We start from the raw sequence: 137,133 nt of genomic DNA on the forward strand, positions 1-137,133 counted from the left end.
TTCAAAAAGGGAGACAAAACCCAGCTGAAGAACTATCGACCCATTTCCCTCCTAAGCCACGTCTATAAGCTGTTCTCAAGAGTGATCACGAACCGACTTGCGCGAAGACTCGACGAATTCCAACCACCGGAGCAGGCAGGGTTTCGGAGCGGATACGGCACCATAGACCACATCCACACAGTGCGGCAGATTATACAGAAGACCGAAGAGTATAATCAGCCCCTGTGTCTAGCATTTGTGGACTATGAGAAGGCCTTTGACTCGGTTGAAATCTGGTCTGTTCTGGAGTCCCTGCAGCGTTGTCAAGTAGATTGGCGATACATCCAAGTGATGAGATGTCTCTACGAAGCCGCTACAATGTCCGTCCAAGTACAGAATCAGCAAACAAGGCCCATACCGTTGCATCGAGGAGTGAGACAAGGGGATGTTATTTCCCCGAAACTGTTCACTAATGCAATGGAGGATATGTTCAAGACGCTGAACTGGAAAGGACGCGGCATCAACATCAATGGCGAACACATCTCTCACTTGCGATTTGCTGACGATATCGTCATCATGGCGGAAACGCTGCAGGACCTACAACAGATGCTGAACGACCTGGCTGAATCTTCTCTACGCATTGGCCTACGGATGAACTTGGACAAAACCAAGGTCATGTTCAATGAACATGTTCTACCGGAACCGATTGCGATACACGGCGCCGTTCTCGAAGTTGTTCGGAAATATGTATACCTCGGGCAGACATTGCAGTTAGGTAGAAACAACTTTGAGGACGAGGTGAATAGGAGAATTCAGTTGGGTTGGGCTGCATTTGGGAAGCTACGTCGAGTCCTAACATCGTCGATCCCACAGTGCCTAAAGACAAAAGTCTTCAATCAGTGCGTCCTACCTGTCATGACTTACGGAGCCGAAACGTGGACACTGTCGGTACGGCTGGTTCACAAGTTTAAAGTCGCTCAGCGGGCTATGGAAAGGGCTCGGCATTTCTCTGAGGGATCGCATCAGAAATGAGGTAATCCGTCAGAGAACCAAGGTCATCGACATAGCCCACCGAATCAGCAAGCTGAAGTGGCAGTGGGCTGGCCATATTAGCCGAAGAACCGATAACCGTTGGGGTAAACGCGTTCTAGAGTGGAGACCACGCCTCGGCAAACGTAGTGTAGGACGTCCTCAGGCACGGTGGAGTGATGACTTGCGCAAGGCGGCTGGCAGGAGCTGGATGCGAGAAGCCGAAAATCGATCTCAGTGGCGTGCACTTGGAGAGGCCTATGTCCAGCAGTGGACTGATATAGGCTGATGATGATGATGAAGTACCAACTAAAGCATGTCAGACTAAACTAAATTTTGACGTGTCGGGGGACCGCTTTTTACCTTCAAAAATACTTACATAAATCTAATGATAGGTACCTACCTAATTACAACATTCGTATATAAAAAAAACACGAATCTTAATTAGATAATTAGAGCGGTCCCCCGACACGACAAAATTTAGTTTAGTCAGACATGCTTTAGTTGGTACTTACGAAGTGTTAAAAGTTATTTTTTGCTTTTTATAGGGTTTAGCGTTTTTAACCTTTTGTCATAATAATTGCATACTTTTTTTGGCTCGGGGGTTTTTTTAAATTTATAATTGAATTTTTTATTAAACAGTAGCTACTCTACATGATGGATTCTAGTCTATTCATGGTGAACTTTAGGGGAGGCCTTTATCTAGCAATGGACGTCTTTCGGCTGACACGACGATATAATATGGTGTGCACTCTATCTGCCTAGCCTTTTCCAAATATTATGGCATCGGCTTTCAGTTCATGATGCAGCTGAATACCAGTGCTTGATATGGAGCGACTGCCTATCTGACCTCCTCTACCCAATTTCTGCAACGATATCCTTTACTATGCCTAGTCCTGGCATCAGACTATATTAATGACTGCCAGATTATATCACTAATTGTATGAAAAAATATAGATATTTATATACGTCACGTTTCTGTTATATCAAGCAATTTCAACATACAACAATTGTTACTGTTTTCCATTACAAAACAGTATTAGAATGATCAATAACTTACAATATTATTGCAATTTGTCTAATATTTAACAGTTCCCGCTGCGTGGGCGCACCTCGAGTTATTTATTTATGTTATTTGAAATCACTGAGCTTAGTAACCACGTAGGTTATTGAAATTGTGCTTCTAGGAATTATTTAAGATGTTAGATTTATTTTTGTAGTATGAAATAAATAAATATCAGAATTAAAATGTTATATATTGGACGTATGCAACTAAGCACCAGTAACGACTGCCAATGTGACCACCTGAACTCAATTTTTTAATGGGAAATCATCAAATGATCCCTTCAGCTGTGGGTGCAGCGTGAGGGAGTGTCAGACTCTTACTGACTAAAACCCACCATGTTCCTTCTTAAGTCCTTTATGTACCAGGGCCGCGGCAACTCTTTCGAACAATCAAGCAGCCCAATCCAGTTTATGTCCCTTACAAAATACAGTGAAACTTGGCATTACATAGATGGTTACCCATCCACCAACCGACCGTGCCAAGCATTACTTTACCGCTCCGTAAGGCGGTCATTCAGCCACGAACTCCTCAAAAATATCCTACAACAACGTATAACATTAAATCCACAATAATATTGAGCAAATATTTTTGCTCGCAAGTGTACGTGATCATAAAATATCGTTCTATACAACTCTAGGATGAGCAGGATACGCTGACAGTCAACTGTCTGCGCGAGGACTGTTATTTCCTTACTGCATTTTACGTTTGAATAAACTTTTTAAATATTGACATACAGACACAAATACATATGTATGTAGGTATACAACTTTTCTTGTAGCCCATTTACAGCATTTTCATACTGACCGATTTTTGTCGCGGGTGGAAAATTCGAGCGTATTCACGTGACAAATTCCGAGCAGCAAAAATCTTTTTCCAGCTCGGAGGCTGTAGGTAAGCGTCATCTTCTGAGTAAGATCGCCCATACAAACCGAAAAATCTGAGTCGAAAATCCGCTGGTGCTACGTTTGGATATCGCTAGGCACAGAAACACAGTGCACAATGATAGGATCATGGGAGTAAATTGCTTATAAATTGTCTATGATTAGTTTATCTTTTATAATGTCTGGTTCTATTTGAGTTTATTAATCTGTAGTGTTGTAGGTGGTATTATGTTAACCATGCACCGCTTTTATTTTTTTGCTTATGTAGTTACCTACTCATGCTTGTACGAAATGGAAATAAATGAAATTAGAGAATTTAAAAGCAGTCAGCAGGAAACTAATGAAAACTTTTTTATCAATAACTATTTAAGTCGTTTAAGCCGAAGCTTCCAAAAATATAATTTGTGCATTTAGACACTTAAGAATCGCTCACGCGCTTTCATAAAATAAAACCCTAATAAAAAATACTTATATAATATTAAAAAACATTCGCATCCCCCAAAACAAGCACCAATCATAAACTACCCACGTTTATTTAAACAAAATACTGGAAAACGTATGCAATTAACTAAAACGAATTACTACCGTAGATCAACTTCACTCCCAACTACTAATAGAATTGTGACTATCCAATTAAAAGAGAGCTAATTAGCCCCCAACGGGAGAGGATGCATTACCAAATTAAAATTTAATTTTTTAACTCTCTTGTGGCCGTGTTTTTGCTGTTAAATAACGTTTTTGGGAGGTTATTTTAATATATTTTTGTTGCTCAGTTTTTGATGTGTAAGATGCTTTATCCACTATTTATAAAATGATTATTTTGAACTGAATAACTAATATTATGCGCTACTCTCAGAAACTGCTGGTCCAAAAGACTGCTGATTTTAAAAAAAATCGGTGTTGTTAGCCCATTTATCGAAGAAGCTTACGTGCTACTTTTCTTCCGAGCGCACTAAGTAGTGCCTTCGGGGAGTAAACCCGCCGGCGGAAAGCTTATGTCTATATTTGCAAAAGAAAAAATAATTCTTCGTAATTTACGTTTATGTAGTAAAAAACCCTTTTTTTAATACAGTACTCTAAACGAAACATCCATTTGCAAATACAAACCAAACTTTTCACAATCTAAAAGTTCAACTCAAAAATAGAACATAGAAACGCCAGAATTTCCTGAGGTCCTCGTTCCGCGAGGTCAAGTGCAAGTGCCCTATCTGCCGACTGATGACCCCAATGCCTGTAACGATCACACCATCCCTCTCACACTTGCATCATCTATGTAGTCCTATCCTTCTCTCGTGTCAACTTGACAGTACACACTTAGGACTGAACAAAGAGAAAGGAAAGAGTGGAGATGCCGTAAAGCTAGATATATGACGTACGATAGGCGTGGGTAAAACGATTAAAGTCAAATTAAGAAAATCATGTATTCAAACTTGGCTACGAAACTTGAACTGCACTTTTTGAATGTCAAATTTTCAAAAAATAGCCCCCATAACGCCCATCCTTCACCACTTCCTATGTGTTTTTGCTGGGAAGAAGAAGTGGTGCAACAAACTCCCCAGAAACACATGATCAGTTACTAGTAAACCAAAGACTATATTTACTTTATGTAGTAAACTAACAAAACATTTTTTTTTTAATTGAGCAGGTTCCAATGAGGACGTAATTAGTTATGTACTACGATCCCCGAACACCTGCATTTTGGCGCGCTATTTTCTTAGAACGTTGTGACATCTCCGCTCATCGTTTTATTCTCCATGGGAATGAATGAGCGCAATCGTGTATTTTTTTTCTTCTTTTTTTGCTCTGCATGTTCAGAGTGTTTGGGTGCGGTTGAAGAGGTGATAAAATTCTTTTTAGGTGATAAATGTTGAATGCGGGTTGCAGATTTTCTTGTGAAATATATTTAATTGCTTGCTATGATCCTGCTATGATCCTGCTTTGATGTTATCGAGCTAAATAAGGTTGTCATTACTTTCTATCAATTCCTTACTAATCATTACCAAGCTGCGAAAGTAACTATGTCTATTTATCTATCGAGCTTTCGCGTTAAAGTATGGGACCAATTTATATGGTTACTCGCTACATAGTAAGTCTTGTTATGAGAAGTTCCTACGTGTTTCCGAGGGCACATTATATATTGCCCATTAAACATCTTTGTCAGTCGTTACTAGTAGTCAAAGCCAGAAAGTCTGACAACATCTTACCATTATTCGGATACCCAGGTACCTTTGTGGAATATAGGCAACTACTCCTCAGATATCAAACATATTCAGCTGCATCCAGATAGATTGGAGGACGACCCCAACGTACTTAGGAAAAGGCTAGACAGATAATGATTAGAAACAGATCTTCAACTGTGCCAATAAGTCCACTAGTTACTTGTAATTCGAAAAGGACATAAACACAAGTTAATCCAATGTAACAAATTGTTCCGTCCGCGTCACTCCCTTCTATAAACAAAGTCATTTCCCGCATCGCTACAAGCGTAGAAGCAGGTAAGGTTGCAGAAGTTCCAGCTAATATATAAAGCTGAACAATTGTTTGTGTGTTATTGAGATTATTTAAAATCAAATACGATTCAAATCACAACAGTAAGTACCTACTTCTGTCGACTGTTTCTACTACTCCCGAATAATACGTACCTACACAAAAAATAGCCCGTAGCCTTCCTCAACAAATGGACATATTTTTGTAAATATTTTTTTCAAATCGGACCAGAAGAACCTGAGATTAGCGCGTTCAATTAATGAAATAACAAAAACATTTCAGCTTTACAATCTTTATGCCTAATTTTTAATCTTAGTAGATAACAAACTTTTCTCTGAAATTCTTTATAGTTTTATTCATTAAGTACTTTTTCAATTTACATTATGATCATTTACCTAGCCTTTTTATAACTATGGTTTGATCGGCTCGATCCAGTCTAACCGGATGCAGCTGAGTACCAGTCTTTTGCATGAAGTGATTTCACGAAATTATATGAAATCCAAATTCCCTGATCCTTCTGCCTATAGTTTCGAATAATGTATATTGTATAGCGTTTTATATCGTGTATTAGGTATTCGCTATAGCGCAGAAACTTTTAGCTTACACGCGAGAAGCTTGCGTCATTGCCAAACACCTAGGGGCGGGTTTCACAACTGTTCGTTAAAGTGATAGTTTGATCGAGAGCTTTGAATATAATAGAATGCTAGTTTTGCGAATATTAAGGTTGTGTATGTTCGATGACGTTTGGTTTATACGTAGGGTGTCCTTTCATTTAGATTTTTTGTTGTCTGTGCTAATTATTATAAGGAGGTAATGTTGTAAGGGCTAATCTTTAGATCTTCTGAACCGATTTCAAAAAGTTATTTTCCTTTTAAGAAGCTACGCTATTGTGAATGTCATAGGCGAGCGTAAAATCGTTGGTAACAGCTAAGTAGTTTGCTATTATGTATTTCGATGTAAGAATTATTTACTTTGAAATGTTCCTCGGCATACATAATCCTTCGATTTTTTTTGCATGTTTTTTTAATTATATTAGTATGTTATTGCTATTGTATTTACACATCCAATTGCCTGTATATACGTAACCAGGTGTTAAACTTTACCTTCATTACCTGAACCTCGATTAACGTATCACGGTGTAACCCACCATATTTTAGTAGTGGCCATCGATCAAAATGTAGGGGAAATGTTTTGCCGAATGCTTTCCTTCCGGGCGGCTATCAAAGTGCTGTTAATAACCGCCGGTAATATCCTTCTATTATGATAGTACAACTTGCTGAAATGGTTAACTTAACCTATATTTTGTTTGGTGTGGAAAAGTATGATTTGACTTTTTGTTTGTTGTAGGGCCTTTTTTATTAGGAACATGATATTGACTTACATGAATAAGTCCAGTTGACTTACATGGACATACAGAAGCAATGGGGTTTCCAAAATTAGTAACAAATTTTTGGAACGGACTGTAAATAAAAAATACATAAGTATCTGAAACGTCCAATTTGCTTTGCACAAGCGTATAGTCAATGCTCATGCCTCAGTTGGTTCATGAGATCTAACAAACAGACTTATATGTTGCTTGGTTCCTAAGATCTTACAGACACATGTGCTGCTGGGGAGTTCTTTGTATCACTTTTTCTTCCCAGAAGAAACACATAGGAAGTTATAAAGAGTGGGCGTTTTGGAGACTGTCTTTTGTTTTGACATTTGAAAAACACGGTTTTTGAAAGGTGTTTCTTTTGTAAATTTGATCTGTCAGTAGAATACCGATGTGAGAGTTATATTTCTGCCTACTACACAGATAAAAGGCATGAATAATTGACATAGTTGTGCACATTTAGCGTGAAGTGACCGCTTCCATGTAGGCGAAGCACAATTGCTCAAATTGACCTTTATAATGAGATCCGTGACCACTGTACTGTCGCTAACTAAATATGTGTTTGTGGGGTTTTTAGCTTACATTAGATTCCATAACTACATAGTATAAAACAAAGTCGCTTCTTCAGTATGACCGCTTCATTCTCCCTTATCTCTCTCATCATATCCTAATTGCTAAATTGGGGTCGGCGTGTCCTTTTTTCCATACCTTCCTATCTGACATCCTATCAGAAGTTACACTCTTTGCAACCATATCATTCATTTGTCATATCATTCATTTCACTTGTCTTCAAAGCACCTAACTAAGACATACTTTTCAAATTTTTACTTCATTTAACCATATTTATCTCTTCCTCAGGAATTTTCCAATCTTCTACCTCTACGAATTTAAACATAAATATATTTACAATAGCCAGACCACTACACCGTATTAATAATACATTGGAGATTAAATTCAAAAGACCATGTCAAGCAAGTATGAGATACAAAATGAGAAATCTGATATAGAGGATAACAAAAACAAACACACAAATCCAAAAGTGACGTCACAGCAAATATATAATCCTACAAAAGTGACAGTGTCGCCCAAAACTAGCATTTTAAATGACATGTTAATCCATTCAACTCGGCTCTCGTTTGTAAATATGACATGACCTCGATATACACTGAAAAAGTAATTTTCAGAAGGTTTAGCACAATTCCCTGGGTTTATATACCCTGTCAATGCTAAAGAAACCAACCTAAGACCAGAAGAAAGGCTGTGGGATTGTTCAAGAGTTACCGCGGCCCTGGTACATAAAAGGCTTAAGAAGGAACATGGTGGGTTTTAGTAAGAGTCTGCCACTCCCTCACGCTGCACCTACAGGAGGAGTCTTGATTTGATAATTTCCTATCAAAAAAGACCCGAAGAAATACTACGTAGTGGACCTAGTGCTTAAAGCATACCAGCCTCTCAATAATGACGTGTTTGATTCCAGGACAAGCAAGTACCAATATCACGCACTCTTGTATGTTGGCATTTTTCAAGTATATTTTGGACGTCAATAGCTAAGTAAAGGCGAAGGAAGACATCTTGAGGAAACCTGGACTTCAAACGAAAACGAAATAGCCGAGCAAGCGAGGATATTATCGCTGATTCTAAGTCTGCATGAGAAGAGGCCTTTGTCCTGTAGTGGGAAAGTAAAAAGGCTGATGACGATGAGACCTTACAAAACAATTCAAAGGTTTTAGTTTTTTAATTCAACGCGATAGCTAGTATTTAGACGAAAAGACGGTCAGAGTTTGTTTCTATTAAGTAGAACATGCAAAGGAAGACCATAGGCTAATAAGTTTCCAATAGCAACTCAGTCTTGACGTACTATATCTTCTGCATCATCTATCTCTGTTCAACATTATGAGTGTAGAAGTTCGTCTGTCTGTGTGTGGTCACGTTAATTTCCGCGTCGATGCTACGCGAGAGCTTATCATACATTCACAGATGGAAGATAGGACACCTTTTATCTTGTCCTAGTTTTTATGCAGGCAAAATTTGAGTATTTCAGCGTAGTTTTAAGGATTTAAAGGCAGTGTTGTAGATTTTATTGAAGGGAATATTTGATCATGGTTTCCGTAGGACCTAAAACCTATGCGTGTTTCCTCTTCCCCTTCGAGCACCAGGGGAATCTTACTTTCCTTTTTAGCAAAGACTACCTAGAAAATTATTGTGAATTATTTCAATAACACCAATTTTATTGTATTGATATTAAATTGGTGTTTCATAAAAACAAATCATTTCCACCAGCGGCTCCACACACGTTCCGTAGAAACTCTGCGCACCCGGATAAAAAGGGGCGTGGCATAAGCAAGTGGAGTGGTATTAAAATACGATAAATTACTCGAATTCTTAAGCCATGAAAATTTCAGGTACTTGGTATATTTTTCACTCTCTTCTCTTATATTTTTATGCAAAATGTCAATTCCCGTAAAAATAATGAACTCTCCCCCAATTATTCTATTTTCAATGTGAAAGCTTTTACTAATACAGTACATCGTCGGCTTTTACTGCAGTTTAAAATTTAACGAGCAGTTTCAGTGACCTACTTCGCACATTCAATTCCTAGGGTTTACGTAGACTTTACGGAACCTACCTAGAAACTGTTTTCATAAATATATTAAAAATACTTTTTTTTTTCATTTTATAAAAAATATTTTATTTAAAAGTTATAATATAAACTATATTTACAAACTTGAAATTACCTTGTTTATCTGAAAATACATATTTTAAAGAGTGAGCAAACTGCCTGTGTGATGTCTTCAATCCAGTTATTCGGGCAACCCGATACGCCTTTATAATATTGATTGTTAAACTTTCTGGTTTATAAGTATTGATATGTTTATAAAGTACTATTTGCCTGATTTTAAGGAAAAATAAATATTTTTTTAGGATGATTTTTACTTATATGAACCATGTTTATTTTCAGAAGTGGAACGTCTTCAAAAAAATGAACTGAATACCTAAAAATTAAGTTTTTTTTTTTTATACTTTACTGATTTTTTATTTCCATATTATTAACTAAACTATTAATGGATACTAACTGGGTATTTATTTTCATAATCTATTTCTACAATGTTACACACTATAGCTTTTTAAGTAAAGAGCAACATTTTCCAAAAATAGACTTCATTTTTTGCAACGGAAACCATAGACAGAAACAAAGATAAAGATAAAGATAAATATAAAGATAAAGATAAAAATAAAGATAAAGATAAAGATAAAGATAAAGATAAAGATAAAGATAAAGATAAAGATAAAGATAAAGATAAATTTATTTGTTAAAAACATATGTTATAAAGGTGTTACATTTATTTACAGTTTCAATATGTTTTGCCATGTCAGGCGTACAAATTTACATTTATTAAACTAAAAATTTAAAATCTAAAATCTATATTTAAACAAAATAAGTATTTACTTTAAACAGAACTTAGTAGGTATTTTAAATGTTATCTTTTAAGAAATCACCTATCTTATAGTACGCTCTTTTACATAAAAGTTTTTTTAATTTATTTTTAAATAGGTTAATATTTAATGACTTATATTTATCGGGTACTTTGTTATAAATTTTGGGAGCCATACAGAATAGACTTCTCCACATGACAACAAATCATAGACAAACACGTAATTTAATTAACAAAATAAAGGAATAAACAATAGCGCCTGATTGTTGCCAGCAAATAAATGTTTTCCATCAAAACTCGACGGCAATATAAAACCAACCTTATGTTAACGTCACAAGGTTGAATTTTGTTTGTATTAAAATTTAATCTACAACCGATTGGAAGACAATAGCTAGTAGTATGTCCGTCTGTCCGTTCATTAAGCACGCAATCGCAACTCGAAAACAACTTTGACGAATTAATATTCGTCAAAATTGTCGGGTTTCTTGATTAGTACCGAACGGTGTAGGGTGTATATGCTTTGTGGTTATTTGGGACATTCCCTGAACTTATAAGTAGATGGAGATTAAGTAGCTTTTCTTTATGATCACCTGATTCCCGCAGCTTTGAGCTGTTTCCCAGGTTCCAAGGAAAACACACCCCGTAAAATTATAAAATTGGGTGGCCTAATACCGTTTCTTATTTATAATTAATTAGCTGTTCAATACAGATTCAAACGCGTTCCTGTGAAACTTTGTCCCGTACCCAGAAAAAACATAGCCCATATTCAATGCAGATAGTGTAGCTTTTATTTAAAAGCAAACAAACAATCAAATCTTTCCTCTTCATGTATTAAATATAGATTAAAGTATTAATTTAAAAATACGACAAACACATTCAAAGTTGGTAAAAGAATAGGCAGACGATCTTGGTCTAAAAATCCCTATTATATCTAAAGAAGAAAAAAAAATCCATTTAAAAGCTTTTCCAGAAGACAAAAAGTCAGTCCATCTGTAAGAATTTCAGTAAAATTATAATAAACAGTTCGGAGCCATTTATTTGAAGTCGGCTAAATGACCTCATTTAGAGTCTTCCCCTTTCTTTAATTAAACTTAAATGGCATTCTTAAAATGTACTTATTCTTTATCATAATAGGAGACAATTATTATTTGTAAGGAAGGTTAATTAAGCTTATACGGGCTTTTAATGGTGTCTTTGGCTTAAGTATTTTGTGAATTCAGTAGATATTTTATAAGACATTGTTTCTTGTTATCAGTTCTTGAAGAAAGATACAAGATACCTTATTTGTGTGCATAGAATTAAGCAGTTTGTTAAAATACAAAGTAAGTCCATCATGTTTGGCATACAAATATATTTGTCCAATATGGAACATTCTTAATAAGGAATATACTGATACTTTACATAAATGCATTTTAGAACTGATGACTTGTGAATGCCATTGCATATTCAATGATGCAGGCGTAATGCAAATATGTAACAGGACTTTTTATTTGTTTTCATGATAAGTAGGTATTTATTTACCCATAAAGTTGAGTTACAGTCGTAGACGTGAAAAACCCCAAATTTCGTAAAAAAATATTTTCAGTCAATTAAAGTGAAAAGAACTTATCCTGGCTTTTCCAAATCGCATGGTCACCATTGCCGCCCAATCTGATTGGTTCGTGCCGGGATCGCTTAGCGGCTTCTAATTTAATAGAACACGCGTGACGAGAAACCTATAGACACCCCATGGTGTAATCATGGTGTAATGCTAAAAATAAACTGGGAGTGGTGGGTGAAAATAGAATAATAGGTACATGACATTATTTATTTATTTATTTCAGGCAACTAGGGCCCAAAAAATATAATAAACAGTTCAGTTCTATTACAGTTACTAGACTTAGGTACTTTGGGCAACAATATGACAACTTTTTATAGTGAGTTGAAAAATACTGCATATTATGACAACAAAATAGCATAGTTTCCCATAAGATAAGTTCCCTTAGGACTTAGCTTGCCTAAGTCCAACTATTTTCAATACTCTGATAAAATTGTTGGTACCTACTAGCTATGTAAATACATAATGTAAGAACCTAGTAAGTACCTTCCTGGATATTAAATATACTATGAACGCAACGAATTACTGTCGATTCGATTAATAATCGACGAATCAATTAAATCAATTCTTCTTTGCTTCTAACAATGTTATTAGAAACGGGATATAAGCTGACGCAATTTTCTCATAACTAGTTCTCTAAGTGTCCCGTAGAAAGAAGTTGACAGATCAAACCACACACTTCAAAGATGAATTAAACCAATCGAATTACCACTTAAAACTTAACAAATAAATAAACAAAATACCAATCTCTTCTAAACAACAAATGTAAGCGACAATAATTTGTTTTCAAAACATGTCACCTAACAAATTGTTGAGGTTAAGTTGACAGCTGTCATTCATCATGGCGTTTTTGGCGGGAACTTGACAGCCAATCAGAGGCGGCGACTGATCTCGTTCGGTAACTGCAGCTAAGGATGACATTTTGTTGTGTTAGTTGATGTAAAATAAAAAAAAGAAACAAATGACCTGAGTAAAAAATAAAGTTCTACAATCGCAGTTGGAGACTGTTAAAGTGGTAGGTATAAAGGAGGTACCTACACCTGATTTATAAATGGTTATAAACCGTCTCTTCAATTAGGTCATAAAATATATAATTATTTTAACATAAATGAATGAGAACATAATAACGACACTGAAAAATCTAGCTAGTTTCATCATTATTTTCATTTCAAAATACATAATTATCAATGATCCAGCTAAGATACTGACTACACATTTACTAGATCTTCTCTTTTTTGGCAAGAATCTCTAACGACATTCCCAAAAATAGTTATTTTAGACTCTCCCCGTCGGAAACGATAAAAGCCTATTAGAATTTATTCGGGTTACTTTCGCGAGCTCCGTTGTTAATAGATAAAAGCATGATGCCATCTCCCTGAAAATACACTGACATTTTACCCCAAAATATTCCGAGAATTTCCTCAAAAGCCTTTTTAGATGTTAACCAACGCGTTGTTTTCAGATTTTTGGCGAATGCACGAGAAAAGAAACAAAAACTACGTTCTGACACCGGTTGCAGACGAGAAAAAAACGTTTTCCGTTTTCACGAAAACCGACAACCGACAACCCTATCGTATGTTACCGTTTACCAACTTATTTTTTGCCGACCAAAAAGTTTGCACCATCCCTTATGGCCTACGACATAAGGTGCAATTTTGAAAGTTTTTCGTGAAAGAATAGTAGAAGTATTTAAGTATTCTTTTCGTTTAATTATCGCTAATGACTATCACGCGGCGAGTTCCGTTTTTTTGTTCCGCATGTCAACGGCCATGATGGATGGTGGTGAGTCCCACTTCCCGCACCAGGTTTTGATCTAAATATGTTTGTTAGAAAGAATATTTTGTGTGTTCTGCATGATGTATATGAAATGTCACCGAACATTTCTGCGTTTTTTTGCTTTTTGCAAAAATTGGACGTATTTTAACTGTGAAAATTTGTGAAGTGAAACACTATTTGGATCTCTATGTATTTGTATCCAATTTGTTACCAGTCTACAGCCACAGTTACTGTTTTGCTTTGATATTTTGCTACATAACTATAAGTTGATTTTTTGACAATTATATTATACATAACTTTTTGATGGTCGGCAAAGGGAACATAAGAGAGTATATAAGAGAGTACATAAGAGGAGCACATAAGAGGTGCACATAAGAAAGTACATAAGAGAGCACATAAGAGGAGCACATAAGAGAGCACTTAAGAGGAGCACATAAGAGAGTACATAAGAGGAGCACATAAGAGAGCACATAAGAGAGCACATAAGAGAGTACATAAGAGAGCACACAAGAGAGTTCATAAGAGGAGCACATAAGAGGAGCACATAAGAGGAGCACATAAGAGGAGCACATAAGAGAGCACATAAGAGGAGCACATAAGAGAGTACATAAGAGAGCACATAAGAGAGTACATAAGAGGAGCACATAAGAGGAGCACATAAGAGGAGCACATAAGAGAACACATAAGAGAGATCATAAGAGGAGCACATAAGAAAGTACATAAGACAGCACATAAGATAGTACATAAGAGAGCACATAAGAGAGATCATAAGAGAGCACATAAGAGAGATCATAAGAGGAGCACATAAGAGAGCACATAAGAGGAGCACATAAGAGAGCACATAAGAGAGCACATAAGAGAGATCATAAGAGAGCACATTAGAGAGATCATAAGAGAGCACATAAGAGAGATCATAAGAGAGCACATAAGAGAGCACATAAGATAGTACATAAGAGAGCACATAAGAGAGATCATAAGAGAGCACATAAGAGAGATCATAAGAGGAGCACATAAGAAAGTACATAAGACAGCACATAAGAGGAGCACATAAGAGGAGCACATAAGAGAGTACATAAGAGGAACACATAATAGGAGCACATAAGAGGAGCACATAAGAGGAGCACATAAGAAAGTACATAAGAGAGCACATAAGAGGAGCACATAAGAGAGCACATAAGAGAGATCATAAGAGGAGCACATAAGAAAGTACATAAGACAGCACATAAGAGGAGCACATAAGAGAGTACATTAGAGGAACACATAAGAGGAGCACATAAGAGGAGCACATAAGAAAGTACATAAGAGAGCACATAAGAGGAGCACATAAGAGAGCACATAAGAGGAGTACATAAGAGAGCACATAAGAGAGATCATAAGAGGAGCACATAAGAAAGTACATAAGAGGAGCACATAAGAGAGCACATAAGAGAGATCATAAGAGGAGCACATAAGAGAGCACATAAGAGGAGCACATAAGAGAGTACATAAGAGAGTACATAAGAGAGTACATAAGAGAGAACATAAGAGGAGTACAGAAGTGCGTATATAAAAGGAGTACATATACTACATATATACTACTAATATTCGTAGTATCTACGTACCTATATTTTTTACTGTTTGACAAGTACTTAAGAAGAATACGAATGGGGGGGCGGACCCCCTAGACCCCCCCTCTCCTTTTATACGTACATGCCTAAACCTATTTTTTATTATTACACAATAGATTCCATATAAAATCGATACAAATTAATACAATAACGCTGAGCACAAACGTGCGATTGCTGCAATAACCATAACAATGATAAAACAATAAAATGGTTACGGCAACCATAAAACGTAAAGTTGTGGTTACCAACCGTTTTAGGTTTTCCGAGAACTTGCTAGTAGTATAAAATTGAGTAATTTTGTAGCTTTAGTGGAGTACTGTGGAGAGGAAATCGTGGCAATAGTAATACACTGAGGTTAAGCAACGCTTGGTGCTTTGGTATGTGGATGGGTGACAATCTATCATCATCCTCATCTTCCTTTCCTGAGCCTTTTCCCAACTATGTTGGGTCGGCTTCCAGTCTAACCGGATTTAGCTGAGTACCTACCAGTGCTTTACAAGGAACGACTGCCCTATCTGACCCCCTCAACCCACCACCCATGGGTGACAATCTATGTCATAACCAAATACCTCTGTCTTAGAAGATAGCACGAATTTCTTTTGAAGGCGAAAACATACCTACATAGATATACGAGTAAAACAATCCCAAAATGTTCAAAATTCATGGTCACTCTCATGCCACAGTGAATCACATAACAGTAACACAACTTGATACTTTCGACACATTTTCATGCATTTCTATTTCGTTCCGGTCATCACCAGTTGGCCGGTAGTTAAATTAAGAACACCATAATCGTACAGTCAAATGGAGAAAAATAACTTATGTTCAGTTGTCCATACGTCCATAGTCAAGCAAGATCATCATCCTCCGAGCCTTTATCCCCAACTATGTTGGGGTCGGCTTCCAGTCTAACCGGATGCAGCTGAGTATCAGTGCTTTACAAGGAGCGACTGCATATCTGACCTCCTCAACCCAGTTACCCGGGCAACCCGATACCCCTTGGTTAGATTTTTAAACTGGTCCATAGTCAAGATATACTCAAAAAGTATTTATGTGCAAATCGCTGGCCAGGCAAAGGATCTACTTCTATCTTTCGCCAGCGGTTTCACCCATGATGTAAAATATAGTATACATATAGTTTACTAGCTTCCGCCCGCCGCCACCCGCGTAGAGTTCGGTTATATCGCGTTTCCAAGTGAATTCTTCAAAAGTCCGGGATAATAACTATCCTATGTTCTTTCTCAAGGTCAACTCTATCTCTGTACCAAATTTTATTAAAATCAGTTCAGTGGTTTAGACGTGAAAGCGTAACAGACAGACAGACAGACAGAGTTACTTTCGCATTAATAATATTAGTAGGGATACCGACCCTTACTCAATATAATAGGCTATCAAAAATTGAAATATAGCAAATTAACAAACTCTTCAGCGTTATAATATTAGTTACGGTGATAAGATAAATGTGCCAAAATATTATTTGTCCGGATACGTCCTAAGAACACTATAAAACCAGAATACAAGCACTTTAACAAACCCCCTTTAAACCGATCCAAAAGTTTTTCAACACAAAAATTGTTTCGCTAATTTTCCATTCTCTTCGCCTCTGTATTCTCGTAAACAAGTATGTCTTAACGTCGCCTGAAGATGATTAATGTCTCCCAACCCTTATGTTTACCTTGGTAGCCACTATTAATTAAGCTCCCCTATATAAGGGTGGTTGGATTCATCGAACTATGTTCGGTCCTTGGAGAACAAAACTAGCGGAGATGTCATAACGCAAAATCTCCTGAGAAAATGAGGGAGACGAGGAACGTTACTAGCTCTTACACGCTTTCTATGGAACTCTTTCTCAGAGACCTCACTCTAAAACACACTTAAAAAAAGTTTTTACCATAAAATATGGTAAACACTTTTTTTTAAGAGTGTCTATGGAGTTTCTTGCCGGTTCTTCTCCATAAGACCCACTTTTTGGAACCGCGCAACTACATAGTTTGACGTTTCGTAAACACCTGTAATAGGTCTATCTATATAAATAAAAATGAATTGTTGTTCGTTAGTCTGATTAAAACTCGAAAACCGCTGGGCCGATTGAGCTGATTTTGGTTTTAAAATGTTTATAGAGGTCCAGGAAAGGTTTGAACGATACGAAGTTCGCGGGATCAGCTAGTATGAAATAAAAACGTCTGACTTTGACTCGGCAATATTTTCAAAATAATATCACCAATAAATCAAGATCAATCTTTGAACGATTGGTTTTGATTTGACAAGGAACCCCAACGTCTCGTGAGTTCTAGTAACTGATCACGCCTACCGTACGCTGCTTGACCAACAAGAAGGCCCCTGACCTTAGCTCCTTATGGCATCTCCGCTATCTTTCCTCCCTCTGTGGTTGGGTCCTTGAATAAACCGGTTCGCTGCATTCCTTTGCCGATTGCTTTTGTTTTGTTGCCGACTTTAAGAAAGGAGGTTCTGCTTTCTTCATTTAGTATTTCAGAAGGTACCTTGAAATTGCTGGCTTTCGGCAATCATTTGAATATCTTTGGCAGTAGTTACGGACAGTCAGAAGCCAGAAAATCTGACAACCAGTCTTTTGGTATAAAAATGCCGGTGTAGCTAGATTGGAGAGGTCAAATAGACAGTTGCTTCATGTAAAACACTGGTATTCATTTACTAAAAAAGTTTGGGAAAAGGTTAGGCAGAAGAATCGACTCGAAGGAAAAATTTACTTGTCTCTCAATTTATAAGTTTTACTATGAAAGCATAAAAAATCAACTTCCTCACTTTTTTTATTACTTAGGTACTTTTCTCTTCACGCTACACTGCAATTTACTCCACCTTCACATAACAGCTCAATTAAACAAAAGTTAAATTAAACTCTGACCTCGTTAACAATTTTAACCATCATAATTGGCTTTAACAAATTAACCATGAATGATTCAACAGAACTTACGAAGGGGACTAGACATGGAGAACTAAATAACTAGCGGAGATGTCATAACGCAAAATCTCCTAAGAAAGTAGCGCGACAAAATGCGGGTGTTCGGGGGATGAGGAACGTTACTAGCTCCGACCTTATATTTTATTTATTTATTGCTTATTACAAGGTACATTATATATTCTAAAAGGTACAAAATGTCCAACAAAACTGTATACAACAGTTTGTCTGTTGGATCCGATTTTTTAAACTATTGACTTAGGTACATTGGTATTAACTATAGCTATTAAGTTTATAAAACGTCCAATAAACGTCCAAGGCCGATTTCAGCCGCGGCGGTTTTCTCATATAAGGAGATCAGCCAGCTGCGCAGGACAAATATTATAGTGCACAAGCATTTACGCAGACACAGATGCACTCACTATTCCTTCTCTCATAGCCCGATGGGACGGCAATCTGACACGACCGGAGAGAGATCAGGCAAAGGTCCGACATTAACTTGCTCTCCGATGCACGGCAGTCGCGCTTGCGACTATTAGATCAAAGAGGCAGAGCTCCGCCCATATACACCTTCCATGGGCCCGACCATTTTTTGTAATACCAAAAATCGTTTTCACAATGTCGTGTGAGTTAGTTCACTCGTTCACCGTACCTATTTGACCTAGAAGAAGGCGCCTGACCTACCTGCATAATGGCATCTCCGCTATCTTTCCTTACTCCGTGAGACTAGTGTATTAATGAGCCGAGCATCGAATCTAGGACCGTCACGCCTACGGGCGCACCCACGGTCTTATCTTGTAGTATTTGTAATGGTCATAAAGTCATTCTAGTTCTTGTATGTTTTATGTTAAAATGCATTGTGTTAGAATATGCGTAAAATTTGAAAAGAGGTCTTATGAAGGTTTTACCTGCATTACATCTGCATAATCCTTAGTAATGCACGTTAAAACTTACTGCGAAAATAACCGTCTGTCTTTCGCGTTTTCATGCCAAAACTATAGAATTCTTTTAAACGTTCACATAGGTATAGTCTAGAGCAAGATTAAGGAAATAAGCTACTTTTCTGCATAATCCTTAGGTACTAATAATATAAATTTGAAAGTGTCTCTATTTGATTTAGTAAAAAAAATCTGAAAGAGGACAAAGGATACTTATCTCTTATTGCCTATCGCGTGAAGTAGTTCCTAACCATGGGAAACAGCCAGGTTGCTTTAAGTTATTAGGTAGGTATGGAAATAGTACCCTCTGGATTCAATTCTAAGTATGGTGTATAATGGGTGAGAAGCCGAAAATCGATCTCAGTGGTGTGCACTTGAAGAGGCCTATGTCCAGCAGTGGACTGCGATAGGCTGATGATGATGATATAATGGGTGTTGGAAAAGAATCGGCAAGAAACTCCATACCCCTTTTTGCTTTAGAACAAAATTTCCTGTAGAGTGTCAGACAGGACAGCATGCTTTTAACCAATATTGTTCCTTTTAGTTTAAACAGCCAGAGTATCGGTGTTAGGTTAACCGGGTCAGCAGAGTTCAACTAGTTGCTCGACGGTATATGGGTCGGGTGGCCCCACCCGTTTCCCGCCGCTCCCTCACTTCCTATGTTAACCAGTGTTCACAATGACTAACAGTTTTATAGCTAAAAGGTTTTGATAAAACATACAAAAGAAATCATCAAATTCTGTATTTACTGAAGTCGCGTAGGACCTGTCTACTATAGATATACATAATATTTTAAAGTTGAAGAGTTTGTTTGAACGCGCTAATATCAGTAACTACCTACTGGTCCGTTTTGAATGCAGTGTTAGATAGACAATTTATCAAGGAAGGCTATATGCTACTGTTTATCCGGGTTCATGGAGAAAACGGAAGCGGGTGTAACCGCTGACAGAAGCCAGTGCTTCTATAAAAAAGATTCGTTCTGTTTTGCATTAGGTAGGTTAGGTAGTTTTCTGTCAAAAGCCATATAGACAGAACGTTACTCTTTAGCTCGAATTCGATAGTTTTCTCTCCACACACCCGGATAAAATGAGACTTCTTCTTGACACATAGGCTATCTTTATATTAGTTTTATTTTAATTTTTAATATACAATAAGTTAATTAATTAATCATTATGAATATAACTGCATCACAAAATCGTGATATCGTGAGCACGCGTGGTCGGCTGTCGTCTCGTTTTCATCATACGTGGGAGGCGGTGTTAATTTCCTAGATATATTGCAAAGACTTTATTATATGAACACAAATTATTAGACACACATTAACATCAATTTTAAATGTGGCCTTGGACGACCGAGCCTGGATTCAGGCTACTCTTCCCGTTCGCATGGGAGGGCTTGGCGTCCGCAAAATTTCAAGTATTAGCCTACCGGCCTTTATATCCTCCGTCCATGGTACTGAGCAATTGACCAGGAAAATTCTTCCTATCACACTGGCCAATTGCGAGGTACCATGTCTGACTGAGGCTGTAGAGGCTTGGAAAATCACCTGCCCGAATACTGATCCACCCGTCAACCCGTCCTCCCAGAGACAGTGGGATGAGCCGCTCTGCAGAGTTATACGGAATAATCTGCTAAATACGTCAATTTCTTCTGCAGAGCGAGCGCGCCTTCTGGCTGTGGGCGAATGGGAGTCGGGTCTATGGCTTCTGGCACTTCCGTCGTCAAACATAGGCACATTGTTTGACGACACCACTTTCCGGCTTGCTGTTTGCTTGCGTTTGGGTGCTCCGTGCTGCTCTCCTCACCGCTGCCACTGTGGTGAAGCTGTCAGCAGCCTTGGACACCACGGCTTGTCGTGCAGCCGCAGCGCGGGACGATTTGCACGGCATGCGAATATCAATGACATAATCCGTCGTGCTCTTGTTGCCGTAGGCGTTCCAGCCATATTAGAACCCAGTGGTCTGGCACGCGACGATGGCAAGAGACCAGACGGTATGTCGTTGTTCCCGTGGAAGATGGGTAGGTCTTTAGTATGGGACGCGACTTGTGTCGATACTCTTGCACCATCTCACCTTCCTAGCTCGGCGCGATGTGCTGGTTCCGCTGCTGCGGCTGCAGAGAACCTCAAACGGCGCAAATATAGCACCCTGGTTGGTAACTATACCTTTGAGCCGTTTGGGGTTGAAACCCTCGGGCCGTGGGGTCCAAGTGCTCATCTGCTTTTTAAAGATCTGGCAAAGCGACTTGCTGGCACTTCAAGTGACCCAAAGGCTGGTTTTTATTTTGGTCAAAAATTAAGCATTGCCATCCAACGTGGCAATGCTGCCAGCCTCTTGGGTACACTCCCGGTGGGCAGCGATGAGGAGTTTTTTGATGCCATTTTTTAGTTGTATATATGTATAAATAAGGCTTTTTTTTTTACGTCATGTAAATATCTAGATTTAATATTATATGAATAATAATCTTCTATGTTTTTGTTAGGATCTAATTTCCTGTAGAGTTTATATCTTTGCGGTTTCTGTTATGCATAATATTTATTATATTCTAGGTTTATTTCAAAATGTATCAATTTCCATCTCGAATTTCTACTTTTTCCGTCAGGTTTTTTGACTGTCCATTTTATGGCAAATTATCATTTCTGTAAGTTTCAGCAACTACTGATACTGGAATTGACATCCGAACTTTTAATTCTGAAAACAATCATGTCCTTAGTAGCAGCTCTTAGCGATAAGACCGTCAATTATATCACCTACTTTTATTAGTTTTAAGACCCAAATGTTGGCTGCGGGTTGTTCGAAAGAGATACCGCGGCCCTGGTACATAAAAGGCCTATGACGGAACACGACGATTTTAGTCAGTAAGAGTCTGACACTCCCTCACCGCTGCTAACCCACAGCGGGAGGGGTCATTTGATTATTTTACGTCGCTAAAAAAAAAAAAAAAAAAAAAAAGACCCAAATGTTGCAATGTGTGTGGTGTACTTAGTTAAATATGTCTATCTATCTAGTATAGAAATTATTCAAACCTTAACCAAAATATTATATCACGTCTTTCCAAACCCCCCAAAAAATATACACCACTTAAAAAAAACATCAGCACCTTCAAAACTTGGCATGTTAACATGAACCAACAAAATATCGTTTCCGTTTCTAAGTGAACGCGTCCTAAAGCATTATGGAAGCAAAGCCACTCCCAGGCTAGCCCATGACACGCCATCAAATGACTTTTAATTATTTTCAGGGCTCCATTATGGTGGTACACTGGCTAGACAGCCGTAATAGATCACGTGGATCGGTTTAAACCGAATTGTTGTGGTTAGAAGTGGGATTTTAGTTTTGTTTAGGTGAGGTATGGGACATTTTCTTGTAGGTAAACTAGGATAAGTCAGAACTTAAAGTAACTAAGACCACTATAATATGACGATGTTCAAGTTTTCAGATCTTTCTGCTCTATTTCATATCTTCATTCTTATGTACAGTTCGGCCCATATAACTTTGCAGTTCCCAAGTTAGCCATTTGACTCCTTGAGCATTTATTCATACATATCTTATCAAGAATTTTTACTTGTACAATTATTGAGGTTAAAAATGACTGTATCAAGAATACTGCGCATACGTGTATCGTAGAATAGCAAAGTTCAGAAATGTAAAGTGAATCGGCTAAAGCAGTGCCTACAGAAGGATAAGTCAGTAGTCTGAAAGTATAGGACCTCTACGACCACTGTGTTTTATGACGATATAAACGCTTTTTGTTCTATTTGTTCTTATGTAAGAACAAGTTAGAACTTAAGCCTCTTAAAGATACTTCAACATCTATCTTGTCTTGGAACCAGACTGAAGCTTCGCTGCACGTTTCCAAAGCTTAAAATGCCTATAGAACGAAAAAAAAATGAAGAAAATTAACAATGCGGTCAGTTTTAATATAGATTCTTGATGCTTTTCAAATAATCAAATGACCGATACGTAGTTTTCGATATGAGCCCACATAAATTATCTAAATTGAACGATTTGTCTCGCTACAGCGATTAACCAGACAACAGACAAACAATGTGAATTAGGCAGATAACTGAGTATTTCATACGGGTGGTCTACAATTTCTAATCAATTAAACTGGGCTATTAAAAACTATTAATTTCCAACTGATTGCAATATAAGTCAACGGACAACTAATTGAAATGACACAATCTAATTGAAAGTCAATAAATGGTCAATATGAGTACTGATGATTGTTAAGCTGAGGTTTGAGAAAATTGAAAAGAAAACAGAAGAAGAAGTTACGCCATCTGGGATCATACTATGATAATGGATCAAAGTGTGATATAGTGTACTGTAGACTATAGCTATATGTATAGTGTTGCTCGTGCTTCGTAGGAACTACTTATCAGTCTTAGATCAATAGAATATTATCTAACACTGAAAGTACTTACCCGTTAGTCGCATTGTTCGCAACAATAGCTGTGGTGTATATGGACCCGGATTCGATTCGTAGTTTGAGTCAAATTCGCTTTTCACAAAAACTCAGTCTTTAAACAGGTACTTCGAAAACAAGTTAAATCGTCGCGGAAAAAATGTCACGAAAACAGAAACAAAACTAATACAATTAAAAATAAAACATTCTCAAACAACAACACTATACAACTGAAACAGAAAATTCACACAAAACGTATCAACATTTACTACCTACTGAAAACTAGAAATTTTACTACTTCAGAGAATATATTTCAAAGAGATATTCTGTTGCTTTTACTCGTACTAAGAAAACCTATTTTGTGGGTAGTCATAAACAAAATAGTAGCTATATTCGTTACTGTAATGAAATGGAATTGGACAAGCTTGGAAACTAGTTTTTATTGTTCGGTTTTAAGGCTTCTTATTAACAGAAGCACTGAAAACTACTGTACATGGTAAATAATACTATAACATTATTCGCTGTATTATTTTATTTACAAACCTCTCACCGCATACAAAGCCATATTTTGACGCCGAAGAAGTATAATAAAATAAATTAAATTAAAAGGAAATCATAAAGTTCAGCGTCCATATTAGAATTTGTATGCGGTAAGGGTGTCATCATCATCATACTCCTGCCCTTGTCCCAATTGATTTGAGGTCGGCGCAGCATGTTTTCTCCTTCCATACTTTTCTATCTGCCGTCACCTCACAAGATACATTATGTATTTCTAACCATATCGAATTTCACACAGTCAATCGTCTAATATGGGAAGGTAACTTTGTTTTTCTATTAATTATTATTATTTTCTATTAATATGAAAGCCGTATTATTATTAATACGGCTTTCATGACAAAACTACTGAAGCGATTTTGGGTACACAAATAAATTAATAAGATTCTAAAAGCTGACAAAAGACAAGTCTCCTTTTAGAATGAAATATTTCTTTCAGGACGCGGCTGTACTGCCGTACTCACTTACTTATATATGTCATCCTCCGAGCCTTTTCCCAAACTATGTTGGGGTCGGCTTCCAGTCTAACCGGATTCAGCTGAGTACCAGTGCTTTACAAGAAGCGACTGCCTATCTGACCTCCTCAACCCAGTTACCCGGGCAACCCGATACCCCTTGGTTAGACTGGTGTCAGACTTACTGGCTTCTGACTACCCGTAACGACTGCCAAGGATGTTCAATGACAGCCGGGACCTACAGTTTAACGTGCCATCCGAAACACAGTCATTGGTGTCTAAGATATACTTAGAAAGTACATACAAACTTAGAAAAGTTGCATTGGTACTTGCCTGACCTGGAATCGAACCCGCGCCCTCATACTCGAGAGGTTGGTTCTTTGCCCACTAGGCCACCACGACTTCACTTACTTATATATGTAGAACAGGAAAATTCAATAAAAATAGGTTGCAAATCATAATACTTTATTCAGAACTGATTATTGTGAACGCTTATACATAATTAAGTTTATCGAACTTTTATCAGTGTACTTAAAACATAGGTACTCTAAGAGTATTTTCAGTACAAAGAATACTACGCATCATTGTGAATATTATCTTTTTTTTAATGTTATCAGACTGTCAACAAACAGGCGAACTTTTCATGGCTAATGGTTACAAATATCCTAAGTAAACAATACATACTTATTTAAAATCATATTATTATTTTAACTCATACCACATAACACAATAAATTATTCTAGAGAAAACTTTACAAACAACAACTAAAATTGCAGATACACATGCTCAGTATTTTTCTTATTATGTTAGAAACTACCTATTTAACTAAAACAATACAAATACTTATCTACTCAAGAACTAAATAATACAAACGTTACAAAAAATATTCAGCAAGTAATCTCAAAACACTATACGATAAACATACTATTACTAAACACATACCCATTTTAGGATACCAAAATTATCAAAATTCACTTCATACTATTCTTTCGGCGATTCTTAATAAATTCTCGCCATAACGTTCTATTACTCTTTAGTGAAGGCATAAAAATAGCTAGGGCCACCATTTGTATCCCTAAAGTAGAGCCTCGAACTTCAACTTTAAGCTCTAAAGCATCCCAAATAACAAAAGTTAACACAGTGATATTACTTAAAATAAATATAGCCGAAGCTATAGATAATCTTCTACAGTTTTCTTTCCTTCTTTTAGCTCCAGAAACTACACTTGCATTATCTTTAGACACATACAAACCACATAAAAGTTTGATAAAAATCATCAAGTTCACCATTACAGGTAAAAATTGTGACATACCAATAAGGCTGATCATCATGAACAGAAGCATGACTTTATCCTTATTATTTTGAACAACTTCTTTAATAATCATTAAAATGAATCCACAGATTATGAACACGATTGTAGGCACGCCCCAGGAGAAGATAAAACTTTTCAAGTACCTCCTTTTGATGTCTTTGTGGAAAACTTTGACGATATCCACATAGAACATGTAACACATGACCACTAACCAATGGTTGTACACTGCAGTTAAGAAGTTAAATATAGCAAACAGGAACAAGGGATGAATGCTTCTAAAAGCATCACTGACTTTTGAATCACAATGAATAACTGTACACGACATGAGTATTAACCGAAATATGTTCACAAGTATTGCATTCATGTAAACGTAATTGTTGAAGTTACGGAACTTTCTTATAAGTCGCCAGGATACACATCCGTAGATGAAACTTAGTAAACAGATAGACAGGATGCTGTAATGTCCAACGTAAACAACAATTTGCATAATATCTTCAGTCAAACAATTGTCGAACGTCCACGTTCCTACAATAGTTATCCACATTTTTGATTTTAAAAATATTATCATTGACATTTGCAAATTCACCAACTCCGAAAAAAAACGATGATTACAGTTAAAGGTATCGAATGAAACTAATATGATTAAGGCTGATTTTCAGCACTTAACTGTACTAATGGATATGCTTTATCCTGTCTTATCAATGTGGGTTGCAAAGGGTTTAGACTAACCTATGATATGCAAACTAAAACATCCATCGCTCTTTCAGAAGATAAAATATGAAAAGCTAACAGGTCTTAGCCGGCGATGGATTATGAAATTATGATTGTGTACGATACAGGCCGATGACATATAAAAATCTTTTTCAGAAATCAAAATGAATCACTAATTGAAGCTGATTCATTTTCGCTTTTCCTAATCGAGATGTGTTATTTGAATTTGATATCTGCGTAGTTAACTATTGTTTGATCTTGCCGTATTTTAACATCATTTATAACTTATTCATTTATATACATTATTATTACACTAAGTATATTATACAGGTCGGTATGTACTTAATATCTCCCAAATACAAAAGAGCAACAAAAAATCATCGTCAACAAAAAATAAGCCAGTTACTACCCTATATTTATAGACAGACTTAAATCATATTGTCAATTACAATGTACCCCTGATTGGATAGATTACTTTATGAGGGGCTTCAAAACTTCCACGCGATTGTGATAAATGACCTCCCCTAGGGAGGGGAGAGAGGGGAAAGGGTGGGGGCCATGGAGAACAAAATGACGGAGATGTCATAACGCAAAATCTCCTAAGAGTAGCGCGCCCACATGCGTGTGTTCGAGGCACGGGGAACGTTACTAACTTCGCCCTTATCATCATCCTCCGAGCCTTTTTCCCAACTATGTTGGGGTCGTCTTCCAGTCTAACCGGATTCAGCTGAGTACCAGTGCTTTACAAGAAGCGACTGCCTATCTGACCTCCTCAACCCAGTTACCCGGGCAACCCGATACCCCTTGGTTAGACTGGTTAACTTCGCCCTTATACGCCTTTTAAATCAATCAACCAATCTTAGACAAATTGGTTTTAATTTGACAAGGAACCCGAACGTCTCGTTAGTTTAAACTGATCACGCCTACCGCACGTTGCTTGACCTACAAGAAGGCCTGACCTACCTTCCTTATGGCATCTCCGCTATCTTTCCTTCCTCCGTGGTGGGGGAAAGTCGAGTTTTTCAAACGAGGCTTTTTTGTGGTATCGAAGGATTTTTTTCGGGATTTTTCAATTCTGGGGGGTGATAAGTCACGGAGTTATTGGCTTTAAAGGTTCGAGGGTTGTTTTAAATGGGTATTTTTTTACTTTTTGAGGATTTTAAAAGCCACATAGAATAAGAGGGGTGTTATAAGTTTGATCGCTATGTGTTATTGTCTTTCTATGACACCTTAACTCTTAAATTGCTGAACCAATTTAGATGCTAGTTTTTGTTGAAAGATTATGTTGCAGCGGTGGTTCTTAGATACGGTTTATCAAAGTCGGCTTAGCCGCTTTAGAGTAATGAGCAATTTATTCAGAAGACAGTCAAATATAGTATTGAAGCTAGATTTAACATCCGTAGATTTTTATTCCTCCTTTCTATATTTCACAATTATTAACAAAACAGCAACCCCGTGTATCTTCTACTAGCTGTAAATAATCCTGTAACTTTTACACAGTTTTACTTAGATTATAGTTACCTCATTACAGTAAATAGCCCAGGTGACTGTTTGACTATCACTTACCGCGTCAACATGTCAGCCATTTAACAGGTGCTCGATAAAAGTGATCGTTAATCCATCAGATAGTGGCGTCCATGTTGGATCGATGGTATCAGGTAACTTTATTGATTACATGGCTCGTTTGTTTGAAAGTTTATTAGCTTTTTATTTCAATTTGTGATATTTGAGGCTAGTGAAATTAAGCAAACATACAAAGATAGTTCAGTGTTCATGTATTAAAAAAGTACAGCATACATTTTCAAATTTCCTGAAATACAAGAGTGACAAATCCTGTAATGCTGATGAAACCAGGAAAACAATCTGAAGCACTATAAAGAAAATACGTAGTAATATGAACAAATCTCGTAGCATATAAACAATTCTCGTAGCAATATAAACAATTCTCGCAGTAATATATGTATGACAAAGTGCACTTGCTCTAACAGACTTTTTCTTCCTTTTTTCATATTTTTGCTTAGTTTTTTTTTCACAGCTTAAATGAAATGCCTTTCGTAGCAGTATACTCCAAAAAAATTGTTTAGATCTCTATTTCATTTTACTTGTTTTTTCTTTTAGGTATATAAGCTTTTCAATACAATTATATTTCAGAACGTAAAAATACAGTAGGTACTTTACAACGATAAAACTTCAATTCACAAAACACAGATCTTCAGATCACAAAACATAATATAAACCGCCACATTTTCAACTAGAACATCAAGTTTACAAGCAAAACCGCGACAATAAACTCTGTCACGTGTCCTCTGCCACAGACAATCCAATATGGCGCATGTCAGCTGTCACTTGCAGCAAACGAGCGTTTGACGTAACTGTATCTTAGAAGTTAAAAATATAATCGACTTTATTTTAATCGTATTAGAGTTTATTATGTAATGTTATGAAAATATGATTGTTATTTTGAGATTTTGAAGGAAAATTGTTTTGTAATTAGGTAGGTATGTTTTGTGGTGATTCCTTTAGTTGTAGTTCAATTTGTGTTTGATTAAGTTTGTTTTAAAACAAAATGTTGAAAGGTTTGGGTTCCATTATTATTGAATCTTAAATGGTACTTAAAATCTAAGTAAGTATATCATTGCAAGAATATAATTCTATCCACACAGAATTGTCAGGTACCTATGTCAGTTAGTGATTAAAATATTAAAATACAAAAAAAAAAATACCGAATAAACAAAATGTACATATAACACTTAATTAATTTTGTAAAAAATAGTACTCTTCTGTTATTTCAACTATTTAACTATAGTGATAACAAAAGAATTTTCAACAGTCAAATCACCGATTTGACACCAATGGGTGGAAAGTATGTAGGTCTGGTTGTCGTTAGTTACAGTTGAATGTCGCAAACCACTACTTGACTTCATGTAACTTCATGTAACTTAATACTACTCCTAAAAATAAGGATTGAGAACCTCCTTTTTGTGAAGTCGGTTAAGTCTGCAGTATTGATGCAGAAAAGCTATATAATGAGGTAATCAGGTTACTAGGCTGTGTGCCGCGGTATACAAGCAAGTTGTCACTTCCTTTGTGCCACTGCAAGTTACTTCTAGTGAAGCGGATATTTCTAGACTGTGGCCTTTTTTATGGTGATTGAAAGTTGAATTGGCTTTTGTTTAGTGTTTTCAGTTCCTTTTTTCAATATGTTTTATACTAATACTTACCTGTTTCCCGCGGTTTTATCCACCTCCTGTGCCCGTACCGGGATAAAATGTAGCCTATGTTACTCGGGAAGAGTGTAGCGTTTCAGCAGTGAGATACTTTTTCAAATTGGACCTGTAGTGAGCTTTGAGGGTCCAAAAAAAAAAACAAAAATGTTTCCTCTATTTTATATTAGTATCGACTAGTATAGATTTACAACTTCGAAGATAGGGCGAAATGCAGGAGGAAAGTCAGGAAAGTTGACCCCATCACCATGTCGGATATTTATTTACATAGCGGGAAAGAGGGAGACATTAACCTAAGTAAAACGTTGATTTCTCAGGTTCATACCGACATAAAATCTAGATAGCTATCAGTTTAGGCATAAAAAAACGTCAGTTTAAAAAGTACCCAAGTCTACCATCAAAAGAACGTAAGTACAGTTAACTTTAATTGAATCTCATCTCAATTACATCTCCTTTCTCTCGCCTTTATAGAAAAGGCTAACACAAACCTTAGAAGGTCAAAATTCAATTCTGCCCGGACCTTAGATAAGTTCACAAAGACTCGACTTTGGCCCGATTCGATAACTTGCAAGTACTACACTAGCTATTGTGTTTGTTACACTGGCGAGCAAGAATGTTGGGGTAGTATTTTGGGTGTAATTTTTAATGATTTTTTGGATTTATTTTATTCTTATAATTCAGTTATTTATTTATTCAGGTTAAACAACAATTGTTCCTCCTCCCCTGGAAGCCGACCCCAACATAGTTGAGAAAAAGGCTCGAAGGATGAAACAACAATTGTTTACAATTTTACATAACAAAGTAACACAAAAACACATACATTAATGCGGAGATTTATTTTTGATTATGATTTTAAAGAAAATAAGATACAATAAGTGTGAAAGTGAATTCGTTTGTTACGTCTTTACTCTAAAACTGCTGAAACGATTTGCATGAGGCTTAGAGGTGTTCTGGTTATAATATAATTAGTTATTTTACTTGTTTTAAATCATAATGGCATAGCCTAAACAAATTGCATTCACCTTAATTTATACAGTACACAACATCTAAAATCAGGAGGCTAGGAAGTTTATAAACATACTGAATTATTTTCTCTGAAACTTCGTCTCGACTGCACCAAGTTCCGGGTACCTGGTGAGACAAACTTTGTCTAACAATTTTCATTGAACATCGCCACGCTGTGTTGTCCAAAATTAACGGAGCGCTTAAACGACTAATTTTGGAAATACACAGTGCCTTCATTTCTGCAGTCCTTGTTTATTTTAATTAAAGTATGAAATAATAAACGTGCGTTTTGTTCGAAAGATTTTTTTTAATTTGATCTTTTGCTTTGTTTTCGTAAATTTATTAAAAAAAAAAAATAGAAAATTGATTGTTTGTACGCCAAGGGTTCCGAAACTATTGAACTGTTTAAAAAAAAATAACTTTCACTGTTGGAAAGCTGCACTATTTCCCAAATAAAATAAATGACAGAAACAAACAAATGCCAGAAATTCCATCAGGTGACGTGTGAAACCGCGGGAAAACTTTCATACCATAATATTTTTAAGAGTGGTAAAGAACTGGGTTTTATAATTATTTTCACATGTTTTTATACACCCAAAAGATTTCAGTTAAACTGCAGCTACAAGTTACATTTCATTTTTAATATAAAATCAAAAATGTTTTCAGCAGTGAAAATCATTCACGTAAACGGCCGGTCGTTTCACGGATTAGCCTACATATTTGAAACGTTGGATATAATCTTCCTAGCGCAATCCCAACGTATTGCAGAAATTCAGTCTGCAATTTTATTAAATAGTGTGTTAAACTTTTGTAAATAAAGTTTTCAGTACAGTTTCAGTAGTTTCTTAACTGCTTAGTTAGTAAACATTGATTTAATTGATATAAAAATTCGTGTTTGTTCTCAGGTTAGTTTTGAAAATCTTTTTTAAGCTTTTTGCTGCACCAATTTAGAAGAGTAAGTACCTAATTCGTAATAAGTAGTAAGTTAGAACAACTACATAATTTTTTCATTAGTACCGATTGCTCACCAACTATTTTTTCCATACACCAAATCCCAACTGGTTATTCGAGCAAAATAAATAATTAAAGAAGAATAAAAATAATAAAAGGCACAATAAAGAACCAAGTTATTTATTTATAGAATTACATTATTATCAATGCTGCCAGCCTTCTGGGTACATTACCCAGTGACAGCGATGAGGACCAATTTTTTGATGCAATGTATTAGTTTTAAGTTGTATATATAAGTTTATTTTTAATTTTTAAAATTAATGTAAATACTATGTAAATACTTCAAATTTGAAATCAAATATAATAAATAAATAACTACATAACAATAACCTATAAATTACATTATGTATTTGCATTTTTTTCACAGTGCTTATTATTTATTTATTTATTTATTAGCCGTTAGCCGTTGTCGCGTCTTAACGCTGATTGACTCGCGTTACTCGTACTTTCACTTATCTTTATGAATATAGAAGTATTCACGTGAATTTGTGAAGTTTTAGGAAATGGGGATGAAAAACTTGGGGACCGATAAAGACGAATTTGTTACCATCCGTATGTTTTTTATAAGTAGTTACCTGTGCAGGCAAAATACGGTTTTGGTAAATTTAAACCATTTAATGAAATAATAATAACCATTTAATAAAAATAAAATAGCACATTGTACCTATTGCATTTTTTTATTTGTATATTGTACTACTTGTAGCAGTGTTATAAGAAAATATAATATATGTATATTTTTATTCACTTTCAGCTTTTGCCAGCGGGTAGCGGCCTAGCGGGTTTAAAAGTCCATATCCGTCTCCAGGATACCATCAATCTTGTAACCAATTTTCATCTCAAACTATTCACCCATTTGAATGCAACAGCAACAGTCAAAAAAACTCTCTTTCGTATAGATAGAAAGGATTAGCTTGTTTATTAAAAAAAAACGAAATAAAATGCGCCCACTTAAAATAATTTCAGTTTAATCCGCCGCTTAAACTTAACTTCTTTACATAAAAGAGTTGATTCAATGAAAGGCATTAAAAACTGCACGCGGACACTGAATGCAAATATTCCTGAAAAGTTGGAAAAAGTTGAAAAACTGAATTAAACATGGAGAACAAAATGACTAACGGAGATGTCATAACGCAAAATCTTCTGAATGCATCGCGTCAAGATGCGGGTGTTCGGGGGACGAGGAGCGTTACTAACTCCGCCTTACTTACACGCCTTCTATTTTTAACCCGTCGATTATTTACAAAAGAAAATCACTAATCAATCAAGACCAATCTTTGATAAGTTTTGATTTGACAAAGAACCCGTACGTCTCGTTAGTTCTAGTAACTGATCACGCTCACCGTACGTTGCTTGACCTACAAGAAGGCGCCTGACCTACCTTCCTTATGGCATCTATCGTGCATCGGAGAGCACGTAAATGTCGGTCCTGCGCCTGATCTCTTTCCGGTCGTATCGGATTGCCGTCCCATGGGATTATGAGAGTGAAGGAATAGTGAGTGCACCTGTGTCTGCGCAAATGCTCGTGCTCTATAATATGTCCTGCGCAGCTGGCTGATCTCCTGATATGAGAACAGCCGCCGTGGCCGAAATCGGCCGTGGACGTCATTATTATTATGGCATCTCCGCTATATTTCCTTCCTCTGTGGACTTAACTCACAACGTCGATGCAATTTTCGCTTTCAACAGATAAAAATGTTGAACATTTAGTTTGCATGGTTTATCTCCGTTTTTATTAAATGTGACCTAGTTAACTACGAGTGGTTTAATAGAGTGTATTATGTTAAATTGCTGTTTGATGATAAACTGTAACTAGAGGAGGTTTAACCATGTAAAGATGGGGATAGGTAAACATTAAAAATATAAATTTAACTTTTCTAAGCGTGAATTGATTGCAGCAATACGTCTTTTCCGAAATATATTTTTTTATTTTTTATTTCGTTCTTGCCGTTTCTAACGATTTTGAACGTAGGTACGTATTTTTCCAGCATCCGGACTAAAAATTGCATATCGTGTTCTTTCTCTGATTATAGGTTCTGCGTACTATTTCCTGTAAATCTCTTCAGTAGTTTAAGTGTGAAAGTCGGACAGACAGTTACTGCCGCATTTATAATATTAAATACTACAACTCAACTTAAGGATATTTTTAGACTTGCGTATTTACTAGCAATGTTCATCAGCTGCATCTCGGTTCAACATTTCCATACATGAGTTGATCTGATAGACCAAATCTATTATTTATTCGACATATTTCATTTGATTGCTTTCAACCTCCACATTTCTTATTAACTACTTCTTACTAACTTCAAGTTATTTAACAATAAAGCTTAGTTAGGTAGCTTAGTAGTGATATAATCTATTTAGTTGACTTTAACAGTTGTGTGGGTAGATACCTGATGCAGTAATGAACGCTTCTGAGTACAATCTTCTATCGTTGAGTAATATACTAAAACATTCAGTAAACGTACTTACTAGCTAATTGTCAGTTTTACCCGCGTTCCAAGGAAGCTACTTCCCGGAGTTGGATAAAAAGTAGCATACCTATGTCCTTTCTCAGGAGAGCTTTTCAGGAGAAAAAGCTGTTAAAGAAAATATTGCCTTTTAGGCAACATTAAACCAATAAAAATTGTTTTCAATTAATGACCGCTTCTTAACATCAAAAGATTGTTACAAATACCTACTACTAATATCTTTTACAGTGTACAAGATAGTTTTCTTGCTAACATCGTGCATCACATCACTTGAACTCAAATAACTTAGCACTTTAACTTTGTAAAACTTCCATCAACACTCTTCAACTTCAAGTAATAAAAACAAAAAGGAACATAGACAATTTTGTTACGAACCACGGAGAACAAAATGACTAGCGGAGATGTCATAACGCTAAGTCTCCTAAGAAGGTTGCGAGCCAAAATGCTGGTGTTCGGGAGATGAGGAATGTTACTAGCTCTGCCCTTACACGCCTTCTATGAAATCCGCCAATTATTCAAACTAAAATTACCAATTAATCAAGGGCAATCTTTGACAGATTGGTTTTGATTTGAACCCGAACGCCTCGTTAGATCGTAACTGACCAAGCTCACCATAGGTTATTTAGACCTACAAGAAGGAGCCTGGCCTACCTTTATCATTGTGTCTCCGGTATCTTTCCTTCCTCTATTTTCTGAAGCAAGAACGCACCTATTACGTTTGACATAAGAAAGCGCGGGAAAGCGGCCATCTTAAATCGATACCCATTGTTAGCCTTCTTAGAACATTTAAATACCTGGAGACGCTATTGTTGTGCCTATCTAAAGGTCGAAGGTACGAAATGACCGCTGGTCGTGCTCGTACGAGTACATACTGGATTTTACTTGCGTAATTTCTTAACGCACATAGATAAAAAGAAGCCTATGTCATTCTGATATTAAGTTTCCTTCAAATCCATCTAGCAGTTTTAGCGTTAAAGAGTAACAAACATACCGACATACTCACATACATCCTTACAAACGTACGCATTAATTATGCTATTAGTGGAATATGCGTCTTTTTACAAGCTTTTATTTAGTTTCACCTGTCCCGTTGTCTGTAATCAAATCTTGCAACTTAAATTTGATCCACTTCCCGGTTTCCGATTGAGCTGAAATTTAGAATGCATGTATAAATCGGATGACAATGCAATGTTATTGTGACATAGAGCTGATCTGATGATGGAGCTGGAAGGTGGCCATAGGAACTCCGTAATTAAATGATGCAACCCTATCGAGTTTGAGCTCATTAGATTCGTCTTGACAAGTACTTTGATACTATATGGTAACCAGGGTCTGATGATGGAGCCGGAAGGTGGCCATAGGAACTCCGTAATTCAATGATGCAACCCCATCGAGTTTGGGCTCATTGGATTAGTCTTGACGAGTACTTAGATACTATATGGTAACCAGGGTCTGATGTTGGAGCCGGAAGGTGGCCATAGGAACTCCGTAATTAAACGACGCAACCCCATCGAGTTTGGGCTCATTGGATTAGTCTTGAAGAGTAATTTGATACTATATGGTAACCAGGGTCTGATGTTGGAGCCGGAAGGTGGCCATAGGAACTCCGTAATTAAACGACGCAACCCCATCGAGTTTGGGCTCATTGGATTAGTCTTGACGAGTACATTGATACTATATGGTAACCAGGGTCTGATGATGGAGCCGGAAGGTGGCCATAGGAACTCCGTAATTCAATGATGCAACCCCATCGAGTTTGGGCTCATTGGATTAGTCTTGACGAGTACTTAGATACTATATGGTAACCAGGGTCTGATGTTGGAGCCGGAAGGTGGCCATAGGAACTCCGTAATTAAACGACGCAACCCCATCGAGTTTGGGCTCATTGGATTAGTCTTGAAGAGTAATTTGATACTATATGGTAACCAGGGTCTGATGTTGGAGCCGGAAGGTGGCCATAGGAACTCCGTAATTAAACGACGCAACCCCATCGAGTTTGGGCTCATTGGATTAGTCTTGACGAGTACATTGATACTATATGGTAACCAGGGTCTGATGATGGAGCCGGAAGGTGGCCATAGGAACTCCGTAATTAAACGACGCAACCCCATCGAGTTTGGGCTCATTGGATTAGTCTTGACGAGTACATTGATACTATATGGAAACCAGGGTCTGATGTTGGAGCCGGAAGGTGGCCATAGGAACTCCGTTATTAAACGACGCAACCCCTTCGAGTTTGGTCTCGTTTGATTCTTCTTGACGAGTCTCTTGCTTTCGTCCCATATTAATTATACTATATGATTGATTGGATGGATGACCCAATGCCAAGGTGAGCACGTGCCGAGGGCTGAATGGTATGAGGGTATATAAACATGTCTTGCCGCTAACGTTGCGCCTCAGGGTATATTTAAATTCTCTAGATGCTCTGTAACAATCACAATTCCACAGTTATCTACAGATCTAGGCAACATATGTGGCAGTTTTTCGGTAACCTCGAAAAGATCCTGAATTCACATAATACACCAAATCAGTTCAATTTCCTGCTAAATTTAATCACGGCACAGCTGAAAGAAGAATCCCGATTGTCTTGTCTTGGGCTTCAACTGTGCATAAAATGCAGGGAACTACTGTAGATGATGCTGTTATTTATCTAGGCTCCAAATTGTTCGCTGCTGGTCAAGCTTATGTAGCTTTAAGCCGAGTTAGGTCTTTAGCAGGTCTCCAAATCAAAGAACTTGACTGCTCCAAGTTGACGTCGAAGAAACCTTGTAATGTTGATGCATTAAAAGAAATGGATAGAATGAGAAACGTTACAAATAATTAACAAGTGATTACATAATTTCAACATTATTGATATTTAAATCAGTACATATTACATATCATGTGAACGAACTACGGACTTCATAAAGGAATAACGCTGCTACGCGCTGCGAACTATGTACGTCGTAGTAAATCTCGAATTAAAAATAGAGGTACTAAAATGTTATAAATAAAATTACAGAAAAAAAAAACCTTTTTAAAAACAAGCTTTTATTTTAATGCCCTAAAAAGAAAAAAATAAACATTTTACACTAAAACTTTTACTGTTAACCTATAACGTCATTTCAAATTTAACACATTTGACACAATTTATATATTATAAAAGCTTGTCGCGAGATCTAGGTATTCGTACCTGCTGCCTATTAAAATTATAAAACTAAGAAAATACGAATACTTAGTAATACGAATACTTAAGATCGAAGTAGGCGTGAGTAATACGAATACTTAAGATCTCGCGACAAGCTTTTATAATATATAAATTGTGTCAAATGTGTTAAATTTGAAATGACGTTATAGGTTAACAGTAAAAGTTTTAGTGTAAAATGTTTATTTTTTTCTTTTTAGGGCATTAAAATAAAAGCTTGTTTTTAAAAAGGTTTTTTTTTCTGTAATTTTATTTTACCTAGTGTTTGAAAACTTAAGCGTGTTAGGGACCTCTCTAACGATGTGATTTGTTGGGTTGCCTCATCCCCTACGGCTAAATTGGCAGACATAGACCCTTTTCCTGAAGGCGGTTCCGATAAGTTCGATGCTCAAAGTGAGCCATCTTCGTGTTCAATCGGGCGGGTAAAAAGTTTTACTACTTTATTGCTGTTACAAGTATTTTGTCGAATTGTTTGAAGTTTTTATCTTAACATAGCGATTTGGGAAAAGATTACTCTTTTGGGGTGCGAGATCTTACGAAAAACATGGGTTATGTGAAAATCTTATATTGTTTTTTTGTAAGATATCATGTCTGTTTTTTTTTTTTGGGTTCGATAGTTTTATTTATGGCTATTTTGTTTTGTTTTTATATCAATACTGATTGATACTGCTTTCTCAGCATTTATTTTTGTATTTTCTGAGCTTTGTCTATAAAATAACCTCTAAGTTCGAAAAAATCTAGACTTAAATTATAAAGCTGAAGAGTTTGTTTACTTAATCTCAAAATTACAGCACCGAATTCAAAATATCTTTCAGTATTAGGTAGCCCATAACATAGTACTTTTTTCAGTTTTACACCACTTTTTATCCAAGTAAACGGAGTAATTCCTATGGCACACTAGTAAAACCGCTCTCAGACGCTATTAATTTGATAAAGTAGAAAAAAAGAAAGAAAGAAGAAAGAAAGAAAACTTATTTATTGACACAAACCATACATACACATAGAAACAACAAAAAAAACAAAATAAAAGAACAAAAGGTTGCGTCAAATAGGTCCAGTTCAGCATTATGCCAGACAGCTAGTGTCTGACGCTGGTTTTCAACTGGACCTATGCGGAGTTGCGGATGTCCATCGGTATGAACTGATTTATTCTCTATTTAAAAAAATAATAAAACTACTAAACTATGTACTATTTAAAAAAGAAAAAAAAAAGAAACATAAATCATAATCAGAAGGATTAGTCACAAAAATTAAATAAAAATAAAAAGTGGAGGTAAACGTAAATAAATTCATACCGTGACTAATCGCAATCCTGAGGAAGCATCGCTCAGTGACGATTTTATTTCACACAGATGAAATGTTACAGTGTGCACACATTCAAAGAGCCGTAACTGGTTGCAACCTCTGTTATCATTGCTCAGCGTGCCACCGATCATTGCCGACATATATTAATGAAGAACACAGACAAGCAATTATAAATTGTGAAATTGTGCAAAATCATAAAACAGTTTTTTTTTGTTAGTTGCCAGCAGTCCACATTGGGTGAGTATATTTTAGTTATGTTTTTTTCCTAATACTTGCATACAATTTGTTTTATTAAATATTGATTTTACATTTTAGGTACCTACCCTACGTTCTTGAGAGAAAAAAAAAAGTATATTTGGTAATAATAGCATTCAGGCGAAGGTACATAAGATGTTTGCAAGTGCAAAGTCTACTTCCCTGTACAGAAATGATCACCGTGCACCACGTACACGCCGTAGGGTGCACCTATTTCCAGAAGGCCATACCCACAAGGTACGTATCGCTGCTATACGCATAAAGCACATGTGCTGCAATTTTCAATATTGTGACGGGTATTTTTTACTTTCAGGCCTCCAGACATGGCGCACCCATAACGCATCATGGCCGGTGACCCGAGAGAGACCAGGAGTACTCAATTTAAGCTGTGAGAATACACTACCCACATTACATACACATTAGCCTCACGCATTGTCATAAAACTACAATAGTATGCTAAGTACTATAAGTTCCTTTAATTATCGCCGTTTATTTCACTAACATCGGAAAAACCAACGAACAAACATGCATACAAACTAACCTTCGTACATTAATATAGATCTAGGCAACATTTACGTAGTAAGTGAGCTATCGTTTACGGCGCTTGCTTATATCGCTTGCTTATATGGCGGTAGTGATCCAGGCACATCCATCCTCCTTGATAGATAGCTTAGTGCAACCGGTACGGATAATGCTACATTTTGTACCGGGGAAAGTTAGATCTATTTACCTAGCTTTATATTTACATACTAGCTTTCGCCCGCGGTTTCACCCGCGTCCCGTAGCCGGATGGTGACAAAAACTATCCTAAAACCTTCTCCAGGGTCTAAGTTACTTCCCCTCTAATTTTCAGCCAAATCGGTCAAGCCGTTTACATGTTATGTCGTGACAACGGAAACCGGGTTTCATTTTTATATATAACTAGCTTTTACCCGCAGCTTCGCTATCGTGAACTGACTACTCTACCCTATCCTACCCTACTCTACCCAACTCGCCCCCACTATACCCTATTTTTTTTTTATAAGAACCTTCTCCTAACAATAACAAATACATCAGAAAAAGAATTGGCCAAATTGGTCCAGGCGTTCTCGAGTTATGCGCTTACCAACACATTTTGCGATTCATTTTTATGTTATAGAATAAATAGATATAGATTACAATCGGTAATCTTTACTTCTATATGCTAATATTTTAAAGCTGAAGTTATTTTTTTGTTCAAAACTATTCGACGGATTTGGAAAATCAGATCGATGAAGGTTTTGTACTAATATATGTATATTCCAAACTTAATAAAATAAAGTTGAAGAGTTTGAACGTGCAGATATCGAAACCTACAAGACAAAAAAAATATTTCAGTGTTAAGTAGCCCATTTATCGAGAAAGACTTCAGGGTGAAACCGCTGGCGAAAGCTAGCCTGGAGCGTCCATTTTAAAATGGGCGAACTCAAAACGAAATAACTATTAAAATCAAACTTGCAGTTTTTGAGACAAGCATGTTCAAACAAACATACATACAAACTCTCTAGATCCGATTTTGAGGTTTTTATATTAGACTAGCTGAACCCGCGAACTTCGTATCGTTTAAACCTTCCCTGGGCATCTACAAACATTTTAAAACTAAAAAAAGCCAAATCGGTCCAGCCGTTCTCGAGTTTTAGTCAGACTAACGAACAGCAATTCATTTTTTTATATATAAGAAGATAGAGTAACATATCATATACGTTATACGTGGTTATACCTACAGCGAGAGAAAGAGTGTATTACAAAATCATTAAGTATTTTTCTAACATCTTGTATGGATTCCTAAGATTGTCCTGTAATCAAAAACTCGAAGGGTGACCAATTAACAATGTAAAGGGGGAAACTTTCCTACTTAATATGGCTTCTAAAAGTTATAATTACTAATTTGTAAGTTATTTCCAACGTTTAGTAATGGAAATCGTAGTAATTACGGTGATATGCGTCATTCGATGTTAGGTAAGTTAATCTTGAAATAGGTACAATTTTAGAGTGGTGTATTTTTACTGAATATTGCCAAATAAGTTACAATGTTTATTGTTTATTGTTAGATAACGGCTGTACGGGTTGACTGATCTAAGGTTAAGCAACTTGGCGCATTCGGTCTGTTGATGGGTGACCGATGACCATCCATATCACTACGAGTTCCTGAGTATTTCGGAAGGCATATTACAGTGTGGGATTAGGTTCTAGTCATACCTACATCTTTGGCAGTATTCACGGGTAGTCAGAAGCCAAACCTGACTGCCAGTTTTACCAAGGTGTACCGTGTTGCCCGGGTTACACTGGGTGGTGTAGGTCAGATAGGCAGTTGCTCCATGTAAAACGCTGATGTTTTAATAACAGCAGGGCCCACCAATTTAACGTACCTTCTGAAATATGGAGGAACTCGTCATGAAAACATGGTCACTCATCCACAGACTGACCACGCCAAGCGTTGCTCAACCTTGTGATCGATCCATTCAAGCAGATATAACTTTGCCACGAGCTCCTACAAAATATTCTATTATACAACAAAATATATTTATTTGAAACGTTTCCCTGAAGTTTGAACGACAATTTATTTTCTCGGATTCCTGCAGCGCTGCTCAACCGAACATCTCGTATTGAGTTCTATCTGAATTTGACATCGATTCTAAACTTACTATTCGAATGATTTTGTACTTGTATCGAGTTGCATTCTGGCAGGTTTTAAATTGTTATTCTCAACTGAATTTTGTTGTAAATATAACTTAACGATATTTAGATATGTTTGGAAATATTGTTACATACATACATGAGATAGTTTCAGATTAAGGAGTATGAAAGAATGTTCTATCGACTCCATATATAAAAAAATGGCGATTTTAGTAGGACGACTGTGTTCGTGTCTTTTAATCTAAACTCATTTTTTAAATATAACGTGAACTAATATTGCAGCGAAAATTTTTTGTTTGTTTGTTTGTACCCCAGTCGTTCTAAAACTACTGAACTTGATTTGATTTTGTTTTTAGTGCTGCGAAGCTACACTATCCTCAATTGATATAGGCTATATTTTATACAGGTAAAGAAAGAAGTTCCCCCAGAACGCGGGAGAAACCGGGAGATACAGATAGTATTTCTAAAACAGAATCATGAAATGAACCCGCAGACAGGACTTCACTTACTTAACAGCTAAGAAAATATCAGTATAGGAATACCGTAAATCATAATATTCGATTTTACGTCGTCACGTAAACGTCAAGCGTGAGTTACGTAACTAACGTCATGCGCCATTAAAATTATATTCCAATAAATTCCAGATGCTTTTTACGTGTTTACGTTGTGGTGCAAGTTAAGAGAGGAGCGACAGCGGGAGCGGGGAGCGATTTTGTAAAACAAATATACGAAGTTGTAACGACATCTATATCTATACATATAATAAATCTGTAGAAAAGTAATTTTTGTACATTGAAGAAATTGTCAAAAAAAATAGCCAGCATGTTAAAGGATAACTAACAGAACCCATTTCCATCATTTTTGTAATTTTTGTCTGTTTGTCTGTTTATCTGTTTGTTTGTTCGGGATTCACGTAAAATCTACGAATTCAATGCAGACAATGCTTATATACAAAAATTCTACGTAACTTAGGGTATTACTTAGTTTTTGTTTCATCGAAATCGATTCACTCTATCAAAAGATATGATTAATTTTGTGAATTCAAGATGTAAAATATTACGACACGCAATCTGTTTGTCAAAACTGTACATTTGAATGGTGTACTTATATTAGTTGATCGGCCTATTATTAACCTTTACACAGAAAATCACACCTTCATAAGTAACTTCGGAAGAAAAAAAAAATATGAAAATTGTGTTTAGCCAAGGTTAAAGTAGCTCCATCTGTGGTAATATGTGTTAAATAAAATACATAAAATTTGTCAAAGGAGCGAGGTGGTAAATGACAATAAATTACCATACAATCTTTATAGAGGATTATTATTTCAACAGATGGAGTTGTGTATTTTCCGTAATTCACCATATTTTAACACGTAGTGTATAATTTTTCGATAGACATTTCAATAGTGTTTGTCAGTTTGCCGTGCCACATCAAAATCCAATTATAATTATTACCTTGATGAAAGGAAAATAATAGTTCTCAGCCAAATTTAAAAGGGTGCCATCTAAATTATTTTTTGAATATTATGTCAAAAATGATGACTTTAGTATAACAATTAATTATCATTTAAAGTTACAGATGGAGTTTATATCAGGATTTTTTCATAAACATAGTTTAGCTTATCTTCCACTAATGTGGTGGCCTTAAAACAAATTACTTTGAGTGAGTAGTATTAAGTAGACCTTCATTATTTTTTCTGATGCAAAATATGTAAACTTAATCCTAGAAGAAAAGAGGATCTGTCTCTCGCAAGCGCTGCTAAGCGTGAGGTAGGTAGGTAATGTAGGATTCTGTAGCTTTAAGAACAAGCCCAGATACAAAGTGCAGATAAGAAATGGGAGCTTTCTCGATTTAATACCATACACACGTAAAATGCTTTATGCGTCTGAAAACGTAAATTGCGAGTCGCATACCAGAGACATGCTTACTTTCAACTTCTGATCGCAAATACACTGGTCACGATTACGAACAGTCTCAGTAAGACCCGAGCCAAGTCTAAAAAAACACCTTTTATATAAAACTACGTTTGATGTCATTCAATCACAAAGACAGAATTATTTTCTGTTGCAAATCCTATCCACCTGTATCCTATCCTAATCCAGCATGCATTGCAGGTGTGCATTGCACAAAAACCAATGGTATCCTATTCGAGAAGTCAAAAGAGTCGACATGCCAACGTCAGCTTTTGCGCTAAGCAAGTATTCTTAATAGTACCATCAGAATTACATTCATCGTTGAATGAGGTGAATACATTTTCAGAAACCACAATAACAGTAGGAGCCAAAGCATATGATCGCTTCATAGAGCTCTGATTGGCCCCAGGTGACCAAGTCAGGTCTGATTTGTTCGTTCATCAGATCTTTGAAAGCGTTTCGGTGGATACTTACTGTCGTCCTCTGTGACACAAAATATGGTATATAAACGTCCTCCGCAAAAGCGAAATTTACCCGGTGTGCGGTAGTGACGCACAGTATACAACACTTATGTTTCTTTCGATTTGCTGGCTCCACCAAGAAATGACAAATTGCAAGCGTACATTTTGAAAATCTTGGCAAAACTGCAGGTTTCAAGTACGAACACATGAAGTGGACTCTCACAGATACGTACATTTTGCCTATTCGTGAACTAATGCAAACATTTCGGTGGAGTCCCGGCTTAGGCCTCCCCCACATTAGGCGTGCGCGATCCTCGCGCGTGTGAGTAGCGCGGGCGCCGCGCGTGCGTCGCGAGCACGCTGCATGAACGTCGCGTTTTGCTGCCCTGCGGCATTTACCTACAGCGCGCTCGCGGCGCGCACGCGCCGCTCTCCTTGACGTTTAACTGCTAAGGCGTTTAGCGGGCGGCGGGGATAGCGGGCGAAGGGGTAAGAACGCAACTCGAGCGCCGCGTGCTCGCCGCGAGCGCGTCGCTTGCACTCTTCACACATACCGCAGGGCAGCAAAACGCGACGTTCATGCAGCGTGCTCACGACGCCCGCGCTACTCACACGCCCGAGGATCGCGCACGCCTAATGTGGGGTCAGCCTTACCATAGTGAGTAAGTGCACAGAAAATCCCCGTCATACAAGTGTTTCTCCCCAGTAGTGAAACCATCCTACCCTATGCGCCTGCTGATGATGATGACTCATTTTATCATCCATCCAGCTATTCCCCAACTATGTTGGTGTTGGCTTCCAGTCACCGAATCTGTTTGAGTACCAATATTTTGCTTGGAGCGACTACCCATCTACCTATCTTCAATCCAGTCAACTACACAAGCCGATATCAATGGTAAGACTGACAGACTTTCTGGCTTCTGATTAGTCGCAGCAGCTGCAGAAAATGTACAAATGACAGCTTTGTCAGACTCAAAGCATATAGACATAGATTATAACTGTTTCCTGTGAAAATTACTTACGCACCATACGTAATAATTTTCCAAATTGGCTGACTAGATCCAAATCCAATCCAACGTCACAAACTTTACTTCTTTTGTTTAGATAAATGGTCACATCCACAACACAACCTTGATCAATGAATCTATGCGACTGCTAAGTGCTAATCCTAATTATACTGTCACGTGAAAGAATGCACCTACGGGATAAGTAGTATTTTGACTATTCTATATTGCCCACGCAGACGAAGTTGCGGGCAACAGCTAGTCTTAAATATTTAAGGTGTATTAAATTAAAATTAAGTACTCTAGATATTGGCAACAACGTACTTATTACATATTATGTAGGTATATTTAAAATATAATAAATTGGATTGCTTTATTCTTTGTTTCTTAATTTTATTATCTTACATTTGACGTTCATATTTTCGTTTAAAATTCATTTCTATTCTTAGAAACACATTTGGTAAGCATTATCAAAGTTGAAACCATTTACTGAAATTATCATATTTCTTATAGTTCAACATTAAACATGAATACTTACTTCTTTAAAAAATAATCTCGCTACCTCTTATAATTTATGCCGTTTCTATAAATAGTCCTGTCAATGCCTACCATATAATATGACAAAATTATTTTTATACTTATCTTTATTTTCTTCCGCAACACGATATTTTTGAATTTCTTTTCTGTACTTTAACGGCTCCGAAACGACAAAACGGATTTGATAAATTCTTTCACTGTAGGGAAGCTATACTATCTCCGCTATATACACTATTATTTTATCTGGGTAGATGTGAGAAGTAGTCTCAAAGGACGCGGGTGAAACCGCGAGAAAACAGCTAGTATGATATTTACTGTTTCAGTATTTTTCCTGTGAGTTGAACGAGAAGTGGTTGGTGTTGTAAAGAAATACATGAAGATCTGCGAACTCGAAGAGGAAGATGTCCAGGATAGAGCGAAGTGAAAGAAAAAGATACAGAAAGCGGACCCCGTCACAAGACGGGATAAACGCTAAAAAGAAGAAGAAGAAGATCCTGGAACGAGAAGTAATCTTACAGACATACATATTATTACTTATACAACATGTAACTTAATTAACGCACATCCTGAAATTAGTTTGTTCAGAATCGTTTACTGAATCGATTTATATCATTTTTAATATAGGTAATTTTTTATCCCAAAAATAATTAAAACTACGGAAATAATTGTCATATTAACCCTTTACAGTCAAAACAAATTCAAATAGACCGTAACTCAAAGTAATAAGACTTCGTGTATTGTCGGCTTTTTCCGTAGTTTCGTTATGTTGTGTCGCGTCGAGCGGCGCGCGGCGCGCGGCGCGTGACCAAAAAGTTCTCCAAGAATTGGTATAACTAATTTAGTAAATAACAATGCATATACATGTTAAATTAAAAATTCAGTGTATGTATTATGATTATAACATAATATTCTAATTGGGGTGTTTGAGGGTGTGCGTTAATTATGTTACATGTTGTACATTACATAAAGGACGCAGGTGAAGTCGCAAGAAACAGGTAGTTCCCAATAAAATGCGAGGATTTCCTACAAAACCGTCGACGCAGGATGGTAGGAAGATGACGGAGTGAATGATTGTACCGGTGCTAATGAGGAAGCTACCCACGTGATGGGTTGGTTTCAGGGTTAAGTTGTAACTGGTGATATTGTAGGTTAGATAGAGGATTTTTAACTAAAAAATGTTTTCTAACCGACTCCTTGAAAAAGAGGTTGCAGTTTGTAATTTTTTTTTTTGTTTGTACTATACGCGCATAAGAGGGTCATTTTCCAACCTATTGCATTTTCTTGTGTGAAGTAGTGGCAAAATAAACAAATTCTTTTGTTGATTTTCAGTATTTTTTAAGGAAAAGCTTGGGCAAATTCGTGCTGCTTGCTCTACACACAGTATAAGTAATTATTATATGTGTACAGTCAATTATCTAGTGCTAAGTTTAATTGCTGCGCCCTAACAGGGTAATGATTAACTAGGATAAGGATGCTTATCTGTAACAGTATACATTTTGTAGTTACACGTGTTTATAAGCAACCTTCAAAGCAGTATAATTGGCGGACCTTTTTGGCGCAATGGTCACCATTCCGGACCGGACTGCCGAACAGAGGGCTCAAGGCTCGATTCCTGATATGGTCAACATGTGTCATCATCATCATCTCAGCCATAGGACGTCCACTGCTGAACATAGGCCTCCCCCTTAGATCTCCACAGATACCTGTTGGAGGCGACCTGCATTCATGTCAACATGTGTGATGGGGCTGAAATCTGGGTGTTAAAATAAATTTGTATTTACAAATATGATATGGTTAATTATAAATGGTATTCGTGGTTAATCATACATACCCACAAAACAAGCTTACCAACAGCTTACCTTTCGGCTAACACGTGTAAGAAAAGTGTCCCGCCATCATTATAATATTAAGCATTAGGTACCTAATTACAAAATTTTCACAATTAACGTGATCAGCTAATCTCTCGTCAAAGTAACCGTGGTGTCTAAAAGCGTGACATTTAGAGTATACGCACACTGCAGATATACAATCGGCCGACAATTTCCCAAGATCTTGTTTTCAATCAAAGTTTTCAGTCGGTCTCATCATCCCCTGTGCCTTTTTTCCAACTATGATAGAGTCGACTTGCAGTCTTACTGGATGCTGCTGAGTACCAGTGTTTTACAAGGAGCGACTGCCTATCTGACCCCCTCAATCAAGTTACCTGGGCAATCCAACAACCCTTGGTTGGTACCCTTAACAGGTTGTCAGACTCACTGGCTTCTGGCTACCTGAAACGACTGCAAAATATGTCCATTAACAGCCAGAACCTACAGTTTAACATGCCATCCGAAACACAGTCGGTCTGATACCGGATAAATACCTGATCTTTGTAATGTGCGTACTGTCATTCATCTTCATAATACTGATTTATGAGCCCGACAAACTATCGGCCGACTAAAAGTCTGCAGTGTATAGGCTACAACGGCGATGACGTTTATTCAAATGATCTCGTTTCTCCTGCTTAATGTATTCAATTAACTGAATAATAGATCAAATGTATTCGTTAATTATTAATTCTATTATACTTGGCTATTATATTGCTTTTGTAGGTTCACAAAAATGGACTTCACGAAGTGTTTAATTCTGTTAAATATACCGTTTTCACGATGAAATGGAAATTGAAAAGCCAATCCTTGCTTAATATTGTAAATACTAAAGTAACGTCTGTCGGTATTTCACTTCAAAACTACTAAAACTGGTTTGAGTGAAGGTAAGTACACAGTTTATAACCTGAGAATAAAACCTTCAATAATGAACCCAAAACCTTCCAAATCTGACAAATACCATGCCAAAAACTACATCAAAATCGGTTCAGCCAAACGAAAGATAATCGCGTACAAATATAGGTAAGTATACGCATACATTCATGTCCAACTAAGAACCTCCTTTTTTGAAGTCGGTTAAAAATATGGCCTACTTTTTATCAAAGTACGAAAATTACTTCTTTCAGTATGTAAGTGGAACCGCGTGTAACACCTAGTTCGTCATAGATCGTTACTGTTCTACGTCAGAGTTATCCGGCTCGAGGTTGACGCTTCCAGTGCAACACAACGTACATAGCTCATTTTATGCTAGTATATATCTACTGAGAAAATCGTGTACAGAATTTTTTAAATCTAATGATTAGAATAATTTTGGTGTGAACTAGGATTCAATGCAAGAATTTATACGATATAATATTATAACAAAAATATGTTTGTGTGTTTGTTTGTTTGCACCCTAAAAGCTCCGAAACTAATGAACCTATTTGAAAATTTCCGTCACTTACGACAAGCACACTCTTCCCGAGTAACATAGGCTATATTTTATCCCAGTAAGACCAGTAGTTCCCTTAGGACGCGGGTGAAACCGTAGGAAGACGGTATGTAATATAAAGCTGAAGAGTTTGTTTTTCCACGCGTTGATCTCTGTAACTACTATACACATGACAAATAGTTTCATTGTTACATAACTCATTTATTAAAGAAGGCTATGAGATACTTACCGTCTTACCACAAAAACTTTTTAACGTCAGTTTAAGACTTGTCTAAAAAAATGTCAAATTATGACGTTGACATAAGGTTCATTTTGGAGCCACATTTTTTTTAGACAAGTGTAAAACAGTTGTTAAAGTTTTTGTAGTAAGGCCATTATTGTCCAAAGTATTTCCCTCAGAACGCGGCTGAAACGGCCGGCAAAAACTAGTGTAAGATAAATTGGAAATAAAAACAGTAGGAACATTGTAAAATCGATATTTGTGTTTTACTTTTCACTAAAGTTAATGTAGGCAGACAAAAAGAGACGAAGTCCTGAAAACGGTGTCAAGGTTAAACGTGAAACGGAGGAAAACCTTCGATTTAAGGACCATTGAACTTAGTATTGTAATGAAGATAGATATATAAATGTAGCCTTAAAACTCTAGTGATTTTTTCTTCTTGTATAATATACAATAAATATGTATAAGTACTTTTGACATCCTTTTAGTTCTAAACTATGAAGAAAATACGTAATAAATGGCAAGTAGAAAAACAGAGTAACTAACACGCTACTGAATGATTTTCAGCAGTATTAGAACGTTTACAATTTCAATGTATGACAGAAGACAATAAATCTAAACCACAACAATTCAATTCAAAAATCGAATCACAAGACACATGAAAATGATACAACCTGCACGCAAAACCCTTATTTACGATGTGTCAGGCCACAAACTTCAGTAAAAGCCATTTCCAACGCCAGAACGATAGATAAGACAATTTTAATCGATTCGCGGAAAATTTAACACACAAGGGTCACGTGACACTACGCAATAAGTCCTCAGAGCTTCGTAACATTCCAGACCACTACTGAAAATTGATTAAATAGGTAGGTAGTGCATTTTTCCAGTGGCGGAAGCAAGGCGCGGCCGGGGGAGGGCGGGGCAGGGGCGCGGGGCAACATGGCGCCGGCATTACGTCACTTTCACAGTCGTACGTTTGGAAATTAGATCAGTATACTGCAAGCCGCCCTCCGCGCGCCCGCATACATACGCACCCATTTTTTTATCTCGAAAACGCGATTGGACGTCGGTTAGTGCTTTTAGTTATGTGTACGACTTTTTTTTTGTTTTTTTTTTTTATTATTGCACTTTTGAGGAAGGAACAAGGATCGAAATGTAAGTTTTTATTTTCTTAGTACAGTGATCGATTAAAAGCTCGAGACTGACTATCGGGAAGTTTTCGTCGAGGATTTTTTTAAGCGAGCATCGAATTACGCGGATATCGAGTTTGCGTTTTTTTCTTCAATCGATGTAAATGATATTGTTGTGTTTGGCGCACTGGCTGTCACAATAGCGTTAGCTTGAAATTTATTCAACTGCATTTTTTATTTGTAACATCAAAGAATTGTTTTATGATATAGTTTAAAAGAAAATTTTATTGCGCTTTGTGCTCGCGATAGCGTAAATTTATTGTTTCTTTTTTTATCTGTGGGAATCTATGGTCTGTTTGATTGAATGGAATCACTCAAGTTTTAATTTTGTTTTATAGTTTTGATTATCATTTTGTAAAAAAAATTACGAGCGTTCATATTTATTACCATTGTAAAAAAATAAAAGCTTCCTATTCCCTTATTATATGGTTTGTTCAATTAATATTTTTACGACGAGAAATAATTTTTATTACAAGAAAAAAAAAATACGCACGCAAATTCTTCGAACTGGAAAATTATGCTTCCCTTCTTTTTGCTCGAAGAAAAATATGCTCATGAAGGCATCTAAATGGGGTCTTACTTATTCTAAAAATTGTGGCAAATTACTCTGCCTCGGGGAACATTTGTCATAGCTCGAAGAATGTAAGCAAGTACGCCTTTTATTTTGTTGCGCTTTCATTTGACAGATGCTACGATTTCATCGCCATTGTAGTATTTCTTTAGTGCTAAGAAATTCCATTATTCGGGCCTCTTGAATTGTAAAGCTGAGCCGTATGAGATAAGTCGGTTTCGTTTTTAATCTTCTTACAGCACTATGATAGATGGGCTCAATCTGTTTTTATTGTGCACCAGTTTTCGCTATCGACTTTTTTCTAGAAGACTTGTGTTCGTTTTATGAAAGATTAGACTTATTATAAGTACAAAAGTGCTGTCAAAATACCGGACAATATAAAAATCTAATTACCCGTTCCATAATAAAGCAAACTTCACGAAATTATTCTCACAAAAGTCAAACATCAAATTACTCCGTTCCCCACATATTTAACGAGCGGGAACTTTTCACACGCAAACTCGAAAATTCCACAAATTCCAAAATTAAATTTCAAACTTCCAAATTGAAATCGAATTTCAACCGTCATTTATCATCAACGTACCTACACGTCTGGAACGCATTTTGAATTGAATAAAGAACAACAGAAGAGCGGCTTGCGAGGTCACAGCATGTCCAGCCTGCGTTGAGCCTCGCCGTGTAACGTACTGGTCTGGCGTCTGATTGTTAGTGGGAGGTGGGGTGGGTCAAGACACACTGGTGGTTTGTACAACGTTGGTCATTGTGGGTGTTCATGCGACCTACATAGTTTAATTATTGCTGGGATGCGACCAGTAGGCGCCGTGGAGGCCTTAAAGTGGGCGAGAGGTACTATCGCGCAGACACGGATATACGTTTATTTTGTAAGGCTGTTGATCCCCGCAAAGATATTTCAATCCAATCTCAAATATAAGCAGATACCACAGACACAGTAAGTCGAATATTTTAGTCTGAGATTCTCGGAATGAGTTCGTATTGAAGATTTCTGGGAATCCGTTAAGATTATTGATACTACGTAACCATTATCTAATTTCGGTTTCGGGAAAGCTGAAATTTCCTATAAACTTTCGTATCCTTCCAATCCAGATTCTGGTTTATTTTGTAGTTACAAGTTTTTAATTTATTTCGGCAAAATAAAGAACAGATAAAAAAAAACATAAGCCTTATTTTCTGGAAAAGTAAATAAAAGTCAAAACTTAATTATGAATGGAGCTCGAAAAATTCATTTGTATTAAATCGTAAAAGTTTCACATTTTATTTAACGAAGAGGAACGTAAAGCTGCGGCTGAAATTAAATAACAGAGAATATTCTGGAATCTTACATTTTTATGCTGACGAAGAACGAAAGATGAACAAAATCTTTTGCTTATTTTAGAAGTAGGCAAACATGTTTCTTACCCATTTAATGCTGAACTAAATAAGGTGAAATTTAGTTATGTGCTAGTAATGATGTGACTGGTTAAGGCTTAGGAATGTGTCCTCATTAGGGTTTTTTTAGCAGCCTGAATTGGTGTTATATTGACATATAGGCATGAAAGTAGAGGGATATAGAGGAAGGGGACAACCAAAGAATCGATGGATGGATTTTGTGAAAGACGATAATGGCTGGAAAGAAATGTCGTTTGTGCGATGAGGTCAAAAATAAGGAGTATAGAAGAAGAAAATGTGATGAACCTAATAACGTTATTATAAAAACAGGAGGATGATAATGGTAGATGACTGTCCTAAGACACGCTGTTATTTCTTCTTATGATATCCTTTTATGCGAAACAAGCAATGTCACATTATCTCACGCTCCAAATTCTCAATTAAATATTTGAGAAAACCGCACGTGCCTACAATTAGTTTCAGCGAGTTCTTACAATTAAAACCTTGAAGCTCTTTACATTAAGATAACTTCAATTTGCTCTGCCTATTAGACTAAACCTCATTAATCCTCTTTCAGACCAATTCTGTTCTTTTGAGAATTCGCTTTGATGATTTCGTACTGCATTTTTTAAATACCTTTTTCATTATCTCTAGCATCAATATTGTATTTTTGAACATTGTTTTTCTTCTTGATGTCTTCCTAGCCGATTATCAGCCACGATGGCTGTTCTAATATAAGGAGATTAGCCAATTGCGCAGTACAGATTATAGTGCACAAGAATTTGCGCAGTCACTATTCCTTCACTCTCATAGCCCGATGGATTCGTGTAGGATTTTCGTTAGAAAAATTACTTGTGCTATTATTCCTTTATTGTGATCTTTACCTTATTCAAGCTTTTTAGCAACATCTATTTTGTTTATAATTGCTTTTGTTTTTACATTGATTTACAAATTAACCTCTTCTACTGCCGTTTCATGTCTTCCAATCTCATTATCTTCATCCTCTATCCTTTTAGCTTTAAAACCAAAACGTCTATAGTTTCCAGCCAAGGTAGAAGAATCAGTTAATCAATCTTGAGTCCTCGTTGTGAATGGCACTCGATCAGTCCATGTCGATATGTAGTTAATGTTCCGTGTAACAGGTGGCTCCATCTATTGGTATTCCCTTTAAGTAGCACCCTACTTTTTCTTGTCGAAGTGACAGAGTGAATTTCGATGAAACGATAGGAGTGAAAATAATGGGGTTGAGGATAAAACGGTGGTTAATCTTTACTAATACTATAAATGCGAAACTTGTATGTGTTTCTGGATGGCAGTAGTTAATCCTTACTGATATTGTAAATGCCAAAGTTTGTATGTTCCTGTTAGGTTTTTTCCTCTTTTACGCAAAAACTGTCAAATTGATTTTGATGAAACTTGGCAGTCGTATAGCTTATGTATCAAAATAACATATAGGTTCCTTTTTATCCGGGTGCGTTAAGTAGTTCCCTAGAAAAGTGGGTGAAACCGCTGATGGAGGCAAATTATATAGTGATATGTACACGAATCCCTAGCTATTTCACGTGACTTTATATAAATTGGGTCAAGATATCGAGATGAGTTTAACCTACAATACAAAACATGTGTGTGCCAAATACAAATCCGCTCTAGAGTTTTGCTTGAGAGAGTAATAAACATCCGTTACTAAAAAAGAAAATAAAATTAGAACTCAGGATCATCATCTGGCTAGCCTTTTCCCTTAATATGTTCTTCCAGTCTAAACTTATGCAGCTGATTGATAGAAGTCGTCATGGCAAGATGGTCACCCATCCACTGACCGACCTCGCTAAGCGTTGCTTAACCTCATGACCGATCGATCTGACTTTGACTTGGCCACGAGCTCAGGATATAAAACAGAAACTTTGTAACGTTTAAGTGCCTATCCGTATAAAAATAGGACAGTAAATGACTACCCAAATAACTTAAAGTACATAAATACATTTAGGATAGAGCATACCTTTCATTTGTAAGGGAAAGCACATTAAGCTCTTGAGTCCACTAATAACACTACAGTATGAAACCAGTATTAATTAATGATACTATTTAGCTCTCTCTGAAAGTACCTAATACACTGCAAACTTTTAGTCGGCCGATAGTTGGTTTGAGTTCGTCAATAAGTATGAAGATGAATTGTATGCATATTACAAAGATCAGGTATTAAGCCGATATCAGAACGACTGAAATCTTTGGTTGGAATCAAGATTTTCTTGCCAAACAACAGTCAACTCTCGCCTACTGCTTAGTTTACAGAATGTTAGTATTCTTAGTAGTCGTGGTGGCCTAGTGGGTAAAGTACCAACCCCTGTATGTGTGGTGATCGGTCCCAGGTCAGGCAAGTACCAATGCAACTTTTCTAGGTTTGTATGATGTACTTTCATTAAGTATATTTTGGACACCAATGACTGATTAAGATGTGAAGGAAAACATCTCGAAGAAACCTGGACTATAAAGTCTAAAATCACCAACCCGCATTGAGCAAGCGTGGTGATTAACGCTCAATCCTTCTCCGTGTGAGAGGAGGCCGCAGCCCAGCAGTGGGACGATAAAAAGGCTAATGATGACGATACTATAGTTATAATGGTCTATCGAGAAATGTTATTATGTATTATATAATATCATTAACCTCTATTGAACTCGACGAACGCGGACGTGCTCATCGCAGCAATCTAATAATAGCATAAATTAACAATTTTTATTTTGACCTAGTTTTCGAGACATAGTGTTATTATTCTGAAATATACAGTTTTATTGCAAATATGGACAAAAAGTAAACTTCAACAATTATGGATAGCAGCCCCTCTCGTCGTGGCGGACTGCCGCATTGCTCTTCATCACCAGCAGTAGCCAGAGGTCGCGCACAAGATGATGAAGTTGAGATTTATTCTACTCCCGAAATTCAGTCCTGGATGAATAGCATTGAGAAGTGCCTGAGTGAGGTGACGACCATGGTTTCGGAAGGCAAGATGAACTCCGAACAAAAACTAAGAGTAAGTAGCCTATGTCTAAAAGTCGGTCGTGGAGTCTCTCAAATGGCTGTGCAATACCAGTCATTGAAACATAAAGCCCTCCAAAACTACGCCACCTTGCAAACGTTTAAGGAAAATGAAGACCTTGCTAGTAGCTTAACTGAGATCAAGCAAAAGCTAGAAGAGAACCTGATCAAACAGAAACAGGAAAGCACTTCCTTTGCTGACATGGTGAAGGGTACAAAAACCCTTATACGGCCTCATGCAACCAGCTCAGTAGCTATATATCCCAGAGACAGTACCAAGACCAGTGAAGATACCAAAAATTTAGTACAAAACATAGTTTGTCCTGAAGAAATGAAATTGAAGGTACGTGGACTACGAAAAATAAGAAACGGTGGTGTAATAATAAGCACTGAGACCAAGGACGACATCCAAAAATTGAAGCAGACTGTCGAGCGTTCTACATCTGGACTTACTGTTGATGAACCTCGTAAGCGGAAGCCCCGTATCGTAATTATTGGGGTCCCTACTGACATGGCAGAGATAGAAGTTTTCAAATGTATTTATGAACAAAACATTGTCGACAAACTACCAAATTTGACCAAAGATGCATTTTTATCCTCAATCAAATTAAGCCATAAGTCAGGAAAAAGGGATGCTGACAGCTGCAACTTTATTATTGAAGTGCCAGCAAGCGTCCGGAGAGCCCTAGTGAATCAAAACAGGATCTATATAAACTGGACCTCATGCCCGGTACGAGATTTCACCCTTGTGACTCGGTGCTTCAAGTGTCAGCAGTATGGTCATGCATCCAAGACTTGCAAGTCCATCACCTCTACTTGTAGCCACTGTGGTGCAGAAGGACACACGACTCAAGAGTGCTCTTCGAAGGAACAACCACCGAAATGTGCAACCTGCAAGCGCTACAATAAACCGCACAACCATAAGACAGGAGATTTGGATTGCCCTGCTAGGAAAGCCGCTGAATACAGGTACATTAACTCGGTGGATTATGAAGGCGCCTGAGAGCGCCACGCGTTAGTTTTTATCAATTTTACACAATACATAATTGTATGTTTTTACTTAGAGATAGTTTCTTTACTGATTTTTTTTTTATAGCCACTTTTATACGCCAATTGTAATAAATCAAAATTACCTAGAGATAATCGGAACATTTAGTTTTAAATTAGTATGTAAGCATTATAATAAATATGTGTAATAATAACACTGTGTTTGTCACATTGACCTAGTTTTTAGTTACTACAGCAATTTTTTGTTAATTCGCTATAAATATTATAATAAGCACTTTTACGCCCGAGACACAGGTTTTTACCTAGTTCGGGCAAATTATATATCAGCACTTTTTAGAATTAAGCAAATATTGTAAAAATTATGTACAAAGTGAAGTAATAAACAATTTATTTATTTAAAATTTATTTATTTATTTATTATGATAGACGTTTAGATATTAAATAAGAATTTGCATATAAATGTGACTTATGATCTATATACTGATAAGCTGATGAGGTAATGTAGTTAGATAAAATATACTTAGTGATCTAATAATATCTATCCTGTCCTACTAATATTATAAACGCATTTGTATGTATGGATGTTTGTTCCTGTTTCAAGCAAAAACTACCAACTAGATTTTGATGAATCTTGGCAGCGTAGTAGTTTACGAGTCAGAATATTATATAATCTACTTTTATCCCTATGCGGGAATTAGTTCCCTCAGGAAGCGGATAAAACTGCTGGCAGAAGCTTAGTACTTAAACAAGGAAATATTTTTTGTTGTACCTGGTTTAAAAAACCTATAAGTTTGCTGAGTGTCGTAGTGGAAGATAAAAGAGATTTTCCTGATGAGATAAATATTAATTATTTTAATCTTACCTTTGTTACAACATCCTCAAATAATAAGGATAGCCAGCGTCGTGGTTCAACCTTACATAGCAGTCACCTCAATAAAGATAATAAATTCTTATCCCAATATTTCGCTAACTGACGCACTGAATAAAACTCATAAAGGAGATATCCCCATTCATCAATAAACGTCAAATCAAGAAGACAATGTTAAAACAAAAGAAATTAATGCGGCACCTATTGCCACAATTCTAGACAACAAAGAAACTACCTCGAAGACATCATCTGCCGAGCCTTTTCCCAACTATGTTGGGGTCGGCGTCCAGTCTGACCAGATGCAGCTGAATACCAGTGTTTTACAAGGAGCGACTGCCTATCTGACCTTCTCAACCCGGTTACCCGGGCAACCCAATATCCCCAGGTAAGACTGGTTGTCAAACTTACTGGCTTCTGACTACCCGTAACGATTGTCAAAGATGCTCAATGGCAGTCAGGACCTACAGTTTATCGTGCCTTCCGAAACACGGTCATTGGTGTCCAAGATATACTTAGACATACATACAAACTATGACAGACACAAAGGAAGGAAAACAAAAAACAAACGAAAATGTATTCTATATTCATGGCTAAAGTGGGTCAGTAATTAACAGTAGGTTAACCATAAAACCATGATTTAACGAAGATTTATAACCGCAGTCTATATTGTAGAGACAAAGGCAGTTTATTTCAAGGTTTGCTTCGAAAAAGTTTCGATATAACTTTTGATTTGGTGTTTGACTTCGTTTAATGGAACAGGGACAATTTATTTGGATTGTCGGTCGCTTTATTGATTTATGGGGAGGATAATATTTCAGTTAGAGTAGCCTCACACTGGAGACTTTTAGTCGGCTGATAGTTTGATCGGGCGCTTGAAAAGTATGAAGATGTAGGGAGTGCGCGCATAACATCATGATCTCCCGAGCCTTTTCCCAACTATGCTGGCGTCGGCTTCCAGTATCACCTGATTCAGATGAGTACCAGTGTTTTACAAGGAGCGACTGCCTATATGACCTCCTCAACCCAGTTACCCACATAACAACGATCAGGTATTTGACTGCTATCAAATCAAACTTTGATTGAATTCAGGGTTTTTTCAATCCTTTTCAATTTTGTAACTGTCAGCCGACTGTTTAGTCTACAGTTTGCGGGTAGGTTTAGGATGGAATTTTATTATGTCTTGTTAACCTATGAAATATTACTGAGGAGGATGGATTCAGGTGAATATTTATTAACGATCATAAATGTGAAATTTTATCAGTAAGGTAGCTTAATTTTTTGGCTAAAACTAGAGTCTAAACACAGCTACTGTACCTAAACGAATTATTTGAGTTTTTTTTTCACAGCTACTGTATACGAACTATTTGAGTATTTTTTTTTTTGTATAGAACATATATTCTTAGGTCATTGACAACTGCAAATTCTTGAAGAAGTTAATATAGCTCTATCTTCTCATAAACTACAAAATAATTAACAAAAACAATAGTTACAGTTCAATCGTTTAACCAACCGTTGCACCATTTAAATTAATTAATTTAACCGATAATCCTACATCTGCTATTGCGTATTTATTTTTCAGAAATGGTTCGGTTAATCGGGTAAGTCGGTTAAACCGAGAGGGTTGAAAGTTTTGCACCTTGCTGCGCCATGTGGCTTTCGGCGCCACCGCTTGTGAAATAAATTGGCATCGTTGCATCTGTTTTGAAACATCGCTAATCATTAATTTAATACATCTATATCTATATATTTAAAAGAAAGTCGTGATAGTTACACATTTTATTACTCTTAAGAATGGTTGAACCGCTTAAGCTGAAAGTTTAAGTTTTTGTCACCGCGGGTAGAGGCTATTTAAAGATATATTTTATACATCCCTTATTTGTGTGATAGAAGGCCAGTATAAGATAAATACTCTAGATGTTTTATTTTGTCTTATTTTTTAGGGTTCCGTACCCTAAGGGTAAAACGGGACCCTATTGTTTTCGCTCCTCTGACCGTCCGTCCGTCCGTCTGTCACCAGGCTGTATCTCATGAACCGTGATAGTTAAAGAGTACACATTTTCACAGATGATGTATTTCTGTTGCCGCTTTAACAACAAATACGATGTAAACTAGATTTAAATTGGAATCCCAAAAATTGCAACATCGATAAAATGTTACGTAAAATGTTGTTTTTATGTTATACTATTGCTCTATTTTAATTTTTTTTTTTACATTCTTAGTTACCCTAAGTTTTGATCTCATGATGTTCTCACAAAATATAGTTTTATAAGTTGTAAGTATTTCTAAGACAGTTGTTATTGTTCTCATAAGTTTATGTGTTATTTATTGCAACAAGTTTAGTTTTACTTTAATTTTAATTTTAATAAGAAGTGTTTTTTGTTTTGTATAATTTTCTAGTTTAAATTCTATCATTATTTAGCGTATGTTGGTTAACCTAGAATTGGCGACTGTGTAAGTCCTAGTAATAACAAAAATTGTACCCTAAGCTTTATCTACACAGAAGCTGTTGGTAAACCCTGTAATAAATAAATATTTTGTGGGGCTCCCGTACAATAAACGTAATTTCTTCGTTTATTTTATAAATAATGGTACGGAACCCTCAGACTCGCACTTGGCCGGTTTTTTTTACAATATTTCATTTACTAGGCAAGATTATAAAAGAGAAGATTGTAATTAGGTAGGTACCCAATTAAACACTCATACAATACCCTAAATTAAAAAAAAAAAAAAAACTAAAAGGACACAACCACCATTAAAAAATATACCATCACATATTACACAACACTTGTGCAACCGAGTGTACTTGCGCGGGCGCAGGCGTGAGTCAGCGCGCGCGTGTCCTGTTTATCTTGCACATCTGCTCAGCGGCGGGTTCCGTACGACGGGCCGTACATATTGATACGAATAATCGAATGGAATAGACGGGTTGTAGCGATTGTTGTGTGGTGTTTGAATCGATTTGAAGAGTTTTGACAATTGACTGGTGTTTCGAAGGACAGCGAGAAGTCAAAAACAAGGTTGTCAAGGTTGACTTGGTATTTAGTATCATCTTAGCCAAACAGTAAACCCACGTCTGAGGTCCTGTAGCCTCGAGTACTGACAGTATGATTAAATTATACTTCAACAATAAATAAAAATAGAATTCTATTCGTAAGGGAATTTCAAACACACAAATCAAAATAGAAAAAAAAGACAATAAATAATACAAATCATAAATAATAAAGTGCTAATATTTCTGTTTTAACCAACTTCTCAAAAAGAAGGAGGTTCTCAATTCGATCCCATTCGTTGCCACTCATCTCAAAACTGATGAAATTCTACTAACAGTTAGACATATACCAGTCTATAGGTTAAGTTAACCAGACTCTTAACTCACAAGGTTCAAATTCAAAAAACCGGTTTAACTTTGGAATTTGCGTTTGTGATTTCTCACTGGGTTTGAAGGTCAGCTCGTGAACATTTTGCAAAAAACGATTTATCGTATGTAGGTTCTAAAAATTAAGAAATTCCACGAATAATTGTTGATTTAGCAGCTTGATTATTTTTGGCTGTTGTACTAATCGTTGTACAAATTTCAAAAAATAGACGGAAGGAAAATGCCGTTCATTGCCAATTTTTCATCATAGATGAAATCATATTTATACCACACCTATTTAATGCCATATGTTTATTTTTATAAAAGTTTTGATGTCATTAGAAAGAAATATTCGAATTTTATTCCATCTACACCATTTCTTCTTTCCCGGCGCAAACACATAGGAAGAGTTGACAGGCGGACGAAGAAACAAATATTAGAAAATAAATAACCCAGTAAAATACCATACCTACTTCTTTCATAAAGTCACCCCAAAAAATACAGACAAACAGACTCAAAAAAAAACTGAACTACTTAATGACGGCGCACCTAATCATGCACTTATACGGGCTCGCTCAATACAGAGGGGGAGTTGGGGGGAGGGGGCCTTATCACTCAGCTGATAATCACAGGCCCCCTAAGCCAGACACTTCATGCGTTGACGCAATGCCGGGGTGACAATAGTGACGTGACGAGTTGAGACTGTCCTGATTGGGAAGCCTTGTTGTGTGGTGGTAATTGATGTGGTGGAGTTGTTGTTTTTAGTTGATTGATTGCAAAAGAGAGTTTCTGTTTTATTTTTGTTACTTCTACGGCTATTTTTGAGTAAGTTTACGGTAAATAAAACCTAAATTACTTATTTCTAAAGAATCGGGGATTAAAACACTATATTACCTTTTTCTTTTCTCGACGTTTCAGCCGAATTGCACCGACCGTGGTCACGGGTGATGACTTACTTCTTTTACTAAGTATATCTCTTTGCTTAATAAATAAAAAGCATGTATTGGGGGACCAGATATATAAGAAGAAGCAATATAAAAATAGACAAATTACTATGCATCAAAAACTTATTCATCCGGATCATTATTTTTAAGATAGTTGTAACTGCTATGAGCGGGGATTGAGCCCAAAAGGCTAGCTGCATTGTCGACTACTTCTATTTAGATGTCAAAAATCCCCAAAAGACCTAAAACCATAGTCACAACAAAAGGCTGTAATTTTATACGGTCGCCTGTAAAAGGCGAGTGATTGCTGTACAAACATAAAATACTACACCTACGTATGTAGTGACAATGTATTGATTTGTTGCATACTTGTAGGAAAGGAATTTGTTGGCACTTTCGTACAAACCACTTGCGAAGTTATCAGCTGTTTTGAGAGGTTAATATGATAGTTCAATTTCTTTGCTAGACCGTTTTTTTATTTGTAGGAAATCATCAAATGGCCCCTTCCCACTGTGGGTGCAGCGTGCGCTAAACCCCTTTATGTACCAGGGTCGTGGTTATTCTTTCGATTAATCCCGCAGCCCCCTCAGGCTTTGGCCCTGGCGGGTCCTATTGGGAGTCTATGCAAATGAAATAACTTAAATTGGGAGTCATGAAATAACAACCAGTAACTCAAGGTGCCTTCCGAAACATGGAGGAACTCGTCATTCTACCAGGCATCTGTCGACCAACCGAGTTTTTTTGCCCTTCATTTAACGCCACGAGTATTATAACCGACTTATTTTAACAAAACTAATTATTTTTCAGACTAACGGAAATATCTACACTGTTCCTGAAAAACTCGCAGATAAAACTTCTTTCTTATAATTTCTCAGAACCGATCTAATTATAGGCCCTTAAAACTACCGACATAATGAATGAAAACTAATTAATGTATTATTTATTTGTTTCTATGCCAACCATTTTGTTTAGAACCCACTATCGTTCGTCGAGGTTATCAGTTCTGTAATGTAAAAATAAAAAGCAGGTTCATTTCCTGTAGGTAATAAGTTACGTAATTAAAATAGTTTTAATTAGTACATATTAATTTTACTATACAATGCAATAGATTTGTGAGGCTTAAGTTTATAAGGACTTTTCAACTTTAGAAAAGTAATGGATGAAATGATAATGATGACGAAGATTGTACCTGACTGATTGTTTTTTTTAATAAATAGGTCTATTGACTGTTCCCCACATCTGGAGGGAACTCCCTCCCGCAGTGGGATAAAAAGCAGACTATGTATATTCTCAGGTTCTAGACTTTGTGTGTTTGATCGGTTCAGTAGTTTGGCCCTGAAACCGCAACAGAGTTATTTTTACAAATGTGTATTAATAAATAAGTCTAAAATTTCCAGACTAAAAGCATAGTATTACATACATTTTTCACAGAATTCCTCAAACGACTGGCCTTAATTTCAGCAACTAACAGTTGTATAGAACGTAATTAGTTGTTTGAGCGGCGAGCGCCCAGATAACTTTGTTTGTCTATGATACGCCACAAAAACCAACACTTTCATTTAGATAAAGAGGTTTAACGTATTGTATTTTACATGGATAGTGTAGAACAGGAAAATCTGAATTATTAGTATATACTAAGTATCAATTAAGTTTGTTACTATGAGAGGCCTATGTCCAGCAGTGGACTGCGATAGGCTGATGATGATGATGATGATGATGATGAAGTTTGTTACTATAGTGTCAGTTTCCTACTTAGGTGTAGTAAATAGCTATACCTTCATCATATCTCTATATGCCTATTTTTGAAAACCCCATGTATATCTATTCAATACTTTTTGAATATGTTAGGTGAATATAATAAGACACTGAAAATGGAATAGGTCTCTCTGTGGGTACTAAGAAAGCTACGAAATATATTGTCGTACACACAGATAAAAGTAGCTATCAAATATTAAAAGATTTTTGACCAGTAAGTATTTCCCGATTAGCACCATAACCAAATAAACCATTTGATTTGATTTGAGCACGTTCAACAAACAAAATAACTTTATAATAAGTACATAGCACACACAATAAATATTTAATACGAGTACGTATTTAAAAAGCTTTGTTTTACCAATGTAATACATCGCGAAAAACATATATTTTCACATTTTCCTCAACAGAAAATTCCTAAAATAACACTCGAAATGACTCACGTACTAAATTCGGTGAAAAGCTAAATATATTTACTGTCGCGTAAAAATAGTTTTTGAAAGTAGGAATGTACTTACTAAAATACCGCGGATGCTTCCATTTCCGTACTTAAGTATTTTTAGTTGACTCACTACTTACGTACGAATATTAAAATGGTTTGTGTAAAATTAATGGTGTTACTATAAAAATATGAAAAGAAAATTTTACTAGCTAACCATTGTATCAAAATTTTAACAACTAGCTGCTCCTTCCCTTTTTTTTTCCGCGTCTCGGGTAACTTCTTCCTATATCATTTTAGGCACAGTTTACTAAACATTTGCCTACTTATTAGGATAGTAGTGCAATCTAGTTATGTTTTTCATCATCATCATCTGCATAGCCTTTTTCCAACTATGTTGGGGTCGGCTTCCAAGCTAACCGGATTTCATGATAACCGGATGCAGCTTAGACTGCCTATCTGACCTCTTCAAATCACTTACTGGGGCAACCCAATTGCACTTGGTGTATACAGGCATATTTATTTCAAACCAAGAGGCCCTGTATCATTAATTATAATTGTATACACACGCGCCATAGAAACAAAGTACTATTAAATACAATACAAAATGTCATATATCACGCGGAGACACACACACACACTCACACATTTCACACACACATATATGCGTCATTCGTTATCGTTAATGAAGAGTTCATTCATGGTGTGAGGCTCATCATTACACAATGTTGGGTAAGTTTCCCACGGGTGGGATGATGGTGGACAACTATCTAAAGTTGTGCAATTGTACTAATGATATGCATTCTAGTTAGTCCCTCTTTGGCAAATTTTCTATGGGTACATACTGGAAGAAAAAATGATGGATAACTTATGCAAATGGTGTATTATGATCTATCTGTTTCTCGCGATTTTGCTCCGTATACTTAAAGAACTTAGGGACTAGAACGGCATCCACCCTTCTAGGTCTTCTTAAAACACTACACTCGTCCCGAGAGAACTAGAGAAATAGTTCTCATATAAAAATAAATTCCACTCCTTTTTACGCTCTACTTATATTAGCTGTGTACCGTATTAGTCGTTAGTTTTAGCATGAAAACGACACGGACAGATAAACAGATTTACTCTCACATTTATAATATAAGTAAGTATTTTATCTTCCTTTGTGCAAGAGTAACTTACGTATAAACCCATATAACAATACTTACTTTGTTAGAGATTATACATGCACCAAACACCAACCCACATCTCAATTAAATCAATTTACTCCTAATTCAATTAAATCCTCTCTCGTTAAAACTCCCCTCTCATATTCCATTTATTTCCCTACCACTTTAATGAATAAAAAACTTTATTTACCAAACCGTTGACGCGCGGATTCCAATAAAGGCTAAATAAATAAGTCGGCCCGATAGAAGCGTTTTAACGATTCTAGTTCATACCGGCGCAAACTGGATCGAATCCATGGAGAACAAAATGACTAGTGGAGGTGCCATAACGGAGAATTTCCTAAGAAAGTAGCCAAAATGCGGGTGTAGGACGAGGAACGTTACTATCTCCGCCTTTATAAGCCTCTTTTAGACCCGATTTTTTTTTTGTAATACCAAAAATCGTGATGATGATGATGATGATGATGATGATGATGATGACCGTACTTATTTGACCTAAAAGAAAGCGCCTGACCTACCTGCATTACGGCATCTCCGGTCATCTTTCCTTACTCCGTGGTCGAACCAGTTTTATCCAGATTTATATATCTACGTGCCGAGTGGAGTAATCTGTGCGATTTTTCAGTGTTTGCTGAAATTTGGCTTTAGACTTGCTTAGTATTGGCTTTTTGAAGTCTCTTGGCAATTTTTGTGCCAACAGACTTACACTTATAGTTCGGCCATTCAGAGAATGCGTTCCTGACACGTCGCGATTGAACTGACGACGTAATAACATTCATTGATTATTGATATAATAATGTTGTTTTAATGCTCCTCAATTGTTAAAACGGTAAACAACCAGCAAAAATATTTTTATCGTAACTGCAACGCCATTGCAAAGTTACGTCGTCAGTTCAATCGCGACGTGTCAGGAACGCATTCTCTGAATGGCCGAACTATAATACAAGTATTAATGGTAGAAATGGATAGCTATTTTATATCAAATACCTTTAAGTATGAATAAATATCATAATGTGAGTTTATATAAGAGCACACTGTAGAATAAACAGTCGGCTGACAGTTAGCCCCATGGTTGGGAATATATTTTAAAAGAAAATTTCATTCCAATCAGAGTTTTCAGTCGGTCTGATACAGCTATATACCTGATCATTGCTACATGTATACTACCATTAATTTCTATACTTATTAAGCGCCCGATCTAACTGTCGGCCGACTAAAAAGTCTGCGGTCTTTTTAAAGCAACTTTTCTATACATTAAACATTTTGAGAGTGAAGGAATAGGGAGTGCACCTGTGTCTGCGCAAATGCTCATGCAATATAATATGTCCTGAGCAGCAGGCTGATCTCCTTAAATGAGAACAGCCGCCGTGGCCGAAATCGGCCGTGGACGCCATTATTATACATTAAACAATAGAAAATTACTTTTAACCGTAATGTGATATTATTCCGAAGCTTATGATAGAAACTCTTTAGAAATATTAAACGGAGTTAATTGGTCGATTCAATTGACGTTCAATGATTGGACGATGGCCTTTTGCGCAGACGCAAGCAATTTCAAACGTGGAACAATTATATTGTATTATATGGAATTTGACAATAGCTTTGTGACTATAAAATTCTAGCCTTATCTATACTAATATTATAAAGAGGAAAACTTTGTTTGTTTGTTTGGTTGTAATGGATAAACTCAAAAACTACTGGACCGATTTCAAATATTCTTTCACCATTAGAAAGCTATATTATCTGCAAGTAACATAGGCTATATTTTATCCCGGTGCGGGCAGTAGCTCCCACAGGACGCGGGTGAAACCGCGGGAAAACGGCTAGTTACCTATAAAGCTCATAAATCTATTTTAGAAAACCACATGAAAATGTGTTCGGTATTTTTTTGAGATTTCAAACAGAGGTCTTCATTATGAGTTATATTTCTAGTAGTTTTCTCGCGGTTTCACCCGCGTCCCATGGGCACTACTGCCCTTACCAAGATAAAATAAAGTCGATGACACTCGGGAAAAGTGAAGCTTTACAACAGTGAAAGAATTTTTCAAATCGTTTCAGTAGTTTCGGAGTCTTTGGGTACAAACAAACAAAAAAAAAATCCTTTTTTATTGTATTAATATAGATGACTTATTAGAAGATATTTTATATTATGTAACTATACTGAATGTCAGAATTTATCTAAAAATAAATAAAGCAAATATTTCAAGCGATCAAAAATAAATATGCAGTAAGAATCTTAGATGAGTAAAAAAAAACAATTTCTACTTACTAACGATGTATTTTAATTGTTTCAGGTTTCTAAAAAGAAAACTCTGGAAATACCAAACGTAAGTATTACCAAATTAAATAAATCGACTTCATAATGATATCGTTATTTTGTATTGAAATGTAATACAATTTCGAAGCTTTATCTTCAGACTTAATTCTGGTAATCTGCTTATATTAAGGTTTTATTGTAAGACAGGATCTTTTTTAAAAGATTATTGTTTCTTTAGATATTTATGCTTTAATGTCTCGTTCGATATTTATGGCAAAAATCACAATATTTACCTAGTTGAAAACCAGTAAAGACTATTCTCCTATGTAATATAACAATAAAATAAGGAACCAAAAACTTACAAATTAAACACAGTGTAATAATCACCCAATATTTTACAGTATATAATAAAAAAGCTATAAGTATTTTTACAAAAACCTTTTTTTAACTGACTTCCCAAAAAGCAGGAGGTTCCCAATTCGGCGAGGTCTTTGTGTATTTTTTTTTATATATGTTCATGTAATATCACTGTATTAATGTATGCTCAAGGCAAAAGACTAACAGCCTTAAGTACCTACTTATACAATTTCTAATCACCTTCTAAGCAACATTTTAACTAATCACTACTTAAAGTCTTAAGTAGTGTTTAAATGTTAGTTAAGACATGCTTAAGCAACGATTATAAGTAAGAATTTTCTTAAACAGCCCTTAAGTATTACTTATATTGGATTCACGTTTATAAGTAAGGCTGTAATATAACTAACAAACTTTCAATAACATTTCACAGTTATGTAGATAACCAAAGAATTCACGGCAGGAACTTTATCGTTCACAAGACGTCAGTTACCGGATCTAGCTTCACGAAATCTTGATCAGAATTGACCTCCAGATCTTTGTTACAGTAAGCCAAGTTCTGCTATACTTTCTAATTTATTACACTCGTGAAATATCCTGCTCTATATATATTTTAAACGTTTGAGTATGAACACAACAATCTATGAAGTACAAAATACTAAATATACTTACGAAACACTTTTTTTTGGTGGGAAATCATCAAATGACCTCTCTCGCTGTGGGTGCAGTGTGAGGGAGTGTCAGACTTACTGACTAACACCCACCATGTTCCTTCTTAATCAATTTATGTACCAGAGCTGGGGTAACTCTTCCGAATAATGCCACAGCCCCGGCAGGCTTTGGCCCCGGTGGGCTCTACTGAGGGTATTAGGACACCTGGAATTTAAAGTCTGAAACTAGTGTTGTGATTAACGCTGCTGACTTCTCTAAATGAGAAGACCCTTTAGCCTGCAGTGGGAGGATAAAAAGGCTGATGACGACTTACTTGGAATAAGGGTTTAAATCATGGAAAATGAAATATTTATTTTGATATACTGCACATTAACAGATTATCTAATATAAACAGTGACAAAATAAATCGGAATCATTAACTACTTTATACAAATTATTTCTTAACGCTCTTTTGATTTCCAGACAAAAACTGTTTTAGGCCATCTTCTATGATTCAGTGTAGTAAATCTGATATTAAAGTTAAACAATGACAGCATTATAAAAATAATGAGATCAGCCAGTACAAACAGATTCTAGTCCTTCAAGGTCTGATAATAGTACCCAGATGACGTATTTTAGTACCTTTTATTTAATACTAAATTAAACGTATTACTAAACTTTCTGATACTAGACAGACTGAAATCTAAGCTTTGTGATCGTATTATTTGAATAGATTAGAGGCTCTAAAACTATTTTAAAGTTAGGTTTAACTAGTCATGTGACTTCAAAACCAACTAACGTCATTACTAGATTAATTTCAAAGATATTTTCAACATACATTTTGCATGTTGACTATTCCCATCGGTTTTACTCTAGTTTCGAAGGAGCTTCTTCCCGCATCAGGATAAAAAACCCTATTTTCTTGTGGTATTTTACCTATTTTATAATAAAACTTCGAAATCGGTTCATTTGTTTTTGTTTAACAAAAATCTGCACATAAAAAAAATCTCGTCTATATTATTTTGACCAATCGTATCTTCGTCTATTTCATACTCCTTGTACTAGTTAATATCATGTTATACCCCGGTTTTCGGCCTCCAAGGCTTCGTGTACCCAGGATAATGTCGTAACAGTTCATCCTTTTAATCCTGAAGATAAATCTACCAGGTATTTACTGCGTCACATCACGCGCTATGTTTGATCCCCTTATCTTGTTTATAAAGTACTAGCTTCCACCCGCGGCTTCACCCGCGTGGAGTTCGGTTATATCGCGTTTCCAAGAGAATTCTTCAAAAGTACGGGATAAAAACTATCCTATGTTCTTTCTCAAGGTCAACTCTATATCTGTATCAAATTTTATTAAAATCAGTTCAGTGGTTTAGACGTGAAAGCGTAACAGACAGACAGACAGAGTTACTTTCGCATTTATAATATTAATAGGGATGTAGGTATGTTTGTGTGTCATTTTGGTGGAATATAAAATTTTTCAGTTGCACCTTTCTGAGAGTTGAATGTCCTTTTAGACATGATTGTTTTGATTCTTGAGATGCTAACTTAAGATGCTAATACACGCTATGTTCTGTTATAAAGAAAACAACTAAGTAAGTATTGTTTAAAAAATCCTACGTTTTTAACATAGTCTAGTATTTTCATATATTCAGATTCAATTCTATCTTAGAATTGACTGAAAAAAAAAACCAATAAGTAAAGGTCTGATTGTAATAAAATTATTAAGTTCATTGTCATAATTAATGTTTCCGGCCACTTAACTTTCTTCTGCCAAAATCAGCATTAACATTACTTAATTAAACAAAGTGTTATTACCCCAAAAACAATGCCAAAACATCATTTAAAACGCCAAAATAACCAGTCCTTCTAAAAGGACAAAAAGATCCTTCAAACATTAGATCAACCAATTAAAAATCATTATGACATCAGTACGATTCTTCCTTGTCACGAAGAGGCCTTTTCAAGTCAAAATTAAAGCACTCAAATTCTTAATAGTCCAGTCATAAGGCCTAAATTTAAATTTGTAATCACTATTATGCCCGTAAAAGAATTTGGTAGATGTAGGCCACATAAGACCAGTCTAACTTGGTCTCTCAAGCTTCTTTGTGTAAAATATTTCTAAAGCGACTTCTTCGAGTCGTAGAGTAGAAGTGGCTCAACTTACACCGGTCGACAACTGATTTATTTTTTCTTTGTTTGTTCGAGACAATGTTGACATGTAGCTTTTTTTGACTGGTGTTAGAATAATTCTGTCTGGTTTTTGACTTATGGCTTTTGTTAGGATTTTAGAACACGTGTTGGTTGACATAATGAATGTGTCTTTATTATTATTTAAGTAAGTGACCTTTTTTGTTGTGATTTTAAAAGTATACTATGAACTAAACAGTCGGCCCGACAGTTGACCCTAATAATAAAACAATATAAAATCAATTGTGTCTCGCGTATATCTGCAACGGGTTAAAGAAAATCTTGATTCCAATCAAAGTTTTCAATCAGTCTGATACCGGCTTAATACCTGATCTTGGTAATGTGCGTACTACCATTCATCTTCACACTGATTTATGAGCCCAAACAAACTATCGGCCGACTAAAAGTTTGCAGAGTGTCGGTACTCTAGGAGTCATTTGTAGCCGTTTTTAGTATTTTAGATACTTACGTAAGTTTAGTTAATAAATGGTGGTGACCGTTGATAGTGGGCCTCAATTAACTATGATTCATATTAGCTATGACAATTGTTTAGTCTATGAGTAGTGGTTATTAACAATTAAATTCGGTTACTAGCTCAGGAATGAGTAATGTTGGTTGTACTGAATAAATTGTAGCTAGTAATAGTTCTTTTTGTTTTATTAATAACTTGCTGTTTTCCTCCGGTGTCACCGTGATAACTACTGCTCGTACCGTATAAAATTTTGAATATGTTACTCGCAGATAATGAAGCTTTCTGATGGTGAAAGAATTTTTGTAACCAGTCCAGTATTTCTTGTGTTTTATTATCCATTACAAATTACTAAAAAATCCTGTTTATAATATTTGTATAGATTTGAAAACTATTTATAGATTTTTTCTCCTTTTAACAGGAAACGTGAAACTTTACCTTAAGTGATGTTAACATTTGATTTTACCTCATAAAAAACAAGGAAAATTTTAAATTTACCTAATCTTTATGTTATTCAAACTTTGCTTGTTATATTTAGAAAAAGTGGCGGAAAATAAACTAAGAAAAATTACAATGAAACGACTCTTAAGTAGCTTAAAATGTATCAGTATTTAACAAATAGCGTTCATTAAATATTTTCCCCATTCCTCCAATTTCCTACTACCAACGTTTCTCACAGGTAGGAACCAGAAATTCCATTTGTTTTTTTATCATAACGAAATCTTTATTTTTCGGATCAGCGAAAAGCGCGAGCAAAATTTTTATTTGTAAGTAAATTACTTTTTATTTCGCGTTTGTTCCAATTTTGCCGCATCCACCTTGAGGTAGTGTAATTGATTTATTGTTTGACGTTTTTATGGTTAACTATGTGTTTTTGGTAATTTTATTTATAATGTGAGCTACTCTGCACACTCAGACATTTTAGCGTAGATATTATAATGTACCGTCTAAGTCCAGATCTACTTTAATAACTCCAATTTCAATTTGATAACAACCAAGTGCTAATTATATATATTTTAATGAATTTAAATTAAAAGCTTACTAATTGGGGAAAATCGCACGAAAATCTTTTCAGTACTTTTTTATTTAATCGCGCACAGAAATTATTTTACAATGCATGATCTTGTTTGTACGGAAGATTATTAATTTAATTAGTGAATCTATATAATCAAAGGCATTTTTTTTCTAAGTTTTAGATATGAAAACATACCATAATATCTTGTAATAAAATGTAAAGTCATGTTACGTCAGCATAAAGATTCATCAATAGATCAAAGATGTATATTATTAATAATTATTTTTTTCATAGCTAGTTGCTACTGTAGATAATGATTTATTAACCAAAAATCTTTTAGCCAATAAAGTAGGATTTGTTATCATCATCTGCCTGGCTATTTCTTAACTATGTTGGGGTCAGCTTTACACGTGTCAGCCAATTTCATCTCCTGAACCCTGTTAAAAGCCAGTTACCTGGATTACAAGATACTCTATGGTAAGACTGTTTGTCAGACTTTCTGGCTTCTGAAATGAGTTACACAGATACTCAAACTAGAACCTAAGAAAGGACACACCTAGGCTTCTTTTTATCCACGTTCAAGAAGTAATTCCCCCGGGTCGCTGGTGAAACCATGGGTAAAAATGTAGCACAAAGATTGTAAAAATGTTTTAACTGTACAGCGACGTGTAAAACATACGTAAGTTACTCATCTGTCGGTCTCGTTCATCGTTCGAGCCTACATCTATATAATGCTCATTTTGTACCTTTAAAGACTCCATTCAATACAAACAGCCCATTCTTCAACTTCTCCAATCCATACACACTCCAAAAACCTTACACGAACCTTACTGCCAACACATAAGGCACAATATCGAATGCAAATCATTTTAAGAACGGCAAAAGTAATTCTGTTACGACGCAATTCGATTTGCGTTCGGATAAATGGTAAATAAATCTTAAGTGTATGACTGTAAGGTTCAGTTTCGCATGTCTGTGTGTTTATGGGGTACATAATGGTGTTTTGAAAGGACACGTGCAAGTCGGCCCAGATGCGCTCAGATACATATGCAAATCCTCTTTTGTTGTATACTTCGTTGCGTCAGTATAACGGTACATGATTATAGCTTGGAGTTTATAATTTGTACCAAATTTGGAGCTATTTCCATTCCTATCGGACTGTGGTATAATAAGAAAGAAGAATTCTTTGTTGTTGTTTCACGTGGGTATTATACAAATGAGCTTAAAATTAGGGTTTGTATCAGACGGTCACTTTTTAACTCCATAGCGTGGTGCATGGGAACTTGGCTCTATAGTATTATTTATATTATATTAAACTATCTGTTCTCCATGATTCCACCACTGTTTCGAGGGAAATACTTTCTGCACCTGCATAAGAAGTAGCCTATGTCCTTTCTCAGGCTGTGGACTACCTATGTACCTTTCATTTAAATCGGTTTAGAAGTTTTGATTCTGTTATGTCCAAAAAAAATTATACATAATTTTACGCATATCAAACAGACAGAACAAAATTTCCATCTGACCTGATTTTTGAAGGGTTTCAAAAAATCCGTTTTAGCCGCTAAAATAAACATTTATGTAACAACACAGTGAAACATCTGGTGCGAAACAGTAAACAATTGTTACAGGAATGTTACAAATTATTTGTGTGCATTATATTTTGTTTTGTTAGTGAAATAATGCTTTAAAATTCATGAAAACTAGTGGTTCTATGTAGAATTAAAACAAATGGTAGTATTGCAGTGTTTTGTAGTTTAAATATTACTGAGGCCAAAATTATTTATTATAAATTACATAAGTATGAAAAAATAATACATAACAATTAAAAAATAATTACATACATAGCACAAGCATTGACTGAGAATATGTTTGGATTTACTGTTAATAAATTAAATTAAACTGCAACTTTATAAATATATTTTAAATTCTTAAGATTATCTACATTGCTACTAAAATAAAAAAAAAAAAAAAATGTACTTACATTGCATATTTACCCTAAGGTCTCAGTACACTATAATATTAACTGTGTTAGTGTTATGTGTACGACAATGATGTAAAAAGAGCGGAGCCTCCTAATACATGCATTGTTTGATTAAATGGGGGCTCCAAACACGTTAACATGTACTAACTAACACTTACTTATTGACACAATAAACTATTTTTTTATTTTGTATTTGTATTTTTTGTATAACATTTTTAAGGTTCGTGTTTAATCCCAAAAACGGTTTCTTTATAATCTTGGGGTATGCCATGGTTGTATCTATAATACTAATACGTATTATTATTTAGCAGTAAAGTTTATTTCTTTGAATCCACTTGTCTCAGAAAGAACAGGATTTGATCTTTGTGATGAAACCGTGAGCGAAAGTTAATGTAATCTATAGGTACGAAGTAGTAAATTTAACCACATTTCTTCTCAATGAAACAAACTCTCATGAAAAACCAGTTGCTACATTTTTCTATGTATAAAGTTCAGTGTTCAAAGATCGGCAAAACTGTCCTTTTGAGTTTATCTTTCAGAGGATCAAAAGTTACCAAAAACTATATCCCGAGAGTCTCAAAGGTTCGGATAACCGCCTCGACACACGCGAGGAAGTTAATCTAAAAATACGACCTGTAGAAAAAGTAGCCAAAAGCGAGTCCGACCCGAGCTTAAAGGGTTCCGTACCATTTTCTATAATAGGAGTAACATTTCGCATAGTTTGCTGTGTAAAATTGGCCTTTAAAGTGTTAATTTTGTTTTGGTTTTCAGTATTTGTTGTTACAGCAACAAAATAAATACGTCATCTGTGAAAGTTTCAAGTGTCTAACGATTATAGTTCATGAGATAGAGCCTGGGTATCAACGAACAGACGGACAACAAAGTGTTAGTAATAGGGCCCCATTTTACCCTCTGCGTACGGAACCATAAAAACGTAAGAAGAACTCTTAAAATATAGAAAGACATAATGTCAGGGTCACTACGAATCCTTTGGGGATTGGCAAACAAATGGTATAAACGTTTACTTTTGGCTCATGGTGACCCAGCGGCTAAACTGTGATTTTCATTGGGTATTGGTTTCTTCTTGCACTGAGAAACAATGAGCGTTATTCACCATGATTACACAAGGCGAATTGGCTCATTTCACATGGCTCCGAAACTAAAGAACCGATTTTGTTTTTGTTTGACCTTTCACTGTTGGGAAACAAGACTACCTATCCCCGGGTGACATAGGCTTATTTTATCGAAGTATCGCAGTAAGTAAAACCACTGGTAGAAGCTAACACAAAATACAAATAAAAAGAAAAATTGTCTTTTAAATACAACTTTGAGTCTAAAGAAGCTTATCCTGAAATTATAAACGGCTGATACAGAGCTTAAGTTCATAATTTCGCTTTGAAAGCAGTTGCTTCGTAATTATTTCAACTGTTTCATAAAAAGTTGTAGGTACTTTTTTTCTTAGTTGGCTTATTTAATAACTAACTTTCTTAGTATCTAATTTATTCACTATCCTCCTTTATATTTTGGAAAAAATATGGCACGTTCATGTGAAAAAGTATTAGGCTTAGTCAGTAGATTTTTTTATATTTCTATGGTACTCATTTATGGCATATAGGTACCTAAAGTGACTTCATAATAGCTACAGAATGGCATGACACTCTTACCCATGTCCATCAACAAACAGACATGTAAGTCACTTTTATTTCCCACTAGCTGGTGCCCGCGACTTCGTCTGCGCAGGTTTAGTATTTCGAACAATATGTTTACAAATTGTAGCCTATGTGTTATTCTGATGTATAAGCTATATTATTGTAAAGTTTCATTAAAATCCATTCAGTAGTTTTTGCGTGAAAGAGTAACAAACATCCATACATCCATACATACAAACTTTCGCGTTTATAATATTAGTAGGATTCAAACAATTTTCATAGTTTCAGCAAAAATGCCGCACATTTTGCAAATTCCTTCTTTCCTTTTAGCTGTCAAACAACAAGTATAGCACCTACCTAATTAAACTTTTGAAGGTTCATTTTTTCACACCCCACTTTAGTCCTTTTTTATATTCTTTCAAAGGTTTCCTCACGTATTCGTGAAGAGCTCTTTTCTATACATTTTCTATACATATGTCGGAACATTTAAATATCAATGATGTGAACGTGTTAAGGTTTTTCAACCGTTCTTAAATTCTGGTAGGTTTGATGAGTTTCTTTGAGAATTGTAGGTACTACATAATGGGTATTTTTAGGTTAATATTTTTAATGATATTTTTGATTTAAATATTAACAAACACAAGTACACCTACTATTACGTAGGTAACCTTACAAAAAATGGAGAGAGACAAAAAAAATACGAAATTGGCAGCCGGAAATCGCTTAATCTTAAAGCTTTCTTAAAGTTTTCCTTCTTAAACGCGCTAATTTCAGAAATTACTATTCCGATTAAAAAATATATATTTTTGGTAGATAGTCGATTTATCGAGGAAGTAGCTATAAGTTTAATACAAGTACGCGAATATGTTTTGAAGAGACGTTGGTAGAAGCTAGTACATATTTCATCCGGGGCTGAGGGTTGTTCGAAAGAGATACCGCGGCCCTGGTACATAAAAGGCCTATGACGGAACACGACGGTTTTTAGTCAGTAAGAGTCTGACACTCCCTCACCGCTGCTAACCCACAGCGGGAGGGGTCATTTGATGATTTTTAACGTCGGAAAAAAAAAGAAGTACATATTTCATAAATTCAAAACAGATCTAGATTTACTGTTTACAAGTGAATTTAAGTGAATTTGTAACCAAACCCTGTATTAGTAAATAGTTAAGCAATCCCTATATCCACGACTCCCTTCACTTTCCTAAGGCACATCTTGATAAGAAATCATTATGCACTTATATTTCGTAAACTTGGCTCCGAATCGCTTTTAGTTTACTTCTAATTAAAATACCATTAGATATTGTAAAGTATAGAAATGCTCGTGGCTAAGGCATAAAATAAAGTTAAGATACATCATAAGGCTAAGCAACAGTCGGTCCATGGATGGGTGACCATTTTATCATGACGAGTTCATCCGTGTTTCGGAAGGCATGATAAATTGGTGGGTCCCGGTTGTCATTTGAACATCTTTGGCAGTCGTTACGGGCAGTCAGAAGCGTGAAATACATTCTAACCAAGGAGTATCGGGTTGTCCAGGAAACTGGGTTGAGGAGGTCAGATAGGCAGTCGCTCCATGTAAAACAATGGTACTCAGCTGCATCCAGCTAGACTGGAAGTCGACCCCAACATAGTTGGGAAAAGGTTAGGCAGATTCGTGTGTAAATAGTTATACAGTTTGATATCACCAATCCATCGTTCCCAGCTCAGCTAACCGCCGTTAAAATGCTGATAAACTATATAACAGTAATATTAAAACATCTCCATGATATTACCATTTATTTATCTAATGGACACCTTTTTCCTCCATAAGTAAGAATACCCATACACTGCAGACTAAACAGTCGACAGTTGACCCAATAGTTTGCAAAAATATTATATTAAAAGAATATCTTGATTCCAATTTTCAGTCGGTCTGATACCGGCTAAATACCTGATCTCTGTAATATGAGTACTACCATTCATCTTCACACTGCTTTATGTGCCCAAACAAACTATCGGCCGACTTAAAGTTTGCAGTATGCGGTGCTTTAATAGAGACCTTTTTCTAGTAAATGTGGCATATATTTCATATGTTAGCCCGGTCCGTACTGGGAGCAATTATTTTGATTACGGTAGTTTATCGTCTAAGTAACACGAACACCGCTGTGGGCTATCATGGGCTAGGTTCTGTATAAACTGTGTTGAGAAAAGCTGTAATTTATTATCATTAAATAATGTATTTAAACGTGTCAGTTAATTACTTATATGATAGTTAATGCTATCTGCCAGATATTGCTATCCTGTGAAATCAACGTTATAGTTTATCTGTCAGATAAGTTCCTGAAAGGCTATCAGAGCTGTTATCAGTAATCTATGTCTCTTTGTCTGTTTGTCTTAAATTCAAAAACTGATGGACTTTCATGCGATTTTCGCAAAAAAGGTGTGATTTATAAGCGAAGCTTAGGTACTTATATACATAATTTAAAAAGCTCCATCTAGAGGTACATTAATATGATAATGCTGAAGAGTTCTTGTAGTTCGCGCTAATCTCAGTAACTAGGTACTAGTCCTATTCGAAAACTTCTTACATTCTTAGTTATACCATTTATTGATGACCTACCTTTTACGAGAACTTTTCCATTCACGTTTCAAGTTTCCACAGAAAAAAACAAAAAACAGACGAACAATGTTTCTCCATTCACAAAGAATGAACATCAATTGGAAATGAACGAACTGTTACAGAACAGTTAGGGGCGGAATTTATTAATTAATAGATTAACGAGCACGCCTGTTAATTGAGAGTACACATCCCGATGTTTCAAATCGATGACTAGTGCAAGTTGTTTTGGGGTTCCGTATCAAAAAGTGAAATAAATAATTTATTCCCGGGGTCGAAAAAAAACTTATAGAGGTGTCTTCACTTGAAAAGAGCTTTTAAAATAAAATATCACATCATATTTATGTTTTAAAACTGAAAGTTTGTGCGGATTTTTGTAAAAACACAGAATTATAGACTTTATATTCGTGTGTGGAATTTTAGTTTCTTACGGACGCTGTGTGGTTTTGTAGAATTTTTCAAGTTTTCCTTCCTAGTTATTTTTTTTTCTAACTATAAAATCATTGAGCCACTTTTTCTATAGCTATCTCTTACCTTGTCACATTCAACTAAAATAACCGCATCCAAGGTCTACTATATACCACCAACTTATTGCGTAAAGGGTTTAAAATACCCACACACTAAATACTTAAAACATTTTACCCGACGGAACAAAACGCGATTCTTAATATAAATCCACATTTCCTATCCAAGAAGCTTTACAAACTTGTGTGAGTTTCCAATTCATAACTCCGATCCTATTTGTAGGCGTGACGTACCGTTTGACGTGCTACAATGGAAACTTATAACTAGCGTGAGTCATCGCCTAATATTGAGCGGGGTTAAAGCTTAGGCGAAAGCGATTTGTAATGTTTGTCCGACTTTGAAAAGGGGAGGTTCGCAGTTTGGCGTATGTGTATGTGGTATTGTGGGCGATTATTTTAGTTTTGGTTAGCTGATATTGATGCGATTTTCAGCATAGGATTTGTCAGACTTGCGACTTAGGAAAAGGTTTTTGATTATATTATTGAATTCGCTTGTTTTTTTTTTTCATAATTATACTAGCTGTTTTTCGCAGTTTTACTCGCTTGCAGAGAGAATAGCGTAAAAAGGGGTAAGTATCTATAAGTTTCATCGATATGTATGTCGGTGTCTGTGTGTCTGTCTGTGACACCGTAGCTCTTAAAGAAATAAACAGATTTGAATGCGTTTTCTTTAGTTGAAAGCTGGTTTTCCAGTGATTGTTCTTAGACATGTTTCATCAAATTTATCTGGCTGTTTGACAACAGTGACAGGGATTTCAGGAACAAAATATGTAGGTCTAAATACTTCTTATCGACAAACCAACTATCCTTCCTTGAAAATCATATTTTCTTCACGAATAACCTTAACATTTTCCATCACGACATTTCTGCTTACCCCTTTTAAGCCATTACAGGCGTGAATTTAATTTCCTAGCCGTATAATGAGCTGAAATTTAATATCATGCCAATATTAAGTTACAAATTGAAAATGACAGAATATCAATATAGGGTTTTATTCATAATTGAATACATGTCCCGTTTCTCCGGGTATTTTAAATGCGAAAACGTAACGTTATGGAATATTAAATACGTTAAATTGATTTGTATGTAGATACGCTGTAATAATGTTTTTGTTTTGTAATTGTTTGGGTTTCGTAGAAGTTGTGGTTTAGAGAATTACAGATAGTAAACTATAAATTATTTAGTGGGTGCTGTTTTTCCGTAGTTTCAGCCGTGAGCCGACCCGTAATGATATAAAATAAAGCCTATGTTACTTAGCAAAATTTCTAACACTGAATTTTTTTTTTAATGGGTTTAGTATATCGGAGCCTTAAGGTACAAACAAACAACCAAAAAAAAGATTTCTTCTTTATCATATAAGAATAGATTACCTAAAAAATCGATCGAGAAGTTTTCTGAAAATCCATCTTCTGTCCACAAATAAATAGAATGCTTTTCTTCTAGACAGTTAACTAAAAAAAAAAATGCTGCTTAATTTCCTTAGAATAAGAACATGTTATTATTTTACAAGAGTTACAGTAGACTTGAACAGTATGCATTCTTGACACAAATAAAATCTCTTACCTTTCGTAACTTGAACCAAACACAAACAAAAGTTATTTTAACAAGAGCTGATTGTTTTACTACTGGCGCATGGTCCAGGGTTCGATTCCACGCTGAGAATGAAATTATTGTTCGATTCAGTAGCCATTGAAACATGATACTTTTTAACTGACTTAGGAACTTTTGATAGTTATATATTGGGGCAATACTATAGTTTCTTTTGTTTGAAGTTTGGTATTTATAATGTTTGTTAGAAGAATAAGTTTTGGAGTGGCCTACTAGACTCTGTTTAATAACTAGTTTTTCGAGGTTTCGAGGAAACCTTAGGTTAGGTTTGGATAAAAACTTGGCTATATTACCTACAGGAAAATTTCTTCAAAATCTGTTTAGCCGTTTAAGCTTAAAGAATTTATTAGGATACACACATATTCTCAAACTTTTACCCTTTGCACCGAGATTTTTGCGCTCAAACGTCAAAAATTATAACTTCTCAAGAAATAGGTATAATTCGATTCCAATAAAAAATCCATTAAAATAATTAATCTATCCAGCTTTAGTCGGCAAAGTGGTTTTTAAGTTATTCTCTTGGAGGACAAAAAAGTGTCAAAAAATTCGGCGAAGGTTTTACCGTAATTAATTCAATTTTTGTTATATTTCCCTGTCCTTGTACAAATTGAATGAAAATCTGTGTAGCAACTCTCAATGTTTATAAAGTTACTTAGTTAGTAATATTATTTACTAGCGTTAGCCTGCGGTTTTACGCGTATTTTCAGTGAAATTCTTTCCGTGTTCGGATAAAGTCTACAAATATGTCACAATGTTACTTACTGAAAATTTTCATCGAAATCCGTTCTCTCAAACGCATACGAACTTTTTTTAATAGGAACTAGTGAGTCTATTTTGATGCAAAAGAAAGACTGTCTCTGCAAAAAAAAAAATGTTGTTTTATTATCTGCTATAAAAAAGGTTGCAAATTATATTATTAAATGCAACACAGAATATATTAAAATTAAGAATTAATAAACACAGAATTATTTAATGATTAGATACCTATATAAAAATTGAAAAATCCTAAAAAGAAAAATAAATAAATAAAATCAATCAACAACAAACGCAAATAATTTGTAACTTGGAGTTAAAAATATAATTTTTGAACTGGCAACAAGGATGTAACTCCCGGAACTCGGGGTGACCTTTTTTCGGTCCCTGTTTTAGGGAAACCCTCGATGTCAAAGTTTTATTCCCAAACAAATCCTTTATTTCACGAATAAATGAATGTTACGTATTTCCTTCAGTTTTTGCTTCAAAGATAGCATGTTTTTGAACGACCTATTTTTAACTTGAGGTTCGTAAAAATAATCACAGAACGTGTAAACTTTACAGTACAAAAATCTAAATTTAAAAATGACAATTCAGAATTTTGGGTTTTTATATAATCATTATGAGTTTTGTCAAAAAAATTAACCCGTAAAACTTTTGTAAATATTTTCAGAATTTCCAAAAAGTTGGATGGCCCAGGGATTAGTCGATTTTTAAACGGTTTTATTTAGCTCACCCCGTTTGTTTTATTTATTCTTGGGTCAAATTTAGTAATTCAAATTTCACCCTCTTCCTGTCAACCGATTAATCTGAAATTTTGTATACACCTTTAATTCCGATGACAATACAATATACTAATATTAATAACATTGTAAATCCAACATGGCCGCCGGCACAAAATGGCGGATTACATATTTTTCCACAACCCCCTCAATATGGGTATCAAATGAAAGGGCTACACAAGTAGAATACTGTCAGCAACCCCAGCGGGGCCCAACAGGGCCAAGGCCTGCCTGGGCTGCGGGATTGTTCGAAAGAGTTACCGTGGCCCTGGTATCTACATACAAGGCCTACGACGAAACATAACTGTTTTTAGTCAGTAAGAGTCTGGCACTCCCTTACCGCTGCTGACCCAGGCCCCTCCCTGGGTCACTACTAAAAACTAGAAAATAAAAAATCGGTAAAAAAACTTTTAAGTTAAACGGTTTTATTTTATGTGCACTGAAAACTAGAAAATAAAAAAATATTTACTTATCTGTCAACCTACGTAGGTGGTCCCGGTCATATTAGACTAAAATAAAAACGTGGGGCCCTCTGAAATCCTACCTATGGCAAAGCATATCTTTACCTATACTTTGGTAGATCATGAGCTCGGCGTTCGCTGGTGAAGCCGCTACGGCTGATTATTGATTGTCAAAATCTCCAGTTACGCTTATTATATGTAGTAAGTCGATGCAATCCACACCTATTATACCTCTAGAAGAAAGTACTACAGCAATAGTTAATGGGCCCCACGTTTTTATTTTAGTCTAATATGACCGGGACCACCTACGTAGGTTGACAGATAAGTAAATATTTTTTTATTTTCTAGTTTTCAGTGCACATAAAATAAAACCGTTTAACTTAAAAGTTTTTTTACCGATTTTTTAAGTTGATCATTTGAATTCTATAGTGATTCTCAACTTTCAGTAATGTTATTAGAAGTTCCCATATAATTTAACTTTTACAGCAGACCATTAAAACCACCAACAAACATATTAATCCTGAAAGTTGTCCTAAACAATTACACAGCATCACCCACTAAATTAAGCATACACACTAAAACAACACTGCATGCAATAAAACCTTTACATAACAAATTGCAAAATAACCCGTCCAAAACGAATGCCCAATCTATTTACGTAAAGCTTTGCCGCATCCAATATTTAAAAAGGGGTAAAGATTGACGCGTCCGCGATAAAAACGCGGTATAAAAATAAAATGGGGCGACTCCAATTTGTGAGGTCTAATTTTTTTCAGGCCATTTTCTACCTAGCTTGATAAATCAGACCGTATCGCGATTGCAACCCCGCCCGGCCGCACCCTTACCGACAAACATTCTACATCTACTCTATTTTCTTCGGCATTTGTTTAACGGGGCGCGCCGGCCATATAACTGTATTGCGCACTATAATCGGTCAATCTGTCGCATTATTACTCAGGCGAACTACCCTTAGCCTCCCCAAATAAGTTACAAAAGCGATAAAGCCAAGAAATGACCTTAAAATAAACAGATGATCGTGGAACGAGGTGCGGTGTCCACCTGCAATAAAGGCTTGTGGACATAGCCGACGCGCCCTTACTCTAATGAGGACACTTTATGGGGCTAGCTAGCATTTAGTTTTTATTGTCTGTGCGCGCGCAACCCCTTGTCGATGGTTTATAAAGAGGAACGTGGAACGAACACACTCAGTGTCCCACGTGATGGCGTCGAGCGCGGCCGTCTCTCACTCCTCGTCAAGTTAATATGTGTTAATTCGTTCGATCGTGTTTCGTTAAATGAGTGACTCAGATGTGAGTCGGTCTCGCTTCACCCGATAATTGGACGCCAGCCTAGAAAACGAATTAACGAGTTCTATTGTTTTTTTTAACGTTCCTTGTGTTATGGTGAAATTTAAGGAAACAATTAGTAACTGAGGTGTGAACTGAAAGCTAACCATTTCCGCTCTAATTTGAAACATTTATTCTGGAAAAAATAAAATTGTTCGTTGTTTAAATCGACTTGAAAACAAAAGTTTTCATTTACGTCCAAAAGTTTGGCGAATAAATCTAAAGAACAGTTCTCTTCATAAAATATTATTTTAACTAACTTAAAGTCTGGAGTTTATTCAAAAAGTACTGGAGTAAGCGATTCAGAAGTTTCTCTTGGACAAGAATTGGCGTATTCAAAACAGTTGGAAACTTAAACACAACTTTTGGAATAAACGCTTAAGCGCAATTTATCGGAGAAAACTTCAATTTCAGGAAGATTTATTACTATAGATTTTACATTGTTTTGCTATTTTAATTACTTTATACCGACTTATATTCAAGGAACTTATAGTTCAGCCTTTTTCTTTCTTTCTTTTGTAGCCTATAGGCTTGGCTAAACATGTGGGACTGTTCATAATCCCACAAGTGGGCAAAGATTTCCTCCACCTTTCGTTTAATTTATTCTGTATATTGTAACTTATCAAAAAATATTTAATCCTTCTAGATTGAAGATTGTGTCCTCCCTCATTATCCCACTGTACATGCCTCTTCTCATATAGGTAGGGAATCAACATTAATCACAACGCTGGCTCAAGGCGACTTGGTGATTTCAGGTTTTTAAGTCCAGGTTTCCTCAAGATGGTCTTCTTCACCCCTTCCTAGTTAGACCAAATTACGCTTACAAAGTTTATAATAACTTGGAAAAGCTACATTTTTACTTGACTGATTTGGGTTTTAACCACTAGGCCTATGTTCTTTCTCAGACTGTAGTTTCTGTAGACAATCTGTCTACAAAATTTTATTTTAATCGGCTCAATTATTTTGGCGTAAAAGTGCGACAGACAGAGGTATTTTCGAATTTAGTAAGAATTTTTACCTCATTCAAAATTTTGGTATGGGATATCCCAAAACATGAGTAACTAAATACAAGAAGAGTTTATTATAAGTGCCTTCTAGGAAGTATAACTTCAGTTTACATATTTGTTTTCAAGGTAAATAGGTAGTTTAGTATTATAGGATTTTCCTTACCCTTTTCTGATTAATATATAAGTATTTTAGATTCTCATGTGTCGAAAAGTAAATGTAGACCAAACCAACAAAAAAAAAATAACTAAAATAAGACAATTTTGTTCGCAGCATTTTAGCATTATTTTGTTATTATCTGTCTAGCTTTTTCCCAACTATCTTGTGGTCGGCTGCCAATCTTACTGAATGCATAGAACGCCCACCAATCTAACGTGCTTTCCGAAAAAATAAATACAAACATCCAAACTGAGAACCTCTTCCTTTTTGAAATGTCGGTTAAAAATAGGTCGATTTAAAAATGTGAAAGAATAATTCTTATAATCTAATATACTTTTCTGAATAAATCACTCAACCGATTTCGAAAAACAAATACGTCGGAGGCAAATAGATCTTCCTGAAAAAATTACCTTAGGATATTTTCTATACTTTTTCGAAAGAACTAATTCTGTGACCGGGTTTTTTTATTAAGTGCCAGTAGATGACGTTTTTAACACTAACATATTTTAATGGGTACGATAAACAATACACTTATTGATTATTATTTTCCTTACACTTTTTCCTTCCTTTGCGTTAAACATTATAAATAACTTTATCTGACATTCATTCATTTTAATACATACATGCTTATAAGTTGTAGTTAGGAAGTAATAGTTCCCAAACCCTGAATAAACAAATTAAAAAAAAACTTGTTTAAAAAAAAACACTATGACTGTCTATTTGTTGGTCAGTCTTTGCCACCGTAGCTCTTAAAAGGATTATCCAACTTGGATGCAAGTTTCTTTAATTTAAAAGCTGATTTTGTCAATATACCTATAATTTAAGACAATCTGAAATGAAGGAAAAAAATCTGAAAATTAAATAGGTTACTGTTAGACCATGGTTAGCTTTTTTGTCCACATTCAAATTAATTTTCATTGTAAATTAAAGCCTGAAAATGTTTTCTGTGAAAACATAGTTTTATGGTGTCGTGATTCATAAAGTGAAACCTAAAATAGGTAAGAGATTTAATTTTGTTTTCCCACTAATATAATAGAAATTATTCCCATAACTTATAATAACGGTGATCTAAAAAAATATAGTAATTTGCATACATACTGGTGCATACTGGCATCTTTATCAATTTTCAGCAAAATTCTAAGATGTGGAAAAAATAGACTTCGTCTATGAATTTTACTAAGTATGTTACTTGTTTAGCTACAGTCGTTACGGGTAGTCAGAAGCCAGTAAGTCTGACACCAGTCTAACCAAGGGGTATCGGGTTGCCCGGGTAACTGGGTTGAGGAGGTCAGATAGGCAGTCGCTTCTTGTAAAGCACTGGTACTCAGCTGAATCCGGTTAGACTGGAAGCCGACCCCAACATGATTGGGAAAAAGGCTCGGAGGATGATGTTACTTGTTTAGCTAGAACCCTATGCTATAATAAAGAAAATCATGAATAAATAACTTTTGAGTCAGTAGACATGCAAGTTTTATACAAAACAGCACTTTTGTATAGTTCGGCCATTCAGAGAATGCGTTCCTGACACGTCGCGATTGAACTGACGACGTAACTACATTCATTGATTATTGATATAATAATGTTGTTTTAATGCTCCTCAATTGTTAAAACGGTAAACAACCAGCAAAAATATTTTTATCGTAACTGCAACGCCATTGCAAAGTTACGTCGTCAGTTCAATCGCGACGTGTCAGGAACGCATTCTCTGAATGGCCGAACTATAGTAGTTGTGACGAGTTCGACAAAAAATATGACGAATCATCTCGTGACGTTGTGACCATGACGAAAATCGTTATATGTACTTCAGACATACTTTTTTTTGTAAATGGACGATTTTTTACATAAGTAGCGTGCAACTAAAATAAGTTTCCAGTAGTCTCTTAAATTGTTCAAAAATTTTGCGTTTAAATTGATTGTAGACTCAAAAAGAATCAAAAAGTAAAAAAATAACCAGCTTGGTTTTTATTTACAGAAACATAAAATATCAAATAGGTATGTAATCTTGTTAAAATATGTATTCAACTTGGATTATTACTTTATGCTACTTGAATTACTATTTTATAACTTTATAGCCCACAACAAGCTGATGATTTCCCACGTTTAAAAATGCATAGTATAAGCTTTAACAATAAACAAACAAATATTAAAACAACCGGTACAAATACCAGTTAAACTTGATTTTAAATAACATCATATTATTTAGATATTAAAGATACATAGACTTATATCTGTCAAAAACTATTTTTGCTACTTATATTTAAAAAAAATTATGCTTATCTACAATGGTGCATGCCTATTCGGCGGCGTAGAGATGCTCACGTTCTTTCTTTTCTTTACTCTGTTCTTCACAATCCTCTCGCTCCAAGTTATCTTCGTGAACGCTTTGAGTTCCTCGTTCCCAGAGGCAAACCTTGTCGCTCTTCCTCATCTCTTCTGCTTCGTATCCCATCCCACACTTCAAGTCGCTATGATGGATCATTCACTGTTCGTGCTGTTAGGCTGTGGAATACCCTTCCGCATTCTATACGCGAGAGCTCATCATTGGATATGTTTAAGAGACGAGTTAAGGAACATTATTTATCAACATGACCTTTGTATATTTGTGTATATATTTGTATATATTATATTGTATATATTTCATGTAATTATAAAAGGTATATATTTAATTTATTATACGGAATTATTCATATAGATTCTTTTTATTAGTATAAAGTTGCACATTTGCCCTACCCCATCAAATCACTCTTTCACTCTAAGGTTGGCTGGAAGAGAACCCAACACTGGGTTAAGCTCGCCATTGTACATTATCTCTCTGTATTAAGTGTGTCTCTCTGTATTTATGTGTGCAATAAAGAATAATGGTTTTGAGGTTAAGTTTTTTAATGTTTATGCAATTTTGTCATGTTAGATTAAGCTATAAATAATAATATCAAGATGACTTTTATAATAATTACAATGCCTAGTTAGCCTTTCAAAAAATCCCAAAACAGTTGTATATAACTTGACATCAACAAATCCTACATACTAGCAGAGATTCCAATAGCTACGTTAAAACTTTACCATAACGAGAGCACACAAATCGCAATATAGCTCAGACTGACGTCATCACTCCAGGGAACCCAACGTGGCTTAGAATGGAATCCAAATGGAATCGAATAGACTTTTACTGGTATATTATCCTGGTTCCCTAGAGACTGTGGTATGTTAAACCTGAAATTGGTAAAAGATCTGCGAAATGGGTTATTTTTCGACCTGTGATTTTGTGGTCGAGAGAGTAAAATTGTTTCTATTTCTGTTATTTTTATGCAAGTAAGTTTCTGGATGGCTCACCCCCATAAGATTTTCCATTTAGTTAGCTGTCCCAGGAATATTTAAAAGAACAAGAATGGTTTCAAAAGTCACCTATACGTATTATGTTTCTTGCGTCAACGTGTGGAGTGTCCAAAATTGAACTTACTGATATAAGTCACTAACTATATTAAAAAAATGATTCCTTCACTATTTAAGCAAAACACACATCAAAAACGTCACCATTAAACTTCCAGTCTCCAAATAAAATACACCCTCAAATAAACAGCTTAACAAAAATTCAATACGTTTGCGTAACATAGGAATGCTTATTCACGGCTCAACTTTCTGACTCTAAGCTCCGCTTTATTGCACCTTCAAATCCTTTGAAAGATAAGGGCGATTCTCTGTAAGCTCGTTCAGCTCCATACAATTTCTGTCCTGGCAATTTTTTTTTAAATTTGACAAAAAACCTAGTCCTATGCCAAAGAAAATTAACTATTCATTTAGTTAGACAAGGAGGCCCACTGAATTTGTACCTATTTTCCGAGTTATTAGCGATTTTCCAAAAAATCATGGGACTGTTTGAGGCATCAGGGGACTGTTTTGAATGTGAACAGAAACCCACATTTTATGACTTTTCTATGATCAAAAGCCATATATTTTGGGGTTTTATTACCGCAAGCATGACACGACATAGATCTAGATACGTCGCAACATAGATATTCCAGCAACTCCTGGTGATTGTTGTAAGTTAATATGTTAGCAGTATGAAGAGCGCTGAGCTTCATGTCTATGTGGCTGTGAACTATACAAAGACGTGTTTCGCCATTTTGAGCGTTTGGTTTGATAACCCATTTCTTTCAACTGCTTACCAATGACGTCGCCGGCCAAAAAGTCGTGGTAGACCTCGTGGGTAAAGAACCAACTTGTCAATTATGAGGGCGCGGCTTCGATTCCAGGTCAGGCAAGTACCAATGCAACTTTTCTGTATGTACTTTCACCAGAGACTGTGTTTCGGATGGCACGTTAGACTGTAGGTCTCGGCTGTTATTTAACATCCTTGACAGTCGTTACGGGTAGTCAGACGCCAGTAAGTCTAACACCAGTCGAACTAAGGGGTACAGGGTTAGGGCACGCCACCATAGCGGGGACCTCTTTGAGGAGTGGCTCGGGAGGAGTCACGGCGCCCTCATTTACCGCATGACGCAGGTCCTCACCGGACACGGTTGTTTTGGGAAGTATCGAATCGGTCGTGAGGTGGCGCCCGGGTGTCACCACTGTGCGGACAGTTTCGAGGACACGGTGGACCTCACAGTCCAGGAGTGCCCTGCATGGGAAGGACACCGCCGGATCCTCGTCGAGGGCGTCCGGCCCTGGTTCAGGCCATGGTCCGGGGCGAGAGGAATGGGATGCCGTCGCCTCCTTCTGCGAAGCAGTCATGCTCGAGAAGTAGGCGGCGGAACGACAGAGTTCGCATCTCTCATCCCGGCTGGACCAGGTAGTCACCACGGGCGCCGGGTTGCGCGAGACGACTCCCGGCCACCGTAGGCGTGGGTCTGTGGGCGATGAGTTCGGATGGTTCATCGTTCCTGCGTCTTTTTAGACAACAGACCCGTGTTGGTGGCGTGCGTAGTTCCACGCGCTCCTCAAGTTGATGTCAGCAACCCTAGCTAGGCCCAGCAGGGCATAGGGCCGCTGGGGCTGCGGGGCTGTACGAAAGAGTTACCACGGCCCTGGTACATTAAAGGCCTACGACGGAACACGACGGATTTTTAGTCAGTAAAAGTCTGACACTCCCTCACCGCTTCTGACCCGCAGCGGGAGGGGTCATTTGATGATTTTTAGCGTCGTTAAAAAAAGTCGGTTGCACGGGTAACTGAGTTGTGGAGGTCAGATAGGGCAGTCGCTCCTGCCGCGCTGCTTCTCTCTTTTTTTGTAGTAATTCCTCTCGGGATAGCTTCTTCTTTTTAGGGGCCATATCACGTGCGTTCGATCAGCCTGTGTAATATATTTCAAGTTCATAAAGGAAAAAAATAATGCGATGCAATGATAATTTGATTCTTAAATTATTAAAAGAGACTAGCGAATACATTTACACAAACAATTCATGAAAACTATTAAACCAATACGCAGAATACACAGTCCCCTGTTTTGTTAAACAGTCCCCTGTTGCGTTTTTTGGCAAAGGACTGTTGCCAGAGGACTGTGTATTTCAGTTAGATTTCACAATATTTATGAAACCGATGTCTTATAGTTTTTTAAGAACCTACCGATCAATTAAGGCACAAATAATGTAACAATTAACTATAAATAGAGATAATTTAAGTAATTAAATTACATACAATTATTTACCAGAGGCCTGTGTGAGGTAGCGGCCCAAACGCTTGTTCACCTCACAAATGACGCTCTAACATTAAACAGAATGGCGTATCGTTACCGCATTTGATTAGTTTGCCAACTTCACAATAATTGCATTTCGTTGCACTAATAAAACGATTGTAAAATATTATAGTTTTTTTTAAATATTGATTTAAATTTTTGGCAGGGGACTGTATTAAAATTCTCAGGACAAAGTTTACAGGAGTTTATTAAAATGAATAAAGTTGTAATGAGTGCTTGTTTTACGAAAATAATATAATTTCATTATTTTTGTTTGTGATATTAACTGCCAAGTGAATGTAGTTTCATCAAGTTTTTCGGAAATCGCATTTCTAGGTGTAAATGCAGTGAAAGGGACAGCCAGGGGACTGTATTTTTCGAGCTTTTAAAACGTATAGAAAAAAAATTAAAGTAATTATGTTTATAAAAACAAAGGGCCCGTGAAGCTTCAGGGTTAAAGTTTCATAAAATGTGATTTTTTAAATAAGAATTAAACTATTTATTGAAAAAATCGGTCCGGACAGCCGATTACGAGCTTACAGAGAATCGCCCATAAACAGGTTCGCTCCAAATGCTCCCGAATTGCTCTCTCTGCTTTCTCGTGCTTGAATTTTTATTTTTAGTTCTAAAACTAGTTATGACTGTGTAGTTTTATGAATTTTTCACACTGTACTGGATACTTTTGTGCTTGGTTGGGGTATTTTGAGGCATTATTTTCTGTTAGGCATTATTTAATGGAGATTTGTTTTATTGAAATATGGTTCTGTCTTGTTTATTTTATTGTAACTTTAAACTATTACCATAATATACGTAGTTAATTAGGGTTTAAAACTGGATTAAACGCTTAAAAGTTGACGCTTTTTGAGGCAGACAAAAAAGTGACAAGTGTTTAAAAATCTGCATGTCACTTTTACTAAAAGGGAATGGCTTACTACTCTTTCTCAATAAGTTTTAACACTACCTGCCTAGCATTTTACCATCAATATTGGAATCAGCTCCCAATCTAACCAGAAGCAGCTGAGTGACAATGTTTTACATCGACTTTCTGACCTCTTGAAATTGTAACACCATTAATTTAACCACCTCTTCCAAATACTAATACCTAATTAATTTCGGCAAACCAGTCAACTTGATTGCTACACACCCTGACACTCCCAGGAGTGTCAGAGAGCGCTACTACATAAGTAGTGACTACCCGCAACGCTACCCAATCTCTTTAGTTGTCCCCAGTGGGCAATCGCGATTAATTTGTGGACACAGCCCTATCGGATCGTCTGGACATTGTTACTAACAAATTGTGGTTGGAAATAGTTCTGTTGTTAGTGTGGTAGAATTTAGCTTCCGTTTGTGTAGTTTTTGACTAGACTTCTGAAATTGGGATTAAGTTTCAAATTACTACGATATAGTTAGGTGTTACAAGACAATAGGCAGTCTAATTATAGACTACCCAAAAGCGCTATTGAAATGTCTGTTCTAAGGCACTCGATTTCAAAACAATCCAAATAAGAAGACTCAACAGTACCTTTATATATTTTGGTAATCATAGTGCCAGAAGACCCATCTTATTCTTCATTTCTCTTGAAGAACTTTCATCTTCAAAACCAATGCCTATTTGAAAAACAATTTCGGATTACCGATCCAAAAATTTTGTATTCAAACTCGCTCACCGCAATACGTTACTCGTTGGAAATTCGTATAAATTCCGTCCCTACTAGATTGCTATTCGTTCAAACTCCATTTTATTATTCACCTTCATTCGTATTGTTTTAGAAGCTTTTTTTCCAAAATAAGGTCACCTTTCACCCACTGGGATTTCAATTCAAAGATTTGTGGTTTAAAAGGACCTTAATTAACGGGGGTATGTATTATGTGTTTTTTTTTATTGTGAAATGGAAAAATCGTGGTATTGTTCTATGTTTTAAGGGAGTTAATATTATTGCTGTTCATACAAAATTAAACGCCAGAGAGTCTCACAATCAATCTTACCAAGTTGTATTGGGTTGCCCAGGTAACTGGGTTGAGGAGGTCAGATAGGCAGTCGCTCCTTGTAAAGCACTGGTACTCAGCTGAATTAATTTAGACCCTAGCATAATTGGGAAAAGGCTAGGCAGATAAAGAATGAAGAGAATTTAAATGTGATTATTGAAGTTAAATTCTATGTTTAGGAAAGTTCACCTGATGAAAATAGGATTAACAAATGACTCATTTGCAAGAATTTTAATCTGATTACCGTTAATTCGGATAATCCGGCTGAAGCTGGACTGTAATACCGATGTGGTTAGGATTCACGTTCTTCAACTTTTACCTGGGTTACAAAATGAGTATTCAAGCCTTTGTGATGGACCAGCTGTTTCAAGTACCAAATATCAGATATCAGTCGCGTCCCAAATGAAATTGAATGAACTTTTGGAAAGCGCTACTTAGATATTTAAATACTAACAAATACTGCAGACTTAACTATATAGGGTTGATGGTTGGGTGACAGTTTCATCATCATCATCATCATCAGCCTATCGCAGTCCTGGACATGGTGACAGTTTATTCTTAAGTTAATCAAATGGTGAATTCAATCAAACTTATACCTGCTGGTCATCATTCATCTTCATACTGATTTATAAGACCGATCCAACTAAAAGTTTGCCGTATGCGATGGGTCTTATAAAACACATAGATTATTTTAATAGAACTTCTATTATTATCAAATGTATCTTTAATGTTATCATCAAAATACATACAAATATATACATAGTTTACAACTCAATTCTGATTCATACTCCTAAAATGACTTGCACGGCCACCAACATCTCGATACCTTAATGGTTTCTCAATATATCTAAAATATTACTTACAAACTTACTTTGTTCATATAATAATATCAATTTTCTGTCAGTCACGTGTCCAGTTATAACATGTCTTGTTAGCAGTTATATTGGAGTTAGAAGTACACAAGTAACTTACTATTTTAGTTATGAGTCACGTGAAAATATGTCGAGTATCCCTGCGATGTAAATTGGTCGTAAATTCATTAATTTAGGTAGTAAGATAAAGGGTCTTGTAATAATCAAGAGAGGTCAAGGACCTAATTTTACAATTAAAGTGCTGAGAGAACTACTCCTGCAGTCGGATAAAAAGCCAGCTCACGTTCTTACGCCAGAATTTTAATTTATATCCATTTCCACCAACAATCTCTTAACGTTTCCCTAACTAAGTGTCACTTAGAATAAGGGCTCCCCCAATAATAAAGGTTATAAGGGACATTTAAACTTTGGTGAAAACGAAATTCGCATTAAGTGTTCCCTAAATGCTCTTAGGGAATCCCTAAATTTAGGTATTTGTTGATGAAAATGGGCATTACTTTCACATGTGTAATTAAGTATGGATTTATGATAGACACGAGTTTGATCACTATCTCACCTGGTGATAAGCGATGATGTGGTTGAATGAACCACTAATATCTTTTTTTGTCCTCTACATTTCTTACGATTCATGCTGTGTAGGCATTATATACCTTTTTACAGTCTCGCAGGTTAGCACAGACTTATTTTCAGCAGAGAAGTGCTCAATTAAGATTGGCAATTTCAGACTCTAAAGTCCAGGTTACCTCAAGATGTTTTCCTTCATCTTTAGTCAGTGTAGTTACAATGTTTAAACAATTCCTTAGGCTACTATTGCTAACAGATTACAAATCTGACTTTATAGCCGTTTTGGCTCTCATGTGAAAAGGAAGAAACGTTCTATTCTAGTTAACTATAAACAAATCTATTTTAAATTATGTCTGTGTTTGATCAGGCGAGATATCAAAGGATTGGTCTGTCTGCTGTATATGTCAATTTAAATGTTTTTCTTTTGGTTGCCAAGGCTGTCTATGAGATTTAGTGTCACGTTCCAGGTGTAGAAGAGTGGTTTGTATCTCTTTAATGCTGGACATTGGCAGTTTATAAAAAAACACTGGAATAATTGAAAACGACCGTTTTTTTAAGTGATTTAAAGATTAACAATAGTTTACAGGTATTTTGGTATGTACTCGTGACCAAAGATTCTTTGAGGATTTTTAAATTGTATAATTATTCCATTATGTCCTGAGATCTGACAAGTTATAGAGTAGCTATTTAACTGTATTGTACAGTCTTCTGCATCCCACATTGCACATGCATTATGGATATATGGAATATATGGAAATATTAAAAAAATGCAATTTTTTATCCTGATTTTGCTTATCTAATTATAATAACAAGCGACTACCGGAAATTATGATAAAAGAATAAGGCATTTGCTCTTACAAATGTTAATTTAATAGTTAAATATTGCAAAGTCATGCATTACTAAATCCATGAGAAGGAAAACCGGCCGTCAAAATATTACTAATAGCGGTAAAAAAATTCTTTCTCAAGCATGATTCGGCAAACTTCAATGTCAATGAACACCGTTAAAAATAAATAATATCAAAATATATGTGTTGCTGGGTATCCCAATTCTTTGGAAGTACATGATGAAATATTATGTAATAATCAAAGGCAATTCTATAATAGAAAATACTAATAAAATAAAGAGATTTATAAACATTTGTTTGTTATTACCCTAAACTCTAAAGGCTCCGACACTAGCGCAGCGATTTGAAAAATTATTTCACTGTTGAGAGTAACATAGGTTATATTTTGTCCGGGTACGGGAAAAAGGTCCCCCGGGACGCGAGTGGATCCCCGGGAAATAGTTACCTAGTAAAAAAATATTATCCAATATTATTTGACAGCCACATGATCGATCGTAAGGTTAAGCCACGTAGATGGGTGACGAAGTCTTAACAAGTTCCTACCTGTTTCAGAAGGCTTGTATAAATTGGTGGCTCTCGGCTATCATTTGAACATCTTTGGCAGTCGCTATGAATAGCCAGAAAGTCTGACAACCAGTCTTTCTAAAGGGTTTTGAGTTACCCTAGAAAATCGGTAGAGGAGGTTAGATAGGGCAGTCGTTCCATGTAAAACACTGGTACTCAGCTGCATTCAGTTAGACTGGAAGCCGACCTCAACATAGTTGGAAGAAGGCTCGGCAGATGATGATTACTGAGTCATTTAATAAGATACCTATGTAAAGATAATAATGCTCATCATACATGCAGTTTCATAACTATTTCATCATATAATACATACTAACATACTTAGCATACCAACAGTCTGATTGAATGAGTCATGCCATAGGAATATATAGCGAACGTCCTTGAACATATGATTCATAATCCAGTACTCAAGAGATTTCCATAATGCATCAGTGATATTTATGAGATGTGTTTGTTTGTTACAGGCTACAAGATCGGAGTCAAAATGAAGGTTACTGAGAGTTTTGGGTAAGATACAATTTCCTTACATAAAATTGGAAACTACACATACCTACAATTTTGCATGGTTTACCAGTGAATGTAAAATATGAAAGGAATGAAGAATTCAATGTGATTGAACCACTGTCTTTATCTTTAAATAAATATCATCTCTGAACTATTCTACTGCAAGACAACAGGCCTCTCGAATGACCATAAAGAAAAGTAATCCTCGTAAAAACGACATCTACTTTCATATTAGAGTATTCTAAAAAGTTCGTAAACGTATTAAAATCGGTTCAACCGTTTAGGAGATAGACACTGAGCAGTTAACACCATTTTGCGTTATTGGTTAAAACAGTTTGTCGAGAAGTTTTGCAATTGAATCAAAACTAAACAAACCAGAACTCCAATACATTTTTCAGTTTGTAAGCAATAAAATATATATAAAAAAAACATATGTACGTCTGTACGTATAACACGAACGTCTGCACAGCTTCACTCAATAGGATCTTTGAGTTTATGCCAAAAAATATTAATCTTACGTTCCCGAAATAAGCTTTAATGCGAGATCGATTCTGCTCTGAATTTACGAAAGTAACTGAGCGGTTTTTTTATAAGAGATTATTGGGGGTATTGGTAATAATGTTTTAGTGTGTCTGAAATGGACAGACCGACCAATAGATGGAAGATAGAAGACTCATTTTTTTTATACAGGTAGTACTAATTCTACCTTTATGGTACACAAAAAAATGCGTTATTTAACCTGTTGACATTGTACTAGCATCAAATAATCATTTTAAATACCTAAGATGTAGAGGAGAAGTTTTCAAAGTAGGCACCTTTCTCAACGCCTTTGAACTTAATATAATATTAAAATTGAAATGAAGAAATTCTGTTGGTTAAAAAAAGTCTGCTAAACTTTGGAGAACTCTGGACCTTAGAATTAACCGGGGCTTTGCTTAATTCCTAGCCATTCAATTACATATAAAGTTTTAAGATGCACTTAAAAAATATACATTATTTTATCTCCAGCATTTAAACTACCACACAAAAATTCAGGAAGCTCCCAACCCAGTACAAAGTTCACCGATTGAAAGCCGACATATGGCTCGTATCCATTTAACGATGGCTTGCGCACGCGCCGATCCATACAACATTACAATATGGCCGCCGTTATACCGCGTCCTTCAAAAGGTTGCAGACGTTATTCTGTGCCAGAAATTTTTACTTTAATCAATTATTTTTTTTATTAGTGGTTCATGGTTATTTTTATTTTTAGCGTGAGATTTGAGTAATGGAGTAACATTTAATAGCTTTGGCCCGCGGTATCGGTTGTGTACCGTGGAAGCTTCTTTGCTTATAAAAATTACCTATATCCTAACAACCATTCCCAATATTCAGTCTACCTGCTAATTTGGTTACTAGAGACAGAATTTTCCCATTAGCTCCACATAAGTAATGTCAAATTGCTGTGAATTACATAATGTTAGGAATGACTGTGATTCGATAAATGGGCTATCTAACAGTGAAAGAAATTTTCAAAATGCACCAGATGCAGAATCAAATGGACGATAGCAAAAATAGCACAAATAAACAATCTCTTCAACATCTAGCTACCTATATGAATTTAGAAAAAAATCGTGAAAAATAATAACAATAAGCCCCGCAGGGCATCTGAGGCGGATGACGGGGAGTAGCGACCCCGCGGGGCTATATATCCGAGTGCTCCAGGGAGAGTATACTGTCCCCCACCTCCGGCTTGCCGGAGTGAAGCATGACGGGGGATAGGTCTCCCGCCTCTTGGCTTGCCTTCATCGGCCGGTCAGAGTGGAGTCGCTAGAGCAAGGTTAGTCCTGCTCGGAGGGTAGGTGCCTCGTGGTAAGTGGCGAGTGGGCCGGTGATGCTGGACCCACAGGGAGCGCGTGATCTGCGTTTAAAGTCCGCCGAGGTATCCTCACCCTTCTCAGCCGCTCATGTCCCTGTTGCCCTCTTGTTGCTTTTCAGTGACTGATTCCCGGGGGCCCAGTAAGTGAGTTGGCGAGTCTCCACCTGCCATTTTAACATGTATTTAATACATTGTCATCGGCAGGTGCCATAGTTCCCGTAGTTTCCCCATTCCTAGTCCATTAGCATCCCATCACAATAGCCTAAGTAGTTTTCATCCATAGTTAGCAATAGTTTAGCACAGAACCGGGGATTGTCCTTGGGTACATTTCTATAGTGTATACAGGGATAATCGTCGGTTTTGTGTTACCATTTCATTAAAGTTGTCTCAAAAGGGCTTCAGCGTGTTGGCTTCGGCCCCACGTTCGCCTTCCAAAAATCCGGGACTCTGTAGTCCCGTGGTCGGTTAGAGACATACAAATATAACAATAATAATGTCGGAACACCTTTTCACACACGGTCGGTTATCCAAACTACATATTATTGTTTTTTTTTTATTTATTCTTGTACATATTAATTACATTTTTAAATATTAAATATAAGAATAAAAAACATTTACATATTATATTATTAATTATGTTAAAAAATATAGAAATTGAAAACTGGCCCAAAACGAATGCCGTGAAGTGTAATACACTGCCCGGCACTACAAAGGTGACCGGCGCAACATATGGCGCGCATCCGTCAGTCGACGCGTGCGCATCACATGGCGATTATTGCGCGTCATTGATAAAGACATTGTTTGGAGTACCAATCGGTTAAAATGTATGCATGCAAAATTGATCGTTCACTTAACGAAGATTTTTAGAGATTACCACGGTCCATTGTTATAAAACTGATTGCAAGTCTTGTGGTGAGCCGCACCAGTTTTCAGTTGTCAAATCTTCGATTTGATCGTTTCGATTCGCCGATTCGACTGGTTATGGTTTGGTTATCGTTGTAGTTAAATGGTGCAATTCACTCTTTCTAGTGTAAACAAAAGAATGTTACTTTTATCGAATACACACGATTCCCAAAGTTTCTATTCAAATTAATTACACAAATAGCGAATATACGTGCGACCATTAAACTCATAAAATAAATAACATCTCAAAAAGGAATTATTATGATGCAAAGTAAAACCAACAACAAATTATAACATAACAACCATATTTCAGTGCCTTATTTTACTCTAATTCTACAATAACTTTGCCAAGTAAATTTTGAAAATCTGCATTTATCGCCGCAATGCATAATTGCAACTTAAAATAATTATTTTTACTATTAACTTTGACTCGCTAATAATGTTAGTAAAGCAGGTCGGAGTTTTGGCCGGCCGCCAGTAATGGGTTATGTTAACCTATTTTTTTAACTTTTCAAGGAATCGAAAATATCAGGTTTTATAACCAAAGATGGCTGAATTTGGCGTCCGTCCAGAATATTGATTAGAATATTAAAATAAGTTGAGTTTTATAGGTTTTTTTGGAACCGGTGTTGGTAACGGTATTTTTATTGTAGCTTTAGTAAAGAATACTCAAGACCTGTATTGTGTTTTCTAAAAATATTCTTAAAACCTAGTTTTTGGATTACTTTTACTTTTTTGAGATGTGCATAAAACTGTCTGCTATGCAATTTTGGATTGAACGAATCTTTTTTTAATCCGTTATACTTTGTCCTACATAATTTGCTGGATATGGTGGCTACGAGCTTTGTAGACGGCTTTTCAAAAAGGCCAATAAAAGCTAGAACATACAAAAGTAAAATAAAGCTTTACAAATATATTTGGCATAGTTTCATCCGAGTGTAGAAAAATTAAGTCAGTCCTCACCCTAATAATTACCCCACACTACATAAAACCGTTATTAGAATCATACTTAACTATCCTTACGGATCAATTGCTTCAGGCATTTATAACTTTAGAATAAAAATTCTTTACACGACAAATAATGCCCAAAATGAGCCTAACTTCCAAAGAAAAAAAAAATACACTACCACCCACAAATTTCGGGACAGCAAATTATAGCAATTCACGAACCATGCGTCACTAGTTCAGACATCTCGTAAATTGTCTATTAACCTAATTTTTACCATTAAGCGTAACACGGAATGTACCGTCAAAGCTATAACGTTATTATTAACTGGTTCCCTGCTGTTTTGACGATTCCTTGTTATATGGTATAGACTAGTGTAGCCTGTGGTGTTGTCCGCATTTATAGACATTTATAACCTACAATACCTACAATGGTTTGTTTATCGAAATCGTAAAGAACTTTAGTCGCATTTCTAAATATGACGATATTTATGCTATAGTGCGCATGGGAATGTGCCATAGCATATCGGCTGCCGAATTCCCTGTCTGGGGTTTGATTTGGGACCTCTAAAATTGTCAAATAAACTGCTAAAGACTTACATTATAACAAGATTATGGATATTCCAGCGATGAATTTATTAAATATTAATGTCTAAAATGTTAAAGTAGTAAGTTCATTAAAAATACCTAACAAAATATTTTTACGAAGAAGCTATTGAAATAGTCCACATTAAAAATATTAAAGAACCCAGTAACAAACTTAATTAAGAAATATTGATCCTAGCCATAATAAGTCAAATTGTATCAAAAATCTAGGCTAGAGCAATTAATAAAGAAAAACTGGGTCATATTTATTGCCAGACAGTGTAATAGTAGATTATTACTGGCTACTTCATTTACAAGTTATTTTTATTGCTTAGTTCAAAACTAGTGTTTAACACATTATGCTAGCCACATTAATATGCAAGCAAGTTTAACTATTTTGTTATTTTGGTAGCAAATTATCTTGGTAGGTAGGAAGGTAGAGGTCATAAGGGGGTATCATATTGTACAGGTAACCGAATTGAGGAGGTCGGATAGGCAGTCACTCCATGTAAAATTCATCATCATGTAAGACTGGAAGCCGACCTCAACTTAGTTTGGGAAAAGGCTCGGCAGATGATGATAAAATAGAGGATATATGTAATGTGTTTATTAACATTTGTTAGTCACCACTCCATTTGCCAAAAAAAAAACTACAAACCAACAAACCCACATTTCTAAACTATAGCTTAAACCAAAAAAATCCATGCAGGTATCAAAAACCAATCCATCAATGATAACAAATTAAACATACCTACATAGAAAACTACTGCACATTTAACGATAACCATCAGCAGAATGGATAGCATTAAATGGATGGAATGAGGGGTGTATCGGCTAATTCAATTACGTGTAGTGCCACTATAGCCGTGGTCACGCGACGCGGGTGTGGTCGTATTAACCTAAATGTACTGTGGTCACTCGTGTAAGGGACGTTTCAGATGAGCGGTTGTGATTTTTTTTCGCGATATTGCGCGGTTTGAAGGAAGAGCTCGCCAACTATAAAGGACAACTACAAAGTTGTCCAAAGTTTATAGTAGTGTCAGTACTCTAGAATACCTATATGAACAAAACACCTGGTTATGGTGTTATTTCAAAAAAGTAAGACAGACGTTTGACACGTCATTACAAACCTCCGACACAAAATTTTTCGTCTGTTTACCTTTTTGTAATAATATCATTAAGTTCTCGTCACCAATAGTTAACTTTGCCGCTCAAAGTAAGACTTTTAATGACTATTTTATACATAGTGGCTGTTCCACAGTCACTAGTAGGTAACTTCAGACGTGAAAAATTATTTTACAGTTACTGACAGGCGGCCAGATAGTCAGTCGCTTCTTGTAAAGCACTGGTACTCAGCTGAATCCGGTTATACTGGAAGCCGACCCCAACATGCTTGGGAAATGGCTCGGAGGATGACAGGCGGATAAAAAACGTGCGTATATAAAACGCTAGTCTGAAACCGCTCTAAGCGTGTGTGTAGGAAGGTTACTAGAATTCGCGTGTTTAATTTAGCCATGGTATTTTATGGCGCCATTTATAGTTCGGCCATTCAGAGAATGCGTTCCTGACACGTCGCGATTGAACTGACGACGTAACTTTGCAATGGCGTTGCAGTTACGATAAAAATATTTTTGCTGGTTGTTTACCGTTTTAACAATTGAGGAGCATTAAAACAACATTATTATATCAATAATCAATGAATGTTATTACGTCGTCAGTTCAATCGCGACGTGTCAGGAACGCATTCTCTGAATGGCCGAACTAAAGTTAATACAAGTGATAAAGCGATGGTATTTTGTAGCCTTGTGGCTAAAAAGTGTCACCTGTAATACATGCCTGTGTAATGTAGATGTAGGTGACATGTAGTATGTTAAAATAATTTATGTAAGTTTAAAAAATGAAGTAACAATATTATATGTATGTCCTGAATGTGTTACATCTATAATATCGTCTATAGGTACTAATATCATAAAGACGTCTCCCCTCTCCGTGTGAGAGGGGGCCTGTGCCCAGAAGTGGGACGATAAAAAGGCTGTTACAGTTACAGTTAGGGCTGCCATCTCGAATTTCGCCAAACCCGGACAAAGATTAAAAAAAACCCGGACATTTGACGTAAATCGCATTTTTTCCCCGGACGGGTACTCTTACACCGAATGAGGTTAGTGTTTTGTATCATAATGCCGATAAATACGGAAATACAGTTAGGTGCTTTCTTACATGAAAAGTGTCCGGGTTTTCCCCGGACGCTTTTTGAAAACCCGCCCGGACGTCCCCCGGACGGGGTCAAAACGAGGACAAATCCGGGGAATCCCGGACGGATGGCAGCCCTAGTTACAGTACCTACCCTAAAGGCGCCGAAACTATTAAACTAATTTGAAATTTTCTTTCACATCTGGAAAGCTACACTCTTCTCTAGTAACATAAGCTATATTGTATGCCCTTACGGGCCAATAGGGCTAGTAAGTACATCATCATCATCATCATCATCATCAGCCTATCGCAGTCCACTGCTGGACATAGGCCTCTCCAAGTGCACGCCACTGAGATCGATTTTCGGTAAGTACATACATATGTTTTATCAATATACTTGTCGGAGGCGTCATCAGGATGGCACTATCGTCCGACATCAGTTAGGGTAATCAAGCAAAGAGATAATTCAAAGAAACTCAAAACTCAAACAAACTCAAAAACTCAAACGTTTATTCAAATTAGTCAGAACAAAAGACAGCCCCCAAAACGCCCGCCCTTCGCCACTTCCTATGTGTTTTGGCTGGGGAGAAGAAGTGGCGGAACAAACTCCCCAGCAACACATGTCTCTCTGTTAGGTTAGAAGAACCATTACAATACAAAAATCACAAGACTACAATAAGTTTAGGTACTACAACGCTAAGCAATAACACTGGGTACACTACACGTAACGAAAGGCAGTAACGCGACGACTCGACGAAGCCTCGACCAAGACTCGATCAAGACTGAGCTCCGCGGACGCCACACCGACCACCACGAATCTGCCAAGCGCGCCAAAATGTTGTTTCACCGGAAACGCCACCAGAGGGCGCGCTTGCGTGACGTTTAGTGTCCGTACTAATGACAGTCTCCGACACGGCCATCTTGACAACTCACACGTCCTCGTGTGAGGTAGGTATCTGGAACAAGAATTCACGGAAAGTAAGACGTCCTTTGTTCGGCCTTCCTGACCAAACGTTCGTAAAATGAAAACAACAAAATTTATTCTCATTCACATTTACATTGTCATAACACAAGAATCTCAGCATTTAAATTACAAAATCAACATTCGAACCAACTTAAAAATCGTTTGATCAAATTTAGTATGCAGTACTCTGTTCGTAACTCCACCTCGTCTAACAACTCATTGCCTCAATCCGGCAAAACCAGCGGGACCTCCATCCGGTAACCGAATTCAACACACACAACATATCATATTGCCTCTGTCCGGCAAGTATGGGACCTGCTCAATAATTCAAAGTTCGAATTAAAACAATTTTTACTTAGTTATCGTCAGGTTTATCTGATCAATCTAAACATTTTCAATGCAATAGAACGCTTTCACCTTGTGCGATGAGACGCGATGTCCTGGCCTGCCGCAACTCACACGGCCTCCACGACGAATCTGGGGGAGGATGACGCTCCAAACAGCAACTGCAGCGCACCTCGCCCGCCGCTTGACTAGTAGACCTCGTCCTGTTCTCCAGGCTCGGTTCACCTTAGATGTTATCTGTTAACTCAGATATGGAAAGTGCTTAGGCAACCGATCAGATATTGACAACATATGGGTCAGCAACAGACTACCACGATGGTAAGACCCAAACACATGTTATGGGTTTTAAGAATAGCAATCACCATTTAAATGAAGAAACTAGTTACATTAAATGCTAAGCACGAAATCAAAGAAAGATCGAATTGCTAGTCAGACTCAACTCGTAAATTACTAAATCATTACAGCTACGGTTGTCATTCACATCAACGCCTTCTACTCGATAGGCTTCACATAACCGTCTGTCCCTTAGCAGAGCTCTCAGCCAATCCTGGCCTTCTAGGGACCACAACCACAACCACAGTGACATGACACCAACTGTACCACAGATGTATACGGGTCTCTTCCTGGTCACCCCGATGCCGTCACACAGGCCAACGAGTCTCTTCCAGGTCACCCCGATACCCATCATAGGTACAGCTTAACACAATGAAATTACTGAGAAGGTGAATGTAACACCTTACCAAAAATCTCTAGTCTGATGCACAATTCAATCAAATGACGCAAAACTGAAATATTCTAATTCGAGGTTTTAATTGATAAACAGAAACCAGGTAATCCCTGTGACCAAACATAAGATACACACTTCAGCCATCCCTGTGACAAGTGCTCAACGGCAGTCATCTCTGTGACTTCCAACTTAACAGTCAATCAACCCTGTGATTGAAGCGCAACACACAAGCATACACACATTTACGTGCTCTCCGATGCACGAGTGAATCAATCACCAATATCCAGACTAAGGGCTGCTTTGTGAAAGTTTCTAAAACTCAAAGCGATTTCGTCCCGACCTGGGAATCGAACCCAAGACCTCGTGTATAGCAGTCACGCTTGCGACCACTAGGCCAACGAGTCAGTCAAACAGTACAATGTACAATGACAAGCCACAATAAAATTGGATTGATCTCACCAGGTTTATCATTCAGGCGTCGTAACATCTCTGTGCATAGCGTCTCGTGTATGTTCATGCTGAAATCCGGCGCGCAGTAGAATCTAGGCGTCGCGCTCGCGGACGCCACAGCGATGAACTAGCAGACTAGACTCCTTTCACTCGAAGCAGGAGAGGCTCACGGGATTATCACATGCAAAAGAAATCGGAAATCGATTAATTTTATCACAACATTTTCATAACAACGATGACAATATTGCTGTCATGGCATAAATCTAATTTCACTGATTGACGATTTTCCCAACAATGCAATCATGAAGGGCACGTGAACAGTATGTCAGAACATTATCACATTCGGATTAAAACAAACCTAACAGCAGCTTTATAACGAAGCTTGTGGCAATGAATGCTCCCTGAACCCAGGCGGTTCATAACCAACAATAATCAGCGAAACAGACTGCCTCTCAAGTTTAAAAATGTCGTAAAACAAATAACGTCAACATAAAGCAAAAATGGATTGGTCTCACCGGATTTCCACTCAACGCGCATGACGATCGCACATCGCTATCGCACACATCGCAGTGCAGCAAGGCTTTCGCGGACGTGAAGCCACGGAGATGCACGAGCACCAACATTCTGAACTCACGATAACACGACAGGCTCCTGGCAGCTGGGATGCTCCGCAGTAATTTTGTCGCCATATTGCACAATAACCACCGTCATTGTTGAAACATGAAAAAAATACAAATTCGGTTAATTTTCTAGCATACCCTCAATAACTAGCTTGACATGTTACAATGGAAAACGATACCATTACCATAACCGTGGTTACCATACTTCTACCTTCGCTGAAATTCTTAATAAATCTTCTACTACAACCTCCATTTGAAATTATCAACGTTCCATTTTTTTTTTAACCAAATGATTCAAATTCCACTTACATCGTTAAATACACACTAGCAAAAATCACATAGCAAACCTTACTAACAAAAGTCGAAACCTAAACTCAATTCAACAATTTCCGTCAAGACAACCTTTCTCCGGCGTCTGATAGCGATGACTCAAGACATCCTCTATCCGGAGTGTGATAGTCACCATTTCAAGACAACCTTTATCCGGCGTCTGACATCTACGACTCAAGACATCCTCTACCCGGAGTCTGATAGTCGACTTGCCCTTCAAGACAACCTCTATCCGGCGTCTGACAGGCACACCCAAATAACCATTCCACCGAATAACCACCTAGGATTCTTCCTAGTGCTTACCTAGATCGATTCAATGTGATAGCAGTATCGTATCAGGCGTTACAATTTTCACCACTACAATTTTTACACGTTCACATTTTGAACACGTGACCCTGTGGGCATTCGGATTACATCCCACTTCTGATGTCGGAGGCGTCATCAGGATGGCACTATCGTCCGACATCAGTTAGGGTAATCAAGCAAAGAGATAATTCAAAGAAACTCAAAACTCAAACAAACTCAAAAACTCAAACGTTTATTCAAATTAGTCAGAACAAAAGACAGCCCCCAAAACGCCCGCCCTTCGCCACTTCCTATGTGTTTTGGCTGGGGAGAAGAAGTGGCGGAACAAACTCCCCAGCAACACATGTCTCTCTGTTAGGTTAGAAGAACCATTACAATACAAAAATCACAAGACTACAATAAGTTTAGGTACTACAACGCTAAGCAATAACACTGGGTACACTACACGTAACGAAAGGCAGTAACGCGACGACTCGACGAAGCCTCGACCAAGACTCGATCAAGACTGAGCTCCGCGGACGCCACACCGACCACCACGAATCTGCCAAGCGCGCCAAAATGTTGTTTCACCGGAAACGCCACCAGAGGGCGCGCTTGCGTGACGTTTAGTGTCCGTACTAATGACAGTCTCCGACATACTTATATTTAATAATTGAGTGCCACTTACCATTTACCATTTTGCGTATTTAAATAAAGATTAAACTGGACTGGCATACAGGATGCGACATATTTCTGGTACTGGATCATCTTTTCTTTATTATTAAATTTTTTTAATCTATTATTTTTTTATTCATCATATTTTTTATTCAAATATAAGATAAAATGTACTAAATATACAGGTGTGAAATATTTTTGTTTTAAAGTCCTCTTAAAAAAGCTTCTTGCATTTTTATTGCATTAGGTACTTTTATTAAAAAAAATACACTGCTAAGGCTATCTAACTTGGGATCGCAAAGTTTCCTATACTCAATTTGAAGTTTTCTCAGCAACAAAGTGCTATATTTTCCCAGTTTTTGCTGAAATATTCCTGTAAGAGAGCATACTGCAAACTTTTAGTCGGCCGATAGTTTTTCGGGCTCATTGATCAGTATGAAAATGAATGGTAGTACGAACATTACAGAGATCAGGTATTTAGCCGGCATCAGACAGACTGAAAACTTTGATTTTTATCAAGTTTTTTTTTTTACACTGCTGCGCTAAAATTTGTTCTCTATAATTCATAATACATACATAATTATTGCTTCACTTTCACTGTATACCTTTCTCAGGTATAGCTTGAAAACTATTATAGAAATTCTTTTTGAAAACTGTCAAAGGAGTTTCTTGCCGGTTCTTCTCCATGAGACCCGCTCTTTGGAACCGTGCAACTAGCTTGACGATTCAAAAGAGCTGTTATAGGCCTACCCGAAAAAAAATTGCTAACTATCGGCCGACTAAAAGTTTCCCGTGTGCAGCTATAACTGCAACAGGTTGGGAGGTGGCGATTTGGGCCAAAGTCCCTTGATAAACGACGTGTCATTTCAGTGTACTACAGTTTGTGTTTTCGTGTTTATTTCAGCTTCAAAATTGTGTTGTTTCGACGTGTTTTATGTTTTGGAAATTTTTCGATAACGTTTTTTTTTGTGATGATGGATTTAAGGGGAGAGGAGTTAGCGATTAGGTATTTTTAGGTATTCAAATGATTGAGTATTTAAAGTCTCTCGTGATGTGAAATCATCCGAGAACTATTGCTGTTTTTGAGACTAAAATACGAGATACTAAAATAATGCTTAAAATATACGTAATTCCAGAATATATCATTGTTTACCGACTTCAAAAGAATAGAAGGTTCTCAATTCTCTGAATGTGCAAAACTAGCCACGAGCACAATGTTTCACATATTTTCAAGTTATTCAGCACAAATAAATATAAATGATAACCACATTACTTACGTAGATACGATTTCTTCCGAAATTCACAAGCGTAATAATAATTTTTCATAATACACATAAACAATTCACAAAAGAGTACAAACTCAGATTTAAAATTACCGTCTTCTCGATATGTTTACGACTACATTTTGGCAAAGCGTATATATTGATGTTGGCAACACTCGCGATTGATCTCACTCTCATTATTGGTTTTGGGCCCGTCGGGTATTCTTGTCTATTTTACTATTGTGTATCATCTGAGATTTTGTTATTATTGTTTAGGCTATAATTTAGGATTTCTTGTGGTGGTTTTGTTGGTCTAAATTCTTGCAAAAGCTCATACCTAATTTGCATTTACCCACATTATTAGCTTGAGAAGCAATAAGAAGAAAACAACGATATATTTAGTAGGTAACTAAAACTTTAATATAAAAAAAAAACTTATTAAAATAGGTGTGTGTAAAATTGTTGTATCAAAACTTTCGCAAAATACATTACTATAATGTACTTTGCTGTTACAAAAATATATGATCCTTTTATCCCTCATTCAACAGTAATTTTTTTGCCCACTGTTGCGACAAAATAAGTTTCTGCTTATTAAAACTAGATAAAGCTATAAAGGCTTTAAATAGGACACTAAAATCACTATCACATTTCCTCATATTTATTACCGGATATACTAGCCCGTAAAACTACCCCGACCATATTTCTACCATGCAAAGTTTACCACGAAACTTTCTACCAAAACTACATTAGCTTTTTAAATAAAAAGATTGATCGGTTCCCAATATCCATTACTTAATGTATTGTATAACTTATACCTATATAATTAGGTTCGCTATCAAATTACATTTTTGGGGTAAACCGCGGAGGGTAAAGATATCAATTTTTTATTCTTCGTGAACTATGGTAATATTTTCCATTACGTATTTTATGAAAAGGTAAATATTGTTGATGTTTTGGAGCTTATAACTACTTCCACGTATTTTTTATATAGAAAGTGTAAGTGATAAGATTTGAGGCCTACAATACGAGGTCAAAATTCACTTGAAAAATAAACATTAGTTTTTTTTAACACAAATGTTTACTTTGAAAACTGAACGTGAAATGAGAAGTATGCAGTTGTTTAAAGAAAATTGGGCCTTATTGTCGCGGTTTTTGAACCAGATATAGAGTGAATTTTATTTTTAAAGTAATTAGCTGATTTGATTTATAATTATTTCTAGAAAGTTTTACATTAAAATTAAAGTCATCCTCATACCCAATTTTTAGAGTATTTAACAAATAAAGGTATTAAATACTTCAATAAAGTAACTGAAATAATTTCAACACGAGAACCGAAACATAACCTCAAACAAATCGGGCCAAGGCTATCAGGATGATGAATGTATATGTAAACATCAAATATTTGTGCCAATATCGGTAATAATATATCGATGTCGATAATATTGGTAACCGCCATTCGATTCCGTTATGTTATGATCCTCGGGCGATGGAATATTAACAAAAATATTACTTGACAAATCTGCTCAAACAATTTCGCGGGAATTCGGGGACCAGGAGCCTTTTCCCAACTGTCTTACGATCGGTTTTTTGTATAACCTAATGCTGATACGTTTATTCAAGTTAATAACATGATATACACAAGATTTTCAAAAACTTAATTTTAAAAAAAGGTACCAATGACAGAACCAACACACCATCAGAATTAACAGTTTTTCTTTGTACACCTAGTTGTTTTTTCCAAAAAGGGCAGATTACCGCTATCGCAATGAGTGGAGTGAGACATCCATCCTAATTAATTTAACTATTAAATAATACAAATATTTATTATAAATCAAATCTTATCTTCCATCTCAATATGTCCATGTAACCGTGGTGAAAAGGAACGCATGAATGCGTGACTAATTTTCAAAGTGGTCTCAAGCAAAAACTAGCGATCATATACATGAAAAAGCTTTAAGGAAAAGTCAAAATTAAATACTTGAGTTCTTTCAATACGTGATTACCACGCAAATTATATTATTAGTGTTAGCACGCGTGTTGGTAATTAGATGGGTCACGCTTGCTCAGGTAAAATACGAGACGAAGAAATTCGATATTAAGAGGATAAACCTTCTATAATATCTACTATAATATTGTTGTTGAAGTTTGTTGGTTTGAACACGCTAATCTCAGGAATAACTGGTCCTATTTGAGAAAGAATGTCAGACTTTAGAGTTAGGTTAGCCAATGTATAAAGGAGAGCTATTTTTCATCTTGATAGGCGGAGTTCCCCGCAGGAGGAAGCTCGAATAAAATTAAAACAAATTTTAGACACGATCGCCGTGTCAAACCAAAAAAGTTATAAATACAAACTTGCTAAGAAACTAAATTGTATGTCGCTCCAGGCATCCCACGCAACTAGTGTCAACGGTTAAGCACCCGACGGCCATTATTTCGAAACTATCACAAATAAATCAATGTAAATACTATCTATGTATGCCGATTATAACTAAACCAATTTCCATATCAGATTGTTTGTGAACACACACCTTGTATTCGTGTCGTGTTTCCGAACGTAATTGACAGATGTCAAAAATACTTTTCGCGCCGTTTTTGCTGTCATACAATAATGATGTAGATTTTTGTAGATAATGTCTTTGTTTGATTTGTTTTTGTTCATATTTGTAGCTGTGGGAATTGCATGTTTGTAGAGCATTATTATTGTTGTATTTTTACAATGATTACTTGTCTTACTAAGCTTTTCCTTTAGTATTTTTTATCCAGCTATGAGTGGTTCTATATGTATAGACGACTGCACGTTAACCAACCTTAATCTGTCAAAATTCTTCAGTAGATTTTCAACCTTAACACAATAGTGGAAGGTTAATGTTCGATTGGTAAAATTTGACAGATTTGGTTAGGTTGACCTGCTGACTTCTGTACATGGGACCACTTTTATTAGTGTTCAATTTAATTAAGTCTTTCTACAAAATGTCAGACAGCATATATGCCAATCATTATTACATTTGCCTTATGGCACTCCGTTTAAAAATACCGTTGTCGACAAATATTTCGAATATCAATTTCAAAGACATATAATATCTCCAATCACAGACTAGACCAGTCTACCTTCAGATGACTCATACTGGCGCCAAAAACTGGCTCTAATACAATAACTTATCATATCAATCATGTGATTATGGAAGATATTCAACATACCTATTATTATAATAAAAATAGTAATATATAATTATAGTATAGTATAATAGAAGCAGTAATTAATCCAACTTGGGTAGTAATTAAAGTTTTTGAATGTGGCAACACTGTTGATGTGACCCAATTTGAAAGGTGAGGCTTCTGACATTTTGGTTTTAAACTTTCGATTAATATTTAGGTATAGTTTCGTCTGTACATACATATATCGAAGATTTTGTAAAAACTTTAGCGATCAATATGCCACCTTCTATTTCATTATTTTATAAATAAATAAATAATAAATCTTTATTAATAATAAATTATGAAATTATATTTTTTGTTACTTAAAATTGACCCATCATTAAATTAATTAGGTTTTTATTTAATAACATAGGTAGGTTATCATTTTGTTTGTAAGATATAATATTGAAAAATATCTCACTCCTCAAAAGAAATTGCGAAGAAAAATCAAGAAAAAAAATAGACCATCAAGAAAATGAATCACAAAGAAAAAATACAAGAAGAAGAAGAAAGAACTATAGATTATAAAGAGAAGATAAAGAAGAGAGTACGGTACACTGATGGGCCTGAATTGTTGCTCGAACCTGTGTTTTGATCAAGGTGAGCAAACTTTCAGGTGTGTTAGTGCCGACTTTTCTACAAAAAGAAGAATCAAGAAGAAAAATATTGTCGTTGAAGAAGAATATGACAATTTCTAACGTGATTTTGGGTTGTTAAGTTGTAAATAATGTTATTAAAGTTTATTAACAAAATTAAAAAGTAGTCTTTTATAATATTATAGTGATCTACATGTAGTACAGAACACTACAGTAACCATTACAGCTAACCTGTAAAGCTAGGCATAATATAAATTACAATATTATTAAACCATAAAGCATAACTTGAACAAAAGCCAGTGACGTCAAAATATCTTGCTGAGGCACTACCATGGAGAACAAAATGACTAGCGGAGGTGCCATAACGGAAAATCTCCTAAGAAAGTAGCGCTTCAAAATGCGACGAACGAGGGACGAGGAACGTTACTGTCTTCGCCCTTATACGCCATCTTTGAACCCAATATTTTTTTCTAATACCAAAAATCGTTGACAGATGTCTCAAAGAACCCGAACGCCTCGTTGGTTCACTCGTAAGTGATCGTTTTCGTCATGGTTACTGTACGTATTTGACCTAGAAGAAGGCGCCTGACCTACCTGCACTATAGCATCTCCTCTCCTCTTTCCTTACTCTGAGGAAGCTACTCATTCCTCTGCTTCCCTGATTAAACCCCTAGAGAGCTTGTTACGAGTTTAGGTTAACACTTAAACTTAAGTTATTGTTCCTGCGTTAACAAGGAATTAGTAGGTAGCAACTGTTTATTATAATTATTAGGTATTTGGTGTAGCCACTGTTTTCAGAAAAAAAACTGTTGCTTAATGCGACCCTGCAAAATATTTAACCGTGAATAAACACGTCCTGTAGAATTTTTTTGCGCACCCGGAAAAAAAACCGCCATGCAGAAACTACTCTGCCCACATGAATAAAATTGCCTATATACATAGCTTCCACCTAAATGGTCCAGTAGTTCCTGATTTTAGTGCTGCAAACAAACAAACTCTTCAACTTTATAATATTTATTTAATATAGTCTAGATAATGTAAAACAAACGTACAGATATGCGATCTAGTTCCAACTCACAGACATTTCTCGTCCACGCTCCGATATCCTAGATCTGTCTCGATACAGCACGCCCAGACTATAGTGTAGACACAATATGTTTCTTGTTATACAAATGCTGACACTCACTCATAATATGATTTGAATTATAACATGTTTGGACTTTAAAAGAGACTATGACCCTTGAGTTTGTTTCGGCGTTTCTTCTCAGGGATCAGTCAGTTAGGAAGTGCCGATCCCAGCGTTCTTAAAATGACGTGTAAAAGTGATGTCCAACTTGCAAAACAAACGATTTCATTTCATTTCACAAGTGTTTAGTCTTTGTCCTGTCAAAGTCGTGGTGAGTAGACGTCACACACAAACATGAAAAAATATCTTTACTTCCTCCGAAATGGGCTTGTAACACTATAAGAGTTTTCTAAATCGCTCCAGTAATTCCTGATATTAGCACGCTTTTTTTTAACGACGTCAAAAATCATCAAATGATCCCCTCCCGCTGTCCCGCTGTTCGTTAGCAGCGGTGAGGGAGTGTCAGACTCTTACTGACTAAAAACCGTCGTGTTCCGTCGTAGGCCTTTTATGTACCAGGGCCGCGGTAACTCTTTTGAACAATCCCGCAGCCCCGGCAGACGTTGGCCCTGTTGGGACCCGCTGGGGTTGCTGACATCTCTTTGAGGAGCGTGCTAAAAACTTTTAGCTTTATAATATTAAACTGTCTAGATAATGTAAAACAAACAAATATACGAACTCGCAAACATTTCTCGTCCACGCTCCGATATCCTAGATCTGTCACGATACAATGCGCCCAGACTATAGTGTAGGCACAATATGTTTCTTGTTATATAAGTGTTTAGTCTTTGTCCTGTCGAAGTGGTGACTGGACTTTGTATAGTCTATGCATTTTGTATTAGGTAAACGTGAGCTATTAATATAAATACTTGAGTACCTAGATACAACTGTATTGATTAAGCGAGGTATCCCGAAATCAATAATGGGGTATTTTATCTTAAAATCTGATTTTAAGATCCTCTGCAAATTCTAAGCAGTCAACCGAAAGTTAGCTGACAATTTATTTTTTGAAGGTTACCACATACCTAATACGTATCAATAACATTGACATAAACTTATATCTCAATACTCGCTTTTGCCTGCGGTTTGGGCACGTTCTACTTCGCGCAATCGGTTAAAAAGAAGTTTTCAAATTAGTCCAGTAGTTCCTGAGATTAGCGCATTCAAACAAAAAAAAAAACTCTTCAGCTTCATAAGTAACTATATAGTATATAGATTCGCAGAAAACGAACGTCAAAGGTGAGCTATTCAAACCAATATTTAATATCAAGAACACAAAACAATGCTCTTATTTCAAGTCCATTTATAATGCTATAAATTATTCAAAATATCATTTACCCAAATCAGCTCTTTGAAATGAAAGCGATATCATGACCTCAGACCCCGAGACCACACAGAAACAAATGTAAAGGATAGTTCAGACTAGCGTATATTATATATTTTATGTTATATATTTATGACCATTTCGATATATATGCGCACATCCATTTCGGATTCATAGTCATCATTATCGTCTCCCGAGCCTTTTCCCAACTACATATGTTTGGGGTCGGCTTCCAGTCAAACTGGATGCAGCTGAGTATCAGTGTTTTACAAGGAGCTACTTGCCTATCTGACACCCTCAACCCGGTTGCCAGGGCAGTGGCATTGTTAACACGCTTAAAGCTACCATTCAAAGTACTGTCCCAAAGTTAATGGCGGCTCGCCGTTGTAACTTTGTGCACGTACAATGTTATGCTCAGAGAATTGCGCTTATGTCAGAAACAATCCCATACATTATAATAATTGTGTCACATTCCAAGTACTTATAATTTTAGAAAAAAAAATTGACACAAAAATAAATAAGCATATCATATTTAGGAATTGGAGATATCGTTGCAAACACGCAAGTCTGTAAAACTCTAGTGTGAAACTGCTCTAAAACGTTACTACCAAAGTAAGTATTTTTCCTACAAAATCATAAAAATATCACCGAAAGAGTAATGTTCAATAATATTTTACTGCCACTCGAAACAAGGCTCTTTTTGTTCGTAAATGGATAGTTATAAAGGTTATAATTCCTTGCGATGTTTTACGAGCACTTAAACGGCAAAGATTAGATATTTCTATAGATGTGTTGTTTTGATAGTTGTATATTTCCGGGGCTGCGGGATTGTTCGAAAGAGTTACCGCGGCCCTGGTACATGAAGGGCTTAAGAAGGAACATGATGGATTTTAGTCAGTAAGATTCTGACAGTCCCTCACGCTGCACCCACAGCGGGAGGGGGTAATTCGATGATTTCCAGTAAAAAAGGTATATACAAGGTGTTGATTTGCATTTGTGCCATAGTTCAGGAGGAGGACATACAATACGTAAATAATCGATTGGAATTACAGTAGATGGGAAATAACTAATATGCACTGCTTTTTTTGTCATTATAATGCCGTGGTATTTCCGAAGTAATCCAATTTTATGAATGAAATTTATGAGTGATCGTTGCGTATGCTTTGTGTTTGCGTTTGTGTGAGGGTGCAGCACGGTTTTAACGCCAGTTACATACGCGCCAAATTAAATAAGGCTAGATGACATTTACGGAATTCCGAAAAAAAAAATTAAAGAAAAAAAATTACGTACCAATTTTTTTATTGATTTGGGTCGAGAATCATTAGCATAATTACCTCCTTGAACATGGCACGGATGCAAATCAACAGCTTGTATATACCTTATTAATACTTATTATTAGCTAGCTAGATTTTTACTACGTATAATAATTATTAGTACTTTACTACTTGATAGCTACTTATTAGTCTCCAAAATACATTATATATTTATGCAAACTATCCTGTTAAAAAGTCTACTATTCGGAATGAAATAGGTACTCACTTGCATTTGCAAACTCGCAATGCTATTCTTCGAAGAAAATTTCCTAACGGACCGTGTAATAAGAATAATATTTTATTTTCTGAAAAATATGGTAAATGCAGCTATTTCTACATAATAAAATAGAAGATATCTTTCTAACAATTTCACTACTTGCATAATTCTATACTAAAAGCTGTTACTCTCCAAATGATCCCACATTTCATCACAAATTGACGACCCTCCCAATTTGACGACAATCCCCCAAACTACCTTATTAGCCCAACCCTTCTACCTGGTGACATAAAAATCAACGGCGTGAACATACGGAATATCCCCAATCATTCCTTAATAGGCAATATTCAAAATAATAAGACCTCTCTGTTTTATGACATAATCTTTGGCACTTTATAGGAGTTTCAAGGCGAAATTTTTTTACCCTTCCGACCTCATAAAGGGGTAGAAATGGCCCCATGAAATGCCTAGCTTTTTAATAACGGCCTGTTAGGGATGGTTCGAGAGTAGTTGCAGTTTAATGGCTTTTTGGTGGTGTTTTATGAATTTTGTCTTAGTCTGGATTGATCGAAACAGTTTCCACGGTCTTGGTTGATAAAGAGCTTGAGAAGGAACATGATGGGTCAGTAAGAGTCTGACACTTCACAGATGAAAGAAAAAAGAAAGAAAGAAATGACAGTGAGGTAATTATTACAGGTTCTATCTAAACATCATCTGCCTAGCCTTTTCCCAATTATACTGGAGTCAGCTTCCAGTCTAACCGAATGTAGCTGAGTACCAGTGTTTCACAAGGTTCGACTGCCTATCTGACCACCTCAACCCAGTTACCTCAGCGACCGGATACTGATTGCAAAGACAAATAGTCTTTGCAATCAGTATCCGGATCAGACTTTCTGGCTTCAGACTACCAAAGATATACAAATGACTGCCGAGACCAGGAAAACGTATGAACCAATAGGTACATTACATTCAATACATTGAAACATAGTGCGCAAACTACTTACATAATCAGTCAGTATGTTCGTCTGTCCGATTCCGATCACGCTCCTGTCAGTGGGATGATGTCATAGCATTGTTAGCCATCTACCTACGTACCTAGTCTATGTTGTAGATCGTCGGGAGCTTTTGGTTGAATTGGGAAATTACTAATTGGTTTTTTGTAACTCCTGGATATAACTTTAGTTTTTTTTTCTTGGTATGGCATCTCGCAGTTCTACTTAGGAGGTCTTGTACTGCTTAACTAGACGTTTCCCTGTGGATGCCTACAATTTAAGGCCTCTAGCCAGGGTGAAAAATTTACTGTGAGCGTTACTTTTTATTTGGTAGCTCGTTGTGCAGTATTTATTCAGAATCTTTGATTTTATTTGTTTTTACACATTGTGGTTAGTATTTCGCGAACCCAAAGTATTAGTAATGTTAAATTTATCGCCTTTTGGTGAGGTTAGATAGCTACTCAAACAAGAATTTAACAAGAAAAAATAACTGTCTGTGTTATTAAGTTTTGTCATTTTTTTTAAGAATATATTTTCTTATGTGAGATAGAGCGAAGTGGAAGAAGAAGATACGGAAAGCGGACCCCGTCACAAGACGGGATAAACGCTAAGAAGAAGAAGATATTTTCTTATGTGAGTTTCCATAAAACACCATTTAGCTCTGAAACAAAAAATAGTCATGTAAAATACCTAGAACTTCTCTAAAACGGGCATTTTACACTTTGCCACATTTTTCACATTACCAACAGCACTCATGCTTTACCAATGAGACAATGAAGCGAGCTAATAGTCTATCTTTTACTGTCTAGCTGCCTTTTGTTCTAGAATAGCCTATTACACTGAATGAATGAGTGTTACAAAATTTATGAGCACAGTTTTTGAAATTGTACTCAGTCATATGACTGTATGTAATGTATGAAATTGTCTAGTATTTGTTGTGGTGTACGATGGATAGATGGCGGTAGTTGGCGGTTTAACATCGTCCTTTTGTAAAAAAGATTTTAACGTGTTTGCTGCTTATGGCTGAATTAATTTTAACGTCTAAAAGGTAACTTTAGCGTAGATTTTCTGTGAATAGATGATCATCTCTGGCATAGGTATAAATGTTCTTTTATGGTACGATTTATTTTTCATCTTTGAAAGTCGATGAAGGGTTGTACTGAAACACAACGTTTGTTGTGAACACAGGTTACGTTAATGTAGGACAAATATATTAGTTAGTGTAAAGTAATATATTTGTACTTTATTTGTAATACTATAGTATATAAGGTTTTGCATGTTTCGCAACTGATTTTAAAGCCGCATTTAAAATTAATCAGATTTCGTCATTTACGCCAAAATAAATGAACTATGGTAAGTAACAATTAGAGTTATATTATAGAGTTATATTGAGTTTGAGTTTATTATTATTACTCATTTATTTGCAGACCGAGGTCCATAGTGTTAGTAAATACATTAAAACTTATTAAACTATTGTTAGTAGGTACACATAGGGAAACAAAAACAACAGCACATAACTATTTCCATTTTATGAAACGTCACACTAGTTCTTATAAAACGTAGCACGGTTCCAAAAAGTTGGTGTCATGGTGAAAAGAACCTGCAAGAAACTCCATGGTGTATTAAAAATATTTTGGTAAGTATTCACAAAAAAGTACATACATTTCCTGTACCTGGTACCAATAGTACTAGTTTTGCTTAATATGATCGTTTAAAAAATGCGTCTTTTAAAAAAAGCTTTATTCACATTAGTGACTGCAACAATGGATTCGTGCAGAGGTCGAAAATGTGACTGCTAAGCACAGACCTCGGGTTCGATTTCCTGTTGTGCCTAACTAAGCTGCCTACTTAGAAATACCTTTGCTTATCCTTTTTCGATTAAATTCTTCATAGTGGGCAAAAATTTTAAAGCTGTGAATTGTACAGTGGAATACATTATTTATGTAGGAACTAGGGGAAAGGGGGGTAGCCCCGGCCGGTGGGTAGCCTCGGCCATAGTAAATATTAGTATTTCGCACGGCGTGACTTTGAAGCTCGTGTGATCTCCGTGTGCGTTTAAGAGTAATTCGTCAAATGCAAACAGTTGAATTCGATTGACCGCTGCGTTCGGGCGTGATAGAGTGAATTTCTTTTTCGTCGTCGACGGCCGCATGACTTCAATTGTTTCGAAAACCGTTATTCATTGGATAAAGGTAAGTAATTATTTATTTGATTTTGTTTACATAATGGAAAACTATCCTATTTTGCACTTTGAAGTTTATTTCAACATATAATTAGCTGTTTTTTTTAAATATTTTTTTTTTCTAAGAAAGTCATGTCGGGTAACACCGGCCTTTAGTTTTGGGGGTATCCCCGGCCATATGTTAGTCTATATAGAGGTTAATATTTTAAGTCCTAATAAAAAAAACATTTTTTTTCAGTGTCACAATGCCGAAATTTAAAACTAAAACTACGAATCGCGGAGACTGGAGTGAAGAAAACATGAAAAAAAGCAATTCAAGCGGTGCTTGAGAAAAAATGTTCTGAGAGAGCTCCCGCAGATCAGTATGACGTTCCACGAACTTCTCTGCAGGATCGAGTCAAGATCAGATTTAGATTGGGCTCACGAGGCATGTGTAGATATAAATCCATCGGATTTGTACTATAACTACGATGTGTGTGTCGCCAAAAATCGATTTGGCCACTAATTACGAAGGTGGCCGGAGCTACCCGCCACTTTTAAAAGATATCAAAATTTGACCACTATTTGAAGTGGGTTTAAAACGTATTGGAAATTATTTTTGTTCAAATTTTCAATATTCTAATATGAATAAATATTGTGTTGATTATTTTTTCGTAGTTTTCGTTGTATTTCCCTTGATAATTTAATCACAATAACAAAAAAACAAAATTGGCCGGGGCTACCCCCCTTTCCCCTATATAATATTCAAATTTTTACGCACAATTTGGTATTTTGATTAATTCGCTATTATTGTAATTAACACGATCTCCAATAGATCCTGGATTTTTCTTTATGGTTTATCTAATAATACGTTTTCTAATATAATAAAATATTTTTTGTTTGTTTGTTTGTACTCTCAAGGCTCTGAAACTACCGAACCAATTTGAAAAGTTATGGCATTGTTGAAAACCTACATTCTTCTCGAGTAGCCCTACGTTACTCTAGGTAGGCTATATTTTATCCCGCTACGGGCTGTAGCTTCTACGCGATGCCGGTGAAACCGCGGGTAAACATCTAGTTCCTAATAAATTGACAATAAAAAATAGATACATTTAGTCAACACTTTTAAAGGGTTAAACCGATTGCATTTTACAGGTAAAATACAAACAGTGGCAAATAGTTCAATAACTATTGTCCACGACAGTACATCGTGCTTCAGCCATTAACCTCTTCGAGTGACATTTGGTTAAATGTTAGATAACACTAACTGTCCCTTTGTGATCGCGGAACCGAAGCAACCTTAACGCTTGTGGTTAAATATAGAGTTAACTGATAAAGGGTAGGTACCTGGATTACAACATGCTTAGTGCTTAGTGTCCAAGGTTCCTATATTTATTATGAGATTCACTTGTCTGACCCCAGCGGTGGATCGAAAACTTCAAAATACTTATGGGCACACAATCACAAAATGCTACTTGAATTAGGACGATCGTTCAACCGCCACATAACTTATATCTAAAGAATATGTTTGACATTTTGACAGATTTTGTATAGAAAATATGTCATACCGCCATATTTATTCCTCAGATAAAAATTAACTGATGGTTGATAAATTGGCCGTAACTATAATTAAGCCTATCTGAAAAATCATCGTCTTTCACAGACATAACAAATCTATAAGACGATTTCGCTCCGAATCAAATAAGAGGTTCTATGTAATATTCCTTCTAAATAAGTACAAAATCTGACCATGAACCAAGCTTATCTAAAGGTGTAGTGTGCATTGACATTCATGTTAAATGTTAAGGTGCGTTCATACCAATTCAGTGAATGCTCATTCCATTCCCACCTATCAAATTATTTTAGAAAGAATAACGAAAGTATGCTCTGCACCTTTTTAAATTAGAAAATTTAGATTAAAAAAAAACATATGTAGTAGAAAACAGAGTATGACAAAGATTAATGCGGATGGAGAGGAAGAGGAATGCCAAAGAGTGGATATAAGTATGATGAGTGGAAAAAAGAAATGGTAGCGGAATATATATTGCACTGACAGAAAATAAAATTAGGAAAAGGCAGGAAGAAGAAATAATATGTTAAATGTTGCAAAAATTCTGTTCAAGCTTTAAGTATATGAAGAAAGAAATAAAAAATATATAGACATGGGCATATTGCCAAAAAAGTCCAGTCTTATACCAGGCTGCTAACTTTCAACGGGACCTAAGAGGAGTTGCAGAGATCAATTATCTCTGCAACTCCTCTTATTACGATTTGAATTATTGATTACATAGTTCTATTTCTCCGGTAGTTTATTCTAAACATACCTTAACTAACCTTTTACAAGAACGTTGTCTCCCACGCAACATCACCAAGTCACCATATTTGGGTCATCACGACACGAACGTGACGTATTCATGAACTTGAACTTAAGTCACTGTTGCAGCCTTCGAATCAAAAATGGGAGTTTCAACCGATTTCCAAAAAAAAGGAGTTTATAATTCGTCTGTGGATAACAGTTTTGACATAGAATTTGTGTTTGTTTCTTTTTTGCGTATTTGATACGCGTACATTTTCCCACTACTTACATGTAATGTAATATTAGGTATATTTAAGATAGGTATTACCCATATAAGATAGATTAAAATAGATTTAAGACTATGGGGAACGCCTTTGCCTAGCAGTGGGACAGTATAGGTAAGTAGGTATGCGACTTTAGTCTCGAAATTAAACGCATTTTCTTTTATTCTTTCTTAAGTTTGCCATTAATGAAAAGAAGTCATTAATGGTTGAGTATTTTCAAACCACAAAAATCACGAGCAGAGTTCAAAAAACATCTAGGCCAAAAATAATATGAATCACGAGCATTCTTCTTACATTTTCGTGCATTCTCACACACAAAGTTCACCTCAATAGAATTTACTCGACATTTAATTCAAAACTAAAGCAATTAACTAGTTTTAAAACAGCACTCTCCGAAACTAAAGAAGAACTGAACTTTGTACTCTTTGTAAAAACTTTAATTCAGCCTCGTGGGTAAAATTCAAAGTTTTTTGAACCGTTAATGGCCTACAAACAAACCTAATTTTTTTCAGCTCTGTGTGAGATACCAATGCACCGAGTCGTAATCATGGTAACATATTTTATCTATACTAATATAAAAAATGGGGATTTTTTTTTGTTTGTTTGTACCCTAAAAGCTCCGAAACTACTGGACCGATTAAAAAAAATCTTTCACTATTGGAAAGCTTCACTCTTCCTATGTAACCTATATTATTGCTTACTTTCATCAAAACCAATTCAGAAGTTTTAACACAAATGAGTAACAAACATACCACCCGTACTCTTACAAACTTTCGCAGTTATAACAGTGCTTAGTTTACACGTGTTTCTAATAACAGTTAGTCAATACATAACATACAAAGTTCACCTCATAACCCGAAAATAAAATGTCATAATTATCTTCAAGCATTTATAGGCCAATCACAATCGTTTTTACTATTGGACTTAAGAATTTACAGAAAAAACGTTAGGTACAAAGTCCAAAAAAGCGTTGACCGAATAATCAGGAAGTTCCTTTACTTTGCCGGCGTTTTTTAGAGTTCCGTAGCTAAAATGAAATACCGCTGTTACTATGGCTTCACTTTCCATGTGTCCGTCCGTGTCACCAATTTATTATACCTATCTCTTGATAGTTGAAATTTTTACAAATGTTTTTTTGTGGCCGCTAATACAACAATTATCAAAAACTTCAAAAAATATTGTAGGGGTCTCCCATATAATAAACAAGTAGTTTCGCAAGAGTCCCGTGGGAACTACTGGTCGTAATGGGATAAAATACCACCTATATTACTCAGGAAAAGTCACTTTTCAAAAGTGAAAGAATTTTTCGAATCGGGGTGGTAGTTTAGGAGCCTTTAGGGTACAATATAACACACAAGAAAATGCTTCCTCTTCGTTACACATTAGTGTAGATTTGTAGATGATATAGTTATCGGCACAAATCTTGAGCTCTGACCTACATCTGCGCAGAAGTGATTACATACGGATATATACGAAATCCTGCGTAAATAAGTACGAATCACTCTTAACCTGTTTTTTTACTAAGATTCGTTTGCCGTGACTGATTCAGGCATTATAACTGTGATGTTGATAGATTTGTTAGCAAAGATGCTGTGTCATTCCCTCGTGTGTCATCACGGTAGTGTTACTGCATCATCATCATACCTGTTAACTTTAGGAGGCTGGCAGAGGTGTAAGTGTAACATTATTATTTAAACTATTAATAAAGTTATCTTTTATAACCTGGTAGATTTTATGAGGAAGAGGTAAAGACCTTCATTTTGGTGGGAAATCATCATGTCAACATTGTTTGTCTTTTTATCAACATACTACACGGTGAAGTCGCGACTGAAATCTAGTTTTGGGTAGGTATGCCATATTTCTTCAAAATTGTTTTCTCTTTTATTAATTTTGGAACGCCAGACAAGAGCTATTATAGACTGGCGAGACCAAACATCCTAAATAATTTTGAAAAGAGCAATAAAATCAAAATGAACGTGTTTGACAAGTTTCTTACTCATGCGGATATCCTATTATTCTACTTCTTACTTAAAAGTGAGAGTATTTTTGACTTTTTTATGTGTACCTATCCTACTCTCAAAGCGGTGTTAGAACAAGATTTTTAAATGGTATCATAATTTTACGAAGGAATAAGGATCTTTGATGAGTAAGGTCTTGACCATGAACTTCGCTGGTTATGGAGGAAGGGGACCAAAGCAACGATCGATGGATCGTGTGAAGGACAATATGGCTGGAAAGAATGATTCTCGTGAGATGATGTCTGACAAAGTAAGGAGGAAGAAGAAGGATAAGGAAGAATAAGTAAGTAATAGTAAGTAAGAAGGAGGATAAGTATACTTTTACTATACAGAGCTTGGTAAAATATAAATGAAAAGTGAATTTGTAATTTTTTCAATATACAATATAATAGGTGGAAGGTGACTATCGTCTATTTTTTATCTCGTAGACTAAACTGACATTACGAGTGTTGTCAGTTTATTGCAAATTCTTAAATAGTGATGTGGCACAACCGAAACTTAGGGTTAATAAAATCAAGTATCGTTTTTTTACAATAAGTCATCCTGAAATAATGGACTTATTCTTGATGATTACGCATGGCGTTGCGTGGTCAGATATCCCTGGCAGTTTGTAGCACGTCGTGCAGCCGTGTGTACGTACGCGAATTGTAAATATAAAACTTTGAATGAATATTAAATTCGTCTATTATAGATAAAAAGTTACGATTCAACAAACCGGTATCGTAAGTACAACACTGCACAAAAGAACTAGCAACATTATTTATAAGTTTGACATTTTGCAAGTGGCAATAGTCTACGAGATTAAAAAACAGACTAAAGATGGAAGACTTTATACAGATTGGTGGTAGCTACCTATCTCAGTGTGGGAAGTATTTTTACTACGCGGGCATTAAACATGTCGATAGCTTCTGTTGTTTTGTGTAGATACTTGAAATAACTTAAATCTAAGTCAGCAGGCTACAATGTTAGGTTGCTTTATCAGCAAATAACAAGGAACTTTACAATGATACATTCAGCAGTTATATCAAGATATGCACGTGAATAGTCTTAACTAGATTTTATCAATGTGGGTGGTCCAAATACCAGTAATTTAGAACTAAAATTAAACATCATCTGCCTAGCCTTTTCGCTACAATGGTTTCCTCTCTATCTGGATGAAGCTCAGCTAAGATATTTGTCCTCGTCAAGCCAGTTACCCGAGCACCACCAGTGCAGTTGGTGTTACTGGTTGTCAGACTTTCTTGCTTGTGACTACCCGTAACTACTGCCAAAGATGTTTAAAAGTCAGATCACCAACGTATCGTGCCTTCCGAAAAACAGAAGAACTCTTTATGATATTATATGATTATAGAAATGAAGACTGCCACCCATCCACTGATAGACCGTGCTAAGCACAGCTTAACCGTATCGGTCAAACCAATAGGCTAAACTAGATTTTCGTTGTTAACAGTTACGCTGGTCTAGTGTATAATAGTAATCGCAAAACCGGTTTAACTATTATTTTATTTATAGACAGATAATGGACAAAAATAGTAGATTAATGTTTCATTCATGACAATCGTTTATTTGCTCATTATGTAGGCTAATCGTGCGAAAGACGTTTTTTTTTATCTGAATCACTTAAAAAATAGTGGTACACTGTCGAATTGAGGACCTCCTTTTTGGGAAGTCGGTTAAAAATGGGCTGTATGTTTACTTGTGTATTTAAGTATTTTTTTAATCCCTACTAATATTATAAATGCGAAAGTAACTCTGTCTGTCTGTCTGTTACGCTTTCACGTCTAAACCACTGAACTGATTTTAATAAATAATGTATAATTTTTCCTTAATAAGCAGAATGAGGGCTAGCACAAACAGCGTTCTGCATACTCTGGCTGAGCAGCACGATGCACCAATATTAAAACACGCAGTCAGGTTGCTCGTGAGGCTGCAAATTATAAAATAAGTGATAATGTATATTAAATTCATTGATACTAACCCATAGTTGATAAGTTGGTTTTATACTAACAATTGGACCAAAATTTAGTCAAAATAAATAAATAAAAATAGTAAAAAAATAATGTTTGATACTTACAGAAATAGAATTGACCTTGAGAAAGGACATAAAATAGTTTTTATCCCGGACTTTTGAGTAATTCTCTTGGAAACGCGATATAACCGAATTCTACGCGGGCGAAGCCACGGGCGGAAGCTAGTTTACAATTATTTAATTTACGGTAAAACTTTTTTTCTAAATAATAATGCATAACAAAACTTGACAAACAATTACAAACAACGGACTCTCCAAGGATACGTAATAAATTATAGGTAGTTAATATACAGCTTAATTAACAGATAAAAACCTTAATAACCAAACAATACATTTTAACCATAAAACATTGCACCACTTAATTCACAATACAGGAAAACTGAAATCAAAAATGATGCTTAGCCCTCAAAACACCAGTCATTCTGACTGATGACAATATTAATGATGACTTCTGAGAATACTACTAAATAGGGGACGACAGAAAAACAGCTGTTTAACAAACGTACGTTGAACCCGGTTTAAAACCATCTGATCGGACGTTTTAGAGCGCGGAGTTCCGTTGTTGCACGTCACGGCATTTTGAAACGGTTTTGGAAATTTTGACGTGGCTATTTATTATGTTCTACTACTAAATATGCAAGTGAGTTGTAGTTTTATTTGAAGCTTCAATAGTTATCCATTCTTCGAATAAAATTAACTGTAGAGAAAATTGGTGAGAAAATTGGTACATGTCGGAAGTCTGTATCCTTTCTTCAAGCCACTCTGAGTCCATTATCTACTCGTTCATTGATATATTTATTAACTTACTCACTTACTAACTTATTTACTGCACTGCGATCACAAGTAAATAGTTGTGCAAAGACGATAACAAAGTAATTTTTATATAGAAATATGCAGTAACTAGTAGTGAATACGTCACTAGAGACAGTATCTAATTTAGGTAGACAAGGTAGACTTGGTAGAGAACGCCTAATGCGTTAAGTCCGCGATTATACTTTATGCATTTAAATAAATAAATAATAAAGGAAATGCCTTGATACCTGTCAATGGTTCTTAGAGTGGCGCCATCTGGGATTAGCTTTCACTTACACGTTTTAAGATAGCAGATCAAAATATCGTGTAACAATGGAACTATAGAACTCCAAGTCACGCCCGGGCGAGTCACCTTGATCGAGTAAACGCGCTACATCCGTAAGCTACCACGAAATAGAGCAGACGATGTACTTTACCTAAGTGCTGGCCTGTGCCCAATAATCTAGATAAATTAGTGAGAAAACTGGTAGAAGACCCTTACGGTTTCCGTGGAATACTAGCAGAAAAATAAAAAACTATCTTTGAATCCACAAGTGCAAGAGATGCTCTAACTTTCTTGAAGATGACATCTATACTAATATTATAAAGCTGAAGAGTTTGTTTGTTTGTTTGAACGCGCTAATCTCAAGAACTACTGGGCCGATTTGAAAAATTATGTCAGTGTTAGATAGCCCATTTATCGAGGAAGGCTATAGGCTACTTTTTATCCGGGTTCGTGCCGTGGTTCCTACGGGATGCGGGTGAAACCGCTGACAGAAGCTAGTGTAATATAAGTTGTTCTTGCTGTTATGATTTTCAGAACTGTAGACTAAATTGGATAGTTGACCTAGTGGTTGACAGTTTATTTGAAGGTAATCATGAATCTAATCAAACTTTTTAGTCGGTCTGATACTGATCGTTGTAGCATTCATCTCCATACTTATTTACGAGCCCGATCAAACTATCTAATGTCAAAAAGTTTGAAATGTGTCTTTAAAACCAACCAACTATAAAAGCATCTGCAGAAAGTCAATAAACCCTTTCAAAAAGACTTTAGGACCCAAAATTACCACAAATGAAAAGTCCCTAGTAAAAAAAATATCCAAAACTGAGTACCCGTTGAAAGTCAAAAATAAAACCTTTTACAAACTAGCCTATTGACAATCATGCTGCATGTTTCATGTAGCGGGTACCTCCAACCTCACAACGGTAGACCATGGAGACCAAAATGACTAGCGGAGGTGCCATAACGGAAAGTCTCCTAAGAAAGCAGCGCGCCAAAATGCAGGTGTACGGGGGACGAGGAACGTTACTATCTTCGCCCTTATACACCTTCTTTAGACCCGATCATTGTTTGTAATAAAAAAAATCGTTGACAGATGGCAGTCGTTACGGGTAGTCATAAGCCAGTATGTCTGACACCAGTCTAACCAAGGGGAATGGGTTGGTCGGGTAACTGGGTTGAGGATTTAGATAGGCAGTCGCTCCTTGTAAAACAGTGGTACTCAGCCGCATCTGGTTAGACTGGTAGCCGACCCCAACATAGTTGGGAAAAGGCTCGGGAGATGAGATGTCTCAAAGAACCCGAATGCTTCGTTAGCTCACTCGTAAGTGATCATTTTGGTCTTAGAAGAAGGCGCCTGATCTACCTACCTGCATTATGATATCTCCGCTCTTTCCTTATTCCGTGTCGACGACCAATGAAATAACAGCTGCCGCCATTCACAAGGACAAACGTACATAATTTAGTATTAGACCTGTACAAATTCTCACGATTCTTTCTTTTTATTTTATCGAACTGTTTGTGTGTTAGGAATATTGTTACATTATTAAATGACTCACAAAAAATTGTCGTTTGATTGTCGGTTACCGGGTTGTTATTTATGCCAGTGTAAATATTACATGTTTTGTGTGATTGACATCGATTTTTCGTTAAGAAAATATAAGTGGATTTCCGTGTTGCTGGTAGAAATTGAAATTTTCGTCTGATTAATCGTATTGCTACGTAACTTTAATAAGGCTGTTAGGCATGACAATGTTATTTATTAACCCTATAATTATGATTTACTAGCTACCATCCTCGGTTTTACCTGCGTCTCGTGATGACTGCTTCCCGGAGCCGGATAGTGACAAATACTTTACTACCTAGTTTAAGATCAAAAATGTAAAATTGGTGTACCTAAACTCCTCTAATTTTCAGCTTAAACGATTCAGTTAGTCGTGTTTACGTCGACTATTTATTTAAGTTAAACGACATAACTAATAAAACCAACCACAATTTTAAAATACACAATAACGTTTTTTATAACTATCCCGGTGACTAGATTACAAGTGTTGTATTAGTATTGAACTCAGATTACTAGTAAACTGTTAAACAATAGTTAGTGCAGTACGAAGTGATATAACAGCATTATCATGCATCGCACGACAACTAAGTGACAGCTAGTGAATGCGGATTTTTGCCTTGAAATAGTACACTCAATATTAATAAATTGTTTTAACTAATATTGTGTTACATAATTATTGAATGTTGCCACAATATGACTGCCATGCACGGGGCCTTAGTTTCGATTCCTGGGTCACCCCAGTACCACTGAGTTTTATTCAACTACTGCCGTGCTCGGTGTCTCAGGTTCGATTCCTGAGTCGTCACAATGCCGCTGAAATTTAAACAAAGTTACCTGAAAGAAGTTTCTGCTTTTGCTTAGGGCTTAACCCTCTGTATTTAGATTAAGGTGAGTGGCCCTATATTAGTGTAAAGATAACCGATTCATTTTCAGCTGTCAAAATTGCAGATTTGACCAACGGCGAGCAAGTTGGTACAGCTGTTTAGAGTTTGGTTATGGTTAGTTATAGTAAAATGGTGTAACTGTGTCTAAAAGTATTAAATTGTATTTTGTGAGATGCTGCATTCCACCCATAATATTATTAAACAAGCTAACCTAATATACTTAATAGGAAGCTAAACTACACCATTGCCATCGATTCGGCTGTGTACGTTAATTTGACAGGCAGTGTATGAATTTGGATAGGAATAATAATTCGACACTCGATGTGTGTCTTGGGAGCATTTTGAGGAAGTTTCTCAGTAGTTCATATCCTATGTATGTATGTGTATATACATATGCTTACATAATAAATAGGAAACATTATTTTGTTTATCTGTACCCTCGACTCCGATATCATTAAACCAATTTGAAAAATTCTTACACCGTTGGGGAGCTAGACTATCCTAGAAACAGCTAGTTAGTAAATATGCAAGTGTATGGTTTGTATGTCATTTGAAAATACAGTAAGTAGGTATAAATATACAAAAGATACATACATACTTATGTATAGAGAACATTCTCCTTTTTGAGAAGTCGTTTAAAAAGCTGACTGATTTTCATATCATATCATATCATTTATTGCATTCCATAATGTACAGTTGGTGGAAAATATAAAATAATAGAGGTAGTCACAATTATGGACCCTGATGGGCACAGCAAAATAGTTAGAAGAGAGGAAGGCGTTTAATGTAATATAGTAGTATCACAGATTATATAATAGTTAGTAGTATGAAGTATAATATTTAAGTATTTATTTATATTATAATATTACGTATATTTTTGTGTAGCATAACTTCGTTTTATAGTTATTTTTATTTATACGTTGCTTTTATTTAATTTTAGGATTTTTTTATCGGTGATATACTCGTTGATTGAATAGTATGCTTTTTTTATTAAAATTTGTTTTAGTATGTTCGTGAACTTTGTGTCACTTGTTTCGTCCTTAATTTTGTTGGGCAATTTATTATATATTTTGATGCACATCACGTAGGGGCTGTTGGAGTGTAGTGTCATGTTGGAGGTAGGTAGCATCAGCATATTTTTGTGTCTCAGTGATCTATTGGTGTGTTTGTCTCCGCGTTTGGTAAAGAACTTTGAGTATCTCCTAACGAATTTACATATTTCTAATATGTAGATGCATGGTAATGTGAGTATTTTGTGTTTTTGGAAATAGGGTTTGCAGCTGTCTGTTTGTTCTATGTTTGTTAGTATGCGGATTAGTTTTTTTTGTAGAATGAAGAGTGATGGTGCGTCGGTGCTGTTTCCCCACATGATGATACCGTAGCTGAACCAGGAGTGCGCATACGCGTAGTACGTACTTAGAGCAGTTGGTAGGTCCGTGGTTACCTTTACTTCGCGAAAAGCGTAAATAAATTTGGAGATCTTGGATTTAATATTTTGTATATGCGTCTTCCAGTTAATATGAGTGTCTATGGTAAGTCCGAGTAGTGTGAAGGTGTCGACAACATCTATTTTTGTATTGTTAGTTGAGAAGTTAATTGTTATTGGGAATTTTTGATAGGGGTAAAAGGTCATTATTTTAGTTTTTTTATAATTTATTTGTAGGTTATGTTGGTCCATCCATTCTGTAGTTTTATTAAGTATGGTGTGAAGCTTTGCGTTTATTTCTGTTTCGTTATTGCATGAGGTAAGAAGGGAAACGTCGTCCACGAATAGTACACTGGGCTCATTCATGATTTTCGGAAGGTCGTTTATGTAGATGAGAAATAGCAAACATCCAATTACGCTGCCTTGTGGAATTGAGGAGTTTAAAATTTGCTTTTCTGATCTTACATTTAATATTTCATTAGTATCCTGGTTAAAGTAGTCAATTTCTACATATTGTTCTCTGTCCTTAAGATAAGACTCGAACCATTGGTGGGTAACACCGCGAATTCCTATTTTGTATAGTTTGTCTAATAATATACTAAATTGAACTCTATCGTATGCCTTAGTCATATCAAGTAATATGCCTACTGCGTATTTTTTTATTATTTAAAATGTTAATCACTTCTTGAATGTATTTATAAACTGCAAGTGTGGTTGACCTATGTTTGCGAAATCCGTTTTGTCCCTCATCAAAAATGTTGAATCTCTCGCAGAAGTTATATACCCGATTACACATAGCTTTTTCAAATAATTTTGAGGCCGTAGGCAAGAGTGCTATAGGGCGGTAGTTGTTGGGATCAATTTTCGAGTTTTTTTTGTGTATCGGTTTTATGATAGCCTTTTTTAGAAGATCAGGGAATGTACCTTCTTCGAACGATTGGTTTATTAATGCGCAAAGTGGTGGAGTGAGTTCGTCGGCGCAGTGTTTGAATAGGGAAGGAGGTAGTTCGTCTATTCCATGGCTATTTTTGTTTTTCAGGTTTTTTATTAATTTATTGATTTTCTTTCAGCCATAGTTTCGGGCATCCACTGCTCCATTGAATAGCAGAAAAAAAAAACTAAATCCGTAAATTATTTGTCTGACTGTACCATAGATCCGTATTCCATATCAGGAATCAGGATATGAATGAATTAAAAGATATCTATCTTATAATCTTTTATTCATTTTTAGCTACGCCTAGACGGTTTACATGCTAATTCGGTAATACAGTCGTATTAGACTTAGATTTACTATGAAAACAGCATTTTAAGTAGTTCCTTAGCGTAACTGGACACTGCAGACTTTTAGTCGGCCGATAGTTTGTTTGGGCTCATAAATCAGTATGAAGATGAATGGTAGTACGCACATTACAAAGATCAGCAGCCTTACTTATAAACGTCAATTAAATATAAGTAATACTTAAGGGCTATTTAAGAAAATTCTTACTTATAAACATTGCTTAAGCATGTCTTAACTATCATTTAATCACTACTTAAGACTTTAAGTAGTGATTAGTTAAAATGTTGCTTAGAAGGTGATTAGAGATTTTATAAGTAAGGGAGGTATTTAGCTGGTATAAAACCGATGAAAATTTTCGAAAAAAAATTGCTCACCATTGGGTCAACTATCGGTCGACTGTTTAGTCTGCAGTGTTTTACTCGTGGTTTATGTATTACTAGCTTCCGCCAGCGGCTTCGCCCGCGTGGTATGTTGATAAAAAGTAGCCTATGTGTTAATCCAGGGTATCACCTGTCTTCATACCAAATTTCAATCAAATCGGTCCAGCCGTTTTTGCGTGATTGAATAACAAACATACATCCATACATTCTCACAAACTTTCACATTTATAATATAAGTAGGATTAAGTAAGTATAACTTTCAGGTATCTGTGGAGATCAAAGGGGGAGGCCTATGTTCAGCAGTGGACGTCCTATGGCTGAGATGAGGATGATGATGATGATAACTTTCTTTGTGTACTAATGTTACACACCGACAGACGTTACATATTCAATTAAAAAAAAAAGCTATGCTTGGATTTACAGGACTGTATTTATTTAAATACGTTGAGTATGTCTATTATATATTCTATTATTTATAAATCAACAATTTTTTTTTTCAATTATGATAAAAAACTTTAACGCAATTTTAGAAACTTTTTTGAGGAAACGCCCATTTCATTAAAAAAATCTCAGTTAAAATCCTGAACCTAAGTAAAGGCGCGATATATTATGGGCCCCATAGCTAGCACCGTAATACCGTAAATCACGTTTACGGTTCCCGTAAATACTTAATTTGTTAATTTGCTTTCTCATTGTAATGAATAGGCCGGCGTAAAAGATTTCCCTTTTTTAAGGGACGGCTGTTAAAGTCTGAAACTGGGTTTTCGTTGTAAGCACCATATTTTTTTATTTTAATAATAATATTATCAGCCATGTTTTGTCAAGAAAAATCTAAGTATCAAAAAGTACAAAAACTATATAAAGAAACCGCTTAACTAATTATCCTTGGGTAAGTACTTATTTAAATTCTACTTGTCTGTAGTGCATTCATACGAAAACTGCTAAAACGATTTAAATGAGAGGTACATAGGTGGTCTAGAACTACAGCTTTCAGGCTCCTTTTTATCCAGGTGCGGGAATTAGTTCTCTTGAGCTACGGGTGGAACAGATTAAGTTGCAAATAAATTCGACTCAAATATGTTTTCACACCTATTTACAAGAATGACTGTCGCTTACACCATTTTAACCACAAAAACGTAAACATAAATGACTCGAGCAAATCATAGCATCCATTTATCGATGGATATAAAATGTCATAATCACCAACACCACACCTTACAAACGCATTAGTGGTGCATTGGGCCCGTGGGGTAGCATGAGGGCCCATGGAGGCTCATGGTGTAGCATGGGGTAGCCACCCCTGTTAGTACTGCTTAGTCATCTTCTACAATATTACTGAACACAGATTGATGGGTTGGGTAAGGTTAAAATGTCAGTTGGGCTTATTGCATTAATATTACTAGCTAGTTTGACCGCCGCCTTTTTACAAAAAATATGTTAGTTTACGAACCAGAACTTTTAACGTGTCTATTGGCTGCGGTATTGTTCGAAAGGACTGCGAAATTGTTCGAAAGAGTTACCGCGGCGCTGGTACATAAAGGGCTGAAGAACATGGTGGGTTTCATTCAGTAAGAGTCTGACACTCCCTCACGCTGCACCTACGGTGAATGGGGTCATCTGATGATTTACAACAAAAAAGATCCATTTTTTTTCTCAACTAGTAACATCATATCGATAAAATAATTATAAGCAATCTCGTTTTCACATTAATATCCTACTTAGAAATAAATGTCAAAAAAATGTAGGTATTGTTTATTTTTAAACATTACATTTTTTACAAAAAAATCCATCTACATTCAAAAAAACCAAGCACCATTCCGCTCCAATATTTCCAATACTTCGAACAATTTCAAGAAGCCACATGGGGCATCAATTCGCGAAATATCGCTTGAAAGCTGAACTGCACCGGAACTCGCCACGGTAAAGTCTAATCGTGGAAAAGCAGGTACATATCGCGGTTAAAATAGACGCGCTTCCGTTAGGCTGCGGTGTGGGGTGTAAGCGGTAGCGGGTTAGGAAAGATGGTTCATAAGTATGGACATAGACATGGATAAACAAAAAATTGCCTATCATGCCTCCACTACTGGGGTATGGCAAATGTTTTATTTTTTTTTTTTTTTAATAGTGGTGATGACAATGTTGTTTAAGGTTTAATATTGCATAGTATAGTTTTTCAAATAACTGCAAGGAGAAAAAAGACTGTAAAAATAAGAAAAGATACAACACTATTGCATGAGTCAGTGTAAAACATACCTACTCTAAACGATTACTTATCAATAAATGTTTTAAATCTACAAAATGTTGCATATAATGAATAATATTAATTTGCGGAAATTATTTAAAAGTTTTTGTGTATGATATATAATGATATAATGTCGGGACACCTTCTTTACACACGGTCGGTTAGCCCCATGGTAAGTTATTAACTTGTGTTATGGGTGCTAACACAACTGATAAACTACATATAGCTATACATATACATTTTTATTTATAAATACATATTGTAACACCCAGACCACGGCCAACAAGCATGCTCATCACACAAATGTCGACCGAACCGGGGATCGAACCCGGGACCTCAGGTTCGGCAGTCCGGCATGGTGACCATTGCGCCATCGAGGTCGTCGTGTATGATTACAACAGATTACATATTCAGCAGTAATAGCACAAATAGGCAAACGATTACAATATTTCCTTTATTTATTATTTTCCTACAGCTTGCAAAAAAACACACTACTAAATACAAAATAACCAAACATCCCAAAACCTCAAAAAGCATCCAACACCATCACCATTTCTTACCCACAAAACCCCATACATATACACCACAATAATACTCATACCTAACCGCCACGGTCTACGCCAGCGAACACAACACGTCGCCTATCCCACTAGCTGCACCCACTAGACTAGGCGGGGCTCTGTAATTGATTAGTTCAACCACTGAGTAAGGAATGAGCAGAGATGATATAGTGCAGGTAGGTCAAGCGTAGTGTTGCAAAAAAACTGTTTTTTTTCTAATGTGAAAAAAAACCTGATAAAAATCTGTTTTATTTCTGGGCCTTATTTCTTTCAAGAGTATAATAACTCTAAAATTGTTAGGGCGTTTACCGTTAAAGATTAATACTTAAGATTACATAGTGTCTTAGGTTTATTCTTGAATCTACGGTACTTTTCTGATAAAACAGTACCAACATTTCATAAAAATATTGGCAACATTCATTGATATTAACTCAACGAAAGGGAAATTTTGAAAGTTGAACTAAAACGTAGGCTAGAAAAAAAAAACAAATTTAGAAAAAAAACAACGATGCAAAGTTTTTTTTCATGTTTTTTTTCAATAAAGTGAAAAAGAACAAATCGTTTTTTTTTATTTTACATCACTAGTCAAGCGACAACTTCTAGGTCAAATCTAAACTTAACATTGGCTTGAACGCGCTAATCTAAACTAAATCAGAACCTAGTGGTCCGATTTAAAAAAAATATTTGAGTGTTAAATAGCCCATTTATCGAGAAAGGCTATTTTTTATCCGGGTTTGAGCAGAGGTTCCCATGGGATGCGGGTGAAACTTCTGGCAGAAGCTCGTAGAGTTGGTCCTGGTTGGGCACGACCAAAACGATCACTAACGATTGAACTAACGAGGCATTCGGTTTCTTTGAGATATCTGTCAACGATTTTTGGTATAGCAAAATACATATGGTAGTGTCCAAAGAAGGCGTATAAGGGCGAAGAGAGTAACGTTCGTCCCTCGTACACCGGCATTTTGGCGCGCTACTCTCTTATGAGATTTTCCGTTATGGCAACTCCGCTAGTCATTTTGTTCTCCATGGGCTCTACTGTTCTGTTGTTACTTGTTAGCCTAGTAATGTGAGGACACTTTTTCAAGTGATATTCTAATTTAATTAGTTTTAAAATGTTTAAGTAGTTCTTTGGTAATTAATGCTAGATTCCAGGTAATGTCGTTAAGTAGTATTTTATTTGGTAGTTCTTGGAGTTAGCCACTTTAGTGTTAGTGGTTGGTATTCAGAAGAATATAATATGCTAAAATATAGTTAATGTAGCTTTAAAGAGTAGCAAAATCTTGTGAATAGATCTCACAAATCTTAAAAATCTGTATAGGTGTGTGTATTAAAAACGTTTAAAAAATAAAAATATTGAAATATACGTATAAACAGGCAACAGGCTTACCTACTTAAAAACAAAATGAATTATTAACTGTTGAGGTAGTGATTTACAACTACAAACAGAAATGAAACTGTATTACTTACACCTTTCCAAAAATAGTGTAACATACACTACAAAAAGTTATAGAAATATGTTAAGTTACGTAATCAAGGTGTAGTTTAAAATACCTAAATATTCGAAGTATTCAAGACGGTGTTTTATGAACAGTAGCCATAAAGCTTCTCCCTTAAGTTGTAAAACTACTTAATTGTAATTACTTATTATAACCAATAAACAAGTTTTAATTACTGGTCCTTGTTGTACAGTATATGTGTTATTTTACGGTATTGTTTGTTATTTATATTTAGTACCATTTAATAGTACCTAAGTAATTTAAAATTTAATATTCTATTATTCAAAAAACTAATATTAAAGGTTCCATAATCTACTTTATGTACATTGAATTTCCTCCTATTAAAAAAAAAAAAAAAAAAAAACAAATTAAATTGATTTCGTGACATCTAAGGCATTACTATAATGAAGAAAAAAAAATAAGTTTGTATGCCATTCATTAGGTAAGTATCGCTGGAAAATCCAAAAATCACTTTACTAACTATATTTACAAACTTAAAATTACTTTCTATAACTAAAAATCTACAAACTTGAATAAAACGACTATAAAATAAATAGACGAGTGTCAGGCGTCGAATTACTCCTCAACATCGTTTCATCCATACATAGTTTGTATTATTTATTTCATTGAAAAAAACAGTAACTATAGACTTTACTAATACAAAGTACAATATAACTGAAACACACTGGTCGTTACTCAAAACTTTTGCCACTATTACTCGACACCACAAGCGATATAACCCAAACAAAAATACTCACCCGCTATTGCTTATGCCTTAAACCATCACCGCGCTCCACCCAGCAGTGGCAAGGTGCGGCCTGCACACACTGTTACTAATGGATTGCCTTTTGTGCTGTTTATCATTGTTATGTAGTTAGCTATAAGTGACGTCATAAAAATATTGTAGTTTGGCTGAAGTTT

The 137,133-nt window shown here is 36.0% G+C and overlaps 1 protein-coding gene and 3 long non-coding RNA genes across 4 annotated transcripts; all 4 read left to right on the forward strand.

Moving 5' to 3' along the window:
* The first annotated feature begins 38,661 nt into the window (after positions 1 to 38,661).
* LOC124642740 lies at positions 38,662 to 39,468 on the forward strand. The gene is made up of 3 exons (XR_006985808.1): positions 38,662 to 38,978; positions 39,057 to 39,233; positions 39,310 to 39,468. It is a non-coding gene; the product is annotated as an uncharacterized LOC124642740 (long non-coding RNA).
* Positions 39,469 to 50,064: 10,596 nt separating this feature from the next.
* Positions 50,065 to 95,885, forward strand: LOC124642649. The gene is made up of 3 exons (XR_006985799.1): positions 50,065 to 50,241; positions 67,094 to 67,126; positions 95,574 to 95,885. It is a non-coding gene; the product is annotated as an uncharacterized LOC124642649 (long non-coding RNA).
* On the forward strand, positions 54,904 to 56,346 carry LOC124642648. The gene has a single exon (XM_047181205.1). It carries the CDS (start codon positions 55,056 to 55,058, stop codon positions 56,265 to 56,267), a length of 1,212 nt encoding a protein of 403 aa, XP_047037161.1. The 5' UTR covers positions 54,904 to 55,055; the 3' UTR covers positions 56,268 to 56,346.
* Positions 95,886 to 118,477: 22,592 nt separating the features above from the next.
* On the forward strand, positions 118,478 to 119,348 carry LOC124642736. The gene is made up of 2 exons (XR_006985807.1): positions 118,478 to 118,710; positions 118,939 to 119,348. It is a non-coding gene; the product is annotated as an uncharacterized LOC124642736 (long non-coding RNA).
* Positions 119,349 to 137,133: the final 17,785 nt, after the last annotated feature.

This window comes from Helicoverpa zea, chromosome 25 (assembly GCF_022581195.2).
Source record: "Helicoverpa zea isolate HzStark_Cry1AcR chromosome 25, ilHelZeax1.1, whole genome shotgun sequence".
Taxonomy (NCBI): domain Eukaryota; kingdom Metazoa; phylum Arthropoda; class Insecta; order Lepidoptera; family Noctuidae; genus Helicoverpa; species Helicoverpa zea.

Coding starts and splice junctions, on each gene's coding strand:
- LOC124642648 (XM_047181205.1), top strand. CDS start 55,056: ATGGATAGCAGCCCCTCTCGTCGTGGCGGACTGCCGCATTGCTCTTCA.